This window comes from Pleuronectes platessa, chromosome 17, assembly GCF_947347685.1.
Source record: "Pleuronectes platessa chromosome 17, fPlePla1.1, whole genome shotgun sequence".
Classification (NCBI taxonomy): Eukaryota; Metazoa; Chordata; class Actinopteri; order Pleuronectiformes; family Pleuronectidae; genus Pleuronectes; species Pleuronectes platessa.
The window spans coordinates 10946153-11090331 of NC_070642.1; the positions used below are offsets into that span (position 1 = coordinate 10946153).

Genomic DNA, 144179 nt, shown 5'->3' on the forward strand with positions numbered 1-144179 from the left:
AAAAAAAAGATTTTTCAGATTTCTGATCTTCCAATTGCATTTAAATGGTTTTCATTGTCTCCTTATTGACTGTTTCCTATTTAACTTGCAAATCACCTTGTAACTGTGTTTAAAAGTCGCTTTAAAGATAAAGTTTTCTATCATTACTTCACATGTGAGAATAACCCAGTTGCTGAGAGGTAGTTGAGTGGAGATAATCCACCTGACTCTGCAGTGAGGTGACACATTCTTCAGTCCGCAAGCAGATCCCAGCTATTAATATTCATTATGTCATTTCTATGTTTATACAGTACAGCTGTTTGAGCTTCAGGGTTCGATACACTGCTCTCAGGTCTGTTGACTCCGAGGGTGTGATCAACATACAGGGGAAGGGAATTAGGTCCAGTCTCCAACCAGTGAGCTCTTTTAGGCAATTTTTGTTATATTCCATGAGTTTCTTTCTCATTCTCTATATTTTTCAGAACATCTTTGAATGTCATCTCCAGGAACTCCATGTTATCACATCTGTATCTTCCTGAAATGTTTAAACATTCATTAAAAGCTTCGGTCACAACTCTGAGACATAAGACAGCGCTGGTTTCATCTTGTTCTTTTACAGGCAAATACCGACGGAACAATGAAGGAGTTTTGACAAAGTTTCCCTTAAATTACATTTTTCTTACTCTGTACATTTAGTTGGTTTTACTTCATTGACTCTCTTTTCTTTTGTTGGTGATGTTCCTGCCTGATCACTTCTTGCCATATCATAACAAGCAGTTTGCTATGATCCAGTGGAAGTCATGGTTTACCCTAGAATGGGCCCTTTATATTGAAATACTGAATATTTACATTAGGAGTCGGTCCTTTCTACGGAGGTCCAGTGTGTTGCTCACACTGGACAACTGAAGGCTACTAGAGGTTTGGAAGGGGAGGGTCAGGTGAGGGATATTCAGCTGCAACCTGCAACTCTTCACCACTAATGGTAAATGGTAAATGGTTTTGTATTTATATAGCGCTTTTCTAGTCTGATGATGACCACTCAAAGCTCTTTACAGTACAGTTTTACATTCACCCTTTCACACACACATTCATACAGTGCATTTTTTTGCAGCACTTTGTTGTTCTATGAGGGGTAATTCAGGGTTCGGCATCTTGCCCAAGGACACTTCAGCATGCAGATGGGGAAGACTGGGGATCGAACTGCCGACATTCAGGTTGGAGGACGACCGCTCTACCCCTCAGCCACAGCCCCCACTAGGTGTCACCATATTCTGCACACTGACCCTTTAAGTTCTTGGTGCAACAAAGTCACAACAAACACTCACTGAACGGATTTCAACCTCTTCTGGACTAGAAAACACAATCCTAGTAGATCCTCTTTCACGGCAGCCATTTTGACCTGTCACAGCAGGTAAAGAGCGAGTGTAACTAACAACACTAATAGTGGCTCTGTTCCATGTACATGTCCTAGTAAGCTTCATTGAGCCAAACTGCAGCAGGACCCCGGAACTAGCTCACCTATAACGAAGAACAGCCACCATGAGTGTTATTAATCACACGTGTGCTTGTGCCGCGACACATCAACCATGAAACAGTCATATGCTTTTACTTTGGCGAGTCTTTCACGAGCGGCTGGCAATACTGACTCTTCATCATTTCACGTGTCATTAGCCCGAAGATAGATGGACTGCACGTTCTTCTGTGGTGCGATATGGACCCCACAGTCGACTGGGGGGTGAATAAAGTCCGGACCGTGCTCAGCAGCTGGAGCGAGCCTCTGTTTCACTGTTCTCCCCTTGAAATCTTCAGAGAAATGAATGTTTGGTAAAGTAATCTAAACCTAAATTCAGGAGGCTTATTCCACGGTGGTTTGAGAGTTAGCCGCTACTTGACTGGAACAACCGAGTCAGCCAGGTGCTCTATACTGGGCGGTCATAAAGCTTCTGTGCCGTGAACGGCTCTCTTCTCCGGGGAGGGGGGGAGTCTGCGGATTTTTACGAACTACATATTACTAAAAATAGAATAAATGGATGCATTTTTTTGATTTTCTTAACGATCATCCTCACTAATTCCCAAAGAAATTTAGGACATCATGAAGAAAACATCGGGTAATTACAAAGAGCTGCTTACACTATAGTCACTGTATAATTCCACAATGAGAATAAACTGCTCCCTTATTTACTGATGCTCATTTTTTTTAATGAAACTCTCTTTTCTTTATTCGTACTTCCGCTGGCTGCAGAATTTGTTTTATTCGATTTTATTTATTTATTTTCGCTGTGACTCAGTCGACGCTGACCCCACTCAATCAAAACTAATGGAGCGCTTTGGAAGAGCCGTATGTTTGTTCACAGCACTTTTTAAGGAACCTAGTAGCAAGAAGTGGCTCTTTTGGTCCAACAATTGAAAACAGGCAATTCCGCGAGGATGTTTCCATGCCAACTGTGCACCACAGCATTAGCGGCCCACTTATTTTCCCTCTGATCTCGGAGATGGATGTGAGCGCTCAGCCTGAGCAGCGCTGAGACTTTGGGTCCCAGGCCTTCACATGGGCCCTCACCTCTCAATTGCTGGGACTGAAGCGTTTCATTCAGGTTCGCTTTCGTTGTTGAGATGTGCTTATAACCACAAAGTGAACGCACAATAATGTTATCATATAAGGAAGCCTGTATGAGCAACTGATGGTCCCAACATGGACGTCCCCCCTGGAGCATGTTATTCACTCAGGGCCGAAAACATGGGAGTGCTCTGTACTATCTGTATTCGAATATTAACAAAGCCATGTTATTTGTGTAAAATAATCTCAAAAGATGATTTACCATGTGACCTTGGTAGCTCACTGGTTATCATTTTGTTAGCATGCAGCTTTACTGAGTATTTTAGCCTCTGTCCTATAATAAAAGCTGCAATCAAGTTGCATTATGGGTTCCAGCTTTTGGTACTTAAACCCTTTCGTAGACTAAAGTGACCTCTGCATCTGCTGCCTCAATATCCACCAATATTTTTTGTTGTTTTGTTTGCCTCTGTGACCGCTCCCCCCCCCCCCCCCCCCCTGAACCTTACGGAGCGGCTGTGCTAAATCACTGAAAAACCTTTCAAGCCCTTTTCCTTTTAAAGGTAAGAGCTATTTTCAACAAAAAAACTCTGATAAACTGAATGGCAAACAGGTCAAGTAAGTGAAAATGGTGAAAGAACCTCAAGAATATTTGATCAAGTCATAGGCAAAATGGCTGAGTTGAAGAAGTAATGATAAGAAACATAACTGTTATTAAAGCTCATGTAACTACATGCTAGGTTGATGTATAAATACACAGTGATTGTACGTAAATCATGTGTATCTGTTAGCCGGCTGAGGAGTTATTCTGCCCCCATGTGGCCAAAACACAGACATGTTAATACAAGAACGTGTTACCGTTTTGTTTGTTTTACCAAAGTAACATCGATTGAAATCATGACTTAGAAAACTACTTTCCACCGTCAGACAGGCTACGTTTGTCTGTTATTTAACAGAATCACACAAAAACTACTGGATAAATGAAACTTTTGGGAAACCCATTAAATGGTGGTTTGGATCCAGATCAGGGGGAAAGATCCAGGTGGTTTTTCGCGCTTTTTAACATTATGGTTTTTGTTACGACCCTTGGTGTCTATATGTGATACTGTTCTGTTCATTTTCACTAATTTCCCAAGGAATGATTCATATAATTAGATGGAAAAAATCAGGCAGGTTTAGGGGACTGATATCTATAAGTGGGTGTAATGGGGTGTGGTTTCAATGAATATCAGGGGACTACTACAGGGTGCTAAATTTCCCTTGGATAAATTGTCTATCTATCAATCCATCCATCCATTCATCCATCCATTCATCCATCAATCCATCCATTCATCCCTCCTTACAGCCATGAAAAACATAACTTTAAATAAATGGCAGTATAACCACATGGCAGGCAGATGTATAGCATGTGTTTGCAAACAGATAAGTGTCTCCAACTTATCAAGGTGATAATATGTATGCATATGCCAGTTGAGGAGTTCTCCTGCCCTCATGTGGCAAACAAAAGTCATATGTTCATGCAAAAATGTGGTTAGAAACAGTATTTGCCTGTTAAGAGACTGATGTGTTGCCATTATCTGAAAGTTGGATCCAGCCTTGATTGCGTCTCAGAGGTGGAACTGTAGCTTTTAATGAAAGTTTAAACGTTTCAGGAAGGAACGACTGTCATAGCAAGTCGTTCCCCAAGATGATTTTGGAGGAAGATTTTGGACAAAACTACAGAGGAGAAAGAAACTCCGAGTTAATTTCACATTCAAACTTTAAATTTGATTTTGCTGGTTCCTTGATTTTGTTCATCTTTTTAATTTGTACATGAGTGGCGTAAGTCAATTGCAGCAAACTGAAGTAGCAAATGCAATCATGACTTGGGAAACTGTTTCATATATTCTTTTCTTGCAACATACAGACTAGCTTTTCCTTTGATATTTGAATACAGCAGTGTTTATATAAAGAACGATCCTAAAAGGACTGAGTTTGGATGATACACACATCTCATCCTGTCCTATCAGTCAGTTGTCTTGATGGTGTCGCTCCGAGGAGGCAGAAGAACAAGAGCATTAATACACAGCTGGGACTGAGACTGAGGCAAACATCAAAGACAACACCTTCCACCCGCCTGCAGAGCGGACTGATGCAACACACAGTGTGTTCAATTCCCTCTGTCCAAACAGCTGCAGCCTCCGCCAGCCTGTGTTCACACCAACTCCTTTTTATGCATATGAGTTAGTGCTTACACAACACCATACATACATATTTAATGCACACAGACATCGTGCAGCCAGCAAAGCACCCAGCCTCACAGACTGTGCATCCATCTAGAGCTTTTCATGGGATAATGTAATTTTACTCCTCACATTATGAATAACTTGCTGGATTTAAAATGAAAAGTACATCCTCCTCTGCCTGTCATATGTATCTGTTTCCTGTTGGTTCATCATACATGTCATTTCCTCAGCACTTGTTATTTTTGGACACACTCTGTGCATCATCATAAAAGACACTGCCTCTATAATTCCTTTCTTTTTCTTCCATCTTGTCGTTTCCATACAACATGTGATAGTGCTGAGATTGTACGCTTATGTTTGTAAAACCTTCCCTTTGCTGTACTTTTATAAACGTTTATTTGTGTGGTCTTGGATTAAGTAGGGAAAAAAATCAAACCTTTGACTCATGATCTAAACGTGTGAATCTAAATAAATGTGTCAAATTATTTTTAAAAGGAAAATCTATTAACAGCTTATATAGATAACATGAGTCAAAGAGGTCATCTCCATCAACCTGTGAATTTATTTCTTAACTGTTCACCATGTGGCCAACAAGCCTTTTAATTAAACTTCCACAAACATTACATGACAGTAGATAAAAGGAAATAGGTAGCTGCATATGATGATTGCAGTAATACCATTTCAAAGTGCTATTGTGCAACACTTTCCATTGTCACTAGCCCTGAATCATGAACGTGAAGTCATGCTGCCATCTAGTGCTTCAACCTTCTGTGTTTACGCCAGAGGAAACATTTAAATGACTTCAGTAAATCCTCAACAATGTCTATATATGGATCATCTGCAGAATCCCACCTGCCAGGCTGCTGCTGCTGAGCTGATTCATTATTTAAAGTTTGGTAACCCAAGTCACTGGCACGATGCAATTAGCCACACTACAGGGGACCTCCGATTTCATTAATTTTGAATGAGACCAATATCTCAGCGTGTCGCAAATTTCTGGGATGTAAAGGGGGCCATGTTGTTTCATGTGGATCCACGCTGACTTTGATATTAATCTCTTTATCTAATAAAAGTTAATCAGTTGTTCTTTCGTGCAGTGCAGTTTATTGTGATGCAGTCTCCGTGAACAGTAACAAGACTTCATTTCTTGTACAGCGTCAAAGCAGACAAGTCTTTAAGAATCGTGAATGAAATTTGACTAGTTGATCACAAATTTGAGATTGACATTTATATATTGTATACTGGTAGGGATTAGAAGAAACTATCCTTCCCTTATTTGTTCTTCTGTATGGTCTCTTACTTGAGTGCCCACAGAGAGCATCTCAACAGTATTCAGACCTTAAATAGTGTCGCTGCTGAGTAATAGACAAGCAAACCTTTTAAGATGTGATGCTACAAGTTTACCTAAACACCCCTTCCTTAGTGTAAAGCTTTGTGGCAACAGGCCCGACACTGTGCTGTCATTACTATTTATATGCATCAAGACCCATCGCAGCATCTAAATCCACACCATTAACAAATAGCTTAGTAGCAAATGTGGCCCAGGTCAGGAAGGTAGAAATTGAAGCATTGACAAACTATTCAAGTAGCACCCGTGTTTTGACTTTCATGTAGTGGTTCTTCCAAATTATTTTCTACTCTCTTAAACATATACAAATAGTCCCATCAAATAGTGTGACCAGCCTCAACACCAAATTGAACTAAAATTAGTTATGTAGAACTTCTCAAATTGTTGTTCACAGCACACTCATAACATCCTTTAGGAATTTTAAGTCTTAGATATCTATATCTATATCAGCGATTTAGATTTCAGTGTTTTAGATTGTGACACTCAACTTTCTACTCAGTTCCCATCGTTCCTGCATGTCACCAACCAGTACCCCCATATCTGTGTAATGGCAGAGAACGATGCATAAACAACACACGAAACCATTAAGCTTTGGACAAAAAAACACATTTATTTGCAGTGCTGAATTATCCGCATCATCTCGGCCGGTGCTCCAGAGATCCGGTGACCCATCTGAGGACGCGTCGGCACATGAGATCTAGTCCATCTGCGTGAATAGAAGAATCAAGGCATCAATAATGACAACAAAAATAGACGATTGTTCCTGGAAATTCATAGGATCATACAATCTACTTCAGACTGATAATCAGCCAAACTCTTAACTAGGAGGCTGGGTTCTTGCAAATGTACACACAATTCTCAAGAGCAGATTTCCAACACTAACTAAATTGTACTATTCAAAAGGTTGCATGCAAAGATTTTACAAATCAACATTACAATGGAGCTCGAGGTGTCACTGTTGAGAGTGAGTCTCTACGACTTCCTCAAAGCTTGGCGGCAGCCTTCACCAACACCAATGATGCCAGATGCTGTCAAATGTATCTCGGACACAGATCACACGTTTTTAAATGGTCAATAGTTGTTACCTTGACGAAGCCGATGTCTTTCGCGTACTGCCTGAAGCACTGGCGGCACATGTTCAGCCCGTATTTACGGATGAGACCGTGTCTGTTCGAGCAAACCCGGCTGAAAGAGAAAGGGAAACAAGGGATCGGTTATTTATTCACATTAACAGTAGAGTTATGACTTCAGCTTCCATTCATCCAGCTACAGAGGAATGTGGACAACAGGTCGACACCGGGTAGCATCGCTGTGCTCCCGTCCGATCATCTCGGCTAACCTCAGCCTAGCTTAGCTCAACACAGAATTTGGAGCTTAAGAAGTTAACAGCGCGATGTGAAGAGACAGGATGCACATTGAACACCTGCTTCTCGTGGTTTTGACAACACACACCGGCTTTCAACGGGGGAAGCTTCATTTCGAGCTAAAGTGCGAGTCGGCCTCCACACCACTGTAGCACCGCTAAGCTAACTCGGCGCTAGTGCAGCCTCCGCCGCCATGTTGGCTGTGTATCCGCTCCCATGCGGTGGGAGTCCGCGGCTAAATTACCAAGTACCGGAGTCAACAAACACATTCAACCCGGATATTTCCTGTTCATAAGAGGATGTTTAACCGATTTACGCTCAGAACTGACCAGGAACGGGATCCCTGACCGAACTTTCTGGGGTGACTCCAGTACAGCTGCTGGTGGCCCATCTTGTCTCTTTCGCTCGGATTTCGGAAAGGAAGAATGAAGGCCGCGCATGCGCAAATGAAGCGTCCACGCGAGCTGTTTCCGGCTGTGGAGTCTGAGTATGTCGCCCCCTACTGGGGGAGAGGACGGAGACAGCCTGAAGAGGGCGCTACATGCTGCTGTAAACACACAGTCAGTGATGAGAGGAGGCTTTTAGTTCATCCTGGAATCAAACTGTAGCTGCTGCTGTCATCATATCCGGGGTAAACTGATTATTGTTATGACTGTGGGTGAAGGTTATAAGTAGTGAATTAACATTTATCTATAATAATATATTCACAACTCACTTTTAAATCAAAGGGATAGTTTTACCCCAAAATGAAAAGGAGCTCATTATCTACTACTTGGCAGAGGGAGGGTAGGGTGAAGTGTGTGTGTCCACGAAAAGCTTTTGGAGTTTCAGGGGTAAACAGCGTTGCAGCCAAATCCAATACAATTGAGGTAAGCGGTGAGACATTCTTCAAACGTAAAAATCCTCCATACTGCTCATGTGGTGTCATCCAAGAGTTCAAAACCCGACAGTCATATTCGACTCAAAACGCATAATTTACACCATGTTTCTGGCCTAAATGTCCTCTGATATCCTATGGAGCCGCGTTCATGTGTAGCTCTCAAAGGACATTTAGGTTACAAACATGATGTAAATGAGGCGGTTTGAATTTGAATACTCCATTGTGTTGGATTTGTCTGTTAGTTGTAACAACAACCGGCCCGAGACTGCAGATGAAAATGAGTCTAAGAGACTAACTTTGGAACATTTATATGAACCATAAATTAATCATCACTGTCCCTTTTAAATAAAAAAAAACAACAACAACGAAACACCAAGAAGACAAACCAAAAAAAATATATTCTTCATCCATTTAGATCTTCAGTAGGGCTGATTAGAAAACACTGTGACTTTTGTTTTTGACCATTTTCAATTTGACAATATAATTTACACACTCAACATCTAAGTAGCACAAGGTACAGTATAAGTACACACTTATTAAGTACTCAAGTGAAGTATATGTAAACATAGTATGCAGTCAAAAGGCAGAGGATAGATAGGATCTGAACTGCATGGTATGATTTGACCGAATTTTATTACCTTCATTTAACTCCTTCAGGCAAAAGTAAAAAATTCGAGTGTCATGACAGAAAATTGATAAATAACTCATTTATATTGGTGTAACAATTTCACCCTAACAAACTTGACGAGTATCAGAAGTAGCACAGCTGGGAGAGAACAAGGCAACACCTGGAGCAGCTCCATCAACAGTGAATAATGGAACCACCCCCAGGTCACTGTGACAGCATCGTGGAGATTTAAATAGGTAATAATTTCTCATTCACAGCTGTGAACCCAATAATATTAAAATGTTAAATATAACTGGAAATATTCCACCATTTAAAGTACTGTTGCTCTGGTTTCCAGTTTAGGTGAACAGCTGTTGGTACTGATCAGCAGCTCTGGAAAATAACATGTGAGCTTAGCTTTCTTTCTTTCTTTCAGACTCATATGTCCATATCCGTAGAAAAAGTTAAAACACATAAATAACATACTACTACTACTAAACCCACTTCTACTAAAGAACAGCACAGCACACAAAATAAAAAACTGCATACATTGAACATTCATCAAAGCTTTGCGATAAAATATTAAAAGAAAGAGATTCAGATCTAAGTGAATGCCCAGGCTCTTAAGGGACTAAAAATATATATTAAAATACAGAGAGAAATATAGAATATACATTTAAAAGTACAATCATCACACTTTACCACAAATCCACAGGGCTTAAAACACATCTGTTCTAGTAGTAAAAAAAAGATGTGTCCTTTGTATCACATGTTGTCTCTGTGAGGGCCCTTATAACCAACACATATATTTGTACACAAAGTTACCCAACAAAGCATGAAAGGTGGCGACATTTCTAGCCACAGAGACATGAGTTTAAATTTGAGCTGTTGTATGATGAGTTTTAAAAAGCCCTGGAACTCCCTGCCTGAGGATTTGAGGCTTGCAGATTAGGGACATCTTTTATATTTCTTCTCAAAACGTAAATGTATTACTGACTGATTGTATTTGTCCTGTCTTAACTGATCTTGTTTGAACTTTGTAACTTTGTTTTGAAAAGTGCTGTTTAAAAATAATTTATTATTATCATTATTATTATTAAAAGTGGGATGATTAGGAAATCCCCTTGTTGTGAGCATCAGGGCTTGCTCTTGGAAGCTGTCAGGCGTGTTGGTTTATCCTAAATAAGAGATGAGCCTGACTGGTGCAATTTAAGTATTTATTGAGATGCAATGGAAGTTGAACAACAAAGCTATGGACAATTATCACAGCCTAGGCTAAATCAGTTAGCAATAGGTAGTTAATAATGGCCCCGAACAAAAGGGGTTTGATATAATTATAACAGTAGATTTAATATGATTGGTTATAAAAGATTGGAGGGGAGTCACCGCAAATCAATTTGGTTCTCGCTTATTGGTCCACAGCTGTAGTCCACCTCCTCTTGTCAAGGAATCCAGGAAGTGACAAGAAGCCGCTCTCTGTGACGCTACTACTACTCTGATAGTTGCTAAGCAAAATGTTCTCTTCATGAAAGGCCTTGACACAGCTGATGCCATGTGGGCCATTGGAGAAAGGAATATGATGTTCCTGCTATATCCAAACAATGTCCTGTTGTTGTAAACATTAGGATCCTCGAAACCAAAACAACGAAACAAAACAATGTCAACAAAGTCACTCTGTCACACTTATCAGACAGCTGCAAGAAATATATGTGATGTGAATGAATCTAAGGGAATAATGGTTTAATACCAAAAGTTAGAATTCAGAACAATTATAAGATTCATTATTAAGACTATGCAGCAAGGGTTATTTATAAATCATTTGTATAAAGGCCTTATATCTGGCCCAACCTGCTCAAGGCCCCTCCTCCTGCCTTTATTGCAAATAGTACAGTCAGACCCACACAACAGCTAAAATATTGAATTCCAAACAAAGCTGAAGCAAAATTCACAGTACATTATTACATATCATTATTATTAGTGTATGCCACCTGAAGCTTATTTCATTATTAAAAATCTATTTCGAACATGTTAATAAAAAAAGGAACTTATCCAAACAAGTGAAAGTGAAAAAAACATTATTTATCAACTGACAAGGCGAAACAATCAAGGGCTTAGTGGTTTAATCAACCTATTCGAAAAGGAGTGAGAAGAAATCAAACTTATTTAATCTCACCCCTTCTCCATAACTCATGAACAAATAATTATTATATACTTAATCCAGTTTCCTATACACAGTAACTAAGTGATCTCTAACTGAGTCTTGACTCTGTTTCGGGGCTGGTTTCTTATTTAGATATACAATAACCCTGGTTGTGTGTGTGTTAAGTGATCAGACAGGAAACACAAGACGTGATGGAGGAAAATCCTGAATCATATTTGGGTGTCTCGGGTGCCCCCCCATGGACCGGTGCATTGTGGGACAGCGGCAGGAGCAGGCAGTGGTTCCGTATTTGGGGGTTTGGACTGCGACTAGCTTCGAGTCGCGTTCCCCATGCAGCCCGCCGGACGGAATGGAGGAGAGCGGGAGTCCAGCGTCGACGTTTCTCGGTGAAAAGACCTCGCGGCTTCTCCAGTACTAGGTAAATATGGCGTTTCTGTGCCCGCAGCTGGGGTCTGGTCGTGTGGGGCGGGGGGAGTTGTTGACGAGGCTCGCTGCGCGGTGGACGGAGGCTGCCAAGGCAAGAAGCTAACTCACAGCTAGCATGTCCGTGGATGATCTTCGTGGAGTCTTTTTTTTAAGAGAGGGACCGACAGGGCAGGTTCTCCGGCTTCGTGTCGGTGACTTAATGACGGTAACGGGTTGTCACGCTAAAATGGACGGAGGCTGTGTCCGTGGTGTGTGTGTCGGTACTGACAGCGGCACATCCAGGACTGTAGAAGTCAGCGCTGCGGGGGCTTCAAGTGAAACATGACAGATGTAAACGAGCAGAGGAAACACGACTGATGCGGACAGAGATAGAATAAAACCACTGGGATGATGGTTACATTAAATGCAGTGGAGACGACAGCAGACATCATTGCTGCAGGATGCACGTTCCTATTGATCCATCGAGCTGTAAATATACAAGCTGTAAAGGTCTGATTAGGTAGATCTGTAATCTAATCTACAAGTCTCCAATATATATATAGTCTAAATCAAGTATTTCTATGTTAAAGTGCATGTTACCTTGTAGAATTAGATTGTCTTTGAATTAAATAACAGCCATCAGGTAGGTTTTTATTGGGGCTGAACCATTTGGTCAAAATTGGCATCAGGATATCAGTCGATATCGATAATTATCATGGTAAAATGAGATAATCCACTATTAGTCCCTCAATGGGGAAATGTGCAGTCATAAAGAGTCATAAATAGGCATTAGTAAGTAATACTACATAACTTAAGTGTAAGGGTAATGATACTTAAGTTTAAGGAAACATAACAAATATGAATGGAATAGAAACGAATATACAGAAAAAATATTTGAGTGATCGTAATTCTCACATTATTGTTTTGTTGAGTTTAAAGTGGGGCTGGGCAATGAAGCAATATCCCAAATGATCAACAATAGTTTTCATTGATGGCATTGTAACATAGGTTCACTATATATCGAGCTGATGCTTATGCATAGGAGTATAATACACATCATTAATCAAACTCTGACTTGTTAAATGTTTAGCTGTTTATCAAGTGTTTGTCATTCTCTGCTAACAATTGCTTTTTACCCTTGAAATAAATAATAATGGGATAGTTACTGGATATCAACCACAAGCCCTAGTTTAAAGATGGATTTTTGCTTCTGAGTGAAGGTTGTGGTTTTAAACTCTTCTTAATGGGAATAAAATTACAAACTTAATCAACAGCCAAATATTTAAAACATGGGAGTTTTGTGTTCTATCTCTCCACTGTGCTTGCACGATGCACAAGCAATAAACTGATATCTCTTTAACCTCAATGCAATTGATGAAAATAACAATGCAGTACTTATTGATATTTTGTGGCCCAGCCCCAGTAATTATTCATGATATCACAGTCTCTTTAGTGTGTAACGCCTGTACCAGGCAGTGTTGGATCCACACTCAGAGCAGTCAGCTGAGGAGGGTGCAGGCAGAGAGGAGACCGATGAACACGGTCAGTGAGGAGACCACTAACTTAATAACAAATGAGATGTGGAGGCTTGTTCAGCTGATCTGGGCAGAAAGGACGAATCAATATTTACACAGCAGTTAACAGCAGAGATTTACGCCCAAGGAAATAAGCATGTATTGAGCTATTATCAACATTGACAATAAGAATAAAGAGTGAGAGTATTGTGACGGGGGGGCTTAGCAGTAAGTGAAAGTCCAGCGTGAAGCTGGCGTTGAATAATTTATCGTGTTTTACTATTGGATTTTCATGCAAAATGAAGTTAGAACTATTTTTGCTTATGCACTTTCAGTAAGGATGGACAATTATACTTTGTTTGTTTTAAATAAAATTATATAAACCTCTATATATTGTACACATGTTGTCATGATACAAAATATCATTTTTTCAATATTATGACTCAAAGAAAACAGAAAACTAAATTAAAAATATTTATTGTTTCACAATGTTGTACATCAAATGATACTATTTACATGCATTAAATGAAAATAATCGTAGCTTAATGGCCAATAACTTCCATGACATCTCATGGTTTTCCTCTCTGAATTAAGTTAGCGTTTCAGTCGTCATGGTATTGGGTTAGTCGTTGACTTAGTCGGGGGTGTTCTTTCATTATGATTATCATTCACCGATTTATCTGTTGAAAAAAAGTGCCACACCCTTTTCCGCCATGAAATGTTCGGAATCATTTAATGTATAATACATCTTTGACCCCAAAATAAGAGAGTATATGCAGTTTTTTAAATATATGGATCAATCACTGAAAAAGTTAGTTAACTTTTCTTTTGTTAGAAGACAAATCTTCCTCTCTTTTCTTTTCTATTCCTCCGGTTCATTGGTGATGGAGAATAAAACGAGAAAGACGTTCCTCCACGTGTAGCGTTTCCATCAGTGGCGATCGGAGCCAATAAAAACCTGTGTCTACTTCTGAGTCATTTGACCCGGGTTTAATAAATTTGTGAATATTTTCAAAATGTTTTTTATTTTACAATATGTAAATTTGCCATGTTGTGATATGATGTGTAATAAGAAAACAATGCTAATGATTTAAACCATTACTTTATTTTTCATCCAGGTGGTTCATGCACACTGCAACCCTGCTGCCTCCCAGCACCGGTCATGCCTTATGGAAGATTCATTCACCACCAATGACATACAAGTGGGAAATCCATGTTTACAGCAACTGTTCATTTTGCCAACAATTAGCCTCCTCACAGCTTCTGTTTGATCAAGTCTGATCCCCGTGCAAAGCACCAACACCTCCACCGCAACCCTCCACAATCAAGTTCTCTCCCTTCGCAAGAGGCTGAGCCCCTATCATGAGATTCCGAATCTACAAGAGGAAGGTGGTGATACTGACTCTGGTGGTTGTCGTCTGTGGCCTAGCTTTCTGGAGCAGTGGAAGGCAGAGAAAGAACGACGCTGCATTAGTCCCCAAGGAGGTGGAGACGGCGAAGAAAGGCAGCAGCATTAGCAGCAGCAGCAGCAGCAGCAGCATCAAAAACAATATCCAGGTGCAAGTCACGCCCGCAGTGAGCCGGGCACCTGCTCCACCTCCTATTGTACAAATAAATGACACACATCTGGAAAAAGTAAAGGATAAAGAGAAGGTCCCCAAGCCAGAGGTAGATAACACCACTTTAGTCTACCGTGGCATCGTCTTCCAGCTAAACTTTGACCAGACAATCAGAAATGAGGAGAAGTTTAAGACCTCGCGACAGAAAGACAGTCTTGTTGTGGTGGTTCAGGTCCACAATCGACCCGACTACCTTAAGCTATTAGTGGACAGTTTGCGGAAAGCTAGAGGTGTGGACAGCATACTGCTGATATTCAGCCATGACTTCTGGTCCCCTGAGATAAATAAAGTGGTGGCTTCTGTCGACTTCTGTCAAGTCCTTCAGATTTTCTTCCCCTTCAGCATCCAGCTGTACCCACAGGAGTTCCCAGGACATGACCCCAAGGACTGTCCCAGAGACATTTCCAAAGACGACGCCTTAAGCCTGGGATGCATCAACGCAGAGTACCCCGACTCATTCGGTCACTACCGCGAGGCCAAGTTCTCCCAGACTAAGCACCACTGGTGGTGGAAGCTGCACTTTGTATGGGATAGGGTCCGGATTCTCAAGGACCACAAGGGTCTGGTCTTGCTGATCGAAGAAGACCACTACATGTCTCCGGACTTTATCCACCTCTTGAAGCTGATGTCCGCTCTCAAGCAGGAGCAGTGCACAGACTGTGACATCCTCACACTTGGAAGCTACAGCCACATAGGCTACTCCAGCAAAGCAAACAAGGTGGAGGTGAAGGCGTGGAAGTCCACTGAGCACAACATGGGGATGGCTCTGTGCAGAGAGACATACCAGAAGCTCATCAAGTGCACCGACACGTTCTGCACATACGACGACTACAACTGGGACTGGTCCTTGCAGCACTTGACCGTGTCCTGCCTGCCCTCTTACTGGAAGGTCATGGTGAGCGAGGCGCCACGGATTTTCCACGCTGGCGACTGCGGCATGCATCACAAGAAGGCTTCGTGCATGCCCCTCAGCCAGAAAACCAAGATAGAAAACATCCTACAGAGCAGCGCGAACCAGCTGTTCCCAAAGAGCCTCCTGATCGCTAAGAGACTGCCAGCCAACGGGGTCGGGGGGGTGGCCCCGCACGTGAAAAACGGTGGCTGGGGAGATATCAGGGACCATGAACTCTGCAAGAGCTACGTTCGATTACAGTGACCTTAATTGCTACTAATTATATATTATTGTCTCTTTTGCATCCTCTACAAAGAAAAAAGCCTTTTAAAGTAAATCTTTATGGAATATTCTTCATATTGCCTGTTTTGCTGGACTGTTCTAAATAAAGACGAATGTTGGATTTTTGGCTTCTTGAACAGAAATATGACTTTACAGTGAATTATTTATGCGATTCTGGGAAAATCCACTTTGGTTTATAAATTGTAATCGACAAATATATATTAAAGAAGGCTTTCAGATTACAATAGCAGTTACTTCAAGTTGACAATAATGTAGAACATGGTAAATCAGAAAGAGCAGGCAAGGGCTCATCAGGGCAGTCATAAATTTGGGGGAATCTGTGGACTTAGCATTCCCACTGTGCGTGCATTATTCATTTGAAGTTAATCATATCGCACAAATTTGCAGAGATCAAAAGAGATCCCCGGAGACACCTTGTTCCATTTAAATAATCTCCCACTTAGCCGATCTTTCAACAGGTTTCGCCATCACAAGGGTCTCATTACTCCTGTGACTGCAGAAGGACACAACATTTATACACACCAGTGATACTTCAATGACCAGGCAAACACAGGAGTAGTGTTTCCATCATGTCAGGTTCCACATAGGGAACATCATTATTGGTTTTATTTTATCGCACTGTCTGTGGTAATGGGTCTTTGGTGCAGAGGTATTTATTTCACAGACCCGGGAGAGCTCCCAGGACACCAATACAACTTCATCTTTGCCGTTGTTGCCACTGCAGACACATTTTCATTTGAAGTGTTTGGACCGTAGCTCAGTATCGACGCTTTCCGCCGAGGCCCGAGCTCAGTGACTGCTCTGAAGCTGCATTGATTCCCTATCCCCCCCCCCCCCCCCGCGCTCCGCCCAACGTTTAACAATCGGTTCTGCGAACTGTTCACAATCTGGAGCAACTGCAAAGTTATCGCTGACTGGCCTCTCCGTACAGTACATATTAAATATCTCCTGGCACACTCTGCTGCAGGGCCTTTCTTAATGTAAGGCATACAGTATATCCCGAGCACTTAACTGAGAGCTGTTTCCACGCAGAGCCTCACAATGACAAAGCCCAACAAAGCTTCCTGTGTGAATCTCTGCAGGGCAAGAAGTCCCGTTTTATTCTCCATCTCGTGAACTTTTAATTCCTAATGCGGTGCGAGGACGCGATGCTGGGACCGCTCAAGCTGAGGTCATGTGACAAGTCAAATGGTGCAGCTGCTCTCTAGATGGAGGCTCAGTAATTGGGCCTGCACCTCGGGGGACACGGCCCAGAATAGAACTGAGAATAGGAGGAAGTGGCACGGCGCTCCCGGTTCTTGGTGACGAATGGTTAACTGATGCTGGAGCCCTTGGAACGGTAGCGTGCTGTTGCCACTGAGACCACGTTCTACTTAGATTGTTTGAGGGCAAGAACGAAAAGGAAGAAAAAAAAAACAAAGACGTGTGAAATGCTTCACTGGGTCAGTTTCTGCGCTGTCCATTCATCAGTACACCTAAAGCTATGGAGCTCATTTGTGAGTGAGACAAGCAGAACATATTGAACACTGACAAAGATAAATAAAGCAATAATTTCATTATAAGATAAAGAAATATATTTACTATTTTAATTGTACAAAACTGTATAAAAACACAAGGTATCCTCTGTTACAATATCTATTTCTCTGAATTAATTAACTCACATTTACATTACCATGAATAAGCTAGAGAATTTTTCATTAGGGGTAAATTGAACCATGACTTGGCACCGACTAAGATAGATTTAAACTTTTCAGACCGTGAGTGGAGTTACAAACTTGGCTTGATTACATATTTTAAAACACACACACACACAGACGTTGGTTGCTTAGACAATTATTTTCTTACAACGTGGACGTGACTTTAACTTCAAACATCACACAGGTCTATCGTAACAATAGCGGTGCGTCTAGCAGCTGATGAGAATGACGATTTGTGGGTGGAGACCAAAAGTCGAAGGAATACCGGAGCTGGTTGCAAAAGCATGACTCCAATCATTGGCTGGTTTGCTTAGAAGGTATTAATGTAGTATTTAGTGTAATAAATCAATAAATCAGTTTCTAGAGTAAATGGCCCTTTTTGAAGTTGATTTAGCGCCCCCTGTAGGTTCCAGACATCTGTGCACCTTTATGACCTTTAACTATTTGTGGCCCTATCTCAAATTATTTAAATTTTTTAAGCACAAGCAATTGAACAAGGAAACTAGACTAAAGTACAAGCTCCCCTAGCACAAGTCATTTGTGTGTGTCTGATCTCACTATTAGTCTCACAATTTCATATTCTGACTAATGCCTATTTGTTCCTTCCATCGAATCCATCACTGACGCATGCTTAATTCCATGCACACATTTATTCTCCCTCCACTATCTTAAACGTGGTTTGCAACACATCGACTGCAGCTCATTCTCCAGGCTTTGGGCTGTTATAGCCATCATTCATCATCATAGCAGACTTTTTGCTACGTAAACATATCTCAGGGTCAATATGTGGAGGCATGCAGACGAGGGAACTGAATCACACCGAGAAGATGATTAAAGCGGGGCCTCGCACGAGCGACGGGATTCTCTCTCTCTCTCTGCGTCTATTGAATTCCTGTCTAGTGGGACCCGTTTCCCCCGAGGATGCCAGACTAATGCAGCCGTGACTATGTACGCCATTGCAGTCATTCAAACGGCCACTGGGATGAGAGGGGGGTCAGCCGGGCTGAAATGTGGTCAACAAAATGCAGATTAGAGGAAACAAGACCAGAGCATCTATACAGGACTATAATCAGTATGATGGTGCTTTAGAAGACATCTCTAAAAACACTGATCGAATACCAAGATGGCGCCACAGACGGCCGCCTTGGTGCACACTGGTTCTCGTTTTCCTGAACGCCTCCGGGACTCTGAGGCAGGCTGATTAGATTGTAGCCGACCCCTCCGACCCTGGACGGATTCCCTCTGGCAGGCGGCTGTGAGCCATCAGGACCACAACCATTTCACCCCCAACTGCTGCTGACCTCATCAACGAGGCCCGGGACCCCATCACTCCTCGGCATAAATATCCACGCCCCAGGCTTTCCTTGGCCAAAAGGGGCCACAATGTACATACTTCAAATTTGTAAACATCCGTCATTCTTATTGCACAATCTTTTTTCGATATACTATATTTGTATTCTGTTTCCTTTTTTATATTCCAAATTCCTTGTGCAGTTGGCAATGAAGCCCGATCGGACTCTGATCCTGATTGATGGCTGCTCCACACTGATGCAAGTGGCCCAGGGGAGAGCAGAGAGTCAGTCGGAACCTGTCCAATGTTGAGTGACACCCTGACAGGATGAGTCAGTCAGTGTCTCTCTCTCTCTCTCTCTCTCTCTCTCTCTCTCTCTCTCTCCGGCCTGCTGATCACACCTCCCATCCCTCACGCTGAGGCCGCAGGCTGCTAAGGGCTGTGAGTCCTAGTGTTTCTTCCAAAAGTGACTCATAAATTATGAAGGAGCAGTTTTACTTCCCGCTTGGAGCATAAAGTATATAAGGAGCAGGATGAAGCGGTGGGAATACATTTATAAAGGGGTGTGTGTGTGTGGGGGGGGGGGGGGGGGGGGGGATGTACATATAGATATATGCATGTTTTCCCTGTTTGATCCAGTGAAAGTTGATAAAAATGTAAGTTAAGTGCTTGCATTTGTCCAAGCAATGCTGCCCCCAGCTGGCCAACTGGAGCAGTAACATGCAGGGAGGCTGCAAGTCAGTCAGTTTTGCGTGCTGAGAGAAAGTTGATGTTATGACTTCATGATAAATGCAGGGCTGTAACAAAATCCACTTTTATGTATTATTTGAAACATCTTGTAGCAGACTTCACACAACATAGACAGTAAACATGGCTTTAGGGCTAACATAAATATCTAATCAATTATGACCACCATTCAAATCTTTTCCCATCATGGCGTGAAAGTTGGGTTATATAAATATAATTTAATATGGAAGGGGCATAAAAGTCAGAATCAAATCTTACTAAGTTTAGTAAAAAGTGAATAATAGATATTAGATATTACCACTAATGAATTTCCCTTCCATTACTTGTTATTGGCCTTGGCTGCATATTGAGTAAACCCAATTTCTTTGCAATAGTTTAACAACTCAAAAGTCACCTTTAATAGCTCGTCACTGGTAAACCACTACAAGTGTTTCCACGGTTTTTCCCCCCTTAACTTTTGCACAAACTACACCTGTGTCTTTTTGTTTAAACAAATTCGGTGACTATGTTTACATGGACACCGTCAATGGTCTGATTAAGAACCTATTTAAAACAGCACTGATTGTTTTGTTAGTCATGCTCGGCAAAGGCAGTAATCAAATTAAGTATTTCAATCTTAGTTGCATTATGTAGACATGTAGCCTCTATGTCTTAGCTCAGTAGAACAGCTACAATGACGTATAATGACTTCATAATCAGACTGTTTTAAATATCAGCAACTCATTGTAACATAATTTAAATGGGTTATTCATAATATGGTAAATACTTTGAACATTGGTGTCTATTTAACATAGTCATAGTCATGATCTTATGTGTTGAATTTGACCTCTGCTCTCAATTGAAGGGAAACATGTATATATATTCACAGTGAAGTAGCACAACCAGTGTTACACTCAAACATGGGCTTCATGTGGTGATCACTGTATCGTCACTCTGAAATAATAAACACAGTCAGAACTTTTAAGTCTGTCAAAGCTGTTTTAATAGGCGTCACATGGAGGAAAAGGCTCCTACTAGTTTTAAAATCCTCGCTCTTCCTTTTGCGGGTGCTTGAAACAAACCACCCACACACACACTCCAAGCACTCATCTACCATCCGGTGCCGACATCAGTCAGTCGCTGTTCAAAACAGTGTCAAAAAGAGCTTTGTTCACAAGTTCAGCATCAGTTCAGTTAATTATTACTCACGACGACAGGAGTCAGAGTTCAGCCCTGTCTGCAGAACATGGTTGTCAGTCTTATTCGTTAGTTCAAGTGAATTCACGCGCACGTCGATAGATGGGACTAGTGCTAACGGGCAAGCGTTAGTTTTTCCTGTGGTTTACCTGAGCTCAGTGATGGCTGAATTAGACCGCTGCATCTGCGCCTACCTGCCTACGTCGTAAAAGGAATCTGCAGCGACAGGCTAGCTAGCATTCAGCACTACCTGTTAGATAAGATTTCATAGATCTCTTATACCAAACGTTTCATTAATAAAAAATACACCTGAATTCTCTTTATGTACAACAGAAAAGAAACATTTTCACCTGCATATTCAAGATTCTTTAATATTAGGTATAGATTTTCTGTATTAGAAATATCACTATTTTCTGAAATGAGGATCTTTCAACTAATGTCATGATGGTTTCACCCAAAAATCATTGAAGTACAATATTTACATATAATACAGGGCCCATTTAATCTGAAACAATATTAAAATAAATGTTCAATAGATACAAATGTTTTTTTTTAAATTCTATTTATATTTCAACCTTGTCAGGGGAGTCCTTACACACTCCAAAAATGTAAAGCCATTCTCCTCTATTAAGTGCAAACAATTTTTTTTTCCACGTAAAAAACTAGGATTGCAGCATCCAGCGTTGAGACAGGAAGCAACAACGCGCCGTTTCCTCAAGTGCTTCCAAAACTGTCCCAAAAATTATATCACTCATCCTCCACTGTCATGATTTCAATAATGGGGGGAAAGAAAAAAATAATCTGTGCAAAATTCACTTTTAAGTTTGATACCTCTGACTGAAATATTTCATTTCTAAGGGAAGTAAAAGAAAAAGTTTCAGTCTCTCTTGAGCAGGTGTTGAAAAGAATGTGGCTGAGCGAGGGATCACCCAGGAGGTTAGAGAATGAAAGAGACTTGGCGTTGAGGATATGCTGCTGCTCTAAAAACTACCCCTCCTCATATTCCCTTCTTCATTGAATGCATGTGAAGAAACAGGTACGACCAAATTAAACGCCATAGGTAAGGTTGAGGCGTTACCACGATACCGGCACAAAGGCTCGGGTATGAGAGTTTGTTATTTTCGGATTAGATGTGACTTGAGATGACCGGGGATGTAACAGTGAGCCCCTTTCATGAACCTCCTGGATGATTTAGAGCTCGCCCTCCTACTTCCAATAACACCCTTTTCACCCCCTGACACAATAGGAGGTCAAGTTTCTAACCCTGGCTCCGCCAACGTCGGATAATCTGATCACAAGCAGGAACACAAAAGAGGGCATCTGGGTGGTTTAGGGATGAGAATGAGGGTGACACTGGAGGTCATGTGGTGTGTGACAGTGTGTGAAGAAGCGCTGCAGGGGCCGTGGCCTTGGTCATCCCCGTCTCTGCTGCATGGAGCTGTCATTAGCAGCACCAGCACTGGGGCTATACTACTGTTCCACTGGGGGAGTTGGCTGGGTTGTTTTGAGATGATTGCAATCCCTGCGGAGAGACAGATAACACACAATGATAACAAACAACAGCGTAATGTGAATGTTATACAAGCGGCAGAATTGTGAGGCCATGAGGTTTACTGTCGGAAGAGGATGCGCGCGTACTGCGATCTCAACAAAGCTGAGGGTTTTTTAGTGTGAATCTGAAATAACCGAGACCGAAACACAGTGGCATTAACAGCTTCTGCCTGCCGCGAGAAAAATTCCTGTACTAGAAGCAATGTGAATTGAGAGGTGTCACATGACAGTATCCTCGAGAGGCCTGTCACTCACCACTTTCCCCGGCCTAGCCCATGTGCAAACGAAACCCTCCTGACAGGCTGTTACCAGACAGTCCTCAAGGAAGATTAACACAGTGAGTCTCTCGTGAGCGATCTTCTTGACCACCAGCGGCTCGAGCAGTGGCACCTCGTCCATGCGCGGGCACAGCGTCGTGCCCAGAGTCTTAGCCGCGTCGGCTTTTGCCGTCCGCGTCGAGCTGAGCTGGTTGAGCTTGTCGCTGCTCTTGCTGCTGATGTGACCCATGCTGTGGTTTCGTTTGTGGTCCTTCTCGTGGCGCTCCTTGCGTGAGTCGTGCAGCGACAGTGTTGCGAACTTGCTGACTCCGGTGGCGATGAAAGCACTGTCGATGATGCTGTTGCCCTTGGTGGATGTGGTGGTGGTGGTGCTGCTGTTGCTGCTGCCTGTGTGACTGTTGGGGGTGCTGCCCCCTGCCGGGTTGGAGGAGTGTGGCAAGCTATTGGACCGAGGCAGGGTGCTGGGGAGGGAGTTTGGTGTGTTACCACTGGAGCTGCTATTGCTCACATTGTCTTTACCATTGGTACCACTGGGATTAGTGGTGGTGGTGGTTGTGGTGGTGGCGGTGGTGGGGGTGGGGGTGGATACAGTAGTAGTAGTTGTAGTAGTAGTAGTAGTAGTAGTTTGTCCAGTGGCTGGAGGGCTTGTAGCACTCATAACATTAGTGTGAGTCCTTGTGCGAGACAAAGGAAGGTGAGGGAAGAGAATGTCCTCTGTAAGGTCCCACAGACACAGCTGAGTGTCCTGCCCCACTGAGCCAAACCTGTAGGTCACACTAACAGGCCTACTGTCTGTAGAGTTTCTCTTAGAAAGCCGAGAGTGAGCGCTGTTCGCTCTGTCCCTGCCTGCACCAAAGTGAATCTGCTCATGGAACTCCTCGTCACTACCGCTGAACTCAGCGGGGGGGTCACCGTCTTCCACGCTGGTGGTACAGTGGTCAAATGCCACCACACTCACCCATGACTTGTGACCGTGCCCCCGTGCGATCACTCTGCAGTCTGAAAACGACCACACCGTCACCAGGTCATCCTCCCCTCCCGCCACAATGTATTGTCCATCAGGGCTCCAGCACACACACAGTAAGCCACCGAAGTAGCTCTTCATCGTCCCGTGGAGCTCTGCGGCGTCAAAGCCAAATACCCGCAGGAAGCCATCCTGGCTCGCACAAGCCAGAAACTTGCCATCTGGGGAGAAGGCGAACTCATTGAGCGCACCTTCACCCACTGTCCAGCGGAGTAACGGGTTACGAGCCGACTTGCTCTTGCAGGTATGCACAGCATAGTTTTCACCCTGCTTGAGGAGCTGGTAGTGAGGCGCCGTCGTGCCACAGGTGTTCTCCACGTTGTACAAGTACAAGCTGCCGCTGGAGTGAGCCACCAGGAACAGACTCTCTGAACCAGGAACCCATCTTACACATGTTACTCTCGACTTGTCTATAAGTCTCTGGGGGGAAGAGGGAGAAACGAACACAGAAAGAAAAAAGACAAACAGGTCAGCCAGTTATTCCATCACTGAAATAGTAGTAGTTTGATTGGACTAATCAAAACATAAGGTAACGTTGGTATTTGTTCTTTGATAACGCCGACTAAAACCCACCTCTTCATTGAAGAGTTTGCTGGTTTCCTTCTTTATTGGGTCTATGAGCTGCACCTGACCAGCTGAGAAGCCCACCAGCAGGGAGACGCTCTCTGCTGTCGCTGTGAGTGGATTGAAATCATGACACGTGGGCTGCGTTCCTTTATATATCCTCTTGTCAATGGGCTTACTAAGATCAGCAGCCTGGAATGATAACAAACGCAAACAGAATAGCACATTTTAAAATAATATTTTTTTTGATTAGCTGCAGTAGACAAAAAACACAAAAGATTAACAAAGATACACCACAGGTTATGTAGATTGAAACTAATCCTGGTTGCATTACTCAACAAGTGACTGAGGTTACATCTAGTTGATGTAGGGCCAGGGGCGATGTGAAAAACTAAATATGTTGATATCAATATATATTGTGATATAAATCAAGTCAGTGCCCCCGGAACTGAGGCTCATTACTTCTCGCAGGTCAACAAGTGACTCTGATCATCTTATGTTTTCTAATTACTCACACTTAGAAATGATCTCTATAAAACCTGCTGAATTCATATTTATGTTCCTGTATAAACGTTGCCTCGCTTCTTCTGCAACAATGAAGTTAAAACACCTTGTTGTGTTATCATCTGCAGGAGGAACTTCAATTATGTCTGCAGGAGTGTGTGTATATGTGTGTGTATATGTGTGTGTCTGCTCATCTCTGTCCCTCTTCACACACAAACTGATAATCACATATATTTAGTTATTAATCAATGGTGACGGATCATGACTCTGGAACGTTGTGGTCACTTTGACCCTGATTTCCTGACAGTGTGCGTCACGTTATGTCTCATGTTGTGTAGCAGGTAACAACATGCGTGTCCTAAACTCTCATGAACTCAAGCAAAGCGAAAATCAAAAGCGATTTAAACAAATAAAAAGTAAGCGTCAGTGCTGTTTGTGTCCTATTAACTTCTGATCAGTGCTGGTGTTTTTTGTTAAAGTGTGAAGTGAGTGGAGGTCAGAGGGGGAGTGAGGAGGAAGCAGACTCCGACAGGAGACACAGACACAGGACGACCAGACCTATTAATGAGCTTCTGTCCTGATCCTAAAGCTGCACTGGTTATAATTATTCAGCAGTGGAAACCCGCAGTAAAACAGTGAACGTAGCAGAAAACATGAATCAATTATGTTGAGTAACTGCATCGATGCAGAGTTGTCCACCTCTATGCGGGAGCCAAACATTAGCATGTGTGCTGCTGCTTCTCCATCGCATGTGTGCGTCAACCTAACTTGACGTGACTGCAACTCTATCCCGGCCACACGATTGGGTCGGCGCGTTGCTATTCTCATTATCATTGGCTGTTTGTGTTGTCTGTCAAAACATGGATGGAATGAGTTGTAGCGACGTTGTATCGACCATGTCTTATATTTCTATCAAGGAAAAGTTATATCACGATAATTATCTTTATCGTTTGATGGCCCAGTCCTAAATTGAGGTTAATCAAACATGACACTTTAAGAAATTAAAATGTGGTGTTTTAAGTTTGTTAAAGGAGTACAGCAGGATAATATCCTTTAAGCATGTGCCACACAAAACAATATTTGAACAGTACTGTTACCTGGAATGAATGCAATGCAAAGTTGATTCTTGCTTTTTATTGTGGCAACTCTCTTGTGGTATTTTTTTGGAACATTAAAGAAAAAGCTTGTAAGTGTTTTCAGAGCGAGACAATTCTAAATAAAATAAGGAACTTGGACGGATTTCAAACAGGCGTGCATGAAATATGTTAATTCTGCTTAACAGCTATTAAAGCTTTTTTGTTGAAAAAAAATAATTCAGGAACAGCCAACTCATCAAATGACCTGAAGAGTAACTCAAGACATCGATATTTGTGCTTTGAAATATCTCTAGGAAGCTGCACAGTACAGATAAATGTATGGAAATCCTCAAAGCGGGGGAAAGTTATTTGAAAACTATTTTGTGCCATATTTCACTACACTTCCATTCCCCTCAGTTAGAAATTGAGTGATTATTTCCGCATGTCCACACTTCAAGCCCCTGGCAGAAGTGAATTTGTAAACTATTAAGCTGCTATTTCATCTTAACTCACTTTCTTTTTGGAATGTTTGGGATTCAAACCAGTGATTCTTGAGGGCAGCACACAACATTGGCAGTGCAGCCCCAAGCTCCTCTTATCCAAATATCAAAGTGTGTTTGAGTATGACATTGAACACTAAATTGATCCTAGCGTTGCGTGTTTGAAAGGGTGAATAATAAGAATAAGAAAATTAATTGTAAAGTATCATGTCCAGGCAATTAATACTGCCTACGAAAAACTAATCGTGCTTGAAAGGTGTCAATTTTCCCGCAGTTCTTCAGGGTATAAACCATATTTTATATATAGATAAATAAGACAATAACTTACTGTTTTGTCAACTCATACTGTCCTATATGATATTCACATAGATAAACTTGTACAACAACATTTAAATCACAACTTGTTACTCATCGGCATTCAAAACAACACTGGACTAACTTGTATGATGCTTTTAAAAGCAGATGTTTACTGTATTTTTACTGTATCAAATGATTTCCAACAACTGTCTCGGGCTGGTTTGACACCAGCTCTACAAAGGGAGGAATGTCAAATCATTGCCAGTTGTTCTGATCGTTTCTACAATTGGATAAGATCGTATCTCACAGGATTCGGCCTTCGGGGATTGACCACTACATCATCACCGCTGTCAATGCGCTGCCACTGCAATGGCATCACCGCTGTGTCCGAGCCACAAAGTGGATCACACTGCATTACATTCATACCCCGACAGTAGACTGCACTCATTGTTACATCACAACTGTCTTCCAGTGTGAACTCTCGGTCCTGTGTGTGTGGGGTGGGGATGGGGGGGGGGGGGGACACTGAAGCTGTCACCGCTGCTGAGCACTGTTGACAACTTGTGCAGATGTGGACCATGCAAAGAAGGAGGGTAAACAAACGCATCATGTACGACATGACACGACGAACATTTTTCACCCGTCTCTCGGGTCACTCGTGTCACAGATTGTCCCACGCCGACAACTCCAAACAACCGGAGGGACCGTGAAGTGCACACGAGTCCCACCGAGGCAAAGACAACAACTGTGGCGATGTTAGCTAACGAAGCTAATTAGCTCCTAACTTAGCTAGGTCTGCTACATGGCCTTGCCTGCGCACTTCAATGACAGGAGCTCGGGGGGTTGACAGCGGCGGGGCGGCGCGTTTGGAGACCCCGAGCGGGCCGGCTGCTCCCGGGCAGCGCGGGCTCCGTGGCCCCGGTCGAGGGTGTTTACCTTTCTCACGCCTTTGTAGATATAAAAGTAGAGTTCCCGGCCCACATTGAAACAGATCCTGTCGCCGTTGCCGGACTGGTCGTTCACGTTGACGAAGGAGACCTTGACGGGGTTGGAGCCCTGCGAGTTGAAAGGCACCCGGTTCGGGCGACTGTACTCGGAGTGAGTGAGGAGTTTGTAGACGCCTTCCCGAGTGGTGAACTGAGTTTTAATTTCGTTCATCTCCTTCCCTCCTCCCTCCGCCGCCATCTTGGAAACTTGCGTTCATCCTTGTCCGATCCCCGGATGTTAGCGACTGCGCATGTGCGAGAGCGCCGGAGCCCATCAGCCATGCGTACAGAGAAATAAAGAGTCAGAGTCAAAATTATCAATGTAAGGGTTCAGTCCCTCGCATATCTTATTATATAAAGCATTGGTTTAAGACATTTAAAAAAAAAAAAGGGCTCGATCCGTGTGCGGAGTGTGCAGCTCTCGTGTCATGATGTCTGCTAAAGTGGAGGACGGGAGGAGTCGGTGCATTTCCACCAGAGTATCAGTGCGCTGTCATGCAAAATAGAGGCAAGGGAAATCCATCACGCTTTTTTTGTCATCCATCTGGTGCTTTTTGATCTCTGTGTTCACGTGTTTCAATGCCATGCGATCAATAATAACAATAATTCTAAACTAACAATAATGATCTGTCCATTTATTTTGCAGAACAACACACACGGCAGATCATTGTTTTCCTCCGTTCCATAGATTCACTCTTACAGATAAGTCAGCAAATGTGCCTGCATGATACACATAGAGGCTTGGTTATGTGCACTTTGAGATCTGATTATTAGCACCCTGGGAAAACAAATCCATATAATCTAATGCAAGGTCAGCGGATACAAAATACAGTAATTTAGAGAAAAGCACCACTAATAATGCGGAGAGCCTTACCTCCTGTTCAGTCCCAGGAAAGTAGGACTCCATTTCTCAGCCTGTTAGTGGGCTGGATTGGAGCCTTTACTCAACCTCCTCTTTCATTGCTGCAGTGAGGGAAACCCCTTTGATGATTATGTATTATTTAAGTAAGTTACTGACATGTGTTAAGTCGTCAACTTATAGGGCCCGAGCACCCGAGGTTAGTGTTATTGGGAGGCCCTATTGAAATTGTAAGGATTATTATAAACCCTTTTTTTTAAGGCAAATTCATTGGCTTTTTGAGGGCTTTTAACATACTCAAATTGTTAATTAAAAAAATTATTATTTTTTAAATTTAATTTAATTAATTGTATTTATTTACCTCCTGCGCAGAAGCGAACTGCACAGTATTCATTTAATTTTATTTATTGAATTTTATTCATTTTTTCAAATTTATTTATTTTTAAATTTACACAGTGTAAGATATTGTGCAATTAATAGGTGGTTGATGTCCTGCCAAATTTAGGAGTTCAGTATCTTGCATGCAGATGTGGAAGAGTGGGGATTGAACTGCCAACCTTCTTGTTTAATTTAATATAATTCAGAAAATTCATGCAAATGTGTCCCACACTGTGATTTTTGTAAGCGACAGAAGCCAAGGTTGGAAACTACTGGGTTATATTCCAACAATAGGTTTTTAAAGCATGTTAAATCATCCATTATCTAGAATCCAGATATATAAAAGTAACTTTTGAGTAAGGTTGTCAAATATATGTAGTAAAGTAGAAAATACACGTGTTATTTTGTTTTTTATTAAATTAAAAACACAAAATAACAAAATAAATATATAACAGAAAATAAATGAAAAGTACATTTTCACCACATTCTAATTTCTGCTTATTTTGGTAAGAATTTGAGTATGTTTAAGCCCTCAAAAAGCCAATTAATTAGCCTGAAAAATAATAATAATAATCCTTACAATTTCAATTGTGCCTGTCAGTGCACTGGCCCTAAAAGGAAAAGGCAAGCAAATATTATGGATATATTCAATTTAATTCACAACATATTATGGTAGAGAAATTAAATATTAATGAAAAACAAGAATTATATGTGAATTTAAGCACACAACTCACCCTTAATTAAAATGAATACATTTTAGAAGACTATTATTTAAATTTTATTATAATAGACTGTTAGGCTATTATTTATGTACCTTCAGTCTAAAGTTAAGGCCCCTAAAGACCAAAGCTAGTTCAATAATAGCTAATCAAATAATTTACAGGGGACATAATGTTCTAAAGAATTGTAATTGAACTTCAGAGGCCTTTGCTGTAATCAGATTATTGAAGAGTTGTCCCAGGATACAACCTATAAATGCACCATCCATCCTAAAATCCAGAAGTATCCATTTGTTTATGGACACACATGCACAGTCCCCATTTTAATCTAGCAAACTATGTAAACTATGGGGAATGTGGCTCTCTGTGTCAGAGAATATCACCTTGCAGTGATTACGAAAGTTCTCCATGTTTCTCACTTACACAGACAGTCCAGCTCCTAGCAGGGTTTGCTGTCGAACTGGAATTATTTGGATTACGTAACAGTTGTAGCAAGTGTCACACACTGCCATCCTCTGGTCAGATGAGGTCACCAACACCCACAGTGGACCAGAGAGTTCTAGTCTTGTGTCTTACATAAGGCTGAGTTTACTGCCTGGTGAGTTCTGTTGAGAACCTGGCAAGTTTCATCAAAATTATTATTCACAAATTCACAAAATTTAAAGACGTGCCATTTTTATTCCCCGTATGATAGAATTCCCCAGGTTCCCTTTTATAGCCGTCCCGTACACAAGTGCAGAAAGCTCAGTCATGTTTCTTTTAACGAAGAAATATCCGCATAAGATCCATCCTGTATTTCGTAATACTGATACAGGGTTCATGCCCTTATGTTGTCCTCAGATCCCATCACTGTAAAACCATGTGCCATACATGTCTAGCTTTATTGTAATGGTCAATAGAATTCATCTTTACATCATTTTAATAACTACATGGTATCTGGCAAATCCCCCAGACTAGGGCCTATTTCTTGGAACTTTTAAAATATCCTATCTCACGGTGTCAGTTGTCATTGGACGGCTGCAAACTGAATATCAGATAAACTAAGCATACATTTAAAGAGAGAACCTGCTTTGGTTACCGTGGCCCATTTACTGTTTAACATGTTGTGATGGCTATGTTTGTTTTGTATAATCTCCAGTCACTGATGCCGGCCATGAGATTATCAGAACCACCTAGTACCATAAATTGTCAAACCGGGATAATAAGGTTCTTACTCTTCTCAGGGTTTAGTTTCATTCTATGTGAATCTCAGCCTCTCTACGATTTGCAGCACATTAACTGTTCTCTGCCCTACAACATGTGAATACAATTTCCACACCAATTTTGCACACCAAAAAAAGACCAGAGCGTGCCTAATGGTCTTTATATGTGTGTGTCTTGTGGGGCATAACGACAGCAGCTGATAGCAAAGGCAATGCACAGCTGTGATGCTTACGAGCGGGGGTGCGGGGCCTACCAGCCAGACAAGCTATCAGGGAAGCTCTCATTGTGATTGACAGGCACTCCTTGTGACTCTGCGTCCCTAAAAGGACACATAAACTTTAGGACTCTGCTGTCTCACTCACCAACCACCCCCACCCCCTTCCAGGCCTTTCCCTGAAACCCCCCCTCACTGTCGCAAATGTATCTTCTAGAAGCTTCTGAATGGGAGCTTCGAGAAACCACCCCCAGAAGTATAAAAAGACACCGGCAAATTGTGTTCTTTTCACAGAGTCAAAAGTTACTCGCTAGGTAACACACCAAGAGAAACTTACTGCCCTCAGGAGCAGCAACGTGCACATTGGGGGATTTTCAAGAAGAGAAGACCGGCTCAGTGATCCATTTGACTGCCTGAAATCAAAGAAGACAAGATCACCCTCAAGGTAATTACAATCGACTGCAGATATTTTTTTTGACATTACACATGTGCTTTAAATGAAAATTGCACAAATGTTATATCCGGTATATTGCTTGTTTAATTGGTGGGAACACAGAGAGGCATACACATTTTCAACTCAATTAGGTTACATAAGAAACACAACAATGAAACGATAAAAAGTGCAAAAACTAATTGCATTTAACTTAATTCAGATGTTTAATGCAAGTTATACATTTTGAAGTATAGCGTCTTTACCAGCAGTGTCTTTGTGAGTCTGTGACGCGTAAGGAGCACATGGCAGGAAGGGTGACCCTGAGTGTGTGAGTAATGGCGAATGGGCAGACGACCAGTTGGCACAAAGAGTGGATGCAGCACATTTCCATCTTAGAGCAGTCAAATGAGTATATTTAAAAAAACACCCCAAAAAAAAACACAATTCATTTGAATACAGTCGAACCAAATGGATCACAATCTTTAATCATGAATGGACTGTATGTAAAACTAAACTTAATTAGTCTTATACTTTTAACTGCAAGCCAATACTCATTCCTTTCACACAGAGGTGTAAAATGACACATGTTGCATGTAGCCCTTTGGGGGGGGGGGGGGGGGGGGCATCGGAGCTCCACCCATTTCCCCAAATGGCAAGTCCTTGATTGACAGAAGAACCATGTGTTCATCTAGCACCCCACCCCCCAACGCCATGAGGCTGTCTGCGACGAAAGGGGGAAGAGATTGAAATGTCGCACTAGGAAATTATTTCCAAGATACTTAGTAAATAAATAAAAACTTGATGGCCAGAGCAACGTAGCAGGAGGAGAGATATATTTTAGATTTTATTTAACTTAACTTGTGTGTTCTGTTAGATGCCTGAGAAAGCTGGGCAAGTGATGGAGGAAGAAGCAGAGACCTTCGCCTTCCAGGCTGAGATTGCTCAGCTTATGTCCCTTATTATCAACACTTTCTACTCAAACAAAGAGATCTTCCTCAGAGAGCTCATCTCCAACTCCTCAGATGTAAGTACACAGCATTTTATCACCACTGGGAAAAATATGTATATATGGTTTGAATGGCCAATTTTTAACTCACTTGTCCTTTCTTGTTAGGCCTTGGACAAAATCCGATATGAAAGCTTGACGGACCCCAGCAGAATGGAGTCCTGCAAGGACCTGAAGATCGAAATCCGACCTGACCTTATCAATCGCACCCTCACCCTCATGGACACAGGTATCGGCATGACCAAGGCCGACTTGATCAACAACCTGGGCACAATCGCTAAGTCTGGCACCAAGGCCTTCATGGAGGCTCTGCAGGCTGGGGCCGACATCTCCATGATCGGCCAGTTCGGCGTGGGTTTCTACTCGGCCTACCTGGTGGCCGAGAGGGTGACGGTCATCACCAAGCACAATGATGACGAGCAGTACCTTTGGGAGTCTTCCGCTGGAGGCTCATTCACAGTCAAAATTGATCCTGGTGAGTTTTATTTCCCTTACTGATATATTTCTACATTTAACAATTTACATGATTAATTTAATTAGATTAATTTCTTGGCACTGCTCTCATCATTGATTTGTATATATTTTGTATTTTAGGAGAGTCCATTGGCAGAGGCACAAAAGTGATCCTTCACCTCAAGGAGGATCAGACGGAGTACTGTGAGGAGAAGCGCGTCAAAGAAGTTGTGAAGAAGCACTCGCAGTTCATTGGCTACCCTATCACACTTTATGTAAGTTCTTCTAACGGCCCTGAATGTAATAACAATCAAATTTATGACCTGATAATACAAATTTTAATAGTGGAAAAAAATCAAAAAACTCCCTTTCTTATGTGCTTAAGGTGGAGAAGACAAGGGAAAAAGAAGTGGACCTTGAAGAAGGAGAGAAGGAAGAAGAAGTCGAGAAAGAGGCCGCTGAGAACAAGGACACTCCAAAGATCGAAGATGTCGGCTCTGACGAGGACGAGGACTCCAAGGACGGCCAGAACAAGAGGAAGAAGAAGGTCAAGGAAAAGTACATGGACGCTCAGGAGCTGAACAAGACCAAGCCTATCTGGACCCGAAACGCTGATGACATCACCAATGAAGAGTATGGAGAATTCTACAAGAGTCTCACCAACGACTGGGAGGACCACCTGGCTGTCAAGGTGAGCTAAATTTACTCACAAAAAAACAGTGCAGTGTATTTTATTATTATAATCACATATATTCTTAATAAATTCATACCTTATCTTCACTACACAGCATTTCTCAGTGGAGGGTCAGCTCGAGTTCCGCGCCTTGCTCTTTGTGCCCAGAAGAGCTTCATTTGACCTCTTTGAGAACAAGAAAAAGAGGAACAACATCAAGCTTTATGTGCGCAGGGTCTTCATCATGGACAACTGTGAAGAGCTGATTCCAGAGTACCTCAGTAAGTCATGTATTATCACTACATTTGACTGATTTCCCGATATGAAAACAAAGCATCCTCTTGCAGCTTTCGGTGGCTAAACAGTTATCATCTTCATTCAGATTTCATTAAGGGTGTGGTGGACTCCGAGGATCTGCCCCTGAACATCTCCAGAGAGATGCTGCAGCAGAGCAAGATCCTGAAGGTCATCCGCAAGAACCTGGTCAAGAAGTGCCTGGACCTTTTCACCGAACTCTCCGAGGACAAGGAAAACTACAAAAAATACTACGAGCAGTTCTCCAAGAACATCAAGGTAATTTGATCAATCTTCTTCATTAATTTCTTTTACCTTCCTTAACCCTTCAGATGAAATGCATGAAGGTCACGTTTTAGTTGATTTGCAATTTAAGTAACAAAGTTTTGTGTTTTAGCTTGGCATCCACGAGGATTCACAGAACAGGAAGAAGCTGTCTGAGATGCTGCGCTACTACACCTCCACCTCTGGAGATGAGGTGGTTTCCCTAAAGGACTACGTTTCTCGCATGAAGGAGAACCAGAAACACATCTACTACATCACAGGTTAGCTATTAAAAATCTATATTTTTGTGCTTTTGCTTTACGTTTCTCACCCACGTGGTATTATAATTATAATAACATATGGATGCAATGATTTCAAATCACCGTTCACAGGCGAGACCAAAGACCAGGTGGCCAACTCCTCTTTCGTTGAGCGCCTTCGCAAAGCCGGCCTGGAGGTCATCTACATGATCGAGCCCATTGATGAGTACTGTGTCCAGCAGCTGAAGGAGTACGACGGCAAGAGCCTGATTTCAGTGACCAAGGAAGGCCTGGAGCTGCCTGAGGATGATGATGAGAAGAAGAAGCAGGAAGAGCTCAAGAACATGTTTGAGAACCTCTGCAAAACCATGAAGGACATCCTCGACAAGAAGATTGAAAAGGTAACGGACACCGCAGATTAATTGTATATAAATTCCAGTAAAAAAAAATTCTAAGGCTAATTTTGTTTGATCGTGACAATAATACTAGATTTCATTACTGACAGGTCACAGTCTCCAACCGCCTGGTCTCCTCCCCCTGCTGCATTGTTACCAGCACCTATGGTTGGACGGCCAACATGGAGAGGATCATGAAGTCTCAGGCCCTCAGGGATAACTCCACCATGGGCTACATGACAGCCAAGAAGCACCTTGAGATCAACCCCATGCACCCGATCGTTGAGACCTTGAGGGTGAAGGCAGATGTTGACAAAAACGACAAAGCTGTTAAGGACCTGGTCATCCTCTTGTTCGAGACCGCCCTGCTATCTTCAGGATTCACACTGGACGACCCGCAGACACACGCCAACCGCATCTACAGAATGATCAAGCTTGGTCTTGGTAAGTTTTTTGCTTTTACTCGTCTTATTGTACAATAATCCGAGTGTTTGTGTTTGCTAACGAATGAATTTCCCTCTCAGGCATTGACGACGATGACTCCGCAGTGGAGGACATCATCCAGCCTGCCGATGAAGACATGCCAGTCTTGGAAGGCGACGAGGACACATCAAGAATGGAGGAAGTCGACTAAAAAAAAAATGACACTCGTGTCTCTTTCCTGCTTTGTTAATTTTTATTTTTGTAAGATATGTTGCGTCTTCAAACTGACATTGCATCCTCACACACCTCGAGGAGTATTAACGAGTCAATAGGAGTTAATCCGTGGAATTATGGAGGCCACAGTGTGGTTCAGTCCTCATTTTATCAGTTGCTTACATATGGAACTACTGGCAGCCATTAAGAGTCATAAAAAGTCACTGTGGATTTTACTTATGTCTCTTTTTGTTACAGGCACATTTTTTCTAATAAATGCATTCAAATTTGTAATAAAATCTATTTCAGAAATAAGATTTGTGATCTGACTGAGTCTGTTAATGATGTCGTGGTTTTGTTCGGTTCCTGCAAACATATAATATAAATATCATCATTATTACAGATTCAGAAATAGTGAATGTAATCTCAACTCTTCCTGTTGATCTGGAAGTTTCTTGAATTTCCACTGAACACACTCATGCCGGTTCCAGTTTTTAAACCAGGAACAAACAGGCTTCTCTATCCTTTAATCCCGCCTCCTCAAGCCAATAAGCAACGGGGAGGGCGTTCTCTCAGTCGTGATCGACATCTCAGCGGGCCTATGGGCTGTCGGAGGAAGATTCCAGATGGTTCTGGAAAGCTCAGGATTTCTCGACAGCTCGGGAGAAGGGTATTAAATCCTCTTCTTCCGTCGCCACTAGAACCGACCTCCGTACATTGATCACTACTCCAGGCTCAAGGTAAATGATACATTTTATAATGCCGGCTCAATAACAGAGATTCTAAATATGACTTACTCTGACATACTTGCTAGAATAGTTGTTTTATAGCTGTTCTCATCAAGGCTTGTATTTTGCAATATGACGATGGCGTGCATGAAATTAAATAGTGAAGAGGTTCAGATTGAGACGATGCCATAAACTCGGGTTTGACGTTTTTGTTTTGCCAAATTTTGACATGTCATGTGAATGTCAGAGATTCTTATTGAGGTGTCAGCTTTATTGGCACGTTAGACAAACTTCTCCCAGCCTCATCCTGGAAACAGTTTCCACCCTCATCATCCTCAGCCTCCCCCAGCAGCAGCCACATTGACCACATGCTGCACTTTTCAGGCAGGAGCTCCTCAACCTAATGAATCCTAATCAGATTGCCTGTGCAGATTTGTGTCTGATGATCTGTTCATCCATCCGTCCATCCATCCGGTATAGTGTAGGTCACTCAAATTCTCCTCGGATGGTCAAGAGGAGGAGCTTGTGATTCCTGTGGAAGCTTCTAGAGAGCTGGTTTTGGTTTTGGTACCTTCTAGAAACTTGCATTTCGCCTCGGAAACCGACAGGTGGAGTCGTTCTGTTCCTGCCGATGTGAATATGCAATTCAAGCCCCGTGCTGATCCCTGATCAGACGATAAATAATCGTGTAAATAACTTCTGTTCACGACTGAGTTCTCAGCTGTCAATCTCATAATGGTGTTTCAGACATTCTATTTAACACACTGCCATCTACATACTTTTTTTTTATTGCATTTGCTGCTATTCAGAAAAAAATCAAAAAAATCGCATTATATAATTTCCTTGAAGGCAGACACAGGCGGATTTAGTCAACGATGGATTACAGAGAGGTGGAGCGGTGACCTGGACAGTCTGTCACACCACCTGTCTGCACGAGCAACACGTGCTCACATTTAACCTGACATCGTACTGCAACTTCATGTAACTGATGCAGATATTAGACCTTGTTAAATGGATGCACGTTCTGTAACATCCGAACCATATACTAACGACAAGAGGCATTGTTTTAACACTGAGGCGATTAGTGAGATCTGTGGTTCACGGTGACATTGAGTCCATTATATAATATTGTGAGGTGCAGCTCTTCAGGACTTGAACATAACCTGAGGGGGATTGGCAGGGCTCCTTTATCGGTCTGCCAGTGTGGTGACTCACTGTGCTGCAGCAACTAATGAACACGGTCATGCACACAGGACCTTAAAATGTCTGGTTAATTGCAAAAATGAGATGAGACCAGACAGAAGTAGGTGGTTCAATTTTAGTCTCATGAAAGCATGCAGAGGTATTGATTATGGCAATGCAGTTAGATTTCTAATCTTAGTCCAAGAACTGAGCAAGGATTGAATTGCCCAAAGGCAGAAAGCTGATAGGAAGTACTACTGTGTTGCAGGTATTTGCATTTTCATGTGTGTTCTAGGATTTATGCACATTATAAAAAGCTATATTTATTTGTCTCTTTTTCTCAGATGCCTGAATCACATGACCAAACAATGGAGGAGGAGGCTGAGACCTTTGCATTCCAGGCTGAGATTGCTCAGTTGATGTCCCTGATCATCAACACTTTCTATTCCAATAAAGAAATCTTCCTTAGGGAGCTCATCTCCAACTCCTCAGATGTGAGTTTGTCATAGTCATATTAGACTAATATCTTAATCTAATGTGAAAAACATATCGATTGAGCTTGTTTTAAGAAAGTAAAGTTTAATGCCCTAACTAATGCAAAGATATATGGTGATAACATGGAATACAAGATGATAAAAACGTACAAACAACTTAAAACACACTTAACATTTATTTTACAATATGTCCTTTCCTTTTTTAAACCTCCAGGCCCTTGACAAAATCCGCTATGAGAGTCTCACTGACCCCACCAAGCTGGACAATGGCAAGGACCTCAAAATCGAAATCATCCCCAACAAAGAGGAACGCACCCTGACCCTGATTGACACAGGCATTGGCATGACCAAGGCCGACCTGATTAATAATCTTGGCACAATCGCAAAATCTGGAACTAAGGCCTTCATGGAGGCTCTTCAGGCTGGAGCCGACATCTCCATGATCGGCCAGTTCGGTGTGGGTTTTTACTCGGCCTTCCTGGTGGCTGAGAGGGTGACGGTCATCACCAAGCACAATGATGACGAGCAGTACGTCTGGGAATCATCCGCTGGTGGCTCATTCACAGTGCTAGTGGACAACGGTAAGAAATGTAGCTGCCATTGTTTTGTAGTTAATTAACAGTTGTGTTTTTACAATCCAAGGAATAAAATGTGCCATGGTTATCTCTGTACCTTTCACTAACCTGTCTGTACCCTGTGCAGCTGATCCAATGCCTCGTGGCACTAAGGTGATCCTGCACCTGAAAGAGGACCAGTTAGAATACACTGAGGAGAAAAGAGTCAAAGAGATTGTGAAGAAGCATTCCCAGTTCATTGGCTACCCCATCACACTTTTTGTAAGTGCTCATCGAAACTCATAAACAGATTGTGATCTTACTTATCTTGAGCATTAGTAGAAATTAAGCCTTTAAATAAATAGTAATACGTGATTTTAGGATTATAATTGACGTCTAAATTAACTGCTGTTTTACATTGTTTTAACAACAGATGGCTAAAAATCATTTTTTTACGATTGTATTATTATTTCTTTAGGTGGAGAAAGAGCGAGACAAGGAGGTGAGTGACGACGAGGCAGAGGAGGAGGAGAAGGAGAAGGAAAAGGAAAAGGAAAAGGAGGAAGACGAGGAGGACAAGGACGAGGACAAGCCCGAGATTGAGGACGTAGGGTCAGATGAGGAGCATGATCACGACAAGTCTTGCGACAAGAAGAAGAAGAAGAAGAAGATCAAGGAGAAGTATATTGACCAGGAGGAGCTGAACAAGACCAAACCCCTTTGGACCCGAAACCCTGATGACATCACTAATGAGGAGTACGGAGAGTTCTACAAGAGCCTTACCAATGACTGGGAGGACCACCTGGCCGTCAAGGTAGGTTATCACTTGAAAATGCAAACGTTTTTCATGTTTTAATATATAAATATTATCAAATGTGAAAACTGACAGGAATCGCAACTGATTTAACCCGCAGCACTTCTCAGTAGAGGGTCAGCTGGAATTCCGGGCCCTTCTCTTTGTGCCTCGCCGCGCCCCTTTCGACCTCTTTGAGAACAAGAAGAAAAAGAACAACATTAAACTGTACGTGCGCAGGGTCTTCATCATGGACAACTGCGAGGAGCTCATCCCTGAGTACCTCAGTGAGTATCAACCCAGGGCTGGAATGTCTAATAGCTTGAGCACTCTGTTCATAGATCAAATAATCAGCTGATATTATTTCTATAATGAATAAATAAATCATCTTAGAAATGTTGTTGTGTTGCTGACGAGGTTGTTTTTATTTATCCCGGCAGATTTCATTAAGGGTGTGGTGGACTCCGAGGATCTGCCCCTGAACATCTCCAGAGAGACGCTGCAGCAGAGCAAGATCCTGAAGGTCATCCGCAAGAACCTCGTCAAGAAGTGCATGGAGCTTTTCACTGAACTGGCCGAGGACAAGGATAACTACAAAAAGTACTATGAGCAGTTCTCCAAGAACATCAAGGTCAGCATTCTCTTCTTGCTCTGTGCAAGCTACATGTTTTTTATAATCTTTTCTCTTTAAAACATTTAGCAGCAACAAGGTGTTAAACCCTGCACTACCATGGTTTGATACTGTGTTAATGTGATCTGAGAGAAACCCAAATATAATTTGAGTTAAACCAGGGTGCCTACTATTGCTTCAAGTGCAAAGCTTGAAAGAACCATTTGAATTTCAGCTAATCGTCACCTTTGTCACTCTGACCTTTTACTCATTAGCCATCTGTCTTATCCTTAGGCCATATTGTCACAGTCACAAAAGACTTGAATGCACGCACTGTGGATGTCAATGATTACATCTAATAGGCCTACAATAGTAATTTGCTTCTAACTGCAGGGTGCTAACAGTTAAGTGTTTTCTTTATTTTTAGCTTGGCATCCACGAGGATTCACAGAACAGGAAGAGGCTGTCTGAGCTGCTGCGCTACTACACCTCCGCCTCTGGAGACGAGATGGTTTCTCTTAAGGACTACGTCACACGCATGAAAGATTCTCAGAAACACATCTATTACATCACAGGTGAGGATGAACTCTAATTTAGTTTCAAATCAAGTGAACTGAGTTTTCGTCATATTACATTATATTACAGCATATCCATATCTGTATTTCAGGTGAGACCAAAGACCAGGTGGCCAACTCTGCCTTTGTGGAGCGGCTGCGCAAAGCCGGCCTGGAAGTAATCTACATGATCGAGCCCATAGATGAGTACTGTGTCCAGCAGCTGAAGGAGTTTGAGGGCAAGAACCTGGTGTCAGTGACCAAAGAGGGCCTGGAGCTGCCTGAGGATGATGACGAAAAGAAGAAGCAGGAGGAGAAGAAATCGCAGTTCGAGAACCTATGCAAGACCATGAAGGAGATCTTGGAGAAGAAAGTGGAGAAGGTGAGCAGATGAAAACATTAAAAAAAAACTCACAACCCATATTGTTTTGCAGTAAAATAAGATGATGGCATTAATTTTTGTTATGGTTCACGCAGGTCACAGTCTCCAACCGACTGGTCTCCTCCCCGTGCTGCATCGTCACGAGCACTTATGGCTGGACAGCCAACATGGAGAGGATCATGAAGGCCCAGGCCCTGAGAGATAACTCCACCATGGGCTACATGGCTGCCAAAAAGCACCTTGAGATCAACCCTGACCACCCCATCGTGGAGACCCTGAGGCAGAAGGCAGAGGCTGATAAGAACGATAAGTCAGTGAAGGATTTGGTCATCCTGCTCTTCGAGACCGCCCTGCTCTCTTCAGGATTCACTTTGGACGACCCGCAGACTCACTCCAATCGCATCTACAGAATGATCAAGCTGGGACTCGGTTAGTGTCTGTGTTACAAGTTACTGCTGCTGAACTATCATTCAATGTGTTTGACATTCTTATTCATTCTTATATTACCTGGCTCCACTGACTCATCATCATCTTTTTCTTCCAGGTATTGATGAAGAGGACCTGATATCAGATGAGCCTACTGTTGCTCCCACCGAGGACATGCCGCCTCTGGAAGGTGACGATGATGACACATCCAGGATGGAGGAGGTGGACTAAGTCTGCTTCTATTGCTCGCTAGCGTTTAGAAGTAGTGTAAATTACAAGTTTAATGTTGTAAATGAGCTTGGAAAGTCCCCCTCCTCAATCTCTTTTTGACCAAGTTCACTTCATTTCCCCTCAAATTGACCATATGCAGTTGAGAGCCATTCCCTGTAGAACTTAATTTTCTAAGTTGTCAGTTTTTGTATCTTAAGTTTTATCGATGCGTTTCTTTTCTTTTTTGTATTTATTGACATTCCAATGTTCTTTGTGTCTTCTTTCATTAATTGTAAATAATGCAAATTGATACGGTTCTTTGCAATGGTGGGACCCATAAATAAAAGTTTATCATGTTAACAAGCCATGTTTTGTCGTACTTAATGAACATATAAATAAAAGGTACTTATTAAGCAATAACATAAACACACTGATGAATATCAGTTCCTTAAATATATTTTGATTCTTTCAGCTAGACTTTTGTATTATTGCTATTGGTGTTCAAAAAATTAGAATAAAATCCTAGACCTTCCCCCTGATCCGGATCATAACACAAATGAATGGGTTCTTCCCTGACTCATACCACATCCTGTCACCAAATTTTGTGGTAATGTGACAAAAAAAAAAAACACTGATGAAGACGTTACCTCCTTGGTGAAGGTACTACACATAACTGTGTACAAATGAAATAATCCTGCATTTCCAGCAAAAATAAATTAAAGGGATAGTTCTACGAAAATTTGTGATTCACTCGTTATCTTCTCACCACTATGCTGATGGAGGGGAGGGGTATAGTGTTTGAGTCTACACAGCTACAGTGGTCGCCATTTTATTCAATTGTAATTGATTTGGCTGCCCCGCTGTTTACCCCTGAAACATCAGAAGTGTTTTGTGGACTCAAACACATCACCCACTCCTCCATATCCATCGGCATAGTTGTGAAATGGGTGAATTTTCATTTTTGGTGCGCTAACCCTTTAACACAATTGCACTGACAAATGTTTAAAGTGGGGAGATTGAGATGGTGAATCAGTCTGTGGCTGAAAGAGCTGCCCAGTGCTGTGGTGGTGCCCTGCAGGGGTTAGGGACTGCTTGTATTCTATGCAGAAGTAGAGATGATCTTATATATAAAGGCTGCACCCACCTACAAACCCTCATTTGGCATGACCCCCCCCCCCCCCCACACACACACTCGTGTCATCTCCAGAGCTTTCACTTTTCCTTTTTTTATGAGGGTATCGCCCAATCCCTAAAACACAGCTTGAACGCCTGCTGTCACATGTTGTAGTAGCAGCTGCCGCCAGCAGGGGTCCCCCGCTGCGCAGCGTGTAAAATATGTGACGTCGGGGTGGGTCAGCTGACAGGTCGCAAGCCAATCACGGGGCGAGGACGGGCTGAGCCGCCCTGCGGTTCGGTGCCCGGAGAGTTGTCAAGGTTTCTGGTTGTGGAGGATCGGCGAGAGGAGCGAGGGCGGAGACGCTTCTACGATGCCGAACAAAACGAAGAAGGACAAGGTGAGCGTCCCCGGAGCCTGCAGCGCCGCAGTAGAAAGTCTGCGTGCGGTTTATTTCAGCGTATTTATCCATGGGCCGGTGTCAGTAGGAGACATTTTAGCTGCAGCATCACATTAGCCGAGGAGCAGTCAGCAGCAGCAGCAAACCGCAATCTTACCAACATGTTAGCACTAGGTGCGCTAGCTCAATTAAAAAACCGTTATGCCGGAGTGAGTTCACTTTGAATGAATGTGCCCGTGTGAGTTGGTGTCGCTTTGGGTTGTCTCCCGTGTTGTCAGCCGGGGGTTCGGAGCTGAACTCCGGGGTAACGTGAGCTAGCTTACAGGAGAATTGCTCATTGAAGAGTGAGAGACTGGGTGGGCAGGCGCTATATTTAGCCGGGGATTTGTCCACAGTGACGGCGGCGGCGGCACACTTGCAGTCTGCTGGCTGATGTTGTCAATCTGCCTATGCCAAGATGACCTCAGTACTTACACTTTTCTTTTTCACTCTTCCTCTCTTTCTCTTTCTCTTTCTTTCAGGAGACCCCTAAATCTACCAAAGTGGGCAAGAGTGGAGGACAGGAGAATTCCGAGCATGAGGTAGGCTGATGCAGGAAACCTCATGAGGCACTAAACTTGGAACAGTGGGTCAAGTTCAAATGGCACCGCAGCTGCACCATAGACAGCCCAGGGTGTGTAGTGCATCGTGGCTGTTTGAGGAAGGAGTGCATTGTCAGAATCAACACGCCCAATCCCTGCGTTATCACTAACAACTGCAGAGCTCTGATGTGATTCTGTTCAAACATGGGGATGTTCAGATGGGATAAAACCCTGCCCTCCAAGCCTTAATGTATTCTACCCATGATTTAACGTCTTGGTGATCTGGTAGAAATACCATATACAGCTCTATTTCAAAGCTAATATGAGTTCTATATCATTGTTATAAGGAGAGGCGGTGGACTAGTGGCAGAAACTTGGACTATGGGCAGAAAAGGTCTCTGGTTCGTCTCCACGGAGAAAAAACAAAAAGACGAACCTGGATTGATATGTCCAAAAATCCAAGAGGATTCTCCCTACCCTGTCTTGTGCCCCTGAGCAAGGCACCTTACTCCCCCAACATCTGCTCCCCGGGCGCCGTACATGGTTGCTCACTGCTCTGTGTGTCCTGCACCAGATGGATTAAAAGCAGAGGTTAAATTTCCCTACAATTGCATGAGTGTGCCTGTGCATGTCTGTGCATGTGTTTGGGATAAATAAATGTATCTTAATCTTATCTTAATAGGAATGACCTTTCAATATCCCATAGTAGTAGTAGCTAAAATTGGGGCGAGACCCTGGACTGGTTGCAAGTGTATCGCAGGGGCAACATAAAGAGACATACAACCGTTCACTTAATCATTTACAGCGATCATTCAGAGCCTCCAATTAACCGAATCAACCTCTGGACTTTAGGAGGAAGCTGGAGTACCTGGAGAAAACCCATAAAGACAAGGGAAGAACATTCAAACTCCATGCTAAAAGGCCCCTTGGCCAAAGACCCCCTTGTCGTGTGGAGCCAGGGCTAAAATTTTTTAATTTTCATTGAAACAGGACTCATGTTCTTTAGACTGTAGTCTTTGCTCTTATGGCAGTGTTTAGCTCCTGTGCAGTGTGGTTTTCCACCATTAACAGACCCCAAGTGGAGCCTCATTTCTGTTGTCCTGCTCGTGGTAGCCAGTGACAAACTGTTCCACCTGTCATCTAGTGGAGCGGCTTCTAGCAGAGAGGATAAACAATCTGTGGAATGGCCAATGTTGCCCCCATACGAATGTGAGTCAGATTCTGACCGTGGTGAGATGCCCATGATGTCTTGTAGCTTTAATTCCATGTAGTGAGGAAGGATTATCACATGTACAAGGTTGGTGTCCTCTTAATCCGAATTTCATATGTAATATCCTGTTTGTTATCAGGCCTCTGGTGGACTGTACAGGATTCATTGATGGGACTGGGTTGTACCCGCACCATGGTTTTCCTTCTCCTGCCATTTCTTGTTAACCTGGTGCTGAATGATTTGTGGATGACTTGAGTTGAGGGGAGCCAGCCAATCAAATTCACGAGTGGCTCACAGCTATTTGAATTGCCAGAAGAAAAGTAAAAGGCTTCCAAACACTTTATTTCCCTAAACGTTTATCTTATTTAAACGCTTTGCCTAAAAGCTATAAAAGTTATAAAGAATTTAGATAGGTCTTGTTTCCTTATTGACCCTTGCTTTGTTTTCTCTCCGAAGCTTTGTTATCAGCTCCCTGCCCGGTTCATGCAGGGCAATAATCCTGCATGTTTCATGCCAAGCAGGCGTGTTGCAGATCCACTAATGCAGCAGCCTTGTGTCAAATGGAAATCAGTGGGCACTGAGCTGTTGACACCACCTCCCACCATTCCTATTGTCTCATGTACAGTGTTGTATGAAACTGAGTGGAAACAGGCGGGCTTCATCTGCTGTCTGAGGAAGCCACAACTTTGATGAAGTACAGTCTGAGCATTGAATTAGAAAAATTGCTGACAGATGTCTCTACTTTTTCTTAATGAATTTATGAGTAGAGAGTTAATTCCTGTCTTTGTATTACATTAGTATGTAATCTAGTCCACAACAGCTTAGCTCAGCGTGATTTCCCACTTTGCCTCGACAGCTTGCTCGCAGCCCAGCCTAAGCTGCTGCCTTGCAGCGCTGCAGACTGTGGCCAACTTTATCTGGGTCTTAAATGAATTTGATGAAACTCATGTGTCTTAGACGGACACAGCTCCACAGCTGCATCTGGTGGAATAAGCTCTGTGTCGAAGTGTGTGTTTTTTTTTAGTTTTTTTTTTTTTAGGCAAACACGGTTGGATGGCTCAATGGAATCATGATAATTTACACTGCATAGTGTCTGTACATTGGGTAAATTGAGATTTATGACCCTAGTTACATAATGCAAGGTACTGTCTTATTGAATAAATGGTGACACATTGTTTATAATTAAAATGCCGATAAAGCATACAGCAGCCAAACTGCTTAGCCGGTGGCTCTGTGCACACAGTTTCATCAGATCCATAAAGAGATACTCTTTCACGCTGTGTGTGCCACAGTTCAGCATGCGCCTGCTCTTACCTCACTGTCACTAATGTGCCTTTTTTTCCCCGGTTTCAACAGAGCTCGAACAGGAAGGCTAGCAATAGCGTTCCTCCCACCACTCAGCTGCTAAAGGGGAAACAGCCAGGTTCCCAGACGCCTGTCAAAAAGGACAAAAGGCAGAGCTCCTCTCGCTTCAGCTTGAGCAACAACAGAGAGCTGCAGAAACTGCCAGCTTTCAAAGGTATTTACCTGTACAATTCCTTTGTCCTGTCACTTAATCACCTTATAAACTAATAACCCAGTGCCCTAGGATTTGGAGCTGTCGTCTGCACGTATTGTGCCGCTGTTTCCCGGCTGGAGCATTTTGAATTTGGTTGAGGAGTTTTAGACAAAATGCCTTTTTGGGTTTAGAAGCCTGTTGGAGGGCCTCCTTTAGTTAGGTTTATAAAATAGATGGGTTGGGTGCGTGAGTAGGTAAGAGAATGCTGTTCTCTCCACAAAGTGCAATGTTCACATACAACAACACATTTAGCTGAAATGAATGCTGAAACGTCTATGAACGTCCCCGTCTGCATCACCCTCATTTAATACTAAGCTGAGCATGCATTACGCAATCCATGGAAACAAACAGAGGACGTACATTGGATGGACTTTGCGCTGGATTTAGCCCAAGTGTCTATATTTAGTTGTAATCCATGAGATAAAGCTTTAATTCCATGGTCCTTGTGTTTCAGGATGTTACCAGTGACCAGACAAGCAGTGTCTGTCCTTCCCTCTTCTTCCTTTTTGTAGAAAAATTGGGTGGATCTTTGCAAATGCATATTGTTAATGTATCATTTACTTTACTGTGAGCTCGGTTTCAGCAGAGCACCTGATTGAAAAGCAAGGATTGGACACTGCTGTTCTGCCTCTGGCCATATTGTCTATGCATGTGTCTGTGTATCCATGCATGAATACACACAACGATGCCGGCCACTGCCCTTTCCCAGCTAACTTGGCAGTGAACTGAAAAAAAAACTCATTACATTATGGTCTGTATTTATATAGCCATTCACCCAGTCACACACACATTCCTACAGTGCGTCTATGTGCAGCACTTTTTTCTGTATGAGGGGCAATTACGGGTTCAGTATCTTGCCCGAGGACACTTTGGCATACAGATTGGGATCGAACCGCCGACCTTCTTCTACCCCACTCAGCCACAGCCGCCTGCCCCAAATGTACAAATACAAAAACAGTTTTTCTAGATGATAGTGGCTACTTGATAGAGTCAACTGCTTTGTGGCATAACATCGGTGCAATATATAGTTATATTAGTTCTATGTCTAGTATAAATTATGAAAACTCAAAGGAAATGAAGAAAAAACAACCAGCAGCACTTTTCTAATCGAACAAAGGATAAAAAATCTTTCAGTTTCATCTCCCCTCCTGACTTTGCATTTCAGTAAGCGAAGCAGAGTTAAAATGCTTGGACAGTGGCAGTGATGCTTGGGAATTTCATCTCAAACTTGTCTGTGTTAGCCTACTGTTTCCCATTGATTAGTTAGACCATTGCAGCCTGCCACAGTCTAATTTGTCCCACTGATTCATTTTATTTTATACTTCTCCTAATAACATAAAGATCTCTCACATAGTGTTCAGCATTGTTGCTTTATTGCTGAACCTTGCACAACATATTTATCGGCTCAGTCTCTCTCGCCCCCCGCTCTCGCCCCCCACTCTCTAATTAAATGAATGTGAACAATATCACAGAAAAATAAGCGATTAATAAGGAAAAAAGGAAAATTAAAATAGCGTGTTGTGAGTGAGTGTGTCCCTTTGCGTGTGTTCTGTCCTTTTCACCCTCAGACTGAGAAAAGTCAGAGCTCGTACTTTTCACCACTGCCGTTACTTGTTGGCTATATTTTCAGCAACCAAGCAACCAACTGCAAATAGAAAATCTGCCTTCTGTTTACACCAGCAGACACATGACCATTGTACACGAGTTGTCATGTGAAATGCATTTTCACGAGTGTTAGTATGGATAGAGATGACTTGTGATGTGGAGATAAAACGCTTGTCTGGACAGTGAAGTATCTCATTTTAAAAGCGGTTTATAACGATCGCAGATACGTGTGTATGTAGCCTTGGGCTGTGACATGCAGTAACATAACTTGCTGCTGCTATAGCACTGACCCTATTTTCTCCAAGCAGGTTTAGCATTTTAGTCTCTTTAATGTTAAACTATCAGACCTAACATTTGACATTTATAAGAACCTTGGTTTTAACATGCTGCTGTATCTCCTGGAGGCGGCCAGGTCTGTGTGTCTCTTAGTTCAGGCTGTGATCCCCGAGTCTGTACAGTTTCTGATCAGTGACGGTGGTCGGACAATCTACTACCGTGCCCTTTCTGTTTAGAGCCAAATGGCACTGTGGGCGGCTGTGGAACTAACCGGAAAGTCAATAATTCGATCCGCAGCTCCCCCAGTCAGCATGTGGAACGGCATGTCTACACCCAAACTGCCTGATGTGTGAATGGATGAGCGACAGAGAAATGCTATATATAGAGGCACTATATATAGAAGCGCTGTGCGAATGTGTGTGTGAATAGGTGAATATGACTCATAGGGTAAAGTGCTTTAACGTGGTTGAGACTAGAAGGGGAAATATAACTGCACTGTGGTACATGTTGAATAGTTAATGTAATAATATCCGTCTCTTCTGAAGCCTGAAGCCTCAGGATCAGCTGACTGAGGGGACTCTCTCTCACTCTCTCACAAACACATCTATCTATCTTTAACTCCGGAAATCTCTGTCTCCCATACGTGGAATGCAAATATCGAGAATCGTTCATCTCATCGGCTTCACACTTTGATTTGTGTTGTTGAAGCAGTGTTGAATTCTGTGGGATTTGGCCTCACAACCTAATAAGGCGCAATAATGAGAATGAACTGAGTAAACAGGAAACCAGCTCTCTGTAGCAGCAGGGGCCGGGGCTCATCAATGCGAGTGACGTAGTCGATCATGACAACCGCGCGTTCACGACAATAGCAGCAGCAGCAACAACTGATTCTCCAGCGTGGGGGTTTCTGCATACTGAGTCGAGCTTCAATGGACTTTGAATAAACAGGTGAACACTTTGTCAGTTTCAAAAAGAAAGCCGTAACCAGCATTACCACAGGCCAAGCAAACAGCCCAGTCCAAACAGGCAAGTTTAGAACAGGTGCTGCACAAGTTGACTGCAGATTCTGCTGCAACCGTGGCCCGTTGCATCACCGAAAAAGTCCCTTTTAACCGTCCTCTGCTGGCATGCAGTTTTCAATCTTCACACACGCCCTCCTTTTTTCTTTATTTAGTTTTCTTTGCAGCTCTTGAAGTGTGCTTACTCTACTTCCAGTGAGCCTCCTGCAAGTAAAGGATGCGATCCTCTTTAGGGAGCATTGTAGATGTTCAAATATTCAATCGCCTTTTTGGAGACACGGCTAATGTAGGAACTGTAGCAACTGTGGTGTTATCGTGAACCATTTAGTTTTTACTTTTGGTTTGTAAATAATGGACACCAGAAGAACTATACCTTTGCCTTGGTCCTGGTTAGCCATTACCCCCAGTGAGAACTTTGATAACATTCTGCAAAACATTATCCCACAGTGGCCCGGTAGATGTTATCACTCAGTCCTGTCCAAACAGGCTCCGCGCTTGGCCTGTTTTCATTCCAGGCATGTTCACCTCCTTCTGATGGAAACACATGTCCGCGAGCCTCTCCCGCAGAGCCACAAGGTTGAGGTGAGGATGAAAAACCCTGACCAGAAGGCAGGCTTCTCCATTGAGTTCACCAAATGGGCTTGTTGTGACTCCAGAGTACATTTAAACTCTTGAAGCGGTCGGGTTTAAGTTTAATTGCTTTCTGTCGAACACTTCATATGGCGAGAGCCTGTTTCAGACTCTAGGTTTTCTAAGGCTTAGGAAAAGTACACAAATCTGGAATTTTGTTTACTGGTTAAATGTTTGCTGGAGATATTCTCCCCATAGAAAGTAAAGAGAAGATAAGTCTTCTACAGGTGCCTGTTTATTTCATTCTGGTCACAGTTTAGTTTATTACTTGCCAAAAAGCACAGGACGACAGTTGTTCTCTGTATGTGTTCTCTTTTACTGCGGGAGCTGTTCAGCACGAACCCTTGGCCCCAAAGGTTTTGTCGCCATCTGGTGGTTAGAGAATGAGAAATTATTTTGCCACTCTGGAACAAGATTTATGAATAATTTCTAAATACATTATAATTGAACCCTTTTATTATCTCTGTACTAAAAAGCAGAGCGAGAGGTGAAATCTAGCTTGTAAAGCCACTCTTTAATTTGTGGGTATTGACTTAATGCTGATTTTAAAAAGGGATGTGGAGAACTCTCCTATCCGCTGTAGCTCTCTCTCACACACACACAAACACATTAACCCGTGTGTGAAAATCAGACTGACCGTAGGCAGCAGCAGAAGGAATCACCTCTGTGCCTATGGACTATTAAAACATTACATTTATTTTACAATCCTCTAACACCACTAACATCCAGTTGTTATTGGTTGAGGGGAAAGTTAGGAGCCCTTGTTTGATGCAGCTGATGCCGAATACCACTCTCTATGTCTGGCTCATGCAACAAGCAGTTGTCAGTCCTCAGCCTAACAGCGGCCCTACACTGTAAGGGTGTACAGTGTGTGAGGTGCTCTCTTTTTGTGAGTAATAAAAGAGTCAAAAGAGAAATTATATGTAGAACAAATAGTGAATGACCTCATCTGGTTGACTTGAAGTGGAAGGTTTGTGTCCCAGAATAATACTGCGGATATGAAGCCAGGAATCTGTTGTTAGATTTTTTTATGTGAAAGTAGTTGAGTAATGCCTTAATAATAAACATGATGTCTCTCATTTGATTTGATCATGTACTGTTAGTGTCAGCAGATAGATGATAATTAATTCAGGATAACGTTAGAGCTGGGTTTCTGTCATTGGAAGCTGCTTAATGGGAAAATTAGGTTCAGCGCCTTTTTAAAAGCATGTGTGTCCTCATGCTGCATGGATCGGTCTTTTTCTCCAAATAGATTCAAGCCTCAGGCGTTTATTACTGGAGGCCATGACAGTGAAAATCAGCAGACCTCAATGAAATGAGCCACACCACTGAGTACTTTACGCTGGCCGACTCCTATCTTTGATGAATGTAGAGAAAGTTTGACTGTGAGCAAACATCCCGTACAGACTCATGATGCCTCACAGGTTCGTTCTCTTTCTGCTGCCAGAATATCAAAGACACTCTAAAATGCACAAGCCCGATGTTTGCATGTGGCAAGGGAGCGTTTGGATCCTATTTGTAACAAGCGTCTGTATTTAGAGTTATCTTGTCTCGGTCAGAACAACAGGTCTTTAGATGGGAGGTTGCCTCATGACTCTGGAATAGAAAGGCAAGAAAGAGCCCTTTATATGCTCAGATTAGTCCCTGCTGCTGAAATGCCCCATTATTGTATATAAGAGGAACAGACAGACTGGGTGTTTGAGTTAATTTGCGCTGATAAATAGTGTTTGGGGAGTAGATGATTATGTTGGGGATGTACTCATTTGTATTCGAACAGTGTAGCCTAGTTTAAGATTTTTTTGTTGCTGGCTGACAAATATAAATGGCTGGTTTACAAGGTCCTGCCACTGCAGCGAAAGCAAACAAAAGCAAGCCTGAAACTAAGGAGAGTTTAATGTAGATGTGACGTCCCGACTCGTAGCACCCCAACACGTCCTGCAAATAATGCATTTCTGGAAACGCGTTCTATGAAGTGACTGTAGACAACTACAATTCAGTAGTTGAGCTGCACAATTGTGGATAAAAAGAGTCCTGGTAGATAGAGACGTAGGTACACTTACGTAAAACTTGATTTATAGCAGAATATATGAATACATCTTGTTCTCAACACTATCAGTGGGTTTTCCCTCGGCACAATTTGAGTTTGTTTCTAAATTTCTCCTCCCACTATTTGTCTCCAGTGCCGATGTCTTCCACTCCCACTTCTTTATTTTACTCTCTGCCAGTTTCTACGACGTGGTGGAAAATCGGATTGCCATTGGTTGAGAAGAAAGTTAGTGACGCTTGTTTTGATGCAACTGATGTCCCAAATGAGAAAATAGCATAAAATTACTGCCCTGAGTCAAAATGAATGTTTGACCTAAAAACACATGGGTTTGTTCGGAAACTGTACATGTCTTCCAACTGTGCGATACAAAAGTGTTTTTATTTATCTTGTCCGAAGCTCTATTGACAGCTACATCTGCTGGACAAAGGAAACATTATATGCAACACATAATGAATTCAGCAGCAAAAAACTGATATGAATTGGACTTTGTACATCCAGCACTATATAACTGAACTTCATCGGTCCTGGCATATTACACAGGCATTGTAAAGAAATGAGAAAAAATAGTTTTGTGTGTTACCTTTATATAATGTTGACAAACTCTTACACTCACCGTATTGCTCAAACTCATTTCTTAAATTGTGTTTAGACATATCTTTTCTTGAACTGTCAAATAATGGCCTTTTCTTGCACAGCTTTAGCAGCGCTGTGTTTTGTCTCCAGTGCTGCTGAGGCAGACAGTGTGCTGCTAACCACACATGCACATCCTGTGTTGCTCACATTGGGACTTCCTGCCTTCCTGTTTCTCTGTCACATACACCTGGGCCTGGGCTGTACTCCTGGAGAGCCATATGTCATGCAAAAACAGACACACATTCATACAAAGGGAGCTCACACATACAGGCGGTCACACAGGTACAAAGGGCTTTTATCTGACAAGCTGCATTGGGCACTCTCTTGTCTCATAACCTCAGCATATAGTTTTCCTATTTTTATGTGTTTTATATTAAAGAAAACATCTATAAACTTGCCTTTAGCCAATGTTCTTAAAACTTGTGGTTACATGTGACCTTTGTGTGTTTAACTTTGTTGCTTTGGATTCTAGAGTTTTTACCTGCAAGATCATTTGTGGTATTAGAGTTTGTTGTTATAGGCTGCCAATGATATATCAACTTACCCCTCTTCTGTACTGATTCTTATAAGCTGCTCATGTATTTGGTGGGAATGTGTATTTCCTGGTCCTATTCTTAATATTCTCTATTTATATACATTTCATAACAAGCTGTGGGGAAATCGGATCTGTGGTTTGTGTTTTTAAAACTCCTGACAGATGTAGCTGCTCTCGCTCCAATCACAGTCACTGTCCCTCCCCTTCTCCCCACTCAGCCCACCAGCCGATTCCTTCCCTCATGTTTATTTATTCTGACAGCCAGCCCATGTGACTGCGTCCAGCCAACCGGGCGGCTGCAGTGGGGGATGACATCACTAACTAGCTGGTTCCCTCCAGCACCAGGGGAGCTTCATTTTCTGCTCCGAGTGTTGGTGCTAAAATGGAGGCTGGCTCCTCGCCTTAGCCTGGGCTGCCTTGTTTCCCCCTGCCTCCTGCCTCAGCTCACTGATGCTGGCATGTGCTAGAGCTGCCAGCGGGATGGTTCTGGATGCACCGAGCTCCAATGGGCCTTTCCAGCCTGTGGCCCTCATGCATTTCAGAGGTGAGAATAGGAAATCTGCCTCTGCTGCTCTGTGCTCCTGCTTTTTTTTTTTTTTTTCAAGGGGTGATGGGCAAGAATGTTGTTTTCATTCAGTAACTGCAGCTGCTAATTTGGATGTCATAGGGGAACATGTCTGTGCCAGGTGACTTTTGTAAAAGTTACTACAAGAGTCTGGGCACATTTATCTGGGGTTTTCTGGCACGACAGTTTTCGGAAGAGGAAGCAGGGGATTGTGTTTGTGTGTCAGCGAGGAAGAGTGAGGAAGGGTTTCTGCCAAGACATTACATAGCTTGGCTTCAGACGGGGAGGGAGGGTGGGAGAGTGCTAGTTTGGAGTCTCCCCATCCCCCATCATGACTACAGATGTCATAGGAAGTGAGGTTAAAGCTTGTTGTCAGTTTGTGTGGGTCTGTAACGGTGCAAGTTTTCTGTTGCTGAATTTCCAGTAGTTTTTATTAGTTACTGACTTATCAGACGAAGCTTGAACCTGGGAGCTACAGCAAGTGTGCTGGGATGAGTGTGGAAAACAGAAACTGACTCTGAATGAATGTTACACTGTCAGAAATTAAAAGTTAATATTTGTTTTTTGTTTTATTTACATCAGACTTCCTCTAGAAACCAATCTGGCAGTGTTCATTTAACATAAAGGCTGTGATAGCACAGGCATACCACTGCCATGAGATGTGAGTTTCATGTTGTGACTTGCAATGTTCTTACAACGTTTTGTAAAAAAAGAAAAGGGATACTTAAATAAAAAAAAATAGCAAATAGCTACCTGTCGCAATTTTCTTTGGCTGGACTAAGTCTACATTCACCCAGAGTTTGCACTAAGTTTTTTTTGGTCACTGGTGCTACAGTTACATTAGTTGACAATATATGCAGCAGTAGATGTCGTGAGATTGGAGGTTTGTTCTTCAGAGCAATTTGTTTCCGTGACTGGTTTCCTGTGTGCAAGCTGGAGCCCTTAGATGTGTAAAGGTTATTTGCCCATCCCTGCAGAGAGGTCTGTGTGAAGTCTGCAGTTGCACAGCATGACTTTTAATATTTCAGGCCTTCTCAGAAACCTTAGTGCTGTTGTGTAACAGGAGCTGCCAGACCTCTCAGCACTCTGGGGCTGATGAGATGAGGTGTTCACGGTCGAACCCATATTTCAGCATCAGAGTAACAGGTACACACCACTTCCATATACAGGTGTGCTTGACCTAAAGTTTCCCTACTGACGGTGTAGGGGCCTTACTGATAAAACCAGTGAATTATTCTGTGTTCATTTTGTGTGTCTTCATGTGTTTTAATTTGCATACATTTGGAGAGCTTTTGACATTGAATTGTTTTCCTGCTTCCTGTTTGTGCTAGAGCTGAGCAGTACACCATTGGACACAAAGTTGTGTGCTTTTTCCTTAGAAAAGTTACATGGCTTAGTAATAAGTTCTTCGAAGTTAAGACTACTAGTATATACCTACATAAATGGAAAGCGGAAATATGAAACACATCCCAATCACTGTTCTCTGTGGATGTGACTTTCAAATCTCAGGGGTGAACTTAATCCCCACTTGTTTGCCCTATTAATGCACTGAATTAGATCCTGTGTGTGGCCAGTCATTTGGTTAGAGAGAATGAAACATGACGTCAGTGCAGAGCTACTTTGACTCCTTGTTCCGCAGAAGCAAACATCAAGTATCCACCACCTCTGGAAACGGAAGCTTTAAAAGCTGAAGTGCACTGTTTCAGTGCAATTATAAAGAAAAGGTTATTAAATAGGTAAAACTCTGACATTTCCAGGTAGCACACAGGCAGCTGGATGTGGAATTGCATGTTGAATATCGGCAGTGCTGCTGTGACTCACAAACGTGGAGGTGTAGGGAAGTCCGTCTGATGATTCCGTTCATCCAGGATCAGGCGCTCGTCTGTGTGGGTGTTTGCACAACCTTCACTTCTGCAGCTCTTAGAACTGAGTCATTTCATCTGTGTACAGTAAATACATTTTTAACTGGTTTCATCTCTGATTTTAGTAACAATTATTATATTTAAAAAAAAATATTGTGGTTATTGTTTCTTTACTGCAAACGATAAGGTTTGATAACTGAAATTATGTGGTAAAGTTTTTACAGACAGGTTAAATGTTTTGTGTGCTAAAGGCAGATTATACAAATGATGAATACAAAATGTTGCATAAACTGAGGTTTCCAGGAAAAATGAGGTCTTTCTGTGTATAGAGGAGTGTGCATGCACATGCAAGTCATATGAGTCAGTTTATGTAGAGATTTATGTATGCATCTATTATGCATCTGTTTTATGTTCATAGGAAAGCACCTAAAGAAAACTGAAGCTGCCTTTTAGGGCTATAGAGTTAATATAGGGGGTTTTGTTGACTCTTATGTTGTTTGTGGTTAACTTGTGTGAATAACATGGCATCAGTCGCAGTTACATAATTTAACATAATCAATTATTTTGGCCTTCCCATCTTGTAGAGTTGGAAAAACTGAATATCAGATTTGCCCAATGTCTCTGCCCGAAGTGCTAAATGTTTTCTACAATCTGACACCAGGGTTCACTGACTGAATTTGATCTGTTTGTTTTTTAGATATGACGTTATGCTACAATAATTTGACTTGTTGCATTCACAGGCTGATCTCTGCTTATTTATTTATATTTCAAAAGTACATATTCTATTCATAGAGTCAACCCACTCTTTAAAACAACATCGACTAGACAATTTCCCGTGTGCCAGTATCATTCTACATCCTGTTGTTGGAACCAGGCAGACCCATAACCTCTCTCCTTCATGCACACAGGCTGATCTTTGCTAATACAGGTTTCTGGGAGAATTCAAAATCCTCAATGACTTTTTTTTCTCATTTTAATAAGGCCAGTAGCCCTATTACATTTTCTTGTACTTTTGTGGTCCGACTTTAGGATGTGTTTTTCTGTGTCTTTTGGGACAGTTCTAGCCTAATGGTGCAACAACAACCTGACAACACCACAGTCTTTGTAATTAATGGGGCACACTGCATCACCTTGGGCAGCAAGAGACTGCTCCTTTTAAATATTTTATAGAAAAAACGATTGATGGATTATTCTATAGTTCTATAATACTTAATAGTCATGATTGATAATGACAGTGATTGATAATGATAATACTTTCTCGGCACAGCCCCAGCACATCTGCATTTTGTATAATGATGTAGGAAGTACTGACTAATTGTATTGGAGTTCCTTCTCTTTACTCCCTGTTGGTATCTTCCATGTTTAACAAGGTCAGTCAGGCCGAAGCGTCTCGTGGTCGCAGCTCTTAGGCTCAGCAAATTGCCAGCATATAATTCCAGTGCAGCAGCAGCAGCAGCAGCAGCAGCAGCAGCAGCAGCAGTCTGCTTTCATCACTGTATAGCAGCAGTGTTCAACCCCTCGTCCAAAGTCCTGTCTCTATCTGTGGTCACTATGGCGACGCACAGTACACATGATGATGTTCATTAGCAGTTTGATCATCTGAGGCAAATTGATTATCTCCTTAGATTAGTTGCTTGTGTACATTTACATTTGAGCAAATTGGGCTTAACACACAGTTTGTTCAATAATATTCAAACATTCAGACGAGGCTGGACACGTTGCTCTGCTCGTCCGGTGCCTCCTCAGATTTGTCATAACTTCCTTCCATGATACAGAGATTACAAACAGCTTCACCTTTGATCGTTATTTTACCATATCCGATGTAATGCCCCAAATACTTTGCTTCTCAGATGCTCTCGTTTCGTGATTGTCCGCTCAGGATGTCTTTGCCTGCTAGCGTCCTCCATTTTCAAAGCAATATCAACGTAACATTACTGACTTAGTTTACTGATAGGTCGAAAGGGCATGCAGTAGGTCAAGCTGTGTTCACCCTTTCAGAGGACACCAACTACTTCTGATGCGCTTCTAGACTGTTTATGTTTTAACAGGTAATTACCCTGCCCTTTCTCAACAATACCAAAAAAACTGTCAAGAACCAGCAGGAGAGTGCAGCTTGTGTCAGTCCTTCCAGTGGTTACCGGTTAGGGTTTAGCATTGTTTTGATATTCTTGCTTGGACAGCAGTATATACATTGTAGCTGTACAGCTTGTGTGTCTGAAACGTTCTGGGTGTTGGAGTAGGGAAAGCCCTCTGGGTCCTCTGAGACTTGTACCAGTTTCAAAGTGCAGGAAAACATCCTTGTGCTTCTGTATTTAGCTTCTGTGCGCCGAGCTGCCAGCTCTGCATCAGTGTGCCAGGATAGATGAACATCTTTATACAGTTTAACATACACTCCAAACTTACCTCTTTAGCCTTTATATAATTTTTTCAAATTTTCTTGTTTAATCATTTATGCAATTGATTATATATTTGTATTGAGTGAGGGATTTATGCTGTTCATTGATTTATTAGCTGTTGTATGGTGATGATGCAAGCGGCTGGAGACTGCAGTCTGTAGACTGGAGGTTGTCTCATTGACGGTTGTGTGTGCGGTAGTGACAAAAACATGTAATGATTTTTAAATTGCAGGTTAGTGATTGAACACAGGCAGGTGTGGCCCCGTATTGCTCCAGGCATTACTCGGAGCCTAAGGCATCATTGACGTGGTGGTGACACTGTCGTTTCAAAGGCTACATTATTGATTGATAAAGTCTTTGAATGAAGTCTCACTACATGAGCGCCACAGTAGCAAAACACGGCTGAATTCAACAAGAATAACTCTTAAAGCCTGGTTATCAGTGAGTGCTTGAAAAGAAGAAAACATAGAAAAAGCTTTGTACAGTGATTGTTGATCAATCAAAAAAGGCTGCAAAGCATAGAAGCCATTACCTCCAATGAGTACAGCATTTTCCTGCAACATCTATAAAAGATTGTTCAGGAGCAACGGCATCATTTAAGTGTTTTCCTTTATATAGAACGCTTTCTAACCTGCTGTGTATTCATTTGGTTGTGGATTTTATTTCCTGTGTACTTATCTGTAGCATTGCATTGATAGCTAGCATGGCACATTAGCACAAAAGCTGGCTATGCTGTGGGTCGTTATGACAAACACAAGTGTGAGTGCAGTGTGATCCATTCTGTTCTGTCTAATTTAATGTCCAGCATTTAGTCAAGCTTTAGTTAAATGTTTCATAACAAAGACGGACACACACGTTTATACACTTCCATGGTTATCACAGTGGGATAAAACATGATGGTTGATCCGGGTTTTAGGTGTTTCAGTTTGACTGACACTTCTCGTCAATTGGCAAACCATTGCTCTAATAGTGTGAGGGATTCATTTCACTTCTGTTCAATTTTCAGTAAAATAAAAGTTCTGCACTTGTGTGTTGAAAGGGAAATCTGAACACACACCGACATCTTTTAATTTCCGTCTGCCTCCTTTTCTCTCCCGTAGATGTTCCACCTGCAGAGCAGGAGAAGCTCTTCATCCAGAAGTTGCGGCAGTGCTGCGTCCTCTTCGATTTTGTCTCAGACCCACTGAGCGACTTGAAATGGAAGGAGGTGAAACGGGCAGCGCTGAGCGAGATGGTGGAGTACATCACCCACAACAGGAACGTAATCACCGAACCCATCTACCCGGAGGTGGTTCATGTGGTCAGTATCCGAACAGGGTGAATAAGGGACTTGGATTTGTGATTTGCAATCACATTGAACAAAGTTGACTTCAATGATGTTTTTTTTTTTTTTTTTAACTATTAAATGTTTCATAACAGAGAAATCAGCTGAGCCGTCTGTATGCTCTACATCAGTCAATGAATTGTGTTGAGAAAGCTAAGCCAATTTCCTTCACAATGTGAACTCAGACTTCTGTCTGTGAGGCTCCGGAATGGACTGTGTGTTAGTTATGTTTTGGTTGCTGTTGCAGGTTTGTGTGGATTCAGATTAGTGGGTAGAAGCAACAATACGTTTGTATCTACTACTGTTTTAAAAGAGATGGTTACTACTTTCACTAATGTTAAAATCCTATCCAATCCTTAAATACGATAGGTAGTGCATTTTGACAAAGGAACAAACATAACTTAACTTTTACACTTGCTTCTACGAGTCTTTTGTGCGGATATGGCTGTGAGTAGCATTCTTTCCTGTTGTACCTCATTAATGTCTTGTGGTCAACACTGGTGCACCAGTTTGTTACGGTGCACCAGATTTTCATAACCCATGTCGTGACTTTACAATCAGATTACAAACAGCTTTAATCAAGAAACGTCTCATAGCATAGATTACCGTTTCTATAGGATTTATCTTAACACTGCATCTCAAGTAGTATCAAACATAAAATTATTTTATCTGTTATTCTATTTTAGCACTTATTTTATCGCCACAGTTCCCCCACAACTGAGTGCCTCTCTTAATTTAGATTGGCATCCATAAAATATTATCTTACATTATTAGTTACAGCAGGTTGGTTAATTGCTCAGTTATATGTTGATGAGAGTTACCATGTGTATCTGAGGTGACAGGGAGTTTCTCTTCTTGTCAATGAAGGTCTAAGACTGTGACTAAAGCTCTGCTTTATTTTAGTGAATACATGTAACCTTAACGAGTCATCTCACTCTATAAGCTGTACTTATTGCTTTAATAATGCACCAATGTCCTTAATAATCCAGAAATGGTTAAGAAGCTGCTGCATTCTGTTTCCTGTGGGCTTTATTCTTGAGCTACAGGTTTTTAGACGCACAAAGGTTCCCACGGCCAATAGTGCTTTCTGGTTTCAGACCCTGTAAGTCTTTATTAGTTCCTCTCTCATTAAGTCATAGGAAACTCATATGAGCATCATGACCTCATGTAATTTGAGGTCTGTAGATGTGAGCTGTTGTCAGTATGGCGGTCACTGAGCTGCCACTGTATATTTTTTAGAGACCTGTCCCCTCCGAGGTTGTGGCCTGGCTGCGTTCAATGGGGCCAGGTTTGCTTTCCCAAGCCAAATAATTAAAAGAGCTTTGATGTTAATCAAAGACCAGCCTCAATGCCCCACGGAAAACTGCAGACGATCAAGGTGCAAATTTCCCCCCATAGTCGTCGCCGTGGCTTCATTTGATCAGTGCAGCAGAAAATGCAACCGAGCTGCCAAATCAGCATGAAAATATACTCTTATTCCCGGCAGCCCGTTTCCACTGCCCTCTTAAAGACGAGGTTGCTTTGAAACCAACTGACCGCTTTCATCATCAAAGTATGGAGATTGACACGACAGACACTTTTATAGCCATTAAGAGTGTATTCTTATGTTAAGGCCGTATGCATTATTTTCTCCCATGAACCCTCCTTCTGTCAGACCATGTTTGATGCCTCTGCGTCGAGGCTCTAGAACAATATTTTGGCCGACCTTTGGTTGACACAACACTGGTTGCTCCATTAATTCTATTCCCTGGGGGGATGTAAGAAATGGTTTCTGCTTAGAATATAAACACAATGGTGAGTGACTGTTCTGACCTCTTGATGACTGCTCTCGGGAGGGAGCGTCCAAGCGTGCTGTCTGGAAAGTGATAATGGACTCAGAGGGAAAATGGACAGATGCTTCCTAGTTTTGGAAATTGTAAAGGAAAGAAGCTCTTATCACTACCCAGCACAAGAGAGAAGATTTGTTTATCTTCCTCTTAAAATACATACAATATGTTGAGTATAAAAATAAACCAGTTTACATATAGAACATTGTACCAGTGTGTCTTTAAACTTTGTGTTCTTACTGTGGTCTGTGCAGTAAAATAACCTGGATATCTAAAACTCTTAGTCCTTTGTCCATGGAAATGTTTCTTGACAGAGCCGCATGGAGTTTTTGTTGTCTGTTATATCACAGCCCATCGATTATTTGTCTTATTTACTTGTCAAATACTGAGTGACGGATTTCAGAATTCTTCATTTAGTATCATTGTTTCCACTGTCAGGTGTGTTTTAGAAGCAAACACTCGACTCGACCAGACCAAACTGAGCAGCGGGGGTCATGTTTACCAGGGTTTATTATAGCAGCTGTTACCTTTCACAGGTGCTAAACACAGTACGACATGTGATAATAGGTCAGTGCACAGGGGGGGTGCCTAATAAATTAAACTAATGATGCTTTCCTCACTTGTTTATGTGTAACTGTTGAAAAACAAAGATCGTGCCCTTTGCTTCCTATGTTTACCTTCACCGTCTGTCCCTCCACCTACATTCGTAGAGAGCAGCAGTTGTCTGATTTCACTTTAAGATGCTTTTCTCTCTTCTTCATTTGTTCTTCATTTGTAATTTCCGAGGCATCAACCGGGACGTAATTGTATTTCAAATAATCCCAAATTTTTTTTTTTATGTATCTTTAATATATTTCATTTACTTGATTTGATATCAGTGGATTAAAAGACATGTCAGACTTTTTTTTAATGGACTTATTTATTTTGCACTATAAGCCTTTGGATATAGTTTAATATAGTTACATATTAGGTTCTTAGCTGAAACATGGCATCATGAGTCCTTTGTCTTAATTGTGAATTAACTAATCTCTCTTTGTCTGTTCCCCAGTTTTCTGTGAACATGTTCAGAACGCTGCCGCCGTCATCCAATCCCACGGGTGCTGAGTTCGACCCAGAGGAGGATGAGCCGACGTTAGAGGCCGCATGGCCTCATCTACAGGTACACATTCACACATGGACACAAAGAGGTGTACTCCAGGAGAACGTTTTATTCATTCACTGTTGACTGGCAAGAATAAATCCATTCAGCTTTCTTTCAAATCTGTGAACGTCTCGCTTCTCCTCCACAGCTCGTCTATGAATTCATCCTACGTTTCTTAGAGTCACCTGACTTTCAACCAAACATAGCCAAAAAGTATATTGACCAGAAGTTTGTAATGCAGGTAAGTGCATAATGATTTGTGTTTTTTCATTGTAAACCTTTGGTCTTTGGTTCTAAGTAGAATTTGCTATTGGTGTATAAGCAGCTTTTTCTTGTGCTTAGCTCTTGGACCTGTTTGACAGTGAAGACCCCAGGGAAAGAGATTTTTTAAAGACCACTCTACATCGCATCTATGGCAAGTTCCTGGGCCTGCGAGCGTACATTAGGAAACAGATAAATAACATATTTTATAGGTGAGTGCTGAGTAGTTGACTTGGACATATTATTGTTGCATTTGTTGCTGTTGAACTTGGTGAACTCATTGTTTCTGGTTGCTGTTTTTCAGTTTCATTTATGAGACTGAACATCATAATGGAATAGCAGAATTACTGGAAATATTAGGCAGGTAAGAAGCAGTTCCTTGCATACTTCATTTCCAGTAACTGTCATAATGATGCCCATGCAGTAGGTACCCTAATGTTTCCCAAGTCAGTTGGAGTGGATATCTACTACAGCACTTATTTCCTTAATGACCATCTCTCTCCTTACAGCATAATCAATGGATTTGCATTACCATTGAAAGAAGAGCACAAGATATTCCTCCTGAAAGTTCTGCTGCCTTTACACAAAGTCAAGTCACTTAGTGTATATCACCCACAGGTACATATCTTGTCGATGTTGCATCATACTTCAGTTTTTATAATACTGCCATTTTGTCAGAAGTGGAACCCTTACTGCATGTATACTTTCTCCCGCAGCTGGCCTACTGTGTAGTACAGTTCCTAGAAAAGGACAGCACCCTCACAGAACCGGTGAGACTTGATTTAGTAAAGTTGTTACGTTGTTAATATTGTTGATTGAATTACCCCTCAGTATCCGTGCTGTTCAAGAAACCACTTAGAACTGTACGGACCTGAGGATTCCGTCGGCCAATCCGTGTTTGCATTCAATAAATCCATTTGTGTTTCAAGTTGTAATTTGACTTACCAGGTACTCACTCTATTATTTAGCTAGTCACGAAAAATACATCAAGCAGTATTTTCATTGTCTTCAAAAGCAGAACAACTAACTAACTTTGACACCATTAAAGTCAGATCAAGTACCTAATTTGTATTTATATATACATGTACAAACACACACACACATATAGCAGTCTGTGGTTTTCTAAATGTGTTGCTTATTGTTTCTGTGGTGTCCTATTTACTTAACAGTAGTCAGCTGTCCAAACATTTGCCGTTAATAAGCCTGTAACTGGTTGCATGTCTGTCTGTGTGTGTGCGTGCAGACAGTGATGGCTTTGTTGAAGTACTGGCCAAAGACCCACAGTCCGAAAGAGGTCATGTTCCTCAACGAGCTGGAGGAGATCCTGGACGTCATCGAGCCTTCAGAGTTTGTTAAGGTCATGGAGCCCCTCTTCAGACAGCTGGCCAAGTGTGTGTCCAGCCCCCACTTTCAGGTCTGACCTCTATACCAGAAACTTTTTAGTGTATTTGCTGCAAGATACAAAATAAAATATCTACATAAATCTGCAACTTGATGTGATCTGATGTGTCATTAGGTAGCGGAGCGAGCTCTGTACTACTGGAACAATGAGTACATTATGAGTCTGATCAGTGACAATGCCGCCAAGATCCTGCCAATCATGTTCCCGGCCCTTTACCGCAACTCCAAGACCCACTGGAACAAGTGAGTCACTCCACTAGATTTGCCCTGTGTGGGTCTGTGTGTGTTTCTCTGATGATGGGATGTGATGATAGTTAAGGACATGAATCCAGAGACGAGTGGTTGTGTTTGTGCGTCTGTAGGACCATCCACGGGCTGATCTACAACGCTCTGAAACTCTTCATGGAGATGAACCAGAAGCTGTTTGATGACTGCACCCAGCAGTTCAGGGCAGAGAAGAGCAAGTAAGTCACAAGTGAGGTGTCATGTATGGATTCCCAGAGCAACCTCAGCTCTCTGCGTCTTATTACACTGTTACACATGATTAAAAGCATCATACAAACATCATTAGAAATGGACCAAAACTGAACCAAAACCTCCTGAAAGGCAGATTTCTTTGTATGATGGGTGAATTTTTCTGAAGTTTCCTTTAACGATGTTTGTTTTTGTTTGGCGTCTCAGAGAGAAAGCTAAATGGAAGGAGCGAGAAGAAGGGTGGCTGAAAATTGAGAATCTCGCAAAGTCGAACCCACAGGTGAGTAAAGAGATTGTGACCCAGCAGATCGGCGGCAGACATCTTACTGACTGACTGATTTATTCAAGAATTCCCTCATTAACTGTAATCTTGCACGCCACATTTATGTTTCTGTGATTACAATGAGCAACTGCTTCAGATTTTGAGTCTGCATTTATATCAAGATAACCAAAATATGCTGAGTTCTATGGACGTCTTTTGGGTGCATGTTAGCATGAGAACAAAGCTCTTTGATTGACCAAAGACTTGAAATCAAAGGCTGCATTGACTGAACACACAAAAGATGTAACATGAGTGGTTGAGGTGCTCCCTGACATTTCCTTTCCGTCTCTTCTCCCCGTTCAGTTTGTGACGTACATTGACTCTGTGGGCTCAGGCAGTCCAATGGACATGGAGACAGACGGGCCCCTGCTGGACGATGTCAATATGCTAAAGAAAGCAGTCGTGGAGGAAGCGACACAGGTGAGGAATGGTGTGTCAGTGTGTAGTGACTATGAATAAGTGATTATGCATACGTGTCTTTTGCTGAAGGAGACTTGAGTTCAGGCACTTAACTACATTTCGAACGTCCATCGAAATGTATTTGATAATAATAATAAAAGATGTTATCAGACCGAGAGAACTGTTATCTAGGGGACGATCTCCTCATGCTCACAGATATTCAGATGTGGTTTGACCACCGCTCACACATTTGAGGCTATTTCAGGTTATGTTGCATAGCCGGAGGAAAAACAGTCTCCTCCATCCCATGAATAATTTAATTTGTCAAGAGGACTAAGATACGTGGGTGACATGATTCACACCAGGCGTCTTCCTGCTGCTTAGTAAAACAGGGACAAACCATGTCCAAGAATTTTAGATTGTTTGAGATAAATAATATTTGCCTGTGAATGTAATCATGCTCTTTTTTTTCTTTTCCTTTTTCAACCTTTATCTTGCAGTGTGAGGTTTGTTTATGTAAGGATCTTTACTTTGGTCTTGCAGGATAAGTGCGACACATGGATCAGACATGTTTTCTTTTTTTGTGTGTTGAAAGTGTGAGAACAGTGTGCGTGCGAAGTCAGTTGGGTTTTTTGTTTGTCTTGGGAGAGATTAATGTGGCACATTTCTGTTTCTCATGGCAGGCAGGACTTAGATGTGTGTGAAGCAGGGCTGGAGAGAAAGCTTCTAAACCCACTCTGTCTCCATGTGTCCAGATCCAAAAAGACCAGAGGAGAGAGCGCCCATTGATGCGAAGGAAATCCGAGCTCCCCAGGGACATCTGCACGGTCACAGCCTTGGAGCTGCACCGGAGAGCCGATGAAATCATGACGACGCATGACGGCCACTAAGAGACCACCCTGGGATCCACCATAAACCAGCAGCAGCATCCACAGAGGAACCCCAGGCCCAAGGCGGCCCCGCACAATGACAAAACATCTGGTATCTCAGTCCAGCCCAGCACAACACAGAAGTGAAACAGTCCCTGCTCCCCCCCCGACACAGAAAATGTGTAAAGCTGCACATCGAGGGCCTGATTCAGCTTTCGGACAAGCGGCACCCTGTCCTTACTGATCCCTGCCCCACCCACCCCACCCTGTTGTTGTCCAGCAGAGACGGTGCTGGACGCTCCCGCACGACACCCACCGTGAACTTTCCCCCCCAGGACACTGCGTCGTTCTCTCCTTCTGTCGTTCTCTCTTTTTTTTCCTGTCCTCTCAACCTGTTGTTTTTACGGCGGTGCTGTGCTGCCCCCTTCTGGTCATTTCTCTCAGGTGTTTTGTTCTCTGTGTGCGCGTGAGCGTGAGCTGTCTTCTCTTCTTGCCTCTTCTTTATAGATGTCAGGTGCTTGTACAAATTAAAACGTATCTCTTTGGTTTATTTAAAAGAAAAAAACTGCATCATCTGATGAAAAAATGCCGGTTGTTTCTATAAACTAAATATTAGCTATTCCTCCCATAACATAGCGCTCTTTATATATATTTTTTTCCAACATAGTATATTAGGAGCTTGTCTCACATTAAAACACACTTCCCATCTGTACAGCTCTTCAGTTTGGCATTTTAATTTTTGTTCTCGGTTCTTGTTTTTCCTGTTTGCTGTGAGGATTCATTGATTGTTTTTTTTAATCAGGAACGGAGGTGGATTTGTGTGAATTAAAAGCACAGCAGCTCGTTTGCATTCGCCCAATGCGTGTGCGTGACAGAGGTCCAGGTTTTTTTCTTCCACCACATGTATGTTCCTGCGCAGAAGCGTCACTCGGTGCCAACTTCTCTCAATAATTCAGCTCCTGTATCTAAGAAAAATCCTTTTAATTGTGTAGGCAATAAGTCAGCGTGGGCTGTGGCGCGTGTCCGGGAGTTGTTACGTGTTCGATCAGTCGTCGGGAGCAGTCCGGCTCGGGCACCGCTTTCCTGCAACAGTTACATGAGAGGGGGGGTGGGGGGGATTGTGGGATTTATTTTGGGCTCCTCGTTCACGTTCAGCTATTGCAGGAGCGCATGTTACACGGCCATTAGCATTCAGTACAAGTCACTGTCATTCATGTGAGGCTTACGAGAGGTCAGAGACGGAGTTGCTCGCCTGGCAGTCACACGGAGTCGCCGTGTGTCGAGAGATGGCCGACAGGGGCAGACAATGTGCTGATAGCCCTGTCTTTAGTTACTCTTCTCAAGCAAGACCCTTTTATTTATAAAACACTTGTCAGAGATTAGACCGCGTCATGGGTGAGGTGTGTTTGGTTTGAAGAGGTCAAACATGAGCCTTTCTTTTCACAGTGCCTTTTATAGCCTAAGGGGACTTTTGCTCAACTGAGAATCGAGTGGTAGCATTGACGGGAAAAAAAATGCCAGATCATTCAAAAAAAAATATGACATTCAAAAACAAGGAGGCATGTTTGAATCTGCACCGTGCACACCTCGGGGCCCTTGGACTCCAGCACATGCCTTGTTCAAGCTGCAAAGTCCATTTTTGTGGTTTAACACTCGAGCGGAGAAGCAGAGTGGTCGCCCCCAAACCACTTCAGCAATGAAGCACTTCCTGATGAAACTTGAAAAGAAAATAGAAACACAGATGAAAAAAACAAACAAACTCCTAAATAACTGAATTCTGTGATGCTGTCTGTGCTGGTGTGAGTGAGGGGTCGCCTCCCCTGGGTGCCTGTGGATGAGAGCTAGCCTCCACGGGAGAGCCTATCACCTCCCATCGTAACACTGTCCCCCCCCCCGATCCTTCTTCTCCCCTCCCTGTTAAAAGCCGAGTGCTACCCTGTAGGGCACCTGGTTGTTCTGCTCCTGGATGCTTGCAACTTCTTGTTTTTGTTGTGGGTTTGATTCCTCCTTTCGCCCGCAGAACCTCTTTGTCAGTGTTTCAACTGAATGTGCAAATTGTAAATATTATTGCAGTCACGTTGCTCAGTTCTCTCCATGTTTGTCTTGAAGAACAACATTCACCAAAGGGCTTTCTTAAAGAAAAAAACTCATCCCCTTGTTCCCTGAGTACTACTGTGGATCTGCTGAAAGGAAAGGGATTCCATCCCTGTAGAAATCTGCATCCTCTGATTGTTGGTGTTAAGGCCAGTTTATACTTCAGCCTTGGCTCAACTCCATGAGTACACTGTGGCTTCATGGCCTTGGAAATAGTCTAGGAAGAAATATAACTATTTGGATCATAACGATGCAGATGGACACAACTTGGGATTGGTTCGTCTCTCAGTGGCGAGACTCGACTCCCGCTTCTTCTGCCTCAGACGTCTCCTCTCGTCTCTGTCGTTCAACATCTATTTCCTCAAACTCCAACAAATGGCGACAGAAGCTGAGTAAATCATGTTGGAGCGCGCACCATAGACTGTCTATAAAGATGGTCCCCACATGAAGCAAAAATATCCCGGATACGGGTGACGCCATCTTGTGCTTTAAAGCCATTTGGAGCCAGTGTCTGCGAAGTGGACTGTGCTACGGAGCCGCGGTATCTAGGCCCCACCATTGCTTTTGTCAATCAAGTCGTTTTTTGCCATTTTTATAGCATCAAATAAGTAATTCAAAACAAACTTACCAGAAACATGAGCACTTGAATCAATGTGATAAGGACTACCTATATTGACAGAAACCATCTTTATCACGTACTTTGACACCAGGGGGCGAACACGCAGATTTGGCTTCACTTTTGGGGAGCTGTCATGTCATCCATCTTTTATAGAACCTGTAGTGCACACACATAGGGACCTCATGTTCAGTGTCAACCACTGATGAAGACTTGGCGTCGATCCTCTGCTGAAGATCAAACTTCAGCGTCTCATTGGTGACTGTTGTTCTTCTTGCAATGGCTTTAATATTGGCTTCTTTGGAGCTCTCTTCATTTTACATAAGCTTTGTTTTCTTTTTCTCGGAGAAGAATGATTATTGCAAGTGTCCTTTAGTATATATCCCATACTAAATGGCTTCATTTAATATTGTACATATAATGTACTTTTATTTTATGTTATAACTATTATTCAATGGTAGATTTCATATTTTGTACAAAATGTCACGTGTACAGAATACAGAGGTTGTTAGCAACTGCAGACGGTTGGTATGTGGCACAGACTTCAACACATGTGACGATTTACATTTAGAAAACCATATAGAATTTGGATAGTTTTTTATCTACTGTAATCAACATCTTTTCCGTTTTTAGTTTTCCACCTTCAGATATGTGTTGAGATCCTACATACATGAGCTCTTTGTGTGTGCTTTTATCCAAATCTCCAGTGGTGTACATCTATCTATATACAGCAAATAAAGAGAACATGTGAGTTTTATATTTTCATCCTAAAAAAAAATGTTCTGTGAGTCGTTATTAGTTTGATTTAAGATGTCTGCCTTTTTTGCAGCACCCTTGATGGACATCAGCCCAACGTTTCCTTTAACATAATACAAGTCTGTATTATGTTAAAGGCAATGGACCAACGCTCTGTTAGAGACGTCATGTAGGAACATCCTGTTGGGATAACCGTGAGGCTGCAGACAGAATGTTAACCATTCAGTTAAACTTTAAACAAAAATGTACTTAATATACATGTGTTCTTACAGCTTGTAGTCAATCAATCACTGAAAGTCAAACGAAACGCAAGTCAAGGTTGTGCCAGTGATGTTGACTCTAAAGTGTTAAACGAGAAAAAAGCCACAGATAAGTCTGTTTCACCTTTTTACAGCAAATTTAAATAAATAACTTGATATTCAGAAATCTGAATGGTTGAAGCTTGTGTTTAGATTTTAAAAAAAACTGCAGCTTTAAATTTGCAGGTTTTAACTTTATTGTTTATTTAGGAATGCTGTTTAAAGTAAAAATTTTACATGATTAAAATCCTAAATTTCTAGATTTTAAAATCTTCCATTTGAAAATGTAATCCTTTAAATTTGAGAAACTAAAATGATAATGCGGTCGTTTGCTGCCACCTGCTGGACAAATATAGTATAGAAGATTTAAAATGAGGAGCACCTCAGATGATTCCTCATTTATTTGACATTTATCCGAATCACAACTGTAGTGTGGAGTTAAATTCGTGTTTTTTATCAGTTTACTTTCCACATATTATCAGAGACGTTTCCAGGCAACAGAAGAAAACAATAAAAACATGATATATAAAAATAAAATAAAAAAACTTCCCAAGAAAAGAAAAGGATCATAAAATACAAAATTAAATTAAATTAAATTGAATAAATCCTGCGTGGACAGGAGATGCGCAGTCCGCTTCTGTGCAGTAGGTAAATATATATATATATATATATTTTTAATAAATTAATAACAAAAAGCCAGTTCATTTGCCTGGAAAAAAAAAGAATCCTTACATTTCAATAGGGCCTCACAGTCTGTCAGTGCCTGCCAGTGCTCGGGCCCTAATACATGTCAAGTGAGAGAATCTTCTCATGAAGCTGGAGGCTTATTTTCTTTTCTCAAAACTTGTAATTAATGTCTTAATCCGAATGTACTAACACATAATGTGTCCGTCTCCCAGCTGTTATGTAATGTTATACACACACACACACACACACACAATCAGACCTGATTCCATTTAATCTGTTGCTTCTTGTATAATCAGCTGTGGTCATGTGCTGCCTCACAGCACTTGGACGAGGTCACACGAGCCGTTCATTCATTCCTCGCGGCAGAAGCGACACCTTGATTCATTCATACTTTGATCAAATCTGCAGGACGCTGCCGGCTCTCTCTGGAGGACGTGTTGCTAGGTGCTGCCGTCGGCCATTCACCAGTCACCCTGACGCTCTAAATTGGCTGGTCTGAGGTCACTTAAGTTCCCTCTATTCATGCAAAGACAACGGGGGAGGTCTGGCACCCGCCCATCCCCTTGTGTCTAGCACCCCTGCTGGGATCCGAGCTGAACCCAGATGAACCTGCAGGGCTTTAGAAAACAAACACAACCTCACTTATTGCACCTCTGCAGCACAACTATTGTGCTGCCGGTGGTGACGCAGTGGAAAATTCAATATTGTATCATCGATTGATTCCACAAATTGATATTGGACACAATTAGATTATATACTACTTTCATCTCTGTTTATTTGATTTGCTGGATTCGCCCCGGTCACATTCTGCAGAATCTATTTTTCAGGGTCCAACTTAAATTCCTGTATTTACTGTAAACGAGCAAAATGTCGCAGAATAAAAGCCCCTGTCTCTGCGCGACTGCCCTAATGAGGATGCAAATAGTCTCCCACCAACTTCATTGCTTCACAATTTGCTTCATTATAGGGACATTGTACCCCAATTATAAGAGAAGGTATTCCTCTGGGCTGGATGCGTCACTGAATATCAAAATACGTCAGTGTTTTTTATTCGTGGGTCCTCTGCATTCAGATGAGGTCACTTGGGTTCATTGTCTCTGCCTGCGGTGACAGTTGGAGTGCTGTGCTCTGTCGTCTTGAACCGTTTTGTTGCTTTTTGGGATATTATTCCTGTGTTTTGATCAGGCTGGTCTGACAGCCTTCTCTGACTGTCAACATCTTGCTGTGCAAACCCACCCTCCTCCTCTCTTCTCCTCTCTCTCCTCTTCTTCACCTCCTCTCTTTTCCTGTCCTCTCTTCTCTTTTCTTCTCTTTTCCTCTCCTCTCCTCCTCTCCTCTTCTTCTTCTTCTCTTCCTCTCCTCTCCTCTCTTTTCCTCTCCTCCCTTCTCCTCTCTTCACCTCTCTTCTTCTCTCCTCCCTTCACCTCTCTTCTCTTTTCTTCTATTTTCCTCTCCTCTCCTCTCCTCCTCCTCTCCTCTCCTCTATTTTCCTCTCCTCTCTTCACCGCTCTTCACCTCTCTTCATATCTCTTCTCATTTATTCTCCTCTCCTCTTCACCGCTCTTCACCTCTCTTCATATCTCATCTCATTTATTCTCCTTTCCTCTCCTCTCTTCACCTCTCTTCTCTTCTATTTTCTTCACCTCTCCTCTCTTCACCTCTATTCTTCTGCTCTCCTCTCCTCTCTTCACCTCTTTTCAACTCTTCTCCTCTTTCCTCTCCTCCTCTCTCTTCATCTCTCTTCACGTCTCTTATATTTTCTTCTCCTCTCCTATCTTCACCTCTCTTCACCTCCTCCTCTCCTCTCCTCACCTCTCTTCACCTCTCTTCTCCTTCATTCTCCTCTCTTCACCTCTCTTCTTCTCTCCTCTCCTCTCTTCACCTCTCTTCTCCTAGTCCTCTCCTCCTCTTTACTCTCCTCTTCTCTCTTCCTCTCCTCTCTCCTCTCTTCACCTCTCTTCACCTCCTCCTTTCCTCACCTCTCTTCACCTCTCTTCTCCTTCATTCTCCTCTCTTCACCTCTCTTCGTTTCTCCTCTCCTCTCTTCACCTCTCTTCTAGTCCTCTCCTCCTCTTTACTCTCCTCTTCTCTCTTCCTCTCCTCTCTCCTCTCTTCCTCTGCTCTCTTCTTCTCTTCTCCATTCCTCTCTTCCTCTCCTCTCCTCTCTTCACCTCTCTTCTCCTCGTCCTCTCCTCTCCTCCTCTCCTTCTCTCTCCTCCTCTCCCCGCCGGCCCTTGCAACCAAAACACATCTTGTCACGACAGGAGAAGTCAGAATCCATCGCTATGGAAACAGTGCTCAAAAGTTTGTGAGTGTCGACCCCCATTGTGTCTGCAGCCAATCAGATTTTAGGAGAAAATCTTTCAGCGCTCCATTACGTGTGTGTGTGTGTGTGTGTGTGTGTGTGTGTGTGTGTGTGTGTGTGGAGAGGGGGTGTTTTTATGAGGAATGGGAGCCAAGTGGGAGGAAGGTGACTCATCACACCACCCCAGGGGTCTGAGATCTGGGCCCTGGCTCCCTGGTCTCGCACCCACCTCCTCATCTGTCCTCTTCTGCCTCAGCAGTGGCACCTGAGCTCCTCTCAGAGAAACTGTCGAGTCACCCCTCGCACCCCTTCCTCCCCTCAGCCTCCTCTCGACACCTCCCCGCCCCACCACCTCCGAGATACGGGGTTGTTTTGGGGCGCGGCCCAAGTCCTGGTTTTCTTTTGATGCTTGACACTCGGCTTCAAAGTCCCTCTCATCAAAGCAGGAAATTTGGGATCGGGCCCAGCAGCTCGGCATCCTGCCCTGTGCACACAAGAGAGGGCGAGAGACAGAGAGAGAGAGGTGCCGCATGGAGTCCCCCCCCTTTGAGCTTCATCTGGCTTTAACAAAGCCAACGTCCTTACAGGGAGCTCAACGATACAAAGTTAATACATCTACTCTTTAATGCTAAACATCCAAGGCTCAAAACATGCCGACAGTGGTTGTTCTCTTAGGGGAATAACAAGAGGGGAAGAAGAACAAAACTAAGCTACAGATAAAACAATGAGACGCGACTGTTTTGACAACTGAGGCGAAGTAGATTTAATGTAAATGCAATGGTATGTGTTTCCAAACAATTTTAAAATGCATTACATACAGTTTACATCATTTTTCTTTTCAAGTATGACTATTTGTTTTGCTCGAGTAACTTCGAAAGGTTTCAGGTTTTATTTTTTTTCCACATGTGACTGCAGTTATTTCCTTCAGAGCAACCCAGCGTCTTTTTACGCAACCCAAAGACAACAATATGGTCTTCCGCACTTAAAAAGTGTGTCCATATGTGAGCATATACAACTTCATTGTTATATGCCACTAAATTCTATACTCTGACTTTTAAGAGTATACAATGTGTTTTAAGTAATGAGGTTTTGAGGAAACACAGCTTATTTAATGACACAGACTCATTTTGTGCTAATCAACCTCTTCATGTCCATATAACCTGTGATACCTACAAATTCATTCAAGGACGAGAAGTTTCTGCCTCTCAAACTAGTTTCTGAAGTTAAAATAGAGGAAAGGTGTCACTGCAGGCAATAGAATTCATGGCTGCTCTCTTCTTGCAGATATGGCAGCTTAATGTCGACACAATGTGCAGCTGAACCCTTTCTCGCTGTCACATTGTTATACAAAAAATATTCACGTTCATTCTCTCTCAGAGTTTAGGTCAAAACTTAAGAAGAAACAACGTAAACCCTTGGGTTCTTCTTCTCTGACTCTGATTCCAAGCAAAAACATAGTGACTCCTGCACCATGTGCTGATTGAAACATGATAGTAGTGAGTGAAACAGTGCAGTGGGTCCGTGGCATCTACAGTACATCTGTGGTTGCAGGAGCATGCATACTCTTATTTTGAAAGGACAGTTGGAAACCCAAGAAATGTCGTAGGTTAATATTTTGGTTTTCATGAACGTGAAAGCATTTTATATTAACATTGAAACGTTAATAGGTTTTCCAGAGTGTCCTACTACAGTCAATTTGAAGAATAAGGTCAAAGTCATTTCAGAAACACCCCTGACTCACTCGGTTCTTTTAAACAGATATCAAAGAACAATCTGATCTTGGGGTAATTCATTGAGTCAATCTGGAGACAAAGTTTTGATTAAAGCTTTTACGGATTGTTGGTAGAAACAAACATTATCCCTTAATTTATAAAAACAGAATTCAAGTTTGTACATGAGGATTTAAACATTTAACCCAACCCCAGTTGACCCAAGTGCTGTATAACAAACGGCAGCCTCCGCAGAGAAGACCATCTCCAGAGGTAAATATAAAGTATATAAATATAAAGGGCCCATTCCAGGGTAAAGAAAACAAAAATTCATACAATTTAGATGAAACACACTAGTGAAAACATCAACAGGATTCTTTACATTCATTTTCTGCCAATAGATCCCTTTCACCTAAATCATACACACTGGACCTTTATTTATCTGCCTTTAGAGCAGTTTCTAGATAAGTAAGTAGCTTAATGAAAGTCCACCATCACAGACTTGTTGCACATGGGTCACGCTGTGATCAGGATGGAGGCAGCTCAAGTATAATCAGGCCACAAGCTGTGGTGTCGGATAAAGACGAAAACCTGAGTTCTCTTCCAAACCTAAATGTCACTTCTATTTCCTGATAACAAGTTTATTATATGAGAAAAACCTGTGGAGTGTTGACATGCTCCTTTACCCAAAGAACATGTGTTTGTGTGAGTGCTCCACGTGCACGCTCCTGCTTTTGTGTGTGTGCATGCATTTGGGATATGGAACTGTGGTAACCTCTCCTGTGGTAATCCTGCTGCCTGTCAGTCTGGGTATAATGGAACCATACGCTTCTCCACTGTGCCTGTCTGGAACACACACACACACACACGCACATACACAAAAACAATCTTTATTATCTTCCAGTATCTGGGCCACCTGGGGACAACCTCATTGTCTGCTGAAGCCACACAGACACATAAGCGCTCTGTCTGTACAAGGGACCCAGATAACTGTCTGACCATACGTGGGACAGATGAACCAGGGCGGCGTAGACACACGGCAGCCTCACTTGACCGTCTGGAGCCCCGTCGCTCTCAGCACTCAGTGTCAGAGTGACCTTGGGGGACCTTGGAGGGCGGGAAACAATGGCTTATAAATAAGATCAGGCAGACTGAGGCAAACTGGGGAGCGATGGGCAACAGTCAAGCAGAGAGATGCACGCTGAGGTCTTTCACACCCTTTTGCCCTTTTTTGCACTCGGCTGAGCGACAGACGGATGCGCAGAGCGTGAGGGAGGAAAACCTTTCGCAGGGGGGGGATGTTCAGATGAGAGGTTTCATCTCAACAGCCCGGGTGGATGGTTTCTTGCTCAGCGTGTGCTGGGGTTGTTTTAGCACCTTTTTTTTTTGTAGCCAACAAGCAGTCGGGTCTCAGTCAAACAGTGCAATCTGTCCGAGTGTACTGCATTTGGTGGAGGGGTGATAATCTGTTGGATGTTGACCCCTCGGTATGGATCGTGTTGTTGTTGTAATGCCTCAAGATAACAATAATAGGTCATGGAGGTTTTTCGTGCATCTCCACGTGTTGCATAAACAAGTAAGAATGTGCCGATGTAGGGGGGGGGGCAGTGAAGTGTTTGAGTCCACAAAACACTTTCTGAGTTTCAGGGGTAAACAGCGTCGCAGTCAAATCCGAGACTATTTAGGTAAACGGTGACCACTTCTTCAGTCTTAATAAAGCGACAGAAAAAAAAATTTAAATGCCTCCATGTTACTCCTTTGGTGTCGTCCAAGTGTCTGTCAGCCCCGACAGTCAAATCCGAATAAAAAATGTGACATATACATCATGTTTTGAGCCTATGTCCTCTGTGATCCTATGAAGAACGCAGCAGGAGATTGTCCGGGTCAGACACTCTATTACTTTATTACTGGAGGGGCACAGAGAGCGCAAATAGTCCCCTCACGACTTTAAGTTCACTAGGTCTGGGTTTTGATTTGGATCTGCACCAAATTGCACACGCTCATTAATATAAGTCCCCCAAACATGCCATGCCAACCCCGGATTTTCAGAGAAATCCAATATTTGTTCTCTGAGAAATCAATTTGAAAATGCTCTCAATGAAAAATAATTCCTGGATACGCACCAACAGTTAACTGGTTCTTTCCTGACTCACATCACATCCTTCCCCCAAGTTTCATGGTGATCGGTCCGGTAATTGTTCCGTAATCCTGCGAACCAACAGTCTGACAAACAAACAACGCAGACGAAAAACATAATCCGCTTGGCAGAGGAAGCAGAGGTGGTTTCTGGGTAGAGCAGCAGGACGTGATTTATGAACTCCACTGATGAAATCACATGTTTTTGTTGACAGCACATTGACACTGACGTCTGCCCTGATCCCTAAAAGCTCTCGAGTCTCGTCATCTTTCCCACTTGACGCCTTCAATGTCATCTGTCTACATGTAAGCTCCACTTTTTCATCCTGAGATAGTTGTATGTTTCTTTTTGTTGAGGCTCCATCATGTTTTATAAACGTCATGAACGTGCTTGCTCACTGTAAATTCATCATACACGTTCCTGCTGTATTCTTACATGGACCCGCTCTGACATTTTCTGGGGGGGCTGGTTGGATAAGTTCCAGGAAATGTTCGCCCCAACCGACATTTGCATTAAAATTTCAGGAAAATTCCTTTGAGTATAAGTGCACATCTGAAAGCAACACACTGAGATTTAAGTTATTCTCATGTTTAAGAAAAGTCCACTGGAAACAACACTCGAGGGCCATGTGCATGTGTGTGAGTTCCCCGGAATAACAACATCCACACTGAAAACCCTGTGTTTGATACAATCATTATTTAACTGGAACTACGACAAGAGAAAAGCGACTGATAATCAGATTTTGTGCAACAGGAGTGGCCTCGACAGGGTCAGTGAATAAATCTGCTTGTGTTGTCCGGGTCTAAATATAGAGTTTGGATGATTTTTTCTTGATTCTCTGTGAAGCCAGAAGGGAAGTGAAATGCCAAATTACCAGTTAAGGAGGAGAAAGGATCAGTATTTGATCATCAGATTCTTTGACAGTGGGCGTGCCTGCATGCACGGCACCACAACAGTGCTTCCATTGATCCGGTGAAATCCCCTCCTGATGGTCGGGTGTCCCACTTTGGTCTTTCCACACGCTGGCTCCACCAAGATGAGATGATTAAGTAAAATGTCAATTTGCTCAGTTCCCCAGTTCCCTCTGGTGAAAATCTCTACGGGGAAAAGTGGGATCACCTGCATGAGCAGGATTTCTATGAATGGAGGATGAGGCCTGTGTGTAGAAAACACTGTGCAGCACTGGTCCATCTGTGTGGTGATGGGTGTTAGATTGACTTAGAAATAGGAATGTGTTGTGAAAGATGTTTGTTGATCCCTGACCAGCGTGACAACCGTAATCGTGGAAGCAGGAAGCGTTCAACTCACTCAATAAGAAACAAATCCTGTCGGCCTCGAGCCAGATTCATGTTCGAACCCGAGCCCCGAGGAAATTAGGCAAGCGGCCTATCAAACTGAACATATCTGTCGTACTAATGAAACATCTGTCAGTCATGCACAGCCGGGGAAGCTCGAACAGTTCTCCCCAGTTCCTTTGAACTCACATGCTCATCAGCTGTGGCGACTCTCGCGTTTCTCACAATGTGCGAGTGAAGTTAAAACTCTGTGTGAATGAGTCTGTTGTAGAACTTCAGCTTCTGTTTGGGGGGTTTACCCACAGATGAATAAGGCTGAAGTGGTCACAACAGGACACAGTTTACTCTCCAATCCATCCATCCATCCATCCATCCATCCATCCATGGTTTGGCCTCTGGCTCCTGCCCTCCATCCGCCCACCAGAGGTCCTCAGACCTTCCCCCCGGTCAATCCACCTCACTGCCACATCCTCTTCCTCACTTGTCTCTTATTCACATGGGAGTAGTAGCAGTCGTATTAAAGTTCCCTCACAGCACCTGCCTCCATGTGTGTCTGCACTCGGGTCCAGTGCTGCTATCATAACATTAGATGAGGAGTTGCCCTGTCCTTTAGCTTGTTGTTAGCAAGTTTCTGAACGTTTATTGTAGTTTTTCAACTATATCTGATCCATTACTTGTTGTTTCTCTGCTTCTTCAGGTTCAGAGGGTTGTGTGGAAATCTGATATTTCCCATTAAAACGAGTGCTGGAGGAGACAGGCTTTATCTGTGATACGTGGAGAGTCGGATGGATGTGCATGGTCTTGAGCAAAGTGACTTTCCCAACTTTAGTAATGATTTAATGTTTTTTTTTCTCAACGGGGGAGTGATCGATACAACAGGGAGATGTAATCTCAGATTCAGTTTTTTAAAGGGATACTGCTCTTAGAAAAACAAACTCTCTTGGGAACAACTGGTGGCTGGGCTGGGAGCAGAGGGGGAGGCCTGGAACAGCTAACTAATAATACATAATCCAGCATAACTGCTGGTTTCAGGTCTGAAGTTTGGAGCTGACTAAGCAATGTAAAGCTGGACTCTGGCCCCTGATTGGTGCGCTCGAACTGATCGTTGGACTGAGGACGAAGGACATACTCAAACAGTGTTTTATCCTTGCCTGACATCACCTGACCAAATCCATTTTGCAGATAGGTCCGAGACATTTGGTTCATTTTCAGTTTCCAGGGTTTGTGATCAATGTGTAAACAGACTATTGTGAAAATCACAATTTGTCTCATAGGGCTTAACAAGGTGCAACATCATCTGTTCTTAACCCTCAACAAGAGTAAGGACAAACTACCCAAAACAATAGATGCTGTGTTTTAATTCTGTCTTCAAAAGACTTCTAACCAGTTGCGCCATCTTTCTTGTTACCTTCAGTAGCACTCCCGTTTGACCATTGGGTTAAACAGCTGGGATTGGTCAAACCGTTTTCAGGAAGGATGCGTGTCGGACGTATTCGGGGGGTTGGAACCCCCCATGTGAGAGGTCATAAACACAAGCATGCTGATTGGTCTCATTTCCTGGTTAGCTCCCCCGTCCCCCCCCACCACCTTGCCACTGATTCTATTTGATGCAGGCGATCACAGACTCTCAGGTTCTGTTCATGAGCAACGATTGGGCAGTAAAGAGGGTCATCAACACTAAGGGGGCAAAGCTCGTCAGGGTGTGTCCAAAACTTCAGGGCATTGCATTGACTCATATTTCCTCCCTGTTGAAATCCTTCAACCCTTAAACAAAGTATTAATGGAGTAAATATTCAATACAGATTAATCGTTTCAATCGTCCAACGTTGCGTCGACTGCAGAAGACAGAAGTGCAGTAAACAGATTTGCATTCGCAGCTCAGTGGTATTAGCGTCTGCAAGTAGGTGGTAGTCCCCCTCCCGAGCAGATCCCCACGTCAGAAGTGCGGAGACGTGCGTCACGCAGGGCCCCGCGGTGTGCAGCGCGGCGCTGAGGCTCTGAGGTGGAGGAGGATGGGAGATAAGAGAAGGTGGAGGGGGGCGGTGAACGACAGGCTGCTCTTTGATCTTGCCTATATCATCCTATGGTATTCATCTGACTGAATACTTCACCTCTGAGCAGGGGGATCAGATTGAGGGAGGATGCCGCCGCTACATGAAGTCATTAAAAACCTCTTCTCTCGTTTGGGATCAGGATGAAAAGTGCGAGTCTGCCGTTTGACCAAAGCTCTGTTTTTGAGAGCAGTGCCCCATGTGACCTCTGCCGTGGCCAGATCGCCGGATAAATTGATCTCATAGCAACCACATCCCCATGGCAACCAGGATACAGATGCCACGCTGAGGTGATACACAGAGGGACTGGCTGCCGGGCTGGCATTTTTTTCCATTCGAGAAAAAAAACAAAACATAACTGAATGATTCATCTAGTTTCCATCCCTAAATGATTGTCCCCATCACTGTCCTCCCACCCTCTCCTGCCTGGTCTTTGTACTTCAATCAGTTTTTAGCATTTTCTCCGGCAGCCTCCTCTTCACTGTGGATCAGTGATGATGGTGAAAGTTGCTGAGCTTTGGAGCTATATTGAGGTAGTTACCATAACTTCTAAAGAAATTACAGATCTGTCACATAATTAACATTTTCCTCTCAGTACAGTATTTCATCTTCAGGTAATTTCCCCAGTTTAAAGAGTTTTGCATTTCAGTAGTTTTTATTCGTTTCAAACAAAGACTATTCAAATTGAAAAATGTATTTGAAGTGTACGTATTTTGACTCATTAGTTTGGTGAATGTCCCATCCACTAATATGGAGGAGGCCGGGTTTATGACCTGTTCTGCAGCGAGCCACTAGGGGGCGATCGAGAATCTCTGACTGCACTTTAGTAAAGCTGTTATGATGTCCAGCTTTGTATACAGTTTATGATTTCAGCTCGTCTGTATTGATCTTTATCGATTTTATTATTATGGATACTTCCCTGTAACAACAACAATAAAACCATCTATAATAATAATAATAATAATAAAACATTATGCAAACCAGCCCAATAATATATTTCTTTGCATAAATTGTGGTGAGGACAAGACACTTAAAAGACACATTTTTCTAGTGTGTCTTCGAGCAACAAATATGCCCATCTATACATTGAAGGAGTTAGTTGTGTGTGTAAACATTCCTCGGCTCCATGCTGGTTACAAAGGGATGAAACACAATCCTCTCCTTGTTGTGTGCTCAGCTTCAGAACTTTTTTCAGTCACTATCGCTCTGCAGCAGCTCAGCAAGGAAAACACCGGGCGTGTTTTTATGTGCATGTTTGGAGTGCAAACATGCTGTGGAAACACCCTTACGTTTATTTATGTTTGGTTGAGGTGGAAAAATGTATGTATGGGTAAAAATAAAAATCCACTGAGTGCAATGGAAACCATCCATTAAGCGTGTGGTTTGAACTCCAATCAAGCTTTGGGTTTCTATGAAGAATCGAGAACATGGCAGAGACTGGAACATTCTTTGAATTAATACATGAAGAAACATAAATGCCACATTTCCAACATGTTTTCCACGTATTTCTCCTTTAATTTGAGCTTTGACTGGTGCTCTTTTAATTACGTGATGTCCTTGTGCCCTCAAAAGCAAAATGGCTAAACCTATAGAAGGTCGAAGTGCAAACCAAAAATAAAATTTTCCTGTGCACATATTATAGGAATTTGGTTAAAATATAGTTAGCTATATGATCATGGAAACTGCTGACTGGAGAAACACATAAATCCTTAACTCCGACTGCTGAAGACTGCAAAATTTGTCCCTCATCTATTAACTGTACTATATGTAGTATTAATAAAATCCCTTGTTATTAATGACACGTGCCTGCTCACACTCCATAGGTAAGTGTGAGCGAGCATGGCCAAAACAGTGACATGACGTACTCATGACTGAATGTGATCAGGCTTCATGTTGATGGTGCCAGCGGTGCAGTGGACTGGGGGCCCAGACTCTTGTTTGTCCAGGTACTGCACCACCACCTCCGATGCAGTTAAACGTCCACTATCTGAGTTACTACTCTACCTTAGGAATGTGCCTATAGGCGGCTTTGCTGGAGCAGCTTTCCCCAGTGATGCATGGTTTAAAGAGTTTGAGACTGAGGAGAAGATCGACCTGCTGATATAGTGTCAGGTTCATGCTGGAAGGGTTGTCATGTATAAACAATGGTAGAGATACGGGGAGAATGTATGGCGACAGAAAGAGGGAAGCAAGGAACTTAAAGCTAACTATGGAGACACATTCTTGCACTTGTAACTTGGCGACTGCACGACATAGGGAGACTCTTCAACGGCCCAACAGTAACTGTCTCTGTTCCAATTACATTTGGAAAGAATTCTCTGTCCTCCTGTTCAAATGAAGATCAATTTTGTAAGTGCCAAGCTTGTGGAGTGTGACATCACATTATGGACACCACCCATGATGTGTCCAAAAGATACCAGCTGAACCATGTGAATATATATATATAAAGACCAAAATGACTTTGACCAGGTCAAGTGCATTAATAGAAATCTCACGGAGAGATAGGGAGTGCCGCCGAGATAATGGAATTCCGCAATAAAGGATTCGATGAAATTGCCATTTCAGAATGAATGTCCTCATCACCAGCCGTGACATCATTCCAAGGCATCGCTCCCAGAGGATGGCTTCTTTGTGTGACGCTCACGACCTGCTTTAGGTTATATCTACTCCGGCACCCTGAACAGAGCAGGATGACGCACAGTGCCTCATGGGCCGCTGCAGCAGGGCGAGCTTCCCGACCACTTTGCATTCAGTGCCTGCTCGAAAATCGAAACCCCTGATGGATCTGACCAAGACGTTCATTATGGACCACAGCAGCTCAGTGGCAGCAACATTTAATGATGTCTGCAGAGTGTTGCTGTTTCACCTCATCATACCAGGCAGCGTTCTCATTCTTCAAGCTCAAGCTTCAAGCTCAAGCTCAATTCTTATTTAAGAAGCAGCATGGGGAAGTGAAGACTCAGTGTTTTGCTACACTCTCAGTAAAGAAACAGCAAATCCAGGAGTTTAGACTCCTGCAGTATTTTGTACTAGACCTGGAGGATGAAGGTTTCTCTGTGTTATTGGAGAGAGATCGGGGATTTAGATCTGTAGCATGTTACACTGTTACCTCTCGTATGTTGGAAAATGCCTATAATGTAACATTTGGCCACGGTTCCGCTCATGATATTTTGAAAGTTTAAATCAAACGATGCTTCTAATGACCTCTAATTCTTTTCAATCTACATTAGATATCTTAGTTTTGAATTTCAGCTTGGCCTCCTTCCTTGAGTTCAAGTCGCTGTCACACGCTGAATCGTACCTGTTCACCATAGTGCAACAACGGGCCATTGTGGCATGGAATGGAAAAGATTAACCATTTTCCGAAATTGAAAAAGTGTATGGAAGCTGTTAGTTAAAGGTAAGAGTGTTACATATTGTTGCATTAATAGTTGTATATGTGGTAAATGGGCTAAAATGCACTTACATCTGATTCCGCTGCTGCCACTGTATGTAAACCAGCTCTACATTGGTTATTTGTATCCTGTACTACCTGAAATGCCTTGAATACAATTAAAGCTTACTCTTCAGAGAGAATGTGCTTTGCTTGGAGCAGATTACATTGTAAAGAATGATGTCCGCCCGTTGCAGAAAAACACATCAAAGCTCCAGCGCAGTTTGTCTCCTGAGCTTCGGCTTCACAGTGATTACTTTCACATTTGTTTACTTGGTTATTCCAAAGAACATCTGACTGTCTAACAGTACATAACAAGGGCAGACAATAAGGTAAAGCACAATATTGCCCTTTGTAGGAATGTACGGTTCATCATAATCAGACAACATTGTGTCTTATCTGGTGAGTCTCCCTGTTGGAAATGTCTCCTCACTGCCCCTATGGTTCTCCCAGTCTCATTATTATTGCTTGTGTGGGTATGTGGCGTGCACAGCTTACGAAACTCACTGTCAACCCCCTGGTGTTAATGTATTGCCTGCTCTATTTATTATTAATCTACTGCATGCTGTTATGCTGCATGTACGTTTCTATACGGTACATCACATACGCCTTCTCTCTGAGGAGCAGATATCCTTGCTCCACAATGTGCGGACTTGAATATCATTAAATCTCTTTCTTGTTCAGCACAGAAGTGTTTCAGCTGCAGCGTCTCCTAACCCACCTCGTCCAACTGTCAGCACCTGTATGAAGCTTATCATTCTGTCACAACAAGGCTAACCTCTCTCTCTCTCTCTCTCTCTCTCTCTCTCTCTCTCTCTCTCTCTCTCTCTCTCTCTCTCTCTCTCTCTCTCTCTCTCTCTCTCTCTCTCTCTCTCTCCAGTAAACTGTAAAGTGTGTGTCATCGTGCCTCTCCTCGCGGACACACTGTCCTGAGAATCTTGTTTTTCTACATCATATGACTTCAAGGGCTCGCAGCTAGATTTAAAGTCATGGGATTGGCCAGATGAAGAGATTTCATTCGAACCAGCAGTGGCGCTTCTAGCTCGTGTGGTGCCCGGGATCACCCCCCCCCCCCCCTCCTCCCTTCACCCTATTCTAATGACGCAACTATGCGAAATTCTCTTCCACTGTTATGTAAGGTATCTGGATATGAGCAACAGAACATTGTTGCCCTTTGTGTAATGACATAACGAGCAGTACAGGCTAATAACAAATGTCACACTAGCCTATTTCTTTGCAAACATAATATGATTCATTGTGAAAAAAAGAAGGAGTAGCTGACAATGGAGGAAGGTAAAGTACTTGTAGACAAATACTGTACCTGAGCACAAACCTGACATACCTGTACTTTTCTCTCAGGTTTTTGGAGCCACTTACCTGCTGTGGCTGGAACCAGGATTGAAAACAGTACATTTGTGACACAGAAAAACAAGTGTAATTTTGGAAAAATACATTTTATAATATTGCCATTATAAATATCCTATTTGGGGCATTTTGTTGTAATTGATATTTAGCAGTCCTAGATTGCACTACCTTGGACTTACCCAGCATTCTATGACAGGGGTTATGTGCTGAGTCTTATTCAACAGGTAGTGACTGAAATTACTTTTCATAATACAGGATATGTCTTTAAAGATGCTCTTGTTAATTCTGCTTGTGTCTGTCTGCCTGGAAGATAAATGCACAATTTAATGCACAAAACCGATACAAATCATATCGCACTATAGTTTTATAGAAGTCTACACAAAAGATATTGTGCTGTTATCCAATCTTTTGAGAAATAGGATGGGATAAGAAAATGTGTCCTGTTCATTATGTTTTTTTATTTCATTTCATTGCAACAAGCTGCCTCAAATGCAATAACATTGATTATGTTTTATAGAGGTAAAAATGATTTACCCAATGTAACTGACCAAAAATAATAAAAAATCTGAATTAGAAGAGAAGCAAACATGTGTTCATTTGTTTGATTTATTGAGAAAGATGGACACAAAATGCAAAGCACTTTAAACACGATGAAGACACAACTGAAAGAAAATTACAGGCAGGTAATGGTAGCAAAAAGTTATAATGCACAAGAAGCCACAAAACGAACAATACCCAATCGCATATCAAAGTCAAGTTGTTATTTGTTCTTAAGTAAAATGTTATTTGTATTGGATTTATTTATTTTTTACATTAGTGACAGAAATAAAGGAAAAACCAAACTCAGTGAGCAAAGACAGTGGTAGGGAGGAGAGGTTGGCAGATCATTTAGCCAAAGGCAAGATGTTGTGTCTGTAATGTGACAGGGCTCAGACCACAGACGAGAGGGAACAGATACATGTCGGTCGCGTTTAGTGACTCGTGAGAGTTGCTGTCGAAGAAAAAGAACATAATCACAGGCGTCTTCTATTCAAGTGTGTAGTGAGCACACGCCATTACACAGTGCGTACCACAGTGGACAAAAATAAACTTCAGAGACGCCTCAGAGCAGATGGGTTAAGATGTTTCCATCACAAATCGGCCACTTTTGAGAGTTTTCTCCCTAAAGTTTTACTTCCCCAGTCTTGTTTGCGGCATGTTTGAAGATCACGACACAGATTTCTGTTAAATTCCTGCAACAAGGCAAGTGAAAAGTCTAAATTATGCATTTTTTTAAAGGTGCTTTGATACAAAGAGATCGATTTAAAGATACCATTTGTGCCCGAGGAGGATGTTTAATGCGGGGATTCACAGCTTTGAAGTTTCTCTGACTTATCCCCGCGTCATCGATCAGTGCCAACTTTCAAAAGGTCTTTGGTCAGACATCACTGATTGACTGAGCCTTTTTCCTTTTATCACTTCAACACTGTGTTTGCTCCTGAAGGCCTGTAATTGATTTAGACAGGGGGGAGGTTTACATGGGGACAGACTTTTTTTTTTCTCTCTCTCTCTCTCATATCTCTCTTTGAAACAGTGAGGGAGTTGTGAGGACGACGAAGAGGAGGCCGGGGTCGGGCGAGTCAGTCGTCAATGCTCCAACTCTGGCATGATGCTTGTTTATTTAGACGAGGCATGATTGGACCTGAACACATTTTAAAAGCACATGGAGACGAGGCCCACGTGGGATCTTCAGTAATCACATTGCTCTCTAATCCTAATTGTGTATGGCAGAGGTGTCTCGTGTGTGTGTGTGTGTGTGTGTGTGTGGGTGCATGTGTGTGTGCATTCCTGGTGCACATATACAGTGGCTTTGCGGAGGAGGAGGCGCAGGGGAGTGTGTGGCAATGATGACAAAGTGAGAAAGAGTTAAAGATAGATGGATTAAAGACGCAGCATCGCACCTCACGGCGCTCAGAAGAAAACAATGTGACGTGTCTCATTTTATCCAATGAGTTGCCAAAAAATATGTGCATGTTTCATAGCCGACGTTGAATAAGCACCAGCTGTCAGAATCTGACCTTCTCTTGTTTGATTCACGAACCCCCTGAACGTAACGTAAAAAGGCCCTCTTCTTCTCTATTACACAATGACGCAAAAAGTGATCTCTAGCCTCCCTTATTAAGAGTGTATCTTGGCTGAAAAGGGGTTAATTAAGCATGAATTCTTCACTAATGAGTCACAAGGAGCATTAAAATCTGCTGCTGTAAATGAGTATGCAGCCCCTATATAATGGCCGATCACTTGGACCTGAATAGGCCTGAGTCTGAGAAGGGAAAAGAGACAGTAAATCCTCTTAACAATTAGGAAACAGACTGAAAACTGCATGGTGCAACAACACAAAACTGGCATTCACTCAAATGACTTTCATAAATCCATCACTTTTCCTTGTGTGTCATTGTTACTCACAATAACATAAAATAAAACACTAAAAAAATATAAAAGACCAAAGGAAGAACTCGAACTAGTGTTGGTTCCACAGTGAACAGCACGCCATGGATGAGTGAACTGGACATTTATTCGAAACAAAAATTTCAGTTACACATTGTGGTCAACGTGTTACACACATGGGTTGGCTCATGGAGGAGGAACTTCCCCGTTAATATGGACCCGCTCCCGGTGTCAGGGAAAAGATCAGTATCGGTTCTCTGGCTGCGCCTTTTAAAAACCGACCTTCATAGAAACACCGTGAGAGGACCAAGATATTAACAAGAGAGCGCACACACACACACACACACACACACACACACACACACACACACACACACGCACGAACAAACACAAGCACACACACACACACACACACACACACACACACACACACACACACACACACACACACTGTAGAAAAATAGAGTGATTACTTATTGAATCCAGTTTCAACTGATCCAAGACTTTTGCATACAAAACAAAACAGAAAATAAACTCGCTATGAGCAATTAATCAATTAGGTTCGAGACAAGCACAATGAGTCAATTTATCAATGTATCAATAGATCAGCCTACAGCCTGGGGAGAGGCTTCAACCTGACTTCAGGCGATGAGTCCGGTTTCTGTCTTTATGTCTTTACGCGTGAGAAATACACCGACACAACGTGTCCTGTGTGAACACTTGATAGCAGCATCTGATAGTTTGCACTGGTGGGCTGGACACTGGGGCCGAACGGGCAGAGCAGCGGGCGCTTCAGCATCCTCAGCTACACATGGAGCACAGGCATCCTGGAATTCACCAGGTCGCTCCTGTACTGCTGCAGCCAGTCCCTGAGCCCCGATATTTGGTATCCCTCCGGACCCCGGCCCCCCTGGTACACCACCCGCTCGTCCCGCACGATGTAAAGTCTCTCAAAGTAGGCTCCGTACGCAGCGTTGGACGAGTTGTCCATGTTGTCCACCACCACGCTGCTGCCGGGCACCTCGCTGAGCAGCAGCTGCGCGGCTCGGAGCCGGTCCTCCAGGCAGCGGTGCTTGGGGATCTGGAACGGCGCGTCCGTGCTCACCCAGCCGTCCGACGGATGCGCCTCCTCGATGTACACCACTGAAAAGTCCGCAATGTCCGCGTACTGGCTCACAACGCGCTGAAACGCGGCCAGGCGCGTCATGAACGGCGGTCAGGAGCAGCTGCCAAAGTTCAGGATGAGCGGTCTCTTCCCTTTCATGCAGTCCAGGATCCGGACCGGCCGCCCCCCCTGCGCCAGCACCACCTCGGTGTTGGGCGCCGCGCGTCCGAGGTGCGCGGATTTGAAAAAGTCCAGCCTCTGGCCGTACCACACGGCCCTGAGGGACTCCAAGGTGAACATCTTGTTGGAGTCGGAGACGCACACCGGCGGGTCGTCGGGGCCGTCCTGCTGCCCCATCTTCAGCAGCACTTTTTTCCTGATGCACAAGAAATCCAGGAGCCACAGCATGACAGCGGCCAGGAGGAACCGGGGCAGCAGCATCAGGCACAGCGCCGCATGCTTCAGCGCCCTCGCCATTTGGACACCGCCGGAGTCGTGCATCACTCTCTTTCACTCCCCCCCCTCCCACCAAGACGATGGGATGCGACTGAGCCGGCGAAAGAGACCAACTAGTATTTAGTCACCTTTCCCCATTGGAGAAACTATCTGACGCACACAGGCGCTCTTTTTATAGGTACAGCAAGCATTTGAATAATGGAAAAAAAAGGGGAAAAAACACGCCTCCGGTACCCGCACCGCCCACTCACATGGTGGGGATTACCTCCCATCAACTCTGGTCTTCAGACATCCAGGGACACAGTCTGGATCACCGTGTTCCATCCACATGTCAGGACGCAACATGATAGCATGTGGGTCGCGCTCGTTCCGCCGGGGACACGCTCGCAGCAGTTTGTCATGACTCGAAGCCGGACGCACAGATGCTCCTGAAAGTCGGGAAAAACAGGGGAAAACATTTTGACTTCACGTCATGTTCTGCCTGTGAACTCAGATCCCTGTTGAACGGGCTGCAGGAGCCGCTGCGGCCACTAGACGGCGCTGGTTTCCCATACACCGCAAAGACCTGGATGAGTCATTCGGTGATCTGCCTCAGAGCTCACCCAACACCCGGAGAGGGGGAGAGAGGCAGCGTGAACCTGCCACCACCAGTTTCATAACATAACACGTTATCAATAAATTACAGTTGAGGTTTTTCTTTTGACCACCTTTTACAAAGCAATGACACAAATATTTGTAATTCATCCGTGTATTTATTGATGCGATAGCACCTTGACGACCTGGCAAACAGGCGTCTTCAGCCTCAAACGCTGGAGTAAAGGTCAAACAAAACACAATAGAGAATTACTGCCTTGTGTTTTATAATCTCATCTAATCTGCTGAGACACAAAGCGATGACAGTTTGGTCTTAACCATGACCGCAGCGTGAGCGTCAGCCATATTACCTCACCTTGGAACTTTCCACTTTTTCACAGGTGTGGACAGGAGGGCATACATGCTGTACATGTGACGGTTGACCTGTCAGTGCAGGCGTGTCCCTGACTTTCCAGCCTGACCCCCAAAACCCTTCCTTCCACTGTGTGTGTGTGTACGTGTGTGTGTGTGTGTGTGTGTGTGTGTTTTAATCCACATCCTTCTTGTCCCCTCCTGTCTTTCTCTATCTATTATAATAAAGCCTATTATCGTCAACATGAACTGCCCTGTTACTATGGATATTTTAGTTTTTAAAGCGGGTTGTTATCCCAATCGGCTGAAACTTATATCAGAGATACGGAGGGGATGCTGACCCTAAAAGCAGACGGCGGCACTGAGAAAGTAGCACGCAGAGGTGGAGGGAGATGTAAGGACAACCGAGAGAGGAGAGAAGATTTATATAAGGGAGGAAAGTGTCATCTGGAGGCAGCAGACGGGGGGGAGAGGGGAGGAGGCAGATGTGTGAAGAGCTCCTTCATCACGTCGCAGAGAAAAATAAGAGTCCTCGAAGAGGTGAAGCAGTCCTCTGATTTATGATATGTCTGGGCCATGTGCGGAGATACCATAAACAGATTAATGTGTACTTGAGACGTATAATCACTCCACAAGTGTGATGATGCAAGCTGAATCACAAGGGAGCAATTTTCCTCACCCTCTCACCTAGAGAAAAGAAACGGCTCCAACATAAATCAGCGAGAAACACACGGCAGAGAGCTGGAAATAAACTAAAGGCTTTAAATCATGGGTCACACTCATTATTATTTGGTGAATAACGTTGCATTAACCAAAGTGGTTGCTGAGATGTGAGAATGCGGCATTATCACTAACACTGAAGTATCGGGGCAAGAAGCAAACAGTCCGATGATCAGAAAACCAAATAGCTTAGATTGAGTTCACATAAGATTTACCATCTGTGAGCCTCCATGTCATCGGGAATCTGGACAGCAGCCCCCTTGTGCTCCTGATATCACGCGTTACAGAGATTCTAACTGTCTTAATTATTTAAACACAAACTAGACAAAATGCAACCAACCCACCAACCAGCCAGCCAACCAGTCAACTGAACAGCCAACCAACCAGCCACCCGCCCAACCAGCGGTATAGCCAACCAATCCACCGACCAACCAGCCAAACAGCCAACCATACAGCCAGCCAACCAACCAACTAACCAACCAACCATAGGTGTTGATGTGGTTATTATAGTAACTCTGTTATCATATGAACGTCACGTTAACCAGATTATCCAAACCGCTTAAAATAAAACACTGCCATTATGAGAAGTATCCTTATGTTCCTTCTTACAGACAGTTAGATAATGAGATGGATGCATTTCTCATATCCATACACTAAAGGTTATTTATTCCCAACGTTAGATATGTAGGTGTCATTGCTATTTTCAACCCAGCCGCTTTTACCTTCTTTCTTAAGGGGCCCATTATCACATCCTCCTCCACTGTTGCCATGCTTCTTGTTGTCAGAAAATCTCAACTCACGTGTCCTCTAATAAATTATGCATTGAAGTAGGAGCGTTTCATCGTTTGAAACTGACGTATCTCATGACGTACATAAAGGCAGCACAAATGAGCCTTGACTATAAAGAAACAGCTTAACAGGTGGTAATACTAAACAGGGCTTTATTTGAGAGTAACAAAATCCATCCACCAGCACCTCTAAAGTTCACTAATTGACACAATGCATGACAATACCGTGCTGTTGGTACAGGGAACCAGTGGAAACTGCATCATGCCAAGAGATAATCCACCACATGGGCCTATAAAACCATTACGTGTTGTTGTACGAATAAAACAAACAAGATACATTATAACATGTTTATTAGGGAGCTTCACAGGGGCTTGGAAATTTGTTACCTTTGGACAAAGCAAGGCTGTAGCTGCTTCCTCCAATGTTTCCAATCTTTGTGCTAAGCTAAGCTAACCAACTGGTTTCTCCTCTTGACACTTGAAAAAGAGAGACTTGTATAGAACTAAAAAAACTGACTCCATAATTATTGCATGGATGTTTCAGATTTGCGCAAGTCGACCATGAGGCCGTTTTAAAAGCGAAATTGGAGTTCGGTCTTTGGCTTCGTTTTTCATCATTTACCACTTTAAGGATCCAGCACTCAGTAATCGTGGTATTAATGAGTGTTGAGTGTTGGATCTTAATTTTTGTTCTCACACTTTAAGAGTCAAACAGGCCAAGAACTCACTGGCAGTATGATGATCAGACACATTGTGCGTTAGTGGTTAACTTTATTTGAAGCCGAAAGTGAATGCATGATGAATATGCCGGGCAGAAATCCTCACTGCCCAGTGAAAGTGTTTTCGTGGAAGTGGGTCGAAGTTGAACCAGAAAGTTTGTCTATGAACCATGACGAGCTGCTTTTCTGTTTTCTCCTCCAGATCCACGTGGCTCGCCCTGAGGGCTACCTCCAAACTGTCTGCTCGCTACGACTGCTGTTGTGTCTTGTTTTGCTTCTTTTTAGGAATTAACACATGGATACAGAACCATTGGCCAACCCTTGGAAAATAGGATTTAAGACCTAACAAAATTCGATAACTCTTTACAACACACACACACACTCACTTCTTTGAGGCCGACACCTGCAATCACAGCACAAGACTTCCAGGCCGACTGGAGGCACCTGGGACTGTTCAGCAGCTGTGGGACTGGAGGCCTATGATGGTTTCGCAGAACTAATAACAAACCAGATGTGCAACAACTACATGTCTCAACTACTTTTACACGCACAACTGCAAGTATGAAGTTTGTTTCTTTAGCAAACAACGTCGTGGAAAGTGAACCCAGGCGCTTTCCACGAGGATTGGAGTGTGAATATGTTTACAATTACTGCACCACATCTAACACTAAACAGAATAAGTAGCATTTAGGAGGTTAACATTTTATTAAATAAAGCCTAATTGTCATCAAAACTATGCGACTATCAGCTCACTGCATTTATCTCAAAGCTTAAACTATGAGAAAACTAGAATTGCACTCAGTGGAGAGAAGTCCAAAGAATTCTTCATACTAATGTGTAGCTCTTATAGCAGTAAAAAAACAAAATATTTCAAGCAGAAAAGCTAAAGTTTAACAATAATACACAGCAACTTTGAACAAATATTTAAATAAAAAATTACAGACAGACGGATGGATGGATAAAAAAGCAGGTAGACAGATAAAAAGCAATGGAAACATAACCTCCTCTGTGAAGGTGATTATATAATTCTAAGTATTGATCTCATTCCGAAAATGGGAACTATCATGAATGGAATACATTATATTATCTTTAAATGTCATGAGAAAGTCGCCGCTGAAGTGGTTTAACTGTTGTCCTGTGATAGCGTGGAACACAAACAACTCTGACATTTGAAAATAAAAACTTTGGTCATGGGGCTGCAAAAACGTTTGCGTGCGCGGCTCACGTGCATTTCACATTGTTTAGCTCAAAAGCACTGGAGCCTATATTTCGTTGTGATGATCAGAGTTCAGAAAAAAGGGTAGACAGAACATTTTCCATTGAAATGGAAGTGAGTCAGATGCTGATGTGCAAATGGACGACCCCTCAAACAGCTAAAATCCAGCAAACGAATGAACTGAACTAATGAGACACTGTGCTGTCTCACAAAGCCTGTCGTTCTAAATCCAACCGGCCACTCCGTTCAATTCATCCCAGTCCTAACATGATCTGGATTTACAAGATGACGCACATTTGTTTGTGTAAAGGCTTAGCATATGACAGCAATAAGAAAGGGACTTGATTAATTTAAACACTTGTTGCAGAGGAAGGGCGATCATCTAATTGCTCTACTGAACATGGATTAACCCAGAGGAGTTTCTTCTCTGATGTAATATCACACTAATGATGTCATGTGGACTGCAGGACATTGAAGTGCTGCCAAACAAAGCGTTTACCTTAAACGCGAGGAACGTCACCCGCCCAAGCCCAAAGTGTTTGATCTGAGTCGTTAATAGAGCAACATTTTAACAGCAAGTCCTTTGTAATCAGGAGCTGCTGTGATCTGGATTGGACCACTGGCGTCGTTTGGTTGTTTACACCCAGGCTAAATCGAAGAAAAGACCATGTGTGCTGGCTTGCCGACAACTCCTGGTCAGCGTTGGATTCTCTGGGCCGAATCTGATTTTCTTGGAACTGCTAGGACTTCTAAGATCAGCGCGAGTTCAGCCCAGTGTGAACAAAACGGCTCCAGAGGCTGTCGCAGAAAGTTTAAGCTTAAGCTCATTAACCCTAGCGAGGATTGTCAACATACAGACACTCAACAAGTCATGGATCCCTTAAATCACCGGGCCTGTCCACGCATACAAACACACGTGCACACATGTGCGCACACGTGCACACACATGCGCACACTTGACCGCTGAATACCTTTTAAGCACATGATTACGAATGCAACAGAAGGACTGGGACAGTGATTCACAAGTGATTACACAAGCCCCCTTGGGTGCTTCAACCCAGACGCTCAATCACCATTATCCTCCAGGAACCCTTATTCAGCTTTAGTCAGCAAGTCTACCAATCTTTTTTTCTAAATTAGAATGAATTTGTCATGTGGTTGTGCATATAGACAATAATATTAAATAAATACAACACAACAAATCGACCTACTTATTCTACAAACATCTGTCTGTATATATGTGGAACGCACATCTCGTGAACAGTTCATCTTATCAACAGGATACATGCAATATTAATAGCAATTTAATAAGCAGCGCTCTGTAGAATTCAGTGGGAGTTGAACATGTCCTCCTTTACGTCCTCGGATAAACTGCGGCCCAAAATCACTTCCCTGATTATTTTTTAAAGTAAATAATTCCAACTGATATATGAACCACACACGTGAACAGTAATGAAAAACGTTGACAACGCAATCTTCACTGCAGATAAACCAGGTAGGATGAACACAAAGTGTTTTCTAACTTCCCTCTGCACCATTGACTGTTTATCAAAAGCTCTGCACACAACGTCCAGCACACAAACAATAAAAAGTTTATTCTAGATCTGTTTGAGCAGGACTCGCTAACGACAAGGAATAATAATGAAGTAGCTCCGGAGCTTAACACAGGACAAGAGAACAGCCCATCCCAAACAGGCAGGTTTAAACGGCCTATTTTAAAAATTAAAATGAATAAATCATACAAGATGCTAGAGAGGAACAGGAATAAAAAAGGCATTATTTCATAGTTCATTAGAGTTTCTCTCATACAATGTTACCACAATATGCTTAAAAAACTAATTTAGGCAGCATTTAAATTGTGTAAATTCTCCTTTCCTTTTAAAGATCCTACTCTGTCACCAAAGTCCCACAGCTCCTGCTACTTTTCACGCTGTCAACCGCCAGCTTCACGGGTCTAGCTCGATGAAACACTGGTGGTCTGATCCTCGATCCTGTTGTTTTCTGAGATTTTTCTTCTCTTTTTTTTTTTTTTTTTGCTGAAATAAAACTGCTGGAACCCTGCTTTCATTAGACACAGCCTGGATCTTGGCATGGGAGCGCGGGTCATACAAGGACATCCCAGAATAGGAAAAACAGCCCGGACAGAGCCTGCAGCTAAGCACTAAGAGTGGCAGGAATCCAGACGAAACCGTTACACTACACTGGCCCGCTGGAGAGTCACTGAGTACACACTCCAGTCCCAGGTACCACACGCACCTGTTATTGCAACTATAATTTTAACTTTCTGTGATGAAAACGTGACTATATAAGTTGCACGAGGAGGCGAAGTTACAACAAAATGCACTTTTGACTATTCATGGTTAAAACACAGCCTTGTCTCTAATGCTTGTCAAGCATTCTAGTAGGTTTGTAGTTACTAAGCAACCGACACGTAGTCCCTCTCAGGCTAATCCTTGCAGGCTGCTGTGGCTGCATGGAGCCCTCGATGCACACTGACACATCACCTCGGATCACCAGCGTCCTTTGTATATGGCTGAAACACCAAACGGCACGTCTTTAATAGGCCTGTTTTACACCGTGTTCCTTTACTTTTTACCAAAAACACATCCAAAACCAAGCAGATGAAGTCGGGACAGAGTGCGTCAGCTGAGGCTGGATCTGATACTGTTGTGTACATGACGCAGCTATTCTCAAAACCACGAGCATTGGGTTAATATCCAGGAGGGGTTTCCAATTTCCAAGTACTGAAGCTACTATGTTATTTGGATTTCGACGGGACGTTCAGTCATGTTTTGCTCATTTACAACCCTCTGCCAGGGATAGTCCTGGTCTCGAAGGATGCTTGTTATTAAGGCACGATAACAAAGTCTCTCTTTGGATACGTTTTCCTGGGATTGAGTGTTTACGTGACCCACCTGGAAAACAAAACTATGAATGAGAACAAAACCGAATTCACATGTTGTTCTTTGCATGTGGTCAGCAGGTTTTGATTAAAGCAAACTCTCCATGTGTCATGAATGTTCAATCACCATTTAAATTAAATGAATGGTGAAATACCAATCGTAGAAAATACATTGTTTGGATTTGCCTTGTACATGTGTTTACAAAATCTACACACACACAAAGTGGATACGGTAAAAGCACATTACTGTTAAATATACTTCACTCATGAGATTGGTGTCAATGTGGTATCAAGCCATGATGCAGCACCTATAGAGTTTACTAATGCACACGTAACATATAGTTTTTTAAATATATACTATACGTTTATTGTGAAAAGGACATTATGTTTTATGGGGGAAGGATCAGGCTAGCTGAACTAAGCTAAGCTGCTGCATGTTTATTGTACATGTGAGTGATATCAGTGTTCTCATCCAACCCAGACTGTGCATTCCTTTAAGTTAACATATTAATGTGTGTGGGGGGGGGGGGGGGGGGGGGAGGAGGAGGAGAAAACCCTGCCTTTTCCTTATATGTTTGTCCTTGAAATGTAAATCAACTGATCTATAGGCCTGTCTTTACTGTCTCCGCTCCTCCAGAGCCGACACCGCAGACAGCGTTAAGACCATAATCATTCAAATCTGACGTTTTATCACAGCCATATGTTTTAGTGATGTAGGAGCCGCACTTATCTAAACACAGTATATTTAGAATAGTGTAATATAGATGTGTTATACATCACTATAATGAATAGTGACTATTTGAATGTTCTCCTCAGCTTGAAAAGTGTTCTTTAAAACAAAACTCCTTTCATATGCTATAGTTATATGTACACTACATACATATGTATATAATATATGCTATATAGTTTTCTATCTGATAAAAACAGTGAAATACATTTGATATAATTAACAAAGTGGAAAATATTCAATGTATTTTACCTTAAAATATAGTGGGGCACCCACATATAAAAATGTTTATTGACTCTACTGAAATATGATTTATGAAAAGCTAATGTGCCTTATAACAAATTTCTTTGCTACTAAATGTATAACATTTTTCTAAAATTTAAAGTAAATGTTAAATGTACCAATTTGTGTTTTGATAAACAAGTTAAGGAGAAAGCTGAATTGCTTGTTGTTTTCCCAGCACTTGTTAAAACAGCTGGAACTATGTTTTATATTTGGGCTAATTTGGCTGTTTCAATCCATTTCTCCTCTAAAAATAAAGTCTGTTCTTTTAATGATGGATGAAACATGAAATATTCGAATGTGTCATTGATTTTACGGCCTTTATTCTTATGCAGTTGCTGGTTTTGTGTGAGTATTTGCCAAGGCTCCACATTCCTTTGAATTTGTAAGGAAAGAAATTGAAGAGATTTCTTCTATCTATGACAATTGTATTAAAAAAAATTCAATTTGATCCTCTGCCTGTCGTCTGTGTAAATTCCAGCTGTACACTTGTTTTTTTTAGAATCAGTTTAACTATTGGTCCTGATATCATGAGTCGACCCTGACCTGTCAATTAACAACATGCAACATATGGTAAACAGTGGACCCGGAAAGCTTTGTACTTTAAGAGCAGAATTTCCTTCAGGAGCGGTGTTGAGCAAAGCTTTGCATAATTCAGGGACCACTTCTCTGCTCCCACATGAACTGTTTTCACCTCACATGACCCGAGCTCCGGTTTACGTGGCTGAGGGATCACAGTCTCACACAGAGCCGGAGCTGAGCTGCTAAACTCGCTCCAGTATGGAGGCTTTTTCTTCTGCGGAAGCAATTTCAACGTCAACATGTCTTGGTTTGTTAAATGTTAAAAGCAACATGGAATAGTACAAGGAGAACACAAGTAGCAGTGCAGCTTTTGTTTGCATTTGTCTTTCTTTCTTTTAAATGTATTTATACAGCCCTAAATCCTAACAAAAATGATCTCAGGGCACTTTTGTTGTAGAGCAGGTCCAGATCGTATATTTTTTACAGCGACCCAACAATCCCCCAGTAATGGAGGCTTGGAAATTGAGAGAATTTTCAAACTGGACAGGCTCCGGGTTGGTGGACATTCAAAATCCTTATCAAATGTGAACTCCCGAAAAATATCCAGGAAGTTGGATCACAACATTGCCTTATGATGAACACACATATATGAGGAATGTAGCAGGAGATTGTCCGGGTCAGACGTTTCACAACATCAGGAACATTTCTGGATGAATCAGGCGGGAGCTGGTGCCTGTGTTACACAGGTAGGAGGCAGGAAATCAGGTTTATGTTTACAGCACATTAGCAACGTATTGTCCCTTATCATAAAGCTCTTAAATCGTGTTGTCTTTCCAAGTTGACATCCTGATCTCCATCTTCTACGTGTTCTTCTCACCTTTCTCAAGTTCCAGAGAATTTCTACATCACAGGAAAATGCCTGGAGATCAGTGCAAGTTTTAAGTATTATAATGATAAAACAGAAGACCAGAGTCGATGCTGATCATTTCCCTTCTGGCTTGCTCCAAAATGGAAGCAGCTATTGTCGATAGCTCTCATGCATTGAGCCTTTTTTATCCTCCCATGTAAGAATTTGTACATTTAAGCAAAGTAACAGCAGCATCAACAGATCCCTGCACTATCTGGTGGAGCAGGCAATAATAATGACTCTGTAGGCGAGCAACTAACCCATCGAACATGAGCGAAACAAAGTTGGGAGAGAGCCAGACCCATTATATCAAATTACAGTGTTACTGTAGGTTGCAGCAATACACCAACTCTTAAAAGCAAAGGGTAAAGGAACAAATACATATGCCAATAGTTAATTATGTAATGTTATGAACTGAATGTGTAAGATTGTTGTTCTGGCACACACACAGCTACGTTTCCTCCATCTGCACATGCTGAGTTGTCTACTGTGATATATTCTACCTAAGGACAGGATTTTTGACTGATACTGAGTAAACAAATAAATTATACTTCTCTAGGTGATAAATAAAATTGAGCTCAAGCTGCATGATCACATTAGTTGTACAAAAACAATCTTGAAAAAAAGTTTCAGTCAAATCGAGTAGGCTATAAAGCAATGGGCTTAAATTCATAAAAGACAGAACGATAATAATGATAACGAGATAATTATAATTTAAACAAGGACATATAAACCTGTAATAACCCGGGTCATATTGCAAGGTGTCAGGATTGTAGAATGTTCACTTTTATTCTGCTCTATCAAGGTCTTGAATTTCAATTTATATTTCTATTACACGGTCGAGCAAGTGCAGGCTCGTGGAGCCATTTGTCTCAGCTGAGGAATGCAACTTGATATGCTGCTATTTGAGAAGGAGAAGTGAAGCGGCAGAGTGACGGAACATTTTGTCTGCACAGTCATCTGCTTAACTGAAGGATTGGCTTCAATTAAAATGTGTACCTTCCCTGTCCCCACACAGTACCTACACTTTGCTCTTTATGTGTCCTCATCTTCAGCTTTTTCTGCAGAACAACTCGAGAGGGAATCTTTCCCACATTTTCCCTGTTCGAACAAATTTTGAAACTTTACCTCTGGAATCATCCTCAAACTTCTTGTTGGATTTGAAAGCTGATACCTGCCTCCTCGATCAACTACAAGCTAAACCTTCCAAAGATCCCGGCAGTTTTTTGAGACCTTCAAATATATTGTTAATTTATCACATGGGTCTGACATCATCCCTACTAGTTTTAAAACTGCTGCGGTTTAACCTTTACATTCACACTTCTCCTGTACGCTTTTGTTTTAGATGCTAGGTTTACACCCGCTGTTCACGCTAATAAGCAGTGCCAAAAGCAGGAGAAATTTGAGCTGTTTTGTGGTATGGATGATGGGCGGAAAGGGAGATGATGTGAGATGAGGGTGTGGTCACCCATCTTCGCTTCCTGATTGGTTCATATTGGTCAAGACCTGATGACCAGGGATGATGGCAGAAGATAGTGACCGTTCCACCTTGTTGAAAAAGAGAAATCCCTTGTTTTACTTACAATAAGTGTATTCAACCATGAGGGTACAAACCCAGAACAACAAGAATCAAGAAAGAAAAATTTTCCTCCAGAAAGCCAAACTAAAAAGTGCTATATGTAAGTACCATATATTTGCTATTAAAGTGCTACATTTTTTTTAATTTTTAAATTTTTATCAAAGATTTAGTCGGAAGAGATGTGTCTTTAGTCTGCGGCAGAAGATGTGTAGACTTTCTGCTGTCCTTATGTCATTGGGGAGCTCATTCCACTATTTGAGAGCCAGGACAGCCAACAGTCGTGATTTTGTTGAGTGTTTAGTTCATAGTGAGGGAGCAACAAGCTGATGCAGAGCGGGGTAGGACGCGATGGGGTGTAAGGTGTGACCATGTCCTGGATGTAAGATGGGCCGGATCCGTTTGCAGAGGTTGGATGGCACTAGCAGGTAGACCTGCCAGGAGGGAGTTACAATAGTCTAGGCATGAGATGACCAGAGCCTGGACCAGAACCTGCACCGCCTTCTGAGTGAAAAGGGGACGTATTCTCCTGATGTTGAGCAGCATGTATCTACAGGAACGTGTTGTTGCAGTAATGTTGGCAGTAGGGGAGAGCGGGGTAATGTGGGACATTTGTTAGCTCCCCTCTAGGCGAGCTAAACTGATATATCAGTAAAATTTACACATTTCCCATTAATTCAGGATGTTTTCTAGCAATGGAAATGATCAGAATGTCTTCAGGACAAAGGGCAGTTAAAATATGATTGCTTTAAAAAAAGTAGTCTTGTGTCCCACTTTACCCCAGCTATGGGGTAAAGTGGTCCACTTACTTTTTCCACTTAACTACCACAAAACTACCATAGTTAAAATCCCAACAGCTAGATTGACAACCACTAATATCGGACTAGTAACAGAATCATTGGGATTGGTCAATTAAGCACATTTATGATTATTATGATTCATGTGATCTCTTGCACACCCTAGCTTACCTGCACATTGTTTCTCTGTCCAATTGGCAGGGACAGGGATATTGTTTTATCTCTGCGTATTCAAATGCCAGTTCACGGTACTTAACTGGAGCAAGGCCATGGAACTGGTCAGCTAGTTGTTTCAAGTGTTTGGCTCCTCCTCCATCTCATCTGTGAATATGCTCTTTACCTCAGCTACTGCACCCCAGGCTACTGATTTTACTTTCCCTTTCTCTTTTTTCTTTATGGATCTTTTGAGGGTTGTCTTGTCAATATTTCTATCCCTTCCAGCTTTTCTTAAGGACTTCTTTCCTTGCATGACCTCACTGCACTCTCCATCTCTGCGAGGGGTGTTTGGCCACAGGTTGTCTTCCTTGTGTGTAGTTTCTTGGCATGATGGCTTTTCTACAATGTTTATTACATTAAAAATAGAACATATATAATGTAATATTACACTAAAATATGTTTAAGACTAAACTTAATTTGTGCTTCATGGTGGGGTAAAGTGAGACACTGTCCCACTTTACCCCACAGCATTTGTCCCACTTTACCCCGAAGCCACAATTTTAGAAAAACAACATCTCTTATCAATTCAGGCTAATCTTCAGCTAGCATGAATCACATGGTTTTATATGTTGGAAGTTCACCAACATGTATGTTACAAGTGTTTCTACCTGAACCAATTTGTTTTGAAACAACAGTTGATTAAGTTCAAAGCAAGAAAATTTACTTTTACATGCAAAAAACACATTTTTGTGAAAAACATACTTTCCACAGCACCAGCACCAACTTATCCTTCATTGCAAGGGGAGAATGTGAGGGGCTTTTAAACATAATAGTCACATGACCACAAATGTGTTCCGTTGCCTAGATACAGGGGATGTTTCACATCACCCGATGTCCCACATCACCCCGCTCTCCCCTAAGGGAGAGTTGACTGTCAAGTGTCACACCCAGGTTTCTAGCAGTCTGGGTTGGGGCTAACACGGAGTTGTCAAAGTTAATAGTCAGGTCATGGATGGGAGAGCCTTTTCCTGGAAGCAAAAGTAGTTCAGTCTTGTCGAGGTAGATTATCAGGTGATTTACAGACATCCCATTAGAGATGTCAGTCAGACAGGCAGAGATTCGTGCTACTACCTGTGTTTCAGATTGGTAAAAAAAGAGGATTAGTTCGGTGTTATCAGCATAGATGTGGTAGGAAAAGCCATGTGAGTAAAAGACGGAGCCGAGAGAGTTGGTGTACAGATAGAAGAGGAGGGGATCCAGTAGTGAGAGGACAAGGTCAGACACAGATCCTCTTCAAGTTACCTGGTACGTGCCATTGTTGAGGTAGGATGAGAGCAGAGAGAGAAGCAGAGCCCGAGATGCCCAGGACCTGGACGGAGGTTACCAAGGTAAGAACTTGATTGGGAGGCAGGGGGGTGAAAGAGGAAAGCAAAGGGGATGAAGATGAAGATGGTTGGAAATGGAACCGAGTTACACAAGGTGGATTTGAAATTGAGGAGCGTATGTCGTCTATCTTTTTTTTAGTTTGGAGAAAACAATTTGCCTTGATTTCAAGTGGTCACCTGGATTTACCATTATACAGCTGTCGGATTTGTGCGTTACTGTTATGTCGAAAACCATCAAGTCGCCATCACTTTTATTTATAAATTCCACAAATATCCTGCCTCTCTCCCCTCAACAGGAAGATGCAGAATATCCCTCAGTGGCTGACATGAGCACAAGCTTTGGGGAGATGAGTTTACTGCTCCACCTCACCCTTCAGCCCGGGATCTGGTTCTGGCTCCGCCTCAGGGAGCTTGTGTGTGGACACTCCAAGAGGATGGACTGAAACAAAGTGGCTGTGGAATGAATCAAACTTTGTTTGACTTTTTTTCAAACATGCAGCAAATGTTTGCCAAGATGAGGAAAAAAATACAACAAATACAAATGACCAGTCAGTGAATGGAAACGGAAGAAATGAGGGAAATATGTCCTGATTAAAATGGAGATGGCTGAAAACCACCCTCTCTTATACTCAGCAACACTTGAGAAACACACATGGACATAGCTGACTGAATTACACAATTAACACATTTCAAGATCAGTTCTACGTCTCGGGTTTGCCTCCCCGATACCTGATATTCACCATGAGAAAACCATGCAGCCCCTCAGCGGGCTACACTGATAAAGCTAAATTGAATTTACTAAATTTTATTATGTGAAGTGGTTGGCAGCAGGTAACACTTACAAGGGTCAGTTTCCATTTTCGATACGTTCATGTCTTTACAAAGGCAGCTGGAAGGAACTCCACTGTGATTCCAGGTGTGATGCTACTAAACTTTTGCTTGTTCGTGCAAATGTAAATCTCTTTTTTTATAGTCATCGTAAAGTGGAACAATAAAAAGACAGCTTCTGTTCCTATAGTGCACGAGATCTCCGACTCCTCAGATAACCTCCTCCAGCTCTTTCTCTGAGGTAAGTACCACAGGTCAGACTAACTTGCTTCACAAACAACATTTTCCCCTGAGCTATCAGAACTACAAGTTCCTGCCTCCAGGCACTTCCTCACATGCATAAACTGTCAAGGGCAAACGTCACTGAATGCTGTATAAACACTGCTGTGCTGGAGTATATGTTGGCCTGGGGGATAGAGAGGCTGTGAAACTTTTCCCAGGGTATAAGAATGTAAATTGCACATGAGTCACATCAGTAAGGTGAAGTAACATTGTGTCACTGACATGATGAGATATGAAACTGTGATAATGTAAAGCGTTTTCACAACTGATAGATCAAGCCATGATGAGAACCAAGATTCATGTCTTTGTTACATTGTTTACATTTGATCTGGTTAGTTTTGGTCTACATTTTAACTTAGGGAAACTCCCTGTAGACATTTGTATGACACACATATGTCGTCGGGCGTGTGTCTGACATCAGCAGTTGTATTTGCTAACTTTTCCATTAAACATATTATTTTCATTTGGATTGAGAAACGGAATGAACCAGTTAGTTGACTTTGTTGTTTCCACTGCCACTGTAATGTCATTACTTTGTAGCTACCAGCAAAATGCACATCCTTGTCGTTCAATCATGCCCTGGCTCAGATTATCCATATACATTTCCGAGACACCTTTCACACCAGTTATCAAACTGAAAAGTCAATGGACCAAACTAGGTAGAAAGTGCCCTAAAATGCAGCTGCTTAAAGTGACAAAATTACCATATGAGGACAGTTTTCCTAAACAGCATTTATCTTCTATCTATTCATACCATGTATAATCTTTGGACTGATTGAGTATATGTGTCAAAGTTGATACACATACTTTAATACATCATTTACTGTAATAATCTGTTATAGTGTGACCTTTTCTTTTCCTATTCCTTTTTCTGTTCTGCAAGAAACAGGAAGAAAACTTCCTGGGCTCACTTTCTTCTGCAGTGCAGACAAAAAGTATATACACATTATATATATATAAAGAGAAAGAGAGAGAGAGAGAGAGAGAGAGAGAGAGAATCCAAAATCTCCACATAGTTATCTTGGCTGTATTTTCTCCAATGGCTGTGCTTCAAGGAATCGTACCTACATTGACACATATATTGGGCTAAAGCAAAAGGTGCGTCGCTTATCACACTCCATTATTATATAAATCAGTTTCTACTTGTCAGGTTTTCAATACTTTTCATCGTAAAATCTTTAGCTGAACTTTCGCCTGCTTTTCTTGTGATCACCCTGTTTCTGTTTTTCTCGAGGGGGCATCCCTGACAGGCTGCAGCATCTTCAGATGTTCACTGCCTTTATGAAACCAGAGGATGAGTGCAGAATCCTGAGCAGCCTCACTTAGCACAACACCGAGCCGGAGGCTGTTTATACTGCTGTTACTATGGAGATATGCTCTCCGCTCTGTTTTATGTAATAAAGTTTTAAAATTCATCTTTCTGAGGATGAAAGAGCATCGAGCATCGAACCCCCTCAGATGGGGAGTGTTACAGAAAGTGCTCTCTAATCCATCAAGGTTGTTTACGATCTAAACTTGCTTTCCAGTTCATTATTGCAACACATTCACCTGTTATCGATTCACTTTCAATGAGGAGGATGTATGAATTCATTTGTTTTTGTATTTTGTTTTGTTTATATGGTTAATATCCTCGGCTCTGGAAACTAACAGCATGACACATCGCATCAAAAGTATGAAGCTGCAGCTCCTTCTTCTAATGCACAGGTGAGACAAGAGGTCTATCCACAATTATAATGTTAACTGTGAATTCTCAGGATTTTCTAGCAGTTTGCTTTGTTACAAACCTCACAAAAAGCTTGCTAACAATAAAGATTAAGGCTTTCATACAAAAATATGTGGTCTTTTGGAAATGATAATGTAGTGATATTTCAGATAAACTTACTCAAAACAATTACTCACATCTTTTGGAAATAAATGTCTAAATTCATGGAAAAAAGACAACGTTACAACAAACAGTGTTATATATGTTTAGCATTGACAGAGAAATATACATATATATCAGTCTGGCAGTATGAGCTGACGATATCCAGAGTTGCCCTCCCACACCTGTAGCAGAGAATATAAGATTGTCCGTGCCTCAAGCGTCCTCGCAGACTGGAAATACTCGTTTTGGTGCATTTGGTGAGAACTGGCTAGAGTTTAAAGGAGGCTGGATACCAACGTCTCGGTCGTGGTCCACATGGTACATTTCCAAGGACAATTATTTACACCTCTGCTCAATTGGACTATCAGACTTCAATGAAGTCTGCTGAATGTCCGTTCCAAATGATTCGGTCATTTGCTTTCTCACATACGGCTCCTCCGGGGGGGATGTGCAGATATGTTCAGGGTGCTTGTGTGAAAGCAGATGGCCGTGTGTTTTCACACACGATACAACACAAATTATCACATTTCAAAGAGTAGTTGCTGGGGATAACACAGTATTTAGAAGCTGCTCCACAGCGGGAAGGGTTAAAGAATTACTCATCAGTGCTTTAAGGAATACATTACTGACATGTGTTCTATGATGGAAGACTCCAAAAATGTATTCCCACTCCGTTATTCTCCATCGTTGTTTCCTTTTAACCATCACTCTGGGTTTGTGCTTTGAACATTGGTGAGAATGTGTTAAACAGGAGGAATCACTCGGAAGGGAGCCTTTTTTTAAATCTAGCAGCAGGCACTGGCTCTTACGCTCGGGAGAAGCTGCAGGAAAGAGGGAGGGGGCAAGGAGACTGGCACAGCAGCACCAGGGTCATACTAGGCCAGGGTGTCTCAGAGGAACAATGACAGGGTACAAGGCCAAGCTCTGGGGGGGGGTGAATTGGATGGGTGACGTAAAAAAAAAGTGACGGGATGTGGGCAGGATGAAATGAAAGGAGGCGCGTAGGTGGAACGACATGAGTCACACTATCCAAAAAGTTCCAAACACGCTGCCAGCTACTGTGACGTAGTTCATCCGTTTCCAGTGTGTGTTGAGCTCAGGAGCACGAGGGCTGCAAACACACACACATCTAGGACTGTGAGGACACCCAGTGACATAACGCGTTAATAGGTTTGGGCAGCTGTGGCTCAGGAGTTTGAGTGGCTCGTCCATTAACCATGAGGCCCAACTACACCAAAGTGTAATTGGGCAAGATACTTAACCCCACAATTTGTGCCAACATCATATAAGAGAAATATGATAGAAAAAGTGTTACATATTCAAAACTGTACTGTGAAGTGCATGAAAATGGGCCTCAGAGATGCATAAGTACAAACACACACACACTGAGCATTGATAAAAATAAAACCACAGGACAATTTTTCGAGCACAGATTAGTTTATTCAGCCTAGTGAATGGTTTTACATAACACTGGTGTTACATTAGCTTATGGATATGAGAGAACAGCTCTGCAGATTAAATTAGTAGAAAGATGCCATCAAGATGAAAGTAGAAAGTAAAGTGTAAGGGGAAAAAAATTGAGGACACATTCCTGTGCGTTCCTGGAGCAACAACACCGCCACTGGTAAATATTCACAGAGAAGTGCCGGACAAGGTGATTCTCTGCTGGGACCAAGCCTCTACCTGACTGAGGGTTGTTTCCTGTGTAATTACAGGGCAGGGCTCTTCTTTTTATCATGCAACAGATATTCTGTGCACACTGTTTACATGCTTGAACTATAACATCTGTCTGAGTTTCAGGGTTCAAACGTCATGAATCCAGATTGATCTGTTGACTTGTTGCAGCACGTCTCACCAGAAGGGAAAGTTCTTCGGGGGAAACTTGTACTAAAAGTGCAAATAAAACAAAATATAGGCAAACAAAATCAGTAACTGATGAGAAAAGAGTAAAAGCAAAAATAAGTAAAACATGCAAAAATTATGAAAATAAAACTGATTTTTTTTGCATTTATATATTAGGTTTGAATTAAATAATAAGAGACCATTCTTTACATGTACTATATTCTAATATTAATTTGGCTGATAATTGATAGTCTTTAAATAATCATCCTATCAGGATATGAGCCATGTGTTGGTTTATGAATCAGACCTGTCTCTACAATGTTGACTTATTGATATGTAACCTCAACCTGAAAAAAAAAAAAACACAACTGGGACACAAGTGGACTATCAATACAGGAAAAAAATATGGATGAGCGCACGCAGCTTTACAACAACAAAACAAAGCCAGGAAAAAATACACCGTATCTAATCACAAACTAGGCCAATATAAATAGATATTGGGAGTGGGTGTGTCACTCAGTTTAAGTCTCAGAGCATGACACAAACTCTTCCAGGTAGAACTTACTAAGCACAAGCGTGGAAATGAGAGAAAGGCGCTCGTCCAGATCATTGCAGGTGGAATTCTTATGTTAAATCCTTCCGCAGGTAATTTAAACAGATTGGATTACGGTAAACATACCATTGAGTTTAATGAAAAACGGTCCACAACTGTAAGCCTGATCAAGGCGACAGAAATAGCCCTGACAATCCTGCCATCCCGCATGCTGCTACACTGTAAATACGTAATGCCGCCAGGATTAGGGGTTGGCAACCTTAAGTGCAAGGGGTCAGGTCTGGAAGCAAAGTTCTCGGAAAATAAGAGGCCAAGGTCGTGAAAGCCCTTGGGCTTCCTGTCCCCACTGGAAACTATGGAGATGGAACAGTTGGTGCAGCACCAGGCTTTTATTTAGGGCCAAGAAGACCAGGCCCCCCATCTTGATGAATAGAAAGACAAATAAATGCAATACATCACTTATTAACATGTCAAACTTAAGAAAAAGTACTGTAAAAGTTTGATGACTTTGCCCCAAAATAAGGTTTAAAACCATTCCCCCACCCCCCTGCAGGTTATAACCTATTTCTGACACATTCACAAGGTCTCATGCCACAAACGTCTTTCACGGCTCAAGTGATTTTATGTCGTCAGCTCATCCCACTCATGTCACGCTTTGTGGAAGGAGATGGACCCAGATGCAGAGATGTTTAACAAAAAGCGTATTTAATGTAAAAATAACTAAACTAAACTCTAACTAAACAAAAACACAAGGAAGCTTACGAGAGGGGTTCAAAGTGAAGAGGCTCAGGGGATCAGGACAAGGCAGGACAGGAACACAGAACAGCAACATGGACGACAGAGGGTAGATGAACAAATAATCCGACAAGGACAAAGGGAAAGACAGAGGCTTATATACACAGGGAAGGCAGGGGTAATTGGCCACAGGTGCAACACATGAGGAGTTAGACAGACAATCACCAAGACAGGAAGTGAAGACAGAAACAACCCACAAAGAACACAGATTACAAAATAAAACAGGAAACAGAAACCGAGTGCACACATGAAAAACAACTTAAAACACAAAACAGAGATCTAACAGTTTTACAGAAAACACTTCACAAAATCTAAACTGTCAGATCGTTACAACTCATAGACGATGAATGAGAATAAAGATGAATGAAATCTGCACATTTAGACTGTCTTTGAACAGATTTCGGTACTATTTTTTCCTTTTGCTATTCAAGTGGGTTAACCCAGAATCCCAGGATGACATATATCTACACTAATTTACATTTTCTCCTTTTTTTCTCTTCTTCCTAAACTTGGTGAACGGAGGTAAGGACATGACTATATCTATATATACACTGTATCTACAAGCTTGTTTACACAAAAGTTTCGATTGTAAGAAGGACTCTCCTGTACATTTAGTTTGTGTTTCTTTTGTTTGACTGTTTTTGTGTTATATTTCTCCCGCTCTGTTGTAATGCTGCTTAATGCGTTTTTCTGTCATCTGTCAAATACCCTGTAAAAGTAATTTACAAAGGCGACTATAAAAATTCCACTTTTGTAGTGCTTCTACACATTAATTTGGGTATCTTGCATTCCTACCGTCCCAAAAACTCTGGAAAGAAACAACTCCTGCGATTTATTGTGGTTCCTCTATGTCAGAAACTATACGCTAGAGTGCGTCGAATGGGATTACGACCAGAATTGACGTCACAGTCAGTCAACATGGCATAGGCCCCCGCCCCCCTCGGGGCGTTCCAGTCACGGTGCTCGGGCTCGCTGGGTGATGTCCTCGGGCTGGTGGCTCCATGTCAGCGGCTCGCTTCTGGTGGACGTGTCGGCGTTTGTTCCGGGAATGTGTCGGTGTTTGTTTACGGGTAGCAGCAGCGAGCTAACGCTAGCTTCTGTGTGTGTGTGTCGCCCCGGTTGAAGCAGCAGGTATAAATAGAAAACAGCTGAAGGGGCGACAGGGCCGGTGAGAGGGGGGGTTGTTGTTGATGAGACGGGTGGCGGGGCGGTGAGAGGGGGGGGCGGAGCACTCAAAACAGGTCAATCTAAGGAGGGCTGTTTTAGACAGGGTAAAAAGGACCTCAACTTGCGGTAAAATGGGCATAATATGTCCCCTTTAAGCATTTGTACTGAAAATTTGACAAGAATATTTTTTGTAGTCAAGCCAAATCATTCTGAGTGCGTCCTGGTGGCTGGCTGCAGTATAGGTCATAAACCTTGCCTCCTCTATGTTAGTGAAAGAAGCTCAAATTTAAAAGTACACCAAGATCACTACTGCGTAAACCCTGGCTCCAAATGACGGCAGATTTTTAGGCTTCATTTTAGCAAAACAGGAAGAGGGAAAACCGATCTCGATCTTTACATCCTGTCTGTGACCCACCAGTCACTTGTGTCCAAAGCGATGTTCAAAATGAGATGCTGTCCAAGCCACAGTCGCTCAAGGAGAAAACTTTTGAACATAACTGTTCACCGAGTGGCACGTTCCACCTGACAAAAGTGTTGCCAGGTTGTAGGAGCATGAAGTAACACATAACTGCTCAAGTTCCTCTAAAGGGAACATCAACTACACTCGCTTGTCCAGTTCCCTATCTACACTACTCCTGAATACCAAGAACTGGAGGAGTGAGAATCTTCACGGATAAGTGCTAAATCATATGACATCTTATTTTGAGAGAGAGAGAGGGACAAAAGAATCAATGGTTCAGGAGAACCATTGACTCTGAATAAATATTTCAGTCTGGGGCGAAATGGTGAACTAACATTACCTTCTCTCAACTCTGCTGCTAAAAAGTACAAGCCTCTAGAAATGCAAAACCCAGCTTGGACAAAGGGTCACAGGGTCACTGCAGAGTGCTGTGAATAACACGGATTGTCTTTTCTTATTTTAATCAGAGCTGTTGATGCACAATTCCATTGTTTATTTATGTTCATTCATCCTTTCCTTCATGTGAGATTAAAGTAAATACAGTTTAAAATCAGACAAATGTGGTTTAGTGGATGAGGTAATGGCTGGTTCATGTGAGGTGAGTTTATATCAAGGGCAGGATGAAAGCAGTATGTTCCCTAGTTTCCTGGATTTCTTTTTGAAATGCTGCCAACCTGTCAGACATTAAACTGTTTCACAAGACGCATGTGAAACATAACATTTGTGCACGTGTTTTTGTGTGTGTGTTGCAATTTGTGTTGATTCATCGCTGTGTATGAATGGTCAAATGGTTCCGCTCAGTATTTCCCTTCTGAGCTCAGTGTGCGTGTGTGAGGTGTTTGTGTTTGTGTCCCTGCAGAACATCCCTCTCATGTTCCAACAACCTCCGGGAGTACACGTTGTGTCTGTTGATGTGTGTGTGACGCAAAACCTTTATCAGTCACCAAGTCAAAGTCATCCGAAGCACTTCCCCTCGCTATCTGTACAGCACGTCAGCTGAGTCCACCGAGCCATCGCAAAACACGGCGTCTCAGAGGGTGCCTGGAAATGCTCCCTGCCAGTTTCCCAATCCATGTTTGAGTCAGGCGTAGCATCACAGGAGCTCTGAGGCATGTGATGTGAAATGTGTCGGGATCAGACATGTTGGCTTTTTGTCAGATGTCAAGGATTTTTAAAGAGTAGTTGTGGCTTGACAATGCCTCTGATGTATTTTTCCCACCTGAGGCGGAAAAAAAAGAAGTTTTAACTTTCTAAAGATTACTGATAAGAATCTGTGTCTAGATGTGTCAATCAAAAATTGAAATCACATAAAAAACACATATATACACCTTTTATGTCTTAACATTTACTACTGATACTTTCCTTGGAAGGAACAGAGCGACAAAGACACCGACACTATAAACAATAAACAGCATTTTCATAATGTTCAAACACACTGTTTAAATTTAACTAACTCAAAACGATGTTAATAAAACTTTATAACTTTAAGTAAAACAAACATATTTCCATCAATAATTAAAGTAAACAAGCCGGTGTCTGGGGCCCTCATATGTCTGTGGAGGCGGAGCTCGGTATCAGGATGCATCCAATTAACATTTCTTTATTGATTAGTCTGCTGATTATATCCTCAGTTAATTAACTGTAGGGTTGGTTATTTGTTTTGGAAACATTTGAAATCCTCTCCATGTCTAGATAGCCATCAATAAATAAAGACGTCTGTGGCCGTCAACGGACTGCGATAAACCCGACCAATCTTTCAAACACACCCAGGAGTCTTCAGGGAGACAAATATCATCTGAGCAGAGATGAGTGCAGAAGTTAGCGAGGGAGTCACAGGAAAGCAGTCTTCCAGCAGTGGTCGGTAAGCGTTCATGTGTTCTGGGGACATGGCTTTGGAGAGCCGGCCAATGAGAATGGGAGATGGATGTATCAGGATGTTTAAATAATTTTTTTTAAAGTGTAGCCCGTTCTTGCTAGCTCTTCCAGGGTTAGCAACCCTAGGTTTACAATTGATGTGCTTTTTCAAAGTTGGTCCAACAACTTTCAACACGAAAGAATTATTGCAAATTAAACAAAGATTACATTTATATGCTAATCTTGTGTATAATTGTCGTGCAACAGCATTCATTTACCTATCAAAGCCTGTTTTATGCTCATAACCTTGGCCTATCCCATCTTCACCTCTCGCAACCTCGTTCATCAGCAGTCACCAGATACGCCTCTGGGTAATAAGGAATCTTATCAGCATGCGGAACATACAGGGCACAGTCCCAACATGCAGCGCAGGCAAAATGCAATCAAGCTCATGTCAAGCTCATACAGGGAGGGAAAATATACAGCGCGGGTTCATTTACGGAGTTAGAGGTGATGAGAGGGGAGGGTGCAGCGAGTGAAGTGAGCAGGTTGGAACCAATTAGACCTAACCTTTGACACGCCCTAATCTCTTAGGGGTGTTTTACACACTGTTCTCATGTTAACTGTTGTTTTTGAACATTAACAGACAAACAGACATTCCCAGTAAAGGGTGCCGCATCAGTAGCTTGTTCGACATGTTGTTCTATGGAGATGTTGGGAGCAGCGGACAAGCTTGTCAGCAGGGATCCTTGACGATTGAAGAAGTACTAGGAGAGTGTCTTCTAAGTATATACTGTAAATAACAAAGCATAGTTACAGAATACACATCTTGTATTTTATTTGTTCATATTTCTGGCATATGTGTGAGGTTCATATATCGTCAGAGTTCTGAAGATAAATCCTAGCCTGTCATAATCTTTCCACGATTAATTAATGCTCCTTTTGAGACAACAAGATCTTGGCTTGGCAAAGATCTCTTTCCTCACTGAGCTGCACATTATGTAATAACCGTTGCATTAAGCTGAAAATTATCAACTTCTTTAGAAATGCTCAACGTCAGATATTGAGCCTTTTCCAGCAGAAGGTGTTATGAAAAGAAACGGCTGATGAGTCATATGTATACGCACATTACGACACCCTGTGTCCCGGAATTTTCTTTCTGCCGGGATTGTTTATGAGTGCAGACTGTCCCGGTTGTCAGGGTGTGAGACGTGTGCTTGCTCCGTACCGCCGCTTGACCTCGAGTCGCTCCATCTGCCCGAGAGTAGATCTCGTCACCTTGTTTGAACTTTATGAATCCCCCCAGCTCGAGCCCACACTGACTGACCCATCCTCCTCCTCCTCCTCCTCCTCCTCCTTCGCCGCCTGACTACAACCGCTTACTCCCACTGTGTGTAATAAATCTCCACGCGGCTGGAACGCAACAGTATCCAAAGGGTAGTAATTGTGTCGTTTGTCACAAGGGTCAGGCTCCGAGCCAGGAAGAGAAAAAAGTCAATTCAAGCACAGTGAAGTGATATCTCAATTTGTACAAGCCTGTTTTAGGCTCTCCTGTCGGTCTCTTATATTATGTAATAGTCCTCTGATGTGTGTGTGCTAGCGTTCCTGTGTGTGTGTGTGTGAGTGTGTGTGTGTCTGTGTGAGTAACCAGAAAGATCGTGTGATATGGAGAGAACATGCCTCTCTGTTTCCTGTCCTTTCTTGTCCCCCATCCTCTCTCACCTCCCTTCTCCTCCTCCCTTCATTTGTCAGCTCACATCCTCTTTTACTTTCTTTTTCTGTCTTGTCCTCTTTTACCCTTTCCATTCTTATCCTGTCCTCAGCTCACCTTCCCTCCTTCCTCTTGGCGTCTGCCCATCAGATGGTTAAACCACTTGCTCCGCTTCATGGGGGAATCCTTGAAATAAAAAAATTCACTAAAATGTATTTCATAATCACTGGATCCCATATACGACTTTATTATAGTAAAATATTGGATTTACAACATCTGACCTATTTGTGTACTATCTCTGTTTTATCTGAAGGTGTTCTTTTGGGCGATTAGAATTTTACTGCGAATGCTCGTGCCACGAAATTCCACGAAAACAAGAGAGTCATTAAATGATGTGATGGTCCGTTACAGATGAAATGAGGACATGCTCTTAAAAAACATGTTTGCTCTTGTAGTGGTTTCCCATCATCCGCTGCCTTCCCTGCCCCCTCGCCACTGGTCTTTCCCCACTCTCCCAAATCTCCCTCGCAGGCCGCAGTTTTTGGCCCAGCTTTTTTGGGACAGTGCGAGCCAACAGCGGGGACACGACCCCGCCGTTAATTCCTTTGTTGATGGTGATGTTCTTTATTGATGTGGCTTTCAAGCAGTGTCACCACAGCGGGTAATCAATTCACCTGAACTGACCCTGAAGAGTACACAAACAGTCGCGATTGAACCCCCCGACCCCCCCTCACACACACACACACAAAACTGGGACGTCTGACGCAACGGGTTTTTAGGGGGTCAATGGGAGTTCTTCGCAAAAAGTTGTGCATGAAGACAACACATTTATAAACCAGAAATACCTCCACTAAGGCCAGGCTATTCCCTTATGAAACCATATTTCACCAGAATTGTTTTATTAATTAGATCTGCACCAAATTGTTCTCACTCATGGATAACAGTCCCCATAACATGCTCCATCTAGATTCAAGAATTATTCTCAATGAAAATATTGTAAGATTGCAATGTTAAAGATAGTGGAGAAAAATTCCTGAAAACGTAATGAGTGTCATAACACAAGTTTCTTAGACATCCAGTTAAGAAGTTTCAGTCTAATCCTCCTAAGAAACAGACCCCTCCCCCCCCCCCCCCCCCAAAAAAAAAAACAGCGAGAAAGATAGAAAGAGGCAGAAATGATTTGAAGCTTTAACCTTTAAACCTCGTCTTTAATAATACTATAGGAGTAAATCATGTTTTGAATCATTGAAGGTCATATACATGATTTTAAATGTATGACAACAAACAACAAACTTTTCCACAAAGAGATAAAAGGGTTTCCTGAGCTTCCAGCCAGTCTGGCATGTTAGTGCATGCGAGTCCCGCCCTGTAAAAACACTGGCCCTCCCCCCAAAGCGAACCAGTACAAAGTGTTCTGGTGAAAGCGCCCTGACAGAATTGCGCATCCTGGATTTTGTGTTATTTCCTGTTTTGAAAATTGTTTCCCCAATTTTTTGTATTCAAGTTTTACTTCCTGCCTTTTCCCCCCTCAATTGCTCCCTCCACTCACCAGTTTCCATTTCTCCAATAAGATGTGGGGTCACCTGATCTCTCCTCATCTGCTCCTCATTCATCATTACCCCTCTTCAGATACCTATCAATTGTCACTGGGCCTTCGTCAGTTTCTATAACAGTGTTTAGTTTGCTCTCTAAGCTCCTGAGCTTTTGTTCCCTTGCTCCGTGTGTGCTTTCTCTGCTGCTCACTTTCGTTCCTCATTAAAGTATCTGCTCGGCCCGGGGCTTTGTGTGCCAGCGTTCTGGTCCTCTCTGTCTGATCGGTAACAGAAAAAGGCCCCCGACAAAGAATGAGATAAGACCAGAGTCAATATTGGCCTGGAGAGGTCCCTACGAGGTCAAACCTGACTTGGAAAATGTAATGTTCTTGTTTGAAAACAGTGACCATTAAATCACCGACAGTCAACTGACGTGAAGGTCATATTTTAACAGAGGGGAGGAGGACGGAGGGGGAGTGAGGCCCAAAGAACAAATCTTTGCCTGGGACTCCTTGCAGCTTAATCCAGTCACATTGTTACCTAATGCCTAATCCCAATGTAATAGTTGTTTTCTTCATAGGGTTCAGAGTTGGGGAGAAAAATGTATCATCACAAGTGGCAGTGTTGCATAATTTTTTTCCCCCACTGTTACACGTGATGCATTTCATTGTGAGATCGTTAGCGTAACGTAGAGCTGAGAATCATGGACATTAACGCAGTCTCAGTTTGTGTTCCTCTGTACTAACACTTGTTTTTCTGAGAGCACCAGTGTGTGGATGACCGTCCCCTGACCCCGGGGCTTGAACAACATTTTTTTTAATTCATAATCGGGTTTGGGTCGGGCTCGGTTACGTTAGCTGGGCTGTCTACTTGCATAATGGGTCCTGCTCCTGTAATCAGGCCCCGGTAAGTTTTCTCTCAGACGGATTGGAACAGGAAACTGTGACCCGAGCTGCACTTGTGCATAAGTGTATCTACGCTGATAACTGTTGCCACCTGCAGTGCACTAACAGTAAGCAGATGGTGCACACATAGCAATCAAAATGCTGAGCGTGACATTCTTGACACTTCTCACGCTCAATGACACCGTCGATCTTTTTTCATTTTTGTAAAAAATAGCCTTCGAGGAGGGATGATCATTGGCACAGTTTCAAAATGTTAATTTCATGTGAGCGGAGCAGCTTCCAGAATGTTTTGGCAGCCGGCAGTAGTTGTAGAATGTTGCGATCATGCATTAAGTGAAAAAAAAAGTTCAGTTTCACTATCCCTGAGAACTTAAAATCGATGGGGGGGGGAGAGAAGGGGAGCGAGAGATCAGGAACAGTTGTGTAACCATCATATTTGGCTCTGTCAGACTGGTTGTTATAATGAAAACAATAAAAATACAAACCATCAGTTGTTTTGGCCTTTTAATCGCAATAACATTATAACCTGAGGGTACTCTGAGGCTAAAGGTAAATCTGACTGGCTACTGGCTTGTATGGAAGTGCTATGAAAGCCTCAGTAGATCAGACATCATTACCGTTATTCCTTTTTGAACTAAACGCATAGTCTCATAAGCAAAAGCTGTTCTATTTACTAAACTACATAAAATGTGGTGGCCATAAAAGTAAGATAAAAGAAATAAAGGAGTTCACACAACACAGTAGTATCAGAGTTACAAATTGCATGTTCAAAATGCTTACCTATAAACATAACTGTCCCAGTCCGAGGTTCTCCTTTTTATTCGTTTATTGAGGCCAGCTAGAAGTAATTACATCATACACAATAGTTTATTGTGTCTCTTTGAAATGGTTTTCACATATACCGAAACTGTTCTCCCATTACACTGTTGTGGCAAATGTAATTGCTAGCAGGGGTTATGTTCAATAGCAGCATTTCTTTTTGAATGAATGAATGAAACACTGCAGGTTTATGACCAGAGTCAATAGAAGGTGGACGGGGTAGATGGAGGGCGCATGGAGCTCAGGACTGACTCTAGAGACATCTGTTTACATCTGGAGTCCCATCCGTGGTTAGATTTATGCAACAATAGAACTTCAGTGAAAGATAGGCCGAGAACGAGCTTTTAATTTAATGTGGACACACATTGTATCTTGAGGTTATTTCTGTTACAAACCACACCACGATCTCACCCTAACATCAACCATGTGCCGTGGATCCCTGAAACATGCAAACAAGAGTTAGCTGCTGTACAGATGTTTGGTTTTATTTTTATGGCAAGATCATATTTTGAACACCCAGATTAAACTGAGATGTATCATGCTCGGGTTCATAATTTCAAAATGGCATGTTTACCTGCTCAAATTTTTTAGAAAACATTACTTTCCTCATACTTTCCTCCTCTTGTCAGCCTCCGTCTAAACCCTTGGTTTTAGCTCCTGACTCTTTACGGCCCGCCTTCCCGTGAAACCCAGTCTGCTCTCATTGGGCGGCTTGCTCACTCTGTTGTGATTGGTCAGCCACTTCTGGCATGTGTAGGAAATCTTGCCTTTGTTACGGGACGTGCCGGACTAGCTGTTTACCATGCATTATGTACATTTTGGGCATGTGATGATGACATACCTCGGCAGCATGGGCTGCATGCCTGACAAGTTGTTCAGGAGCTTCAGTAGCTGTGTGTTCTGTGGATGAGAGGAGCTTCCTTTACCCCAGAGTTCGGGCTTTTTAACTTCACAATCTTTACATACACAAACAACCTGTAACACACCAGAAGAATGAACAACTGAAAAAGCCTCACGTGTCCTTTAAAGAAAAAACAGTGTGAATGGCCAGTCATTTCATTTTTAAATCAATACAATGGTGGAAATTACAAGTGCACGCACAGGAAAATAATGACAAGACTGAGGCTACATCCATATACCTTTAGATTCAAGATTCAAGATTCAAGATTTTTTATTGTCAAATGCACAACAATAACATTAAGCAGTCGCTGGCAGTGAAATGCTTGAATCTCAGGCTCTCTTCTAACAATGCTCAAGTAATTACAACCTATAAAATAAAATAAAATAGAAATAGTATAAAATAGAATAAAATAGAATATCAAAATTTTAAATAGAAAATAAAGTATATTTATCTAAATATATATATATAAACAGCTGAGGAGAAAATAAAACAACAATAGTGCAAATATGCAAATATGTCACGGAGAGGAGTTTAAAAGTCTTATGGCCTGAGGGATGAAACTGTCTCTGAGCCTGGTGGTGCGGGCCCGGATGCTGCGGTACTGTCGGCCAGACGGCAGCAGGCAAAAATGTTTATGGCTGGGGTGAAAGGGGTCTTTAATAATCCGGCTGCTCTTCTTCCTGCACCGCTGGGTGTAGAGGTCCTCTATGGATGGTAGCGCCGTCCTGGTGATGTGCTGGGCAGACTTCACCACCCTCTGTAAGGCCTTACGGTTCAGGGCGGTGCAGCTGCCATACCAGTCGGTGATGCAGCCAGTCAGGATGCTCTCTATGGTGCACCTGTACAAGTTGCAATATGGAAACAGACAACAGGATCAGCAACGCTTGTAACTGATAGATAGCTGAACCTAATGCCGGAAGAGGATCATGTGATTGGAACCTGACGAATCAGCGAAAGGCTACGTTGTGACCGAAAAAACTCAATCAGAGCTTCTACGTCATCATGACCTAACATCTTCGATTTTGCCTGTAGAGACTAAAACGCAGCCCTGGAGCTTTCAAAGTAAAATAAAGCGAGAAGCGTTTTTTACCTTACGATTGCAGTTAGTATGAAAACTGGAATAAATGGCTCAATCTTTAAAGTGAGGCAAGGCACAAGATTTAATCCAATCCATGTTGACACAAGTCCACAAGTCTCTTTGATAACTTCTACAAACTGGAGCCAATTATTTAACAGTCATAAGCACTGACCTTAATTTTGGTTTGTTCTTACTGTTCAGCCAGAGCATTACACATTGTAATGTACCCAGTTAACAGTAATTCTATCTAATCCCAGGGTAATGTCTACATTAAAGGGGTATTTAAATAGTTTTGCTGCTTAAGTTGTACAAATATTTGTGTTCCAGGGTTTTAGCTCAGATCTGGACGGCATGATGGGATCTGCCATATACACTGGTTGTACTGTGCATGGCACTCATGAATCTTATTTTACAGACGTTTTGGCAGCAAATAGACTTCCTATTTAATCAGCTTTTGCAAATCTATGGAATGATCCGGATGGATTAGGTCATGGCCTTTATGGCAAACTAATCAAAAAATGCATGCAGGTTAATATTTTCATTTAGAGCAATTGCATATTGATTCCCTGGAAGCAAAATGATGTGAAGGGCATATACGTATCAGAGAAATGCAGCTAAATGTGATGGTTTCTTCACATTGGTATAACAGGCCTATCTAACCTGGAGCTGCTCAAGTAGTGTTTAAAGTAATTCAAATTTAGTTTCCACTTCCAAGACGATCAGCGCAGCCATTGTCATAGTTTAAAATTTAATTGTGGATTTAATTAGTAGTGGATGTATGGTTGGCAAAATCCCAGTTTTTCTATTGCTGTCCTTCATGACCTCACACACACACAAACACACGCACGCATGCACACACATACACACACACATACACACACATACACACACACTGTGAGGACACTCAATGACATAACTCATTCTCCAAGCCCTTACCTCAGCTTCAACCATCTCAACTACCCTAAACCTTGAGCAATTTGGTCCCCACAAGTATTGTGAATTTATAGGTTTTGAAATCTTAAAAAAATATATTAAAACAAGACATCCAGACACACTAAATGTGAAAGAAATGTGACTCATCCCTCACATTAGTTTGGTTCCCTTGTGTAAGAAACACGATGAAACTGTATTGCAGTATAATCAAGTTGTTTAAAGAAACCTGACAGTGTTTTGAATATCACGTTTGACCGAGAGGCCCTGTGAGTGACACCCACTTTAAAAAGTCGGACCTAAGATAAATAGTGCTTAACATGAATCCTCACTATTTCAACTTGCTCACTGAATAATATGTTCACGAGACAAAATGTTGGAAATCTCAACATGGATTCATGACATGAGCTCTTTCATCATTTGTCGAATCATCTGTAAAACTTAGTCCTTGATGGTGAAATGAGACAATGAAAGAAATCCAAGACACAGTTGTGTCAAGTTAGAGTTTACATATTCTAACCTAGTCCCGTTTTATCCAAAGCCCTTCAGTTTGCATTCTCTATTGATATTCATGCAGAATTTCTATGTTAGATCTTATAGAAAGAACTTTGCCTAAAAACAAGCACGTTTAACTAGATCGTTTCAACCCGCAAATACAGTGTGATTGTGTATGATAGAAATATATACAATGCTCCGTTAGATCGTCTTTTATCGTGCAGCTCGGCTGTTGAGAATCGTCTCATTCCGCCTTGCACAGAGATGCGCTGCTGGAATCCTAATGAACTTTGATTTGATACGTGTTTCATTTAGCGCCTCTCGCTGATTCATTATTCAGCTTTTGTCGAGCATGGCGCTGTCTGCCGTTACATTCTCTGACTCACACACCATTAGAGTGAAGGCTGTGCCAAGTTGAAGAACGGTCAGGACTGAGATGATAACTGCTCAGGATGAATCTACATCCCTGCACTGCCATGTACAACTAAAGCCACTGAGCCAGTACAAACTAAAGAATTGTAAATTGAAAAGCTGCAAGGTAAATCTTTAAATTTTTATTGAATACGACTGGATAATCATCCTTGAGAAAGCTTGTGAATGCTGCTCCGTTGTCCCTCCTCCTATGTATCCCGCTTTGTGTTGTGTCAACACGGCTCTATAATTTATCAGAGCGCCAGTTCTCCGCAATTTATGGGCTCTGTGCATTTCTTCCCTAATGAGGCTTGGGTTGGTGGTCTAATGGAAATATTTGGCGGGCCTGGTGCTGGCAGAGGGCTATTTAGGATATAAAGCCCTGTATCTTCAAAAGCAGCAGTAAGACAAACGGGCAAATAGAGCAACGCAATAGTTTTAATCAGGCCAGTGAGATGAAGGTTCATTGAGCGAGCTTAATTCAAGTGGGACTAAGCCCCAAAACAAATTAATTTAGTCAAAGTCAATCAGCTCTGCTATTTCTGTTTGGGCTTTGCCAAAACATAATGAGACAATCAAGCCCCTGCGTTTGTTCTCACGTCCCCATAAAGAAGAACGACACTGCTGTGACGGTTGGACCTGGTTTTCTCAGAGGTAAGAGAAGAAAGTGTGAAGTGGAGCAGAGAAAGTTCTGGAGCATTTATTGCGTGTTTCCTGACAAGCAAAGAACACAAACATCGATGTTGTGAGGCCAGTCTTCTTTGTCAAGCCTTTGTATAAGTGGAATGTCTCGTTGTGTGACCTCTTTACACGTATAAAGCCTGAAACATGCTTTTCACGGGCCCGTAAGCGCAAGAGCCCTTCCGGGTCCCTTACGTGCTTATGTATCCCTTCTTACGTGCTGACGGGCGTCGCCCCACTTTTCTAAAATTTACGGCAAAGCTCCGCAAGCTCACTCAGCCCGCAAGGCTGTGATTGGTCTGCTCTACATCCCTTCTGGAGCTGCATTTCCGGTTTCATGCCCCATAATACAGGCAGAAACAACGGAGGATTTTAAAGTTAAAATTATAAGAAGTTGCTCTTCAATGTCCAGCAGCTCCATCTCAATCAATTGTTGTTCGGTTGGAATCGTGAATACACTCTCTACCATGGTTCACCGTGTGTTTGTAATGGAGAACACGACTGGTAGAAGGTAAATAAACAGTCAACAACGATTGCCACACCCACAAAGAAGGCGTCTCTCAGGTCGTCTTCGACAAAAAGCATTACTCCGCCTAGTGTTCTGGCGCGGAATTGCTTTGTAAGACGCGCAACGGTTGGGGAAGCATGAATGACAACGAGTCTTGCGCCACAGCGGCGTGAAAAGACGCAGACGCAGTCGCAGAAGCATGTTTCAGGCTTAAGTATGTTAACACCATGGGCCTCGTCTGGTGCCAGGCGTCCGTGACCTGGCTTCGTCTTTAAGGACAGAAAGTGTATGATGGCGGTGGAGCGAAGGAAATCATAACGAGACTAACTCTGGAAAATGTTGGGAGAATTGGTTCCCCCTGTATATAGAACATAGTAGGAGATTTTCTGGGTAAGATGCATTCACAACAACAAGAAAATGTCTGCAGCATTCAGGTGGAGACTCGGGAGAGCAGCAGGAGGCAGGACATGACACACAAATGCTGTGGACATTACTGTTTTTGTTTGCAGCACATCAAGCTATTTGTACTCTTTTTGTTAGATTCTCTTCTTTTAGTTTTGAGACTGTAGGTAGGACTGCGTTTAAGTTTGGACAGGCAGAGACTGAGATGTTTAGAAATGACCTGGACACTCACATCTACTTGCTAATCGGGTCTTTTTGGTCACGACACAACCCTCAGTGATTCGTCAGGCTTCTATCACACGACCCCCTTCCGGAAGAAAGCTACAGACATCGGCTTCCAGTGTAGAACGCAACATGGATAATCGATTACACACATTATTGTCCCTTGTTGTCTTTGCTAATAGCTTTTTAATGCTGTTGAATTCTGCATTTTACATTTACAACTATTATTTGAGCAATCTGCGACGTGCATGCCTTCTTGTTTACACTGCCACGTGCATGCCCTGTGTACGCAAGTGATCACCAGGTGCGTTACTATGGATGGAGATGATACAGAGCAAAAATCGCTTACGTGGACACATTTTATTTTGAAATCACAACATGAGTTAGCGTTGACTAAAACTAGACTATCCAAAACACCAGAACTAAAGGAAGGTGCCAAAAGTTACACTTGCTCTACACCAGCAGGACCACAGAGTTTGGAGTTAGGAGGATGAACTGATGGTTCCCTCCTTCTCCTTCTAATTCTCTCTCTCCTGTTTCAAACTAAACTCTCAGCTATCCTCGTTATCTGCTCCTGCCTGAGCTTCTCCTCCAGTGTTTGCTTTGTGTCTTTCTCTGGTTGCACTGGTCCCACTGTCCTTCTCCTTTCAGCTGGCTCACCTTCCTCTGACTCGTGTGTCTCATTTCCTTCTGCTCCAGCTGTCACGCGGCCTTGACCTCTCGCTCTCAGTGCAGTAAGCTCAGAGCTGTACACCTGTCTCCATTTGCCAGACACCTGCCATCCTTCCATTCTTAGATGGTTTTTGATCTTACATCACTCAAAGAGTCTTACATCACTGCATTCACTGACACACTGATGACCTCTTCTCTAAGCAGGATTGTAAATAATCAATATCAAGTGTCGTTCAAGTCATAAATCATTCCAGTTATAAATTAGTTTTTGGCAACTTTACACAAAAAAAATACGTTTTTAGTCAATATCAAGCCTCAAGTTTTTGAATGATTATAATTTCTATTCAAAGTTCATTCGGCCAATTTAGTTGAATTAACTAATTAAATTGTGAGGATTTATATTCTTAATATTTGCCTTCATCAACCCTTTTTTGTTACCATACTATTGTATAGTATCTTTAAATGAGTCACAGTCTGCTCATCTCCTGTCTGCTGGTATTTTTCCACTCACCTGTCTCTGCTCCACTCTGCCAGTCAGCCACACCTCCTCATCAGGCCAACTCTCCACACCTAAAACAGCCCTGGCTGCATTTAAGTCTGCTCCTGTCTCTGCTTCAGTGCCAGATTGTCTTGTGTTATGCCTGACTTCCAGCGTTCTTTCCCCGGACTGATCACCTGTTGTCGATCCCCGACCTGCCTGCCTCGTCTCTGCCCTGGATATTATCTCAGCCTTCTGTCTTCGACCACGAGTTTCGCCTATTCCCTCCTGGTTACGCTCCTGCTCGGCTCTGTGGCTACACAGCTCACCACTGGACCTGTCTGCCAGCTAGGTAACCCATCAGCTGTTGGCTTAACCTTCAGTCAGCGACACCAGGCTCGCTCCTGCTCAGATCTCGCAGATGATCACTGTGAGCAAAGACTTTTCACCCTGCCACTGTTTGAACTGTTAAAGACTGCAGTGAACAATAAAGGTCATTACCGACCGGTATTTCGTCTGCCTGTGCTGCTTTTGGGTCCTCACCATATCAGTGACAAAATGTGAAGATAACATTTCTGCGGGGAACATAAACCTTCCTGCTGATAAAATATGATGAGAGGGTCGCTGAAGCAATACACCTGAGGAGAGTTGAACATATAATGCATGATGAGATGACTGTTCAAACACTTAATATATTACATTTTTAATTCAGACACCAAAATGTAAAACTATGCACGCACACTCGTTTAGGGGTTGAGGAGGAATACAAAAAATTACATATATATGACACATATTCTCTACAGTTTCCCTTTCATTAGTATTATCTACTCTTGATGATGAAAATGTAAAGACGTGTAACAGTGTCTTGTGTGTTCTGGTGTGGCCAGAAATAACAATGTGGGTGAGACACAGAAATTAATTGTGCCTTTTTCTTCCCGTACTTTTCAAACACTGTTAAATAAAGCTAGGCTGAATACTGTGCCTTACAATTAAGCTCTATGCATCCGAGGTAATGGTGCAGACACACAGACAAACAGGAGGTATCGCTCACGTCATTTCTAAAAAAAACAATCTGTTAACGTAAATAGCTCAGAACATTAGAGTCACTATACATATCAGATTCCATGGATTAGATTCGCTAAATCATTGTCTGGGAGGTTTCCTTTAAAATGTCACAGGGGCAAAGAGTTCAGACTCTGAGTCACCGCTGATGGAAGAAAGATCTGCTGAGATGTTGCTCTTACAGCACTGGATCATGACGGGTTGTGGCAAAACAGGTTCATATGACACAAGTGAAGCGAACCCTGCCAGCTAGGTCAGGCCGCCGCCTCGAGCTGTGCTGCTCCAATCACGTGACATGCATCATGTGACGTACCTCAGTCTCCACAACCGTCTATAGCACACACCCAAACACAAGTTTTCAGTCAATATCAAGCCTCAAGTTTTTGAATAATTATAATTCTATTCACAGTTCATTCAGCCAATTTAGTTGAATTTACTCCATTAAATTGTGATATTTTATATTTATATTTGCCTTTTTTAACCATACTATTGTATAGTATCATAAATGTGGAGATATACTCGTAAAACACCCACCTTATTAGGAGACCTATCTAAGCAGAGAGAAATTTCCCATCACCCCCTTTGCTCGCACACCTGCTGCAGTACTGCCACCAGTTGCTTCAGCCCCTCCACCAACCCGGCTCCAACGGGGGGTTACAAGTTTTTGCATATCGCTCCCACCACATCTGTGCAATTCTATCGGGGGGAGTGATTTAGTCGGAGCCTATAGGCGCCAAACGCTAAACCTGTTCTGTTGTTGCATCAAACGTTTGAACGTGAGTTGTCTGACTGAAATTCATATGTGAGCACTTGAGGCCGTTGCAATTAAAAACTGTTAACCTGCAACATTTGCCATTTGCTTCATTTTCTGCTTCACCTCAGCGTCGACCTCAGGTAAACTTCCAACGTTTCGTTTCTCTAGTCAGGTGAGAGAGAGGAGGACCCATTTCCACCAGGGCAAACCGGTTACTGAATCATTGATACATCTCTTGCTGAGTCACAAATATGATGCAGCTCTGTCAACAGTGTCACTTATCCACTGCTGGCGTGCTCCAGGGAAAGACCAAACTGGACGAGACAGCAATTGAATTTTAATGTGTTTATTTTTCCGCAGCTGTTCTTCGAGCGCTCCCCAGAATAATGCAGACTCTTGGAGCGGCGGGGGGGGGCGTCCATTTCTCCTGTTTTGGTGTCGCTGCTGCAAGGATGACGGCTGCAAAAATACTTCTCTTATCTCAACAAATAAACAGCTACCATTTTCTGGGGTGATAGAACTTTTTGAAGGTCCCATATTTTATTCTTTTCTGGTGTTTTGTTTGTCATTTTAATATCCATACATATCTGTGGCACCAGGGCAGGAGGAGGAGAGCTTCATTAGATGTGATAACACTCTAAATCACTGCAGAGTTCAGCTCCACTCCATTTGCCTGTAATTTCATTTTCCGCCTTCACTTTGTGAGTGGGTCCACTAGGACACAACAAAGACACACAAAAGAGCAGAGGTCTGATTATAATCAGGCCGCCATTAAAAGAAAATGAAAACGGTCTCCGGAGGAATGTAACCCATTAACCTTGCCAACGTACATCCGCCATATGTCCAGTTCAGTGATGGGCCATGAGAACTCCCGTCTGTGTGTGTGGATGTGTTTGTTTGTTTGTGTGTGTGTGCATGTGGATGGGTTTTGAAAGCAAAAGTTGGATCAAGTATAAAACACTATGTAAGAACTTCATGAAGTTGAGTTTTAACATTGACTGAACTGATCTCAAAGCATAATAAGTTTGGGTCTCCTCTGTAACGTTACAACTGTTAATTCCTTCAGAAGTAGCTAAAAAGCCACATAGCTCAGAATGTCATATGTCCAGTAGCCTTATTGCACATCCAGTGTTAGAGATATTTCAGTTTTTGTGGTTTGCAGATGACAATGGAAAGTTGAATTACAGACTTTATAAGTTATATATTGAGCTAAAAGCAGTTCAGTTTCCAGTCTGAGGACCACGGAAGAAATGTTTTAATTTAAGCATCATAGAGTACATTAAAGCAGATTAGCGAAAGAATGATTAAAGAGTTGTATAAATATATTTTTTATATTAATATGTCAGGTGTGTGGTTTTCTTATGTGAGGCTTTTCATTCTTCTTTCCACTCATGTTACAGTAAGTTCTGACTGGTAAGTAACTGGTAATTAGAGTGTATTTGTATTCATGTTTCTTGTATATAAGGGGCAGGCCAAACTATATTTGTATTCTCCCTGCTCCGTTTTAGTCATAAAACTTGGGAGCACAGTTGTGCTGTGATTGTGAATCAGAGTTGTGCATTGCATCGGGTCAACATATAAAAAAAATGGAGGATGAATGAAAGCCTGAACTTCTGAACCCTATGTGGTGGCTCGGTATATGTCATGGGAATGTACAGCCACATAATGGCCCAACAAGAGGCTGAACTCATGCTGCCAACAACGTACAATCAAGCATCACACAAGGAAGCGTTTGCCGAGGATCCAATATGTTCTGTAATTAATTGGGTCCAGACATTGATTTCGACGTCGAGTGGAGGTCTGCTTCAAACAGGGGTTTGGGTCTGCCCCAAAGGAAACAAAAGGTTGTGGCCTCACGCACTTCTCCCGAAGGACACAGGGCTCCTTTGTCAATAAGCCTGGTGTCCTCCTGAGCGTTGCTTGAATCAGTGAGTTCATGTGAGAACAGAGCACCGCCCCGATCCACTCACACACCTCCAGGGCTCCCGTCAGATCGGCTCCTTTTCTCACAGTCACTGAAAAACATGGATGTGTGAAATAAGTAGTTTTCTCTGTGCTGACCCGGTTGAACCCGAGGATATTTATTGCATTCATAACAGTTATGCATGCACTGTACACTGCAGAAATGGAACATGAGGTACGTTTGGCTTTAATCTAATAAATCACTTTATTGAATTACATAACACAAAGACTATTCACAAACAAGTGATGCTCAGAGATACTATCGGAGCAATTCAAATTTGATTTAGATTTATAGATATTTATCAGTGATTTGACAAGTTGTGTGGACTACATTCTCTATACCTGTTCATCCAGGTCTAATAGTTAGGGAGCCTTTCTGAGTATAAAATCAGTAAAGGTCACGGTTTCCTTCACATTTTTTAAGGTTACATCCACAACACTACATATTCTTTTGAATTGTCATTTTTAAACCAAAACTTTGGTTACAGGAGCATTTTTACAGCAGCAGCATAATAGTGTCCACTCAGTAGTCGCTATCTTGTATTCTCTCTTCACTCTTACTCTCTATTTATCACATTTCAATGAGAACCTGTTCTCAACAGTGTCACCTCGTGGTATGGAGTGGTAGGGATTAGAATGTGAGATAACAACAACTGACATCCCTGATAACGCATGTCACGTGACCAATTGCATACACTGGTAATGCTCATCCCATTGGACAAGGGCATTGTCGCAGATTGCTAGAATAATAAATGATCTCCTTCACATTCAAGCAGGATGTATCACAGTGAAATGCTTAAAAGTGCACAACAGCTGGTAGCAAAGACGACAGGGTCAGCAGCGCTTGTTATTTATTATCTATGTTGTGTTCTGCACTGGTAGCCGAGGCCAATGCCAGTGATCTTCTTCAGGGTCAATTCTTTTGAGCACACACACAGAACAGTTGGTTGATACTATAATAGGATAACATCTTTTAAACACATGAACATGCTTAAGGGAAGATAATTTACTCACATTTAGTCACCCATCTTTAGGTTTTACTAATTAAATGTGTCACATGCTCCATAGTTTTATGGAAAATGGGGGAGGTCCGGATATTTGCCGTTTGGAACCAGCCAGTACGTTATGATGTCAGACATTAAAATATGATCCTTTATTTTGAATTGAATGGGCCATCGCCACTGTGAAACACTGAAGAGAGCAAATGTCATCAAATCAGAGACTAATACAGGTGAGTAGAAAAAGTAAAGAGTTTATTGCTCAACCAAAGCAAAGAAGAGCAGGCGGCGGAGGCAGAGAGCAGGCTGGCTGGTAGAGTCCCAGGGACGGCACGAGTGCTGAGCGGCAAGGCACACAGGATTACATGAGCAAAACTGAGAGAGAACACAGGTTGGTCACTGCAAAGAACAAGAACACCGAAGATTCACAGAGAACAAGCACGCAGTGTCACAAAAGAACGAGAAGGAATTATCTGGAAGAGCATTTTTGATGAGCTGAGTGGACACATGCCATGCCTGCCACACATGCCCCTGCAGGAGAAAAAAACTGAAACGGAAACCAACTCTGAATCATCACAGATTAACTCTTTGCATGAGGACATGTACACTGGTCAGAGCAGTCCCTACACTGACACCACTCTGTGACTTTGTTTACATGACGCCTGGTAAGGTGATTCGTGTTCCTGCTCTTTTCCCGACCCTCGTTCTGTTTGTATGTGATCCTGAGGTGAATTGAATGCATAAATTATTCAATTTTTCTCAGGTCAAACAGTTACCTCATCCCAGGGAGTGAGTAGCCTCCTAACAAAGAAGTGTGTGTTTAATCAGTAGGGTCATGTTATGTCCCTGCTGTGTCAATATTAAACAATTTTTGTCGGCAGCACTTGAATTCCTGTCATGATGTCATTAAAATGTTTCCTGTGAGCTCTGAGCAGCTTCGAGTCAGACGAAACAGGAACCAGCACAGACCTTGAGGGTTCAACTCCAGAGGAACAAATTGTGCAGTCACTTGCATAATGGGATAATTTTATATAAATTATAAGCATTTGATGGCTTATCATTGATGATTTACGATTATTCATTGCACATGACAGTTTTACATTATAGCACTTTTTTTTATCATCTGTCATTGTACAACAAAAGCAGTTTTACAGACTGAATAAAACTCTTGGAACACACTAGATTAAAGTGTGAAGAGAGAGTCACATGTTTATGGGAAATTGTTACTGATTTATATGAAAATCTGTTTATAGTTTGTAATAATTAAAGAAGACTGCATCGGTAATTTTTTCTTAACGGTTTTTTGATCATCCCCCGGTTTGGATACAAAACCTAATCCTTCATGGTCTGGTTTGTTTTTTGAGTTGAATCGAATTTGGGTTTCAATGAAGAGTGAGGAAGTGCTAAGTTGGGTTCAAAAGAGAAATCTTGGCTCCTGGTATGAAACAGGAAACAAGCAGCAGTCTTTTAAGTGAATCAATTCTACCACCCCCACCTCCTTCTGAGGACATTATACGTGATAATAATGACTTCACATTAATGATTTTCAACCCGATCCCCATCAGAAACAAGGCTTAGGCAAAGAAAGAGTTCTGCTAATAGCTGGGTAAAGATTGTAGTTTAATTTTAATTTTAGAAGTAGTTCTGACAAGTGTGGCATGTGAAAAGTTGTCCACAGTAAACATGTTCCTAACTAGAAACATTTACAAATGAAAGGTTCCTATTAAATTCACACTTGCACACATGGGTCATTTTTGACCCATGTCAAAAATGACCCATGGGTCATTTTTGACCCATGTGTGTAAACTTGAGAAAATGAAAATAATGATTTGTGGTAATCAAAAAAGATATTTTAATGAATACTTTGTAATATTAAATGATTAAATAAATAGATTAAAAAAGATATAGCAAAGAAGCACAGCCATGCATGAAATAACATGTGAAATGAATACGGGTCATTTTTTACCCATGTTGTGCCTTAGAAGGGTAGTGATACAAAAATGATTTTTATTAAAAAAGTAAAAAAGGACAAATGAAAATAAGAATTTGTAATGGTCAAAAACAAGTTAATTGAGGAATTCCTGGAATTCTGAATGATGAAATACATTTATTGCAAAGATATTTACAATTAAAACTCCATCGGGTCACTTTTGACCCATATTGTGTATCAAAGGGTTAAAATAAAATTGAAGTTATTAATTAATTAGATGGAAATGGAAAAAAACAAAAACATTATGTCTTTAATCTTTACAAAATGTTTTCGTGTTGCTCATTATAAATTTGTGCTTCTTAATGAGTCCGACATAACGAGACAGGAACCAGCTCAGTTATTCTTTAAACTCCACCACACCGAGTTTGAAAGGCTGATGCCAGAAGATGTAATAACTTCATCTTATAAAGTGTTTGTTTGCTTTTGAATGTCCCAACTAACTACGCTAAACATGGAATGTAGTTACGGCCAATTTCTGGTCTGAACACATGGTTTGAATAGTTTGGGTTTCCTTCCTCTTGGTCTTGCCTGCCAAAGCGTCGTCAGAGTGAAGAATCTCCGGACCCGACCTGGAGTAAACCCTTCAGCACAGCGGCGGGCTGCCAGAGCGAGTAGGCGATCGGGGACACCTAAATCAAGGCTGCTTTCTACGCTCGCCCCCGGCGCTGTGTGACGGGCTCCTTCCATTCACCTCTCTCACACTCTTATATCTGGTATTTCTGTTTCTCTTATCCCCCCCGCCTCTCCCCCAGTGTGTCCTTGCCTGCTGCTGTGTTTTTCTCTGTTTGCCTGCTCATTATTTCCCCTTGCAAATGCTTCTTCTCTCTCTCCCTCGTCTTCGTCACACACTCAGCCGACCTTTGCTCGGTTCAGTTCAGTTCATCGTTCTTTCAAACAACTTATCTCCCGGGCCTTTAAACACAGGCTGGCAGGTAATGACGTTGCGGCAGCTGCTTCTACTTAAACTTCGAATCAGTACTGCTGGTGTTCAAACACGTGTAAACACTAACATCAACAGTGGCTCCATTCCATTAAGTGTCAGCAGACAATGTTCGGGAGTGAGCATGCTCAACACCAGCGCCCTGGAACTGGCCCACCTAAATTCTTAATGTTATAAAGTCCATGTGTGCTTTCGCTCATTTGACAGCTCAATATGTCTGCTGTGAAAATCTGCTGTGTTAGAGATCTGGAGAAGCACTCACCCTCTGCGTGCTGCGGTTGGTGGTCTGGCCTTCTGGTTCTGAAGCCACTGCAGTTTGCCAGAGCTGATAAAAACAAAGTGTAAATGCTGAAGTCTTTGGGGCCTCGGGCCAAATTAATAAGCTTTAATTCCAGGCCTCCATTGCTCTCGATGACCCCGATTAACGGACTGTATTATTTCTAGCTGAACTCACTGTAATGATCGATTTAATCCATGTGTGATATGTTCTTTTTGCCACTAATCAAGATTCCATTTGGCACCTTTTTCACGCTCACTCCAATTCTGTCTTCTTTTTCTTTTTTTAAATTTGGTAATTAAAGCCTGATTGATATATTCACATTTGAATTAATTCTACCTGGCCGTCCTCCCTCCATCCCACTAGGCTGAGCTGTGGTGTCTAACCTCAGTGTCCCCTCACACGGCACAAGGCAAACTACGGGTAAACTTTGTCGCCAATTCTTCTGATTTTACCCGGAGGTCAAGTCTGAAATTGGCTTAAGGCTGTCCCGCCATGTGTTGTCCCATGTACCCGATTAAATGACACCAGGCCGCAGCTGTGGACTTGATATAAAGATGGACGGCCGTTGGGAGCCAATAGTCAATTATGATGTTTCACCTTGTTTTGTAGCATCAAATGACTATTTAAACCTATGTTATACAAAACTTGAACATACAGTTTGATACAAACTGCCTAAAATGACAGAAAACATCAAAAAAACATTTTGACTTGTACTTTGACTTTTCTGTTTGATCCATGTCCCATCTACTAACATGGGAGAGACAGGGTCTGTGACCTATACTTTGGCTTATCTATTGGGGCGCTGTCCTGACATCCATCTTTATATACAATCTATGGCTGCAACAATTCTAAAACCTGGAATAGAATTATACATTTATGCTTCACACAGTCTTTAATTTTGTAGTGTTCCTTCACCGGTTCCCTGCAGACGTGACAGAAACAATTGTTGTTGCTGATTCTGCTCTTTGCTGGACTTTGCAGCATCTCAGCTGTGTGGACAGACCCTTCAATTCTTACCGTTCACAGCATTGTACCACTGCCCTGGCACCTTTACTGTACATAGGCTGATAACTCATTCATCTCACTCCGGCATCAGAGAGGTCTGAGCGAGAAGGGTACCAGATGCCATGCGTTGATGGCAAGAAGGACTTCGTCTCTGCTTTGGGTTAAACATGATAATATAAGCATATCCTGTCATATACTCCAGATAACGATCTTCTCCCAAACTTTACCATGTGCTCTGAGTGTCCAAACATAACATATACATAAAATAAAACATCCATTGTTCTTCAGCGGTTACACAAAAAGGAACACTGAAGAAACAAAAATGAAATAGGAACCTTTTGAGGATACATTCTGTGTCAATGTGAATTTGCAGATGTGCTATGTGTACAAAAAATATAATTCACATAATACGAAGCTAGCAGGGTTGAAATTCCATATAGATAGTGTGGTATCACAGTAGGTTTAACCACTAAAAAGGGTGTAGGGCAGTGCGTCACAGAAGCAGAGAGAAGTCGAAAAAAAGGGTTTCAAACAAATTCCGGTTTATTAATTAACAAAAAGTCTCTCCGGAACCAAAAACATAAAGTTCATCAACGTATAATTACAAGTCCTCCATCCACTTGCTTCTCAGGGGGTTCCTGTCCAAAGGATCTTTGTCTTTGCTGTGTGGTGGCCTCCACTCCTTTGTTCTCCTTCCTCGCCCGCACACCTGAGCTCCAGCTTTAATGAGGGAGACATTGGCACCTCCCCCAGCAGTGCCTTCTGGGAGATGCAGTCCTCCCGGCAGCCATCTTGTGGGGAGGTAGCAACTCTCAGAGTGAGGCACATAATGCCCCTCTATAACCCGCCCCCTTGTGATGCCACAATAGATGGATGGATAGATAGATAGATAGATAGATAGATAGATAGATAGATGGATAGATAGATAGATAGATAGATAGATAGATAGATAGATAGATAGAGTTTTAGTCTTCTGACATGACGGGAAAGAGAGAGGAGGAGGTGGTGTGCTGTTTTCATTACTAAACTCGCTTGCACATCACTTCTCATGGGTGTTTACTGCCCGACGTCAGCAATTAAGGAAGTTCTGGAGAAGACCCCATCGGATCCAGACACTCCTACCGAAAGAGTTAAATATAGGAATGTACACAGGTTTAGCTCATGCAGTTAAAACTCTGCTTTGCATTGTGCACAGTCCTCCTAAAGGATTTCCTTACGATGTTCACACAGCACCCAGAGACGCGGCACCTATCAATCAATCGATCAATCAAATTTAATTTGTATAGCCCATATTCACAAATCACAATGCGTCTCATAGGGCTTTAACATGGTGTGACATCCTCTGTCCTTAACCCTCAGCAAGAGTAAGGAAAAACTACTAAAAACCCTTTTAACAGGGTAAAAATACGTAGAAACCTCAGAGAGAGCCACATGTGAGGGATCCCTCTCCCAGGACGGTAAGAAGTGCAATAGATGCCACGTGTAGGAAAACATCATCAAGATTAAAGTTTTTAGCAGCATTGATGAGAGTAAACATCTTGAAGGACAACCTCAACACGATATGTCAAGCAGTGTAGCTGCAATCATAGTCTATGGTCAGCATCCAGCAAGATCATGATCCACCATCCAGATCAGATGCCACTTTAGTCCACAGTCATTGTCCACTGCCGCTTATTAGGATCCATCATGAGCCGTTGCCGCGGTCCTGGTCCACCGCCCGTATCTGATCCCAATGCGACACATGATCCGCCATTACCACTATGATCAGCCCACACGGTATAGAATCCGCCATACTGGATCCACCATTGCGACCTCTGATGCCCCCTGAATTCTGGGAGCGGAATGCTCTAGTGGGTTTATAAGGTACTAACAGCTCTTTAAGGTAAAAAGGCGCTATATTATTAAGGGCCTTGAAGGTGAGGAGGAGAATTTTAAATTCTATTCTAGATTTAACTGGAAGCCAGTGTAGCGATGCTAATAGAGGAGAAATGTGCTCTCTTTTCTTGGTTCTCGTCAGGACACGTGCTGCGGCATTTTGGACAAGCTGTAGAGTCTTTAACGACTTACTGCTGGAGCCTGATAATAATGAATTAAAATAGTCCAGTCTCGATGTAACAAAGGTGTGGACTAGTTTTTCTGCATCTTTTTGCGAAAGGACATGTCTGATTTTTTAGATATTACGCAAGTTGAAAAAGGCGGTCCTAGAAATTTGTTTTAAGTGACTATTAAAGGATAAATCAGGATCGAAGATCACTCCCAAGTTCCTGACTGTTTCATTGGAAGCAAGGGCAATGTCGTCTAGTGCAGCTATATCTTGAGATAATGTATCTCTAAGGTGTTTGGGGCCAAGTATTATAACCTCTGTTTTATCTGAAGAGAAAATTGCGGGTCATCCAGGTTTTTATGTCCTTGAGACATGCTCGAAGTTTAGTTAATGATTACTTTGTTCAGGTTTTATTGACAAGTATAACTGGGTGTCATCTGCATAGCAGTGGAAATTTACCGAGTGTGTCCTGATAGTGTTTCCTAGTGGAATTGGGAGCGATCAGAAAAATAAGATTTAAACCAGTTAAGGGCGGTTCCATTAATGTTAATTAACTGTTTAAGTCTTTGTAATAACATTTTTAAAAATTGTAATAAAAATATTAGAAGGTCATTAGTGACTATATATTATTTTCGTGGAGAAACTCACACAGCTGATTGGCTACAACTTTTTCTAAGATTTTAGACATGAAGGGGAGATTAGATATTGGCCTGTAATTGGCTAAAACCTCTGGGTCCAGGGTGGTTTTTTTGAGTAGGGGTTTGATTACAGCTATTTTAAAAGACTGTGGTACATAACCTGAGGATAATCACAGATTGATTGTGTTAATAAACAAACTATCAATTAGGGGCCGAATTTCTTTAAGTCATTTTGTAGGAATGGGATCTAAGATACAGGTTGTTGGTTTAGAACCTGAGATTATTTTCCTATGTGGGCGAGCAATGTATTTAAGTAGGTGTCACTGGTGATCTAAATATCTGTCGACCTGTACATGTACATCGCTGCTTGTCTAAAACCCTCAGCACAACCACTCCTTTCTGGAGAGAGGGTTTAAGAAGCCCTCTTATCACACCAGTCAAGCTCTATACCTGCTCATACATATAATGAAAAATAAGAATAGAACATATTCTTATAGCTTGTAGCAAAAAATTGTTAATATTTTCATATAAAATCTCGGAAATGCAGAGGAAGGTGCAGAAATGTGAAATCCCCCATAGTTACTCTAGTCTCCAAATATGTGCTCTTCAATTTTCAGTCTGAAATTGGTTTGATCCAAAATATACCACAAACATTACAAGTTTTCACACACGCCCACAGGATGAATGATCCATTGTTGTAACCTATATTCGTTTTCTCAGTTATTTTTTAATCAGACATATTTAATTTCATGGTTTAGTAAGGGCAACTCATTATCGGAACAACAGAACTGGAAGTGAAAGAAACGTAATATTTTGTGATAATGCGCGTGTGTGTGTGTGTGTGTGTCTGTTTGTGTGTGTGTTGATCTCACTTATCAAATACACAAAAAAAGGGAAAATGATTCATTAATTCATTCAGTTACTTATTTCTCCCATTAAGATGCATTTTCCAATGGATTTTTAGATCACTCACTAGATGGCACCAAGTTAATACTTATTTCAAACTTTTGTGAACAAAAAATCAAATACAACAAGACGCCTGTAATGCGTTCACATTGATCATGATCAGAAAAACAAAAAAGTCTCAAGGGGCATCATGAAAAACGGAACAGGAAGCCCGCCATTTTGCATTTAGTTGCCATTTTGGCCATGTTCCACATTTTTACTTTGAGGTACTTGTACCAGGGCTTATATCAGATCAACTTCAAATAGAGATGAAAACAAAAACAATTAAACATTAAAATTACAATTACAATTTCTAGGACTGCAAAGCAGTACTGGACGGGCCCGAGCACATGCATTTTGAAGCATGGGATGCGTTTTCGCAATGAGGAAAGGATAAATGCTTCCATTCCTGCGTCCGACACATGATGTTGATTCTTGCCTGCTATTTGCTCATTAGATTAAATATGTTTGTTTTGAATCACTGCCCTATGATCTATGTTGTTTTATATAGATCTGTGATCTACTGATTCCAGTATCACACTGATTGACCGACGGAACCCAACCATCACAGTACAAACACAAGCATATAACAAAAAATAATTATAATTCAATTTTATAGATTGGGGACATCACAGCTGTCGCTGAATTTAACAATCCTGCTGTTTGACATTTACTGTCATTCACGTCAACGAGGGCTCCTCCGTCCTCACTGCTTCACTCTCCGTGTGCGTGAGAGTAATGCTGCGTTCCAGACGCCTCTTATGTCAGATATTCTGACCTGAAATTGCCAAGTGCCGACTTCACGTCAAACGTAAACAAACATGTCTGACTGTGAGAAGCTGATTACTCTGTCTCGTGATGAGACAATTCAACTGGAGCCAGTGCAGCCTCCATTCGTACAGAAACAAAGAGGAGGAGGGCGAAGACGCCATTATCTTTTTATTAGACCTTTATTCTTGGAAACACATTCAATACATAAAGGAGAACACACACTGTCATTGAATCTCACTAGCCAAGAAACCATTATTTTAAAACAAACATATCTAATCATATGAACTAGTTAAGAACACACATTCATACTGTGCTAGGAACACACTTTAACCCTAAAATGACATGGACATTATGAAAAATAGTTAAATTATGTAGATATCAGTAGAAACAAGATATATAAACAAATATTTTGTTTTAATCAATGAGTTAAACTTTCTAGGGACATAAAACTGTTAATAGTCTATTTAAAACAGTGAACTATGAATATATATACTATGAATATCTGCTGATAAATCCTAATAAATCTTTTTTTGCAAATTAATAATTTCTCTCCTATATGAATCCTCATGTCTCGTAAAATAGGAATGAATTTTAAATCTTTTACCACACTCAGATCAACTAAACGGTTTCTCTAATGTATGACTCCTCATATGTTTATTTAGACTACACCTATTGTTCAATCTTTTACCACACACAGATCAACAAAACGGTTTCTCTGCTGTATGACGCCTCATATGTTTATTTAGATTGCCCTTTTGGTTAAATATTTTACCACAGTCAGAGCAACTAAACGGTTTCTCTCCCGAATGACACCCATAGACTGTATATATAGATGGACGGAGGGTCCGTGACGTCACCCATTGGTTTCTGCAGAGGTAGAATGAGGCTAGTAGGAGGCGTTCCCCCGGCGCCATCTTGCCGGTGCTTACTCCTCCTCGTTCCTGGCTAACGAATCAATGGGCAAGAGGAGGAGCGCGAGTGAAGACTGACGGCCGAGCGATGCTCGCGGAGCTCAGCGTTTCCAGGTTAGCTCAGGGCTAAGGAGCTAGGCTACATGCTACCCGACGCTGCTAACCGGTTAGCGCTGTGCTGTAGCTGGTCCGGCTGGTCGCGATCTTTACGAACTCACTAGAGGTAAGTAACCTTGAAACTACAAAAACAAAACCTATTGCTTTATCTATCATCATAATCATATGCTCACATGCCTCAAGTGGTTTTTAATATGTAATTGTTATAAAAATTACCGTTTATTTAACTCATCTAATGAAAAGATTGAAGCAAGTTAACTACAGAGTTGTGTTTGGTTGTGACTTGATTTTAATAAGTTAATATCAATACACTACATGTGTAAGCTGCATGTGATAGTAACTATGTTTCACAAATGTGCTGATACAGGCTGGTATATCCTCCATTCCCACCTCGTTTATTTAGCCTTTTATGGAATTTTAGAGTGAATTGGAAAGATAAGATATGATTTTAATCTCCACACACCAGTGTTGTAAACAGTTCTCATTAATTATTTTTCCACAGGAGGGAGGTGGAGAGACTTGATGTGGACTGTTATCAACAGCTCTGTGGGAGATTATCACCTTGAATATTACAGATGAGGTAGAAATACATTTTATCCATTTGTACTAAGTTTTTATTTCTTTCAGTACATTACATTTCATTTGGCTGACACTTTGATCCAAACTTACTTACAATATGTGCATTCAACTATGAGGGTACAAACCCAGAGCCCAGTACATTGGTTCTGTCTGAAATCTGTGGTGCTGAACACAGAATAAACTGTAAGAACCAGTCTTTGCTGGAACAAACACAACACAAAACATTCTTTTATAGTGAGTTTCTTCTTTTCATTAGATGAAGCACTGCAGCACCTGATCTGTCCTCAGCAGCAACATGGTGGAGATCTGCAGCTTCAGGCTGGTCAACACGAGGACGACCTGCACAAGCTTCATCGGCCCAACACTTCACGTTTTCTCCCTCAACTAAAGATGGCCTGCAACTGTTTAGAGTTGGCAATCATTGCTATGTGTCATGAATAATAGATTTAATTTCTATAGTCATTACGGTTGGTTAAAAAAAGTATTATCTTTTACAATCTGATTTGATACACTTTAGATAAAAACCCAGTGCTTTATTTTTCTAAATCCCCATAAGAGACAGAATGCCGTCAGCGCAGCTGAGTCCTTCAGGCTTGTCCGTCCCTAATAAAATGACAGGAAACATAAAAGTATGGCATTATTGTATAGGAAGTGTTACTTATGAACAAAGTTTCTGTCCTAAAAACTCTGTGGATATTCAAATCTTTATTTGAATTAAACAGTGCACTACCAAGACAATGCAGTATGGAGTTCTTCCACATTATCTTTGCTTTGATTGTTTGTAAGGTATGAAAACAGGTCTGTACCTGGAGTCAGTGCATATGTGATGCCACTTAGTGTTCAGTCTTGTTGGAGTCCTGTTCTGTCTCCTCATGTTGGACATCCACTGGTGCAGGCTGTCTGAGTCACCGGGAGGAAAACTCGAAAACACACCGATATGTGATACACTGATTTTACAAAATTCATTGCAAATAGAGTAGAAATGTACAGTACACAGTTCATGCTAAAATTGTAGTTGCCATGTAACAATCAAGTTGCTTGATAACTCAGAAGTTATTAATACATTTCTGTATACCCTTTTGTCAATGCTCAAGTGTTGTCTCTCAAGTGTTGACTGAAGAGACTCAGAATCCAGTTCTGTCTCTTCATGTTGATCTCCCAAAGGTCTAGCCTCTCAGGATCACCTAGATGAAAAATACACGAACAAAAAATATGTAAAAAACAATATCTGTCAGGTTACCATCTTCATACTTATAGTTATTTCATATTCATATAGTTACTATTTCATGCCATATTCACGTTTCTAACACACAAGTGAGATAAGTTTAATAGAGTTTGAAAGCGGAAAAATATGGAACACAAACTAAGTATTCACTGAAACCACAGATGACACATCATCTAGTGAAACAAATATATATAAATATATTAACTATTATTATTATCATCTACCCTTGCCAGATGTATATAGCCTTAACATTAACAAATAGGGTTGGTCTCGATAAAAAACTCATGCTAAAGAGATAATATAGCATCATTTAAGCTTTCATTCCTGTGACCAGGCTTACATATGTGCGCAGTAGTTTTAAGTGACGTACCAACATTGATCGCTGTAACTAATAATCTCAATTTCTACATTGAAACACTTCTCCACTATGTCTAGAATGCGCACCGGTTTACTGTGTCTAGCATTCACGCTCCATAATGTAGCATTATGACCGCATCGTGCTGTGCTGCTCAGAGAGGAACCTAAAGTCTATGCGGCGAACACAAGTTAAACAACATTAGCTTAATCTCGACATAAACCAACAAGCCATGCATCGTGAGCAATGCTACCTGCTAATTATTGCTACGGTTCTAATATATGAATTAAATAAAAATCGATTTTCACTCACCGGAAGAACTTGACAACAGAGCTGTGAAACGGTCTGTTAGTACAATGAACGACACAACAAGCCATGGTTTGTGTCGAGTGACTCGACGGGGATCCGCCGACATGAACCGACGAGTGGACCGAGCAGCTAGCAGGTGGCTTGAGGGGAGCTAACGAGCGGCTAGTGACAAGCTGTGCCCGCATCGTAGCCTGTGCCCAGGTGTCAATCAATAAACCACGCCCCTAATTATGCGTAATTTAAAACCTCAATATCGCTTAAACGGGGGAGTTAGAAAAAAATTCACCCTCCTCAGAGTTGTCATGAATGAAGAACCTCGCGATTGAGACTAAAACCAAAGGTTGAACCATGCTGTAAACAGGTTTAATTCTGCTCTAAAGTTGGGCATTTTTACATTGGAGTCAATGAGACTTTCTGTTTCTTGGAGCCAGCCTCAAGTGGCCACCCAGTGAACTGCAGCTTTTTACACTTCCGTATCGGCCTCATCGCTCAGCCCAGGATGTTGCCCCTTGTGTGGAACCGAATTTCTATGGTGTATTGGACGTTTTTGTGGCAGCAGTGTCCATCACTTTTAGCTGTCCCCTGGAAACACTTCTGTTGTGTTGTGGCCTCTTTTTGCTGCGTGTTTGGCTTCTTGCTGCGCGTTTGGCTTTTTGCAGCACGTTCCGGTATTTGCAACGTGTTCCGGTATTTGCTGCGCGTTTCTCTATTTGCAGCTCGTTCCGGTATTTGCAGCGCTTTTCTCTTTTTGCAGCGCGTTGCTGTAATGTGTTGTGTTGTGAAATTGATGAAGATGTTTTTTTACTTTGCTGGTGTTTTGTCAACTTGCATGTGTTTTCTTAAGTTGCCGTTCGTTGAGCTTTCAGGGCCACCGTAGCAAAATGTAATTCGTTACTTTACACCTCTGGACATTAGTGCATTCTTAAGAGCGAGTGACTTTTTCTTCTTTTGTATTTAAATAGTGAAACAATTCCCACTGAAAGCCTCTTTTGCTGCATCACTACACAGCAAACCCAACAAGTGTTACATAGACACACAACCAAACATGAATTTACACTGACCGTAAAACACGTTTCCTCTGTGTGTCCTCTCTTTGGCTACCGTCAGCTCCAGGTGAGGTAGTGCAACAGCGCCCCCACTCTTCCACCTCCATCATCGCTCGTCACTCCAGGACTTTGTTTTTCCTCATGAACCCATTCTTCATCTATCTCATTACATGCACGCACGTTTTCTTCATCATGAATGATTCTGATTCTTCAGTCAAAGACTCGTTTTCCAGTTATTCCAATCAGTTTAGTTTCTCATATTAAATAGTTTACATTTTTTTCCAGCAGCACAACTTCCTATTCAGACCCCACTCGTGTCCTTGTGTCTTCTTTAAAAAAAAAAAATGTTTCGAGACCAGCCATCTAATTGCTCATAGTAGGGTTGCGAAGGGGCGGAAAATGTCCGATAAATTTCCGCAAACTTTCCATGGGAATATTCAGCTCGGGAATTTTTGTAAAAAAAATGTGTGCAAATTAAAACGCTGAGCAATAAAAACATCATTCAAAACTCTATTTTAAGGAGGTATGGAATGCAGCACACGCTGCACGTTGTATTGCAACCCTGCACTGTGCATTTCTACATCACCTGTGCAGATAATTCCCACAATCCTGCACGTTACAGCAGGCCTCAATAAGGCCTGCTGTAGTGTGCAGGACTAGTCAGGTAAGTTTTCATGGGGAAAATATATTAACATGCTGATTGAGGATTGTTCATCTGTCCATCTAGCCTCTTTCTATTCATTTATCCATCAATTGTAAAATATTTTTAAAGAAGATTCCAATTGTTTGGCCAAATATTTATATCTCTGGCATTGCATTAGTGTTTTTTTACAAGCTTTTTTCTCATCTTATTCTACAGAACAATTCCACATGCACTATCTCATGTGTGGAGACATTTCACCCCAGCCAATGTAGAAGGAAAGGCTGTGTACATTTGCAAATACGATGCAAAGACCTATGTTCAGAATGACACAGATCAAGAAGCATATAGTCAAGTGCCCAAAGTTTCCTCAGGGCTCAGATCAGCCTTTGACAAAACAAATGTTTATATTTATGTCTGTATATGACAAGGTGAATAGTTAGTATAAATTACCCACAATATTTCTCGTTAATTCCTGTGAATTCCCGTATATTCCTGTATATTCCCCGTTAATTTCCATGGAAAGTTTCCAACTTTGAATATTCCCGGAATTTTGCAACCCTACTCATTAGATTAAATATGTTTGTTTTGAATCTCTGCCCTATGATCTATGTTGTTTTATATAGATCTGTAATCTATTCAGGGTTCAGCATCTTGCCCAAGGACACTTCGGCATGCATATGAGTCAGACTGGGGATCAAACTGCCGACCTTCAGGTTGGAGGACAACCACTCTACCCCTCAGCCACAGCCGCCCTCGTTGACGTCATTCACGTCAACGAGGGGTCCTCCGTCACCACTGCTTCACATTGTTTTAAAGGACTCATCGTCTGCCCATTTTACCAGAGTTGATATGGTTTCTTGGGTTCTTAAGGAAATGTCTGTAACATATTTTGGTCAAAATACCACATGGATCATTTAAAACAGCACCCTTTTTACTCTAAACCAGCCCTCCTCAGATTGACCTGTTTTGAGTGCAAGGAACACACTTTAACACTAAAATGACATGAAGGACACAATGAAAAATAGATAAATTATGTAGGAACAAGATATATAAACAAATCTTTTGTTTTATTCAATGAGTTAAATTTTTTGGGGACATAAAACTGTTAATAGTCTATATAAAACAGTGAACTATGAATATGTATACTATGAATATCTGCTGATAAATCCTAATAAATATTTTGTTGCAAATGAATAATTTCTCTCCTTTATGAATCCTCACGTCTCGTGAAATAGGAATGAATCTTAAATCTTTTAACATACTCAGATCAACTTAACGGTTTATCTCCTGTATGACTCCTCATGTGTCTATGCATATTGCCCTTTTGGTTATATCTTTTACCACACTCAGAGCAACTAAACGGCTTCTCCCCTGTATGATGCCGCATATGTGTAGTTAGACTGCCCCTTTGGATAAATCTTTTACCACACTCAGAGCAACTAAACGGTTTATCTCCTGTATGACTCCTCATATGTCTATTTAGAGTGCCCTTTTGGTTATATCTTTTACCACACTCAGAGCAACTAAATAGTTTCTCTCCTGTATGTTGCCTCATATGTGTATTTAGAGTGCCCCTTTGGATAAATCTTTTACCACACTCGGAGCAACTAAACGGTTTCTCTCCTGTATGACGCCTCATATGTCTATTTAGAGTGCCGTTTTGGTTAAATCCTTTCCCACACTCAGAGCAACTAAACGGTTTCTCTCCTGTATGACGCCTCATATGTGTAGTTAGATTGCTCCTTTGGATAAATCTTTTACCACACTCAGAACAACTAAATGGTTTCTGTCCTGTATGACGCCTCATATGCACATTTAGATTGCCCTTTTGGTTAAATATTTTACCACACTCAGAGCAACTAAACAATTTTTTTTCTGTCTTACGTCCCTTTACACTTAGAGGCTGTTCGTTATTTATTGTATTTAAACCAGTCTTAGGTTCCATGGACTCCATCCAATCATCCTCACTGTCTTCAGTCTCAGAAGAGTCTTCAGTCTTGTCCTCAGGACCTGGTTCTAAATGTCCATCAGGACCTGACTTCCTGGCAGGTTCTGGTTCTCCAGAGTCTGCTCTGTTCCCCTTCGTCTCACTCGGATGAAGCTTTGACGATTTAAGTTTCTCTTTATC

At 42.2% G+C, this 144179-nt stretch overlaps 8 protein-coding genes and 1 long non-coding RNA gene across 11 annotated transcripts in view; 5 read left to right on the top strand and 4 right to left on the bottom strand.

Annotated features, from left to right (window-relative positions):
* Nucleotides 1–6690: 6690 nt before the first annotated feature.
* rps29 (ribosomal protein S29) lies at nucleotides 6691–7941 on the bottom strand. The gene is made up of 3 exons (XM_053445205.1): nucleotides 7800–7941; nucleotides 7192–7291; nucleotides 6691–6812 (listed from the first exon to the last, which is right to left on the bottom strand). The coding sequence occupies exons 1-3, from the start codon at nucleotides 7859–7861 to the stop codon at nucleotides 6804–6806; spliced, it is 171 nt and encodes a 56-aa protein (XP_053301180.1). The 5' UTR covers nucleotides 7862–7941; the 3' UTR covers nucleotides 6691–6803.
* Nucleotides 7942–11334: 3393 nt separating this feature from the next.
* Nucleotides 11335–15973, top strand: mgat2 (alpha-1,6-mannosyl-glycoprotein 2-beta-N-acetylglucosaminyltransferase). Its single transcript, XM_053445676.1, has 2 exons — nucleotides 11335–11536; nucleotides 14156–15973. The coding sequence occupies exon 2, from the start codon at nucleotides 14400–14402 to the stop codon at nucleotides 15810–15812; it is 1413 nt and encodes a 470-aa protein (XP_053301651.1). The 5' UTR covers nucleotides 11335–11536; nucleotides 14156–14399; the 3' UTR covers nucleotides 15813–15973.
* Nucleotides 15974–21105: 5132 nt separating this feature from the next.
* Nucleotides 21106–27782, bottom strand: wdr20b (WD repeat domain 20b). Its single transcript, XM_053445143.1, has 4 exons — nucleotides 27493–27782; nucleotides 24189–24371; nucleotides 22569–24035; nucleotides 21106–22284 (listed from the first exon to the last, which is right to left on the bottom strand). Exons 1-4 carry the CDS (start codon nucleotides 27739–27741, stop codon nucleotides 22228–22230), a joined length of 1956 nt encoding a protein of 651 aa, XP_053301118.1. The 5' UTR covers nucleotides 27742–27782; the 3' UTR covers nucleotides 21106–22227.
* hsp90aa1.1 (heat shock protein 90, alpha (cytosolic), class A member 1, tandem duplicate 1) lies at nucleotides 27089–35598 on the top strand. 2 transcript variants are annotated; one of them, XM_053445141.1, is made up of 12 exons: nucleotides 27089–27149; nucleotides 31210–31360; nucleotides 32223–32372; nucleotides 32463–32829; nucleotides 32949–33082; nucleotides 33193–33498; nucleotides 33596–33761; nucleotides 33863–34053; nucleotides 34172–34319; nucleotides 34431–34699; nucleotides 34804–35137; nucleotides 35218–35598. In XM_053445141.1, exons 3-12 carry the CDS (start codon nucleotides 32223–32225, stop codon nucleotides 35325–35327), a joined length of 2175 nt encoding a protein of 724 aa, XP_053301116.1. In that variant the 5' UTR covers nucleotides 27089–27149; nucleotides 31210–31360; the 3' UTR covers nucleotides 35328–35598. The 2 variants fall into 2 exon arrangements, with proteins under 2 accessions (XP_053301116.1, XP_053301117.1); XM_053445142.1 differs by having other exon boundaries at nucleotides 27090–27166.
* A 310-nt stretch (nucleotides 35599–35908) lies between these two features.
* hsp90aa1.2 (heat shock protein 90, alpha (cytosolic), class A member 1, tandem duplicate 2) lies at nucleotides 35909–41625 on the top strand. Its single transcript, XM_053445144.1, has 11 exons — nucleotides 35909–36069; nucleotides 37584–37733; nucleotides 37948–38314; nucleotides 38436–38569; nucleotides 38766–39101; nucleotides 39202–39367; nucleotides 39521–39711; nucleotides 40118–40265; nucleotides 40358–40626; nucleotides 40722–41055; nucleotides 41171–41625. Exons 2-11 carry the CDS (start codon nucleotides 37584–37586, stop codon nucleotides 41281–41283), a joined length of 2208 nt encoding a protein of 735 aa, XP_053301119.1. The 5' UTR covers nucleotides 35909–36069; the 3' UTR covers nucleotides 41284–41625.
* Nucleotides 41626–42655: 1030 nt separating this feature from the next.
* Nucleotides 42656–69177, top strand: ppp2r5cb (protein phosphatase 2, regulatory subunit B', gamma b). Of its 2 annotated transcripts, XM_053445145.1 has the most exons (16): nucleotides 42656–42776; nucleotides 43298–43357; nucleotides 45924–46086; nucleotides 58794–58993; nucleotides 61892–62002; nucleotides 62133–62225; nucleotides 62327–62457; nucleotides 62550–62609; nucleotides 62755–62863; nucleotides 62962–63015; nucleotides 63489–63659; nucleotides 63762–63889; nucleotides 64009–64110; nucleotides 64328–64400; nucleotides 64746–64862; nucleotides 65597–69177. In XM_053445145.1, the coding sequence occupies exons 1-16, from the start codon at nucleotides 42750–42752 to the stop codon at nucleotides 65729–65731; spliced, it is 1734 nt and encodes a 577-aa protein (XP_053301120.1). In that variant the 5' UTR covers nucleotides 42656–42749; the 3' UTR covers nucleotides 65732–69177. The 2 variants fall into 2 exon arrangements, with proteins under 2 accessions (XP_053301120.1, XP_053301121.1); XM_053445146.1 differs by lacking the exons at nucleotides 42656–42776; nucleotides 43298–43357; nucleotides 45924–46086 and adding an exon at nucleotides 53179–53414.
* A 17814-nt stretch (nucleotides 69178–86991) lies between these two features.
* On the bottom strand, nucleotides 86992–88889 carry LOC128460546 (thyroxine 5-deiodinase-like). Its single transcript, XM_053445780.1, has one exon. It carries the CDS (start codon nucleotides 88488–88490, stop codon nucleotides 87690–87692), a length of 801 nt encoding a protein of 266 aa, XP_053301755.1. The 5' UTR covers nucleotides 88491–88889; the 3' UTR covers nucleotides 86992–87689.
* Nucleotides 88890–123541: 34652 nt separating this feature from the next.
* On the top strand, nucleotides 123542–125818 carry LOC128460163 (uncharacterized). Its single transcript, XR_008342182.1, has 2 exons — nucleotides 123542–123829; nucleotides 125654–125818. It is a non-coding gene; the product is annotated as an uncharacterized LOC128460163 (long non-coding RNA).
* Nucleotides 125819–143099: 17281 nt separating this feature from the next.
* The window catches only part of LOC128460109 (zinc finger protein 37), a 10267-nt gene continuing 9187 nt past the window's right edge, over nucleotides 143100–144179 (bottom strand). The window contains exon 4 of the mRNA XM_053445148.1: nucleotides 143100–144179. This exon is cut by the window's right edge and continues 221 nt beyond it. Coding sequence (XP_053301123.1) covers nucleotides 143319–144179 — 861 coding nt within the window. The 3' untranslated portion in view covers nucleotides 143100–143318.

What these genes read in the sequence shown, in the direction of transcription:
- rps29 (XM_053445205.1), bottom strand. Translation starts at nt 7,861, where the DNA reads ATGGGCCACCAGCAGCTGTACTGGAGTCACCCCAGAAAGTTCGGTCAG. An exon ending in GGTCAGGGATCCCGTTCCTG is followed by an intron (nt 7,292 to 7,799) that starts GTCAGTTCTGAG and finishes TTTCTCTTTCAG; the next exon opens with CCGGGTTTGCTCGAACAGAC.
- mgat2 (XM_053445676.1), top strand. Translation starts at nt 14,400, where the DNA reads ATGAGATTCCGAATCTACAAGAGGAAGGTGGTGATACTGACTCTGGTG.
- wdr20b (XM_053445143.1), bottom strand. Translation starts at nt 27,741, where the DNA reads ATGGCGGCGGAGGGAGGAGGGAAGGAGATGAACGAAATTAAAACTCAG. An exon ending in TCTACAAAGGCGTGAGAAAG is followed by an intron (nt 24,372 to 27,492) that starts GTAAACACCCTC and finishes TTATCATTCCAG; the next exon opens with GCTGCTGATCTTAGTAAGCC. An exon ending in GGGCTAGGCCGGGGAAAGTG is followed by an intron (nt 22,285 to 22,568) that starts GTGAGTGACAGG and finishes GTCTCTCCGCAG; the next exon opens with GGATTGCAATCATCTCAAAA.
- hsp90aa1.1 (XM_053445141.1), top strand. Translation starts at nt 32,223, where the DNA reads ATGCCTGAGAAAGCTGGGCAAGTGATGGAGGAAGAAGCAGAGACCTTC. An exon ending in CACAGTCAAAATTGATCCTG is followed by an intron (nt 32,830 to 32,948) that starts GTGAGTTTTATT and finishes TTTGTATTTTAG; the next exon opens with GAGAGTCCATTGGCAGAGGC. An exon ending in AGTTCTCCAAGAACATCAAG is followed by an intron (nt 34,054 to 34,171) that starts GTAATTTGATCA and finishes TTTGTGTTTTAG; the next exon opens with CTTGGCATCCACGAGGATTC.
- hsp90aa1.2 (XM_053445144.1), top strand. Translation starts at nt 37,584, where the DNA reads ATGCCTGAATCACATGACCAAACAATGGAGGAGGAGGCTGAGACCTTT. An exon ending in TCATCTCCAACTCCTCAGAT is followed by an intron (nt 37,734 to 37,947) that starts GTGAGTTTGTCA and finishes TTAAACCTCCAG; the next exon opens with GCCCTTGACAAAATCCGCTA. An exon ending in GCTACCCCATCACACTTTTT is followed by an intron (nt 38,570 to 38,765) that starts GTAAGTGCTCAT and finishes TTATTTCTTTAG; the next exon opens with GTGGAGAAAGAGCGAGACAA.
- ppp2r5cb (XM_053445145.1), top strand. Translation starts at nt 42,750, where the DNA reads ATGCCGAACAAAACGAAGAAGGACAAG. An exon ending in TTACTGGAAATATTAGGCAG is followed by an intron (nt 62,610 to 62,754) that starts GTAAGAAGCAGT and finishes CTCTCCTTACAG; the next exon opens with CATAATCAATGGATTTGCAT. An exon ending in TCGCAAAGTCGAACCCACAG is followed by an intron (nt 64,401 to 64,745) that starts GTGAGTAAAGAG and finishes CTCCCCGTTCAG; the next exon opens with TTTGTGACGTACATTGACTC.